The sequence below is a fragment of the Protomyctophum parallelum genome (assembly GCF_964188405.1).
Source record: "Protomyctophum parallelum genome assembly, chromosome: 15".
Lineage (NCBI taxonomy): Eukaryota > Metazoa > Chordata > Actinopteri > Myctophiformes > Myctophidae > Protomyctophum > Protomyctophum parallelum.
The window spans coordinates 8,118,359-8,262,537 of record NC_139710.1 but is presented as its reverse complement, the minus strand read 5'-3'; the positions used below and the strand labels follow the sequence as shown (position 1 = coordinate 8,262,537).

Genomic DNA, 144,179 nt, shown 5'->3' with positions numbered 1-144,179 from the left:
GTGTTCACTGTCATGATTTGTCACGGTCCAAGTTGGCTTTGTCCGCGGCGTAACCGTCTTTAAATAAATACTTTAGGAAAAGCCTATGGAGAAAATGAATGGAAAATCATTTCCTGGGCCACTCGTTGTTCTGAAAGGGGGAGGGACTGCGGCGCTCTATTGGCACGAGCACACAAAGGCCCTAGACTTACATGCTACCACACCATGCATTGTTAGAAAAAATCACACCTGTGTGAAGTGAGGGGCACTCTTATCATCGTACGTACATGTCATATTGCGCGGACATTTGACCTAATTTCTCCTTTCATTGTCGATGGCAAACATGAGACGTGTGGGGACAAGATGACGTAAATTTTCCCTTCATTGTCAATGGCATTTAATTTTTGTGTTGCAGACAATTGACCTAATTTCTTCTTTCATTGTCGATGGCATTTCATGTTTGTGTTGCAGACATTTTGTGGAGACAAAAGCTGTATAGGAGCCGGGGCTGGCGCCCCTCAAAAATCACACCCGCGTGAAGTGAGGGGCGCTCTTATCATTATACAGTACATCATCATACATCATATCGTGAACAACTGAATTCATGTGATTGGTTAGCCGATTTGCTCGTCTACATATGACGTAAAATGTCCCTTCATTGTCAACGGCATTTAACCCATTCTGAACGGGCACCCATTTTGGTGTCGGCATCATGTTATGCTTTAGCTATTGAAAAATAGCAGATCTACAAGCTCATATCGCGCCACCGAGTGGCGCGATACGAGCTTGTAGGTCTGCTATTTTTTTTTTTATCGAAGAACGACTGAATTTTTTTTAGAATCTGATCTCAGGTCAGAATGGGTTCATCAGAACAGTCCAGTGGAAACCTCGTGTGAATCTGATCTCAGGTCAGAATGGGTTAATGTTTTTGTTGCCACAAATGTATGTCATATTTGACGAACGTTTGACCTAATTTCTCTTTTGGCAGACGCTGCATTTAAAAGTGTGGGGCAGTTAAAAACGTGTGGGGACAAGATGACGTACATTTTCCCTTCATTGTCAATGGCATTTAATTTTTGTGTTGCAGACAATTGACCTAATTTCTCCTTTCATTGTCGATGGCATTTCATGTTTGTGTTGCAGACATTTTGTGGAGACAAAAGCTGTATAGGAGGGGCTGGCGCCCCTCAAAAATCACACCTGCGTGAAGTGAGGGGCGCTCTTATCATTATACAGTACATCATCATACATCATATCGTGAGCAACTGAATTCATGTGATTGGTTAGCCGATTTGCTCGTCTACATATGACGTAAAATGTCCCTTCAATGTCAACGGCATTTAATCAGACCAGTGTGTGTCCAGTGGAAACCTCGTGTGAATCTGATCTCCGGTCAGAATGGGTTAATGTTTGTGTTGCCACAAATGTATGTCTTATTTGACGAACGTTTGACCTAATTTCTCTTTTGGCAGACGCTGCATATAGGAGGGGCTAGTGCCACTCAAAAAAGCGAAACAGATATATACGATATATTGCTGCACAACCTTGAAGGTTTCCGTATGTTGGTGCTGGCCGGTATGATTTGTTCTGGACATTAAAGTGGTCCTCTGTGTGGAGCTCATTGCTATTCTGACCTTGCCCAAGGACACAGCTTCAATTCCACATTCTATGTCACCACCACCAGGCAGATGAGAATTACGAGTGTCCCTTAAAACATGAACACCGCCCTTCTTCCCCACCCTCCCTCCTTCCCCACTCCTTTTCTTCCCTTCCCCTCTCCCACCCCTCATTCCATGTATCCCTCCTCCCATGGTTCTTGGGGAGGGGGACTCCACTGATGGATTGGCCCGCGTTGACTCAACACTGCCTGCGACGTGGTTGGTTGTAGTTCAACAACCGTGATGAGCGATTGGGTGGAGAGATAGGACGTGGGAGGGAGGTGATGGAGATTAAGGAGTTGGAGGTAGAGCTGGGTGATAAAGACTTCAAATCAATATAACGATTATTTCAATGTACTCATTTTTTTACAAGCTAAATGTGCCGTGACTCGCAAGAGCGACAAGATCAGATATTTTCAAAGGTTTTGTACAAGTGTAATACAGGGCTAAAGTGGTTCATCAAAGTAATCGGAGAGGAATGGGTGATTGAACGTGCTACGAGCTTGTAGGTCTGCTATTTTTGAATAATCGAAGAACGACTGACATTTTTAGAATCTGATCTCAGGTCAGACTGGGTTCATCAGACCAGTGTGTGTCCAATGGAAACCTCGTATGAATCTGATCTCAGGTCAGAATGGGTTAAAAAAAATCCCTATTTCTAAATGTCAGTTTTGATACATTTTCGGTGAATTAGCCCCGGCCCTGCATGGTTGGAGGTGTGAGGAGAGGGGAGGAAGGAAGAAGAGGGAGATGGGATGGTGAGTAGACGGGCCAGGCGATGTATGGCACTGTGAGGTAAAGGAGGAGAGGGAGGTGCACTGAGGGACGAAGATCTGGGCCAACACCAACGGTGAGAGTGAGGATGATGGGGTGATGCTGGAGGAGGAGGAGGAGGAGGGAAGACAGAGGGGGCAGAGACAGAAGCGCAGACACGCGGCACGTGCGCCGACAGCGAACGTGAGGCAGACGGAGTTGGAGAGGCAGACATGTCGCAGCTGGGGGGAGGAGACGAAGCTATAGGAGGAAGAGGTGGAAGAGAGATGATGATGATGATGATGATCAGTGTTTGGCAGCGTTCTGAGGGTGAACGGTGGTGGTGGTATGGAGGGGGTGATCATGTGCAGGCCAGCTAAATGGATTGGTGGAGAGTTCTAATTGGATCAGCCTCCTGGCACACCCTGGAATCACAGAGCTGTCAATGTCATCGCTGAGCGAAATCCCCGCAGGTAAACTCTACACGCTAATGTTATTCGTTCCCCCTTCCTGATTCCTCTCTCTCTCTATTTTAACTATCTCATATACAGTAAATATCTATCTCTTTCTCTCTCTCTCTCTCTTTCTCCTTCATAAACAACCATACAGAATCAGACCTACATACAAACACATATAGGCACACACGGCACCAACCCACACAAATTATACCAGCAAAATGCATGCCCTGGTCCCTTTTCCACTAAAAAAAACTTTGGGTATAGCTGAATGGTGACCCAGGTTCGATTCCAGGCCTGGCCAGCAATATGTCGAATACAACCGTCATAGTGTTAATTTGAATGGCAGTTACAGTTTCCCTTTTCCTTTATTTGACATTGTTTATATCTACATCTTCAAGCCTGTAGAATAGTGATACGTCCACTTTGGTAGTGATACGTCCATTTTGAACTGTTTCAAAGTTAGGAAGGGAAGGATAACCGATTCAACCCAGGTGAAAAAGGGGCCACTGTTATCTTCCACGTCTTGCTGTCTTTGTGGTGACTTTTCATTCTCAAAAAGACAGACAGACAGACAGACACACATGCGCACGCACGCACGCACGCACGCACGCACGCACGCACGCACGCACGCACGCACGGCTCCCAGGCATCTAGTCCTACCGAGTCCCCCGAGGACATGTCCACAGAGTCCTACCGAGTCCCCCGAGGACATGTCCACAGAATCTCAGTCTAGGGACAGACAAATGGCCTTTCAATCTGAGACAATCAGTGCCAGATCCTAGTATCACGTGTCTGTCTGTTTGTCTGTCTGTCTGTCTGTCTGTCTGTCTGTCTGTCTGTCTGTCTGTCTGTCTGTCTGTCTGTCTGTCTGTCTGTCTGTCTAGAGCCATTCAGACTATTATTTGGGTAAAGACGACGGAGGTAGTGTTCTCCAGAGACATCTCATTTACTCAGTGGACATCATGGGACAGCTGGTGTTTTTACCTACCAACTGTTTCTGCAGGGGGGGGGGGGCACTTATGTGCCCAAAGAGGCAGTGAAGGTGTGCTTCTCATAATGCTTGTTAATTTGATGTGTGAGGAGTGTATATATATTACAGTAAAAGCGAGAAACCAGTAAAAGCGAGAAAAACGGGGCGTTAGTAGCGCCTGGCTTCGGGGCCGGTGGGGTTTGGGGTGGTGTTGGCGTGCTGAATGGGAAGGGACGAGGTTAAAAAATGAACAAAAGCGACGGCGAACGGGAGGCCAACAAGCTGTGACTAATAATATAACCTGGGTGATACAGGGGTGGATTGTCAACTTGACCATATTTTTGTTATATTATACCATATATTTTTTAGCTAAAAAGGTCCTAAATGTCATTAACATATATTTTTTAGCTAAAACATATATGTTAATGACATTTAGGAGCTTTAGAACACTTTCCTGTGGGTCTTTATGTGTGTAATATGTGGTTTTAGATATTTTAGATTGTATCAGTGAGCCCAGTGTCTCTGATGTCATGGACACTGGGATCACTTCCTTCCTGGACTACATGTTGTCTCAGTAAGACAGACCTCCCCTATCCACAAGGAGCACCAAAGTATTTTGGGAATTGTAGTCCAGGAAGGAAGTGAGTGTCCATGACATCAGAGACACTGGGCTCACTGCTACAATCTAAAATATCTAAAACCACATATTACACACATAATGACATTTAGAAGCTTTAGACCACTGTCCCGAGGGTCTTTAACATACATTTTTTTGCAAAAAGGGTGAAGTGTCCCTTTAAGTTGATGTCTAAAAGAGTATTATTATTTTCTTATTTCTTTCTTATTACTGAAAAAGAAAAACATGAATAACGAAAACGTTTTTTTTGTTTTTTTCACACATTGTGCCAGTGAAGTCTGGAGGGTAACTAACCGGAACGTCCCTCATCAAACCCTTAAATCTCCATATATGGAGCTGACCTGTTCTGACATTCCATATGTCGATCTGACCTCATCAAACCCTGTACACTCAAGACACGCTCCATATATGGCAAGGACGAAATCGCTTCTCGCCCTCAGGCGTCTTACTGGTACAGTAGAGTTAAGCCTAATTTATACAAAAACATTGTGGTGAGTGTCGTGTGACAGGGCATAAATCGGACTTCAGGGTAAAGGTTAGGAATGTACATATAGTGATGATGGTTAAGAATTAGCTAGAGGTTAGGAGATTATATGTATATTATACTGTAAACTGTAAATATTTCTATCTACACAAAGCAGACAGAGGCTCAGATGTGCATGCAGAAGCCAAAACACGCACACAAATGCAAACACACCCCATCATTGATGTATAATATTGCATAGTCAAGGTTTTTCCAAGAATCTATAACTGGATTCTATGGAAAACAAAAAGCCATCAAAATCAATTCAATTGACACTCTCATTCAACTGTCATCTTTTTCTTCCTTTTTATTACTTTAAGTAAAAGTGACAAATGGGTGTGAAATAAATCATTTTGGATTGACACCAAGTGAGGTAAAAAATACATTGTGCACCCAACAGCATTCAAGAGCTGCATACAGCAAGGAAATGGGGAAGGAATAAAGCTGACATTATACATTATCCCTCCCGGAAACTCATGGGAGAAGGGGGGGAGGGCCACCAGCCGTTATTACATTCTGATGAATCTCGTCTCCCCCAGGCTTGAAATTACTTAATTCTTAGACACTGTGGAGAAGAAATCTTCTCATACTGAGAAGACGTATGAGCTCACAGGAAGAGGTGCAGTGAGGAGAGAGAGAGAGAAACAAGCCAAAAGAGATAGCGAAACAACAGTCTGTTCGGGGGAAAGAGAGGAAGAAAGGAGGAGGAGGAGAAGAAGAAGAGAGAGAGTGACTGTAATTAATCATAAGGACGTGCAGTTTGACACGGTGAGGAAGAGTTGTGGATGACAATAATGACGCCATACTGCAGGCTTGATCTTTTGACCGGCGATCAGACAGTCAGTGTTGTTTTCAAATAACATCGATCTATAAATGTCTCTGTACGTCTAGTCTGTCTGTGTGTAATCCATGTAACTCGAGAACCGTTCGCCCTATACCGACTTCAACACGCGTTCCACACCACCGCAGGGGGGGGGGGGGGGCATGGTTCCAAGTAGGCCAGTGCCCAACTGGCACTGCTCTAGTTATATTTAAAGGACAAATTTGTTTGTTTTTTCAACCAAGGTTCATGTTTTAGGTTTGCTATTAGAGAAAGCAAAAGATGAGTGTTAATATTTTTCATTTATTTTTTCATTTTCTGCTTTCTTTCGTTTTAGCAATTTTAGCTATTTTCGACAGGGGGGGGGGGGGGGGGTGACATTCGAACAAGTGGCTAAATATGTATTTTTGAGGGGCGCCAGCCCCTCCTATATACAGGTTTAACGTTAGTCTTTAGTTCAATGTTTGTTTTAAAAACGCCATTGACAATGAAGGGAAAATTTACGTCATAATGCTTCATTATGTCCTATTGTCTCTTTATTGTTAATGGCGTTTGTTTTACATCACCATTACATCACCTAATCAACATGAGTTAGACTTTAATAGCGCCCCTCACTTCACACAGGTGTGATTTCTTTTACGAAATGTTATGGTGATTTCTTTATTATTATTTACTAAAGTCCTACTAGACCCCAGGAAATTGGCCACAAAAGATCACAGGATCTCTTGTAGGCGAAGGAGAAGGTACTAAGGGGCTCCCATACTGTGTATCAGAGGCTCAACATGTCAGTTTGTCACCTCGTCCTTCAGTAGATCACGCTGAGCAGTCATTCTATGAAGAGAACCTGCGACTTTTGCCAAACAATGTAGAATGTAAGATGTTTACATCTGCATAATAAAGGAAGGAGGAGAGGAGAGGAGAGGAGACTGCATGGTGCTCTATGGAGGAGATAAGCAGGACGACCACAAGGCACTATAGCTTGTGGACATCTCCATCAGCTGCTCCTTCAGATTCTAATCAATACTCTCCATTATGTGTGTGCGTGTGTGTGTGTGTGTGTGTGTGTGTGTGTGTGTGTGTGTGTGTGTGTGTGTGTGTGTGTGTGTGTGTGTGTGTGTGTGTGTGTGTGTGTGTGCAGTCACGTGTTCACGTCACGGTCCAGCACGTCTACAGAATAATGTCTCCATCATTACGTTCCAAAGCACCCTGGGAATGTGGAGCCACTGCTATAGTGGTCTGACTGCATGGGCTACAATGTTCTGTTTTTTTAATATAGTTCTGTTTATTCATTTTTCGTTTTTAGTTAGTAAATTGAGAAATACAAACAGAGTAATAAATACAAATACAAAAAACTAAAACACACACAAGAACAACCTCCAGTGACCATGGAGGAGCTGCAATCACTTCTACACAGGAGGAAAACTGCTTTTTATGGCATTTTACGGGTATGTCACCTGGTATATTGGTGTAATTGATCTATGATGGTCTATGAACACCCCAAGAATGAAACAAAGCCATTTTGTTCAAAAGGGGCCACTCCTGCAAACTTTGAAAGCCAATTTTAGCCAATCAATAAGGATGGAATATTCAGGGCCCAGCGGTGTCGGAGATTAGCTGTTCAAAGACAGAATGGTGGACACACGTGTCTCGGACACACGTGTCTCGGACACACGTGTCTCGGCCACGCCTTCGGCCTGGTGGAGACAGATTTCTTCTTTTTATAGTAGTCCAATATTTAATTTAGCCACTTTCAACCCGGAAAATAGTGCTGCACAGGTTTGAACCGGAAACACATGCTACACCTTCTTATGTATGTGTGTGCAACACTTACTACTGTAAGTACAACTCAGGCTTAACCCATTCTGACCGGGCACCCATTTTGGTGTTGGCATCATGTTATGCTTTAGCTATTGAAAAATAGCAGATCTACAAGCTCATATCGCGCCACCGAGTGGCGCGATACGAGCTTGTAGGTCTGCTATTTTTGAAAATCGAAGAGCGACTGACATTTCTAGAATCTGATCTCAGGTCAGAATGGGTTAAGTGATGCTCACAGTGGAGCAGTGTTGGTGCCAGTGAGGAATAGGGTGGGTGTCATATACAGTGGGCTGGGCCGGTCATGAGCGCCTTCACGTGTTCATGATGCTGTTTTTAGAGGGCTTGACGGGTGCTGACGCACATAGGCTCTCCGCCTGGCCTGCTTCCGCCCCCTATATATCCGTGCTGGAGCTCTCTCGCACGCACGCACGCACAGGTCTGACTAATTGCTCTGTTATAGTGAATTGATGGAGATCCACTCATACATCCCCATTCTCAATGTAGGGGACATGGGGACAATGGGTGGCCAACCTGTCTGGGCACTCTACTTAGGAGTCAGAGCTGCAGGTATAGCCTGGGGCCGATAAGGATGGATAGTGTGTGTGTGCGTGTGTGTGTGTGTGTGTGTGTGTGTGTGTGTGTGTGTGTGTGTGTATGTGTGCGTGTGCGTGTGCGTGTGCGTGTGCGTGTGCGTGTACAGTACAGCTTCTGTGTATGCTGAATAAATGATGCACGTCCTGAGAGAGAAAATGAGAGAAAGCTGTCAGAGGGAGTAAGACAGACAGACATTGAAAGAGAAGTGACAGATGGATACACAGTGGGACAGCATCTCTATTCCTATTTAGTAATAAACTATGGAGTAAAAAAAGGACAGACCTATGTAATGTGAAGTGCTGACCGTTGTGCAAATTCTCCATAACAGATAACAAACACAGACAGACAGACAGACAGACAGACAGACAGACAGACAGAGCCACTTCCTGGAACTGCATGCCATTGCTGTGGCTCAGAAACAACTTTGCTCAGCTGAAGGTCGTTACCTCCCATTGCCTCGGTGTATGCCAATATCAGGTCAAGTTATAAAAGTGGAAATTGGGCCAAAACCTTTAGGTCATTATTTATAGCGAAATCCAGCTACGTTTATTGTTTCTGTCAAATTGATTAAGGTAAAAATGTAAGTGAAATCATTTGGGTCACCAAAGACTTCAGACAGAATCTGCACGCTGCCTCTTTGGTCCTAATTAACTCTCTGGCACATTAATTAACCATAAATCTCCTGTAATTAAAACACAGAATATTCATGAAAAACAACCTACATCACATTTCTATATACTGTATATTACAGCATATCACAGCTCTTCAAGGGGCCAAACATGTGGACACACCACAGATAATATGTTAGAATAAGAAATAGCTTCATAAGCATCCTCTGCATATTGTTGTGAATCTGCAAAATTGTGCCAATCATGCAATAACTGGGCTGAGCGATCCCTGGGACTGCAAAGTGGTGGGACCATTTCTATGTAAATCTGCACATTGAGAAACGTAACAAAACCAGCAAACCCCAACAATTCTGTCTAGTATTTCATCACTCTGTATAGTCTAAGGGGTAGAAATGTAATATCGGTGGTATTATTAATAATGATGAAATTATGAATCATACATTTGGAGTTATGATTTATTAAAAATTAAGAGTCCAAATGAATTTCACATGAAAGGATGAAAATCAGCTCATGAAAAAGCACAATATTCATTTGTATTTAACCCTTAATTGAATTAACTTTAAACCACCAATAAAATAACTAAAGATTATAAAATAATCATTCATTATTTTATTGCAATAAATCTACGCGATCTGAGGGGAAATGTTCTTTAGGCTATCAAAACATAGCCTTGCTTGATGTGTGTCAACATATTTCTTTGTGTAAGATATGTAATTCAACAAGAGCAATGACAAAATAACAAACAAAATAACCTCATAATATTATAAAGAGTGTTGACAATGTTAAGTGAAAGCAAAGGCTTGCTCATGTTTGCCAGCTAAGCCTGCCTCTAAAACCGTTGTCGTTAATTGGCCACATGGTTTTATTAGGAAAAGTTGCCTTTACAAGGGAAATGTCCAGCCACGGAGCGACCCATGCTTTTATACAGCCAAGGACAAGAGGAAGATGAAAGGATGCATCAGGCCTTTGCTTTACACTAGTCTAAAGCAAAGGCCTGATGCATCCTTTCATCTCTTCCTCTAAAGTTTAGAGTGACTTTCAAACCTTTCGCTTCTCCTTTTCATGCTTGTACCGAAACACCATCAGACATCACATCTGTGTGTCGATGCTTGGCTGCTTCTCATTCCAGTCTTGTCAGTGACTCATGTCTTGTCACTAAGTTTTAATTATTGTCGTCATCACATTGTCTATGGGGACAGGAGGTCCTGGGCCAGGTGTGTGTAATTATACCTATAACTGTAGGCACTCAAGGCAAGCACCAACCTTTTACGTGTTCTGACAACTTGACAAGCTTCAAAACTTGACAAGCAGGATGGATTCACAAAAAAACCTCAAAGCTTGATTTGAATGCTTTGGACTAATGCGTTCTGGCATGTTTAGCCCCATGATTACGACTTGAGGGATACTGACAAGTCAACCATGACCAAAACTGTGCATAGGCAATGACATGCATTGACGTCAGTATGATCTGCTAAGCCAGTGTGCCAGATCTTATTTTAATGATGTTTGGGAGACAAGAAACACTTTCCTGGGGGTTGTATGTGTGCAGGTTTTTAGATATTTTGTCATGGACACTGGGTTCACATACTTCCTGGACTACATCAAGGACTGTCTAAAGAGGAAGAGAGGCGAAGACGACATGTTGCTCCAAGGTGCTCCATGGAAGGAAGGAAAGAAACATGGAAGGAAAGAAACATGCGCAATGGGATATATGCAGCCAACACTTCCGCGTTTAGCTTCCTTGGTCTCAACTGCGCATGTTTCTTTCCTTCCATGGAGCACCATGGAGCAACCATGTTGTCTTCGCGTCTCGTCCTCTTTAGAGTTTAGACAGTCCTTGGACTACATGTCTCAGTAAAACAGCCCTCTCCCAATCCACAAGGAGGAGCAGTGCACCAAAGCATTATAGGAATTATAGTCCAGGAAGGAAGTGATCCCAGTGTCCATGACATCATGGAGTCCATGGACACTTATAATCACAATCTTTTTTAATACTTCTCACTGGCTCGATATTTATAAAACCCACAGACAGACGTAACCACTTTCACTTAAAAAATAAGTGAAAGTGGTGGTGCCGCAGGCTCCGCTTGCGGCTTGAATGGCCCTCCTAAAGGCCTCACCGTGGGTTTGTTTGGCTTTTTCCTCACGGAAGACACAGGCTGGGCGCCAACCCATACTGCTCCCGGGTGCCGTCTACATTCCGGTGGTCACCAGACTATATATATACATATACATATATATATATATATATATATATATATATATATATATATATATATATATATATATATATATACATATCTTAAATATGGAGAATATGGAATAAGGTTTCTGCCCGACAAGCAACGATATGAGGTCCATGACTTCATAGTCAACACAAACTTCCAGTCCCAGTACCGTGCCAGTTGATTTAGACAGATGTACTGATGTACTGTACTGATGTACTGTACTTCTTGTTCACAGGCTTCATCAGGGGAAAGAGGTGTCGGTGTGTAACTGAGAAAGTCATCCAAGCGAGTGGCCTGTACCACACACACACACACACACACACACACACACACACACACACACACACACACACACACACACACACACACACACACACACACACACACACACACACACACACACACACACACACACACACACACACACACACACACACACACACACACACACACACACACACACACACACACACACACAAATAGTCAGTGACAGCATCTGTCTCTTCCATCTATCCACTGCTGATCAGATGTCATGTGTGACGATCAGATCAACATGTATTACACGCATCACTTAAGATGTGAATGAGTACCGGACAGAAACGCCAGAGTTGAAACAAGAAAGCGACTGTGGAAAGAGGAGGAAATGACCAGAGTAGTTAGAGGACCTGTACCATCAGAGTAGTTAGAGGACCTGTACCATCAGAGTAGTTAGAGGACCTGTACCATCAGACCTGTACCATCAGACTAGTTAGAGGACCTGTACCATCAGAGTAGTTAGAGGACCTGTACCATCAGACCTGTACCATCAGAGTAGTTAGAGGACCTGTACCATCAGAGTAGTTAGAGGACCTGTACCATCAGACTAGTTAGAGGACCTGTACCATCAGAGTAGTTAGAGGACCTGTACCATCAGACTAGTTAGAGGACCTGTACCATCAGAGTAGTTAGAGGACCTGTACCATCAGACTAGTTAGAGGACCTGTACCATCAGAGTAGTTAGAGGACCTGTACCATCAGACTAGTTAGAGGACCTGTACCATCAGACTAGTTAGAGGACCTGTACCATCAGAGTAGTTAGAGGACCTGTACCATCAGACTAGTTAGAGGACCTGTACCATCAGAGTAGTTAGAGGACCTGTACCATCAGACTAGTTAGAGGACCTGTACCATCAGAGTAGTTAGAGGACCTGTACCATCAGACCTGTACCATCAGACTAGTTAGAGGACCTGTACCATCAGAGTAGTTAGAGGACCTGTACCATCAGACTAGTTAGAGGACCTGTACCATCAGAGTAGTTAGAGGACCTGTACCATCAGTAGTTAGAGGACCTGTACCATCAGTAGTTAGAGGACCTGTACCATCAGACCTGTACCATCAGAGTAGTTAGAGGACCTGTACCATCAGACCTGTACCATCAGACCTGTACCATCAGACTAGTTAGAGGACCTGTACCATCAGAGTAGTTAGAGGACCTGTACCATCAGACTAGTTAGAGGACCTGTACCATCAGAGTAGTTAGAGGACCTGTACCATCAGACTAGTTAGAGGACCTGTACCATCAGACTAGTTAGAGGACCTGTACCATCAGAGTAGTTAGAGGACCTGTACCATCAGACTAGTTAGAGGACCTGTACCATCAGAGTAGTTAGAGGACCTGTACCATCAGACTAGTTAGAGGACCTGTACCATCAGAGTAGTTAGAGGACCTGTACCATCAGACCTGTACCATCAGACTAGTTAGAGGACCTGTACCATCAGAGTAGTTAGAGGACCTGTACCATCAGACTAGTTAGAGGACCTGTACCATCAGAGTAGTTAGAGGACCTGTACCATCAGTAGTTAGAGGACCTGTACCATCAGTAGTTAGAGGACCTGTACCATCAGACCTGTACCATCAGAGTAGTTAGAGGACCTGTACCATCAGACTAGTTAGAGGACCTGTACCATCAGAGTAGTTAGAGGACCTGTACCATCAGAGTAGTTAGAGGACCTGTACCATCAGAGTAGTTAGAGGACCTGTACCATCAGACCTGTACCATCAGTAGTTAGAGGACCTGTACCATCAGAGTAGTTAGAGGACCTGTACCATCAGAGTAGTTAGAGGACCTGTACCATCAGACCTGTACCATCAGTAGTTAGAGGACCTGTACCATCAGACCTGTACCATCAGTAGTTAGAGGACCTGTACCATCAGAGTAGTTAGAGGACCTGTACCATCAGTAGTTAGAGGACCTGTACCATCAGTAGTTAGAGGACCTGTACCATCAGTAGTTAGAGGACCTGTACCATCAGTAGTTAGAGGACCTGTACCATCAGTAGTTAGAGGACCTGTACCATCAGTAGTTAGAGGACCTGTACCATCAGTAGTTAGAGGACCTGTACCATCAGATGTCACAGGTATAGTCACCAAAACAGCCAATGTGGCATGGGGGCAGCTTAGTGGGTAATGAGGTGGTCACCGCTTCGCTCCCAGGCCTTGGTGGATGTGTCGAAGTGTCTCTGAGAATACAACCGGCTAACTCATCATAACTATCTGAGCAGTAGGTGGGCTAAGCTGAATCCCCTGCAGGATTACAAGGTATTGAAAAGGAGATAATTCCATAAGAGGCGACATTAGGGACTGCTATTCTAGAGTAGTATACAATACATATAGAGGCAACCTTCTGAGTCCTCTTCTTAACTTTCTGTAAATGTCTTTGCCAGGCCGGGGTCAAAGACAATTCTTTTCACGCGTGTCTGTGTTTGTGTGCGCACTGCACATAGATGCACTGCGGCGCGACAGCTTAGCTAACAACACTGTAGAGCTCTGATGTTAGATGTCAGAGTCTGGAGGGCAGCCATTCAGGAGTCCAGAGCTGGTGTATAGACTGCACTCTCGCATCGTGTGTGCACTGATCTTGGACACTGCTGGAACGATCCGCATCAAACTTTGCATGCACTCGCCCAGTAGGCCAAAGAAGAACCTCCGCCGAAAATGTTCAAATTGGCCTCATGGTGGCGCTATACCAGGCCACTTTATGTTTTGGCCTACAAGTTTTGTACTGTAGGTTGTACAATAGAATAATGAATTCTTGACTAACTGCTATCCACAATTTGTGGGCGGGGCCCATTTTACAAAGAATGGCAAAAATCATGAACGCAATTATCATTTCCACCCCAAATTTGAATCACATATTGAGGGGCTTCTACACAACACAGAGCAAAAAGTGATCAACGATAGCTCACACCAAATGTCCCCCCTAGTACACAGCTTTAGTCCCCAAACAGCCTGCATGGTATGTTACACTAATACTTTACTACACAGCTTTAGTCCCCAAACAGCCTGCATGGTATGTTACACTAATACAATAGTACACAGCTTTAGTCCCCCAAACAGCCTGCATGGTATGTTACACTAATACAATAGTACACAGCTTTAGTCCCCCAAACAGCCTGCATGGTATGCCAACAAATACTTTCTTGACCAAAACACAGCAGAGGAAGTGGCGAGGTGTGATGATGCTCTGATGACCTCATTGTCCATGTGGCGTACACGTGACGTGCACTGCATGCAAGAAAGTACATGGCCAATTAATGACGCACGTCCAAATCTAATTTACAGTGAGTATGAGGACCATGAAATAGGGGACAGGGATCATTACAGAATGTTTATCTACTAAAGCTGTCCCCGCGATTTCCTCCAGTGACAACTGAATTAAAGGCGTGACCTCAGTCGATCCGAGAATCAATTGAGTCTTTCTCTCTCCTCCTGGCCGCGTATACGCAGGCCATTGATTGTCTTCCCCGGTGGCGGTGAGGCCGTGGGGGTGTGCGGAGCGTGCCATGGCTCCACATGTCTCTGCTCAATGGGCCAACTGGCCGCGTGGCAGCACATACGGTGACAGGGTGCTGCTGAGCCTGAGGGATCTGTGACTAGATCTGTGTGCTAAGACCTATACTTATACCTGCATGACATGCTTTGTCTTCTGTTCAAAATGGATGGGGCTCAGAAACTAGGATACAGTGGTGGAAAAAGTACTCAAATGTTTTATCAATACTGCAATGCAGATGTACTGTTACAAGTATAAGTTCCGTATTAAAAATATACTTGGGTAAAAGTACAAAAGTACCGGCATTAAAATGTACTAAAAGTAAAAATACTCTTTTGCAGAACATCCCATTTCACAAGTTCAAAATGTGTTAAAAAACAAAAAAAAAAGCTTTTGAACATAGCCAATCTACAAGCCTGTAGATGTGCTATTTTCAAATTGCTGAAACTGATATAGGGCTGTATTGTTTTCTAATAAAAATAAAGACCTACAAAGTAACTAAGGTTTTCAAATAATTGCAGTGCAGTAAAAGTACAATATTTGCTTCTGAGATATAGTGGAGTAGAAGTAAAAGTACAGTAAGTAAATGTACTTATAGTTACTTTCCACCAATGATACAGTGTAGGAGGTGGATTGATGAGAAGATGCAGGTGGAAGGCCAGAGGAAAGGGCAGAGAATGACCCATTCTGACCTGAGATCAGATTCATACGAGACACACACTGGTCTGATGAACCCATTCTGACCTGAGATCAGATTCTAAAAAATGTCACAGTCGTTCTTCGATTTTTCAAAAATAGCAGACCTACAAGCTCATATCGCGCCACTCGGTGGCGCGATATGAGCTTGTAGATCTGCTATTTTTAAATAGCTAAAGCATAACATGATGCCAACACCAAAATGGGTGCCCGTTCAGAATGGGATAATGCCTCATGGGATGCTGGGCATGGGATAGAGGTGTTGCCAGCACAGTGCACTGTATCTTTCATCTCCAACGTGCACATTGGGTATCACCACTGTACGGTATCTTTCATCTCTAACGTGCACCACTGCCAAACAGATTATTTCCCTTCCTAATCTCTTTATCCAGCAATTGTCACCATGGCTCCATTTGTTCCACACAGACTGTGAAAACAACAGTAGTTGGGTCGAACTTTATTTTTGAATAGAATCTAAAGAATTCTAATATCTTGTCCCGAATGGAATTGTCTTGGGACAATAAGTTTCACTGTGTATTACGAGGGATCTCTTCTGAAGAAGCTAATTCAATATTGATCAGCCTTATGACCCGGATCACCCCATCACGTGTCTGCACACTGCAAGAAGTATCCATCAAAGCAAACAATTGTTTTTTCAATTGGCAAGCACTACCAATATGTGAACAGATATCTATAGATTGGGCAACATACTGTGTTGTATCTGTCTTCAAATCAACTTGAGAAAGCAAACAGTCACACACGTGCACACCCGCAGGCACACACGTGTGCGTGCGCACCTACTTGCTCATGGCAGTCCATCGATGTCGATGATGACGTTGCTCCAAATATAGTTCATTGGGATGATCACTGTTGTGTCTGTCGTCTGTGCATAGCCAGGTGGCTGCTCAGACCGACGCGTGATCCGCAGATTTTGTCACAGGAGGGGCAGGGGAAGGCAGCAGCGGTGGTCGGTGGACCCCTAGCACGCTGCATGGTGCCGCTGTGCACGCCGCTGTACTCTCCTCTCTGAGATGTGGTCCTTGTACCTCTTTTTTGGACCTCCGGCAGCCCTTTGACACACACACACACACACACACACACGTCAGATGTCTTTTTTACAGTTCAGTATTGATCGCACCTGTCACTCATTGTTGTACATTATGCCCCGGTCTACTAACCTAGTTCCTGCTACAATATACACCAGTTGCAGGAGACTGTAATGCAGGGTCAGCGTGTCATATACCTCGGGGGGGTGGCTGGCATTTACGTGAAAGCATCAGATAAAGCCATTAGGAAAATGGTGCAACCTTTACCCACCATTACCTGGCTTTAGCCTCCTGCTGAGCAGTGGCCCCAATCTTCCTTCTTCAGCCTCTTACAGTACACTCATCACATCAAAAAAGTGTGTGTGTGTGTGTGTGTGTGTGTGTGTGTGTGTGTGTGTGTGTGTGTGTGTGTGTGTTGTGTGTGTGTGTGTGTGTGTGTGTGTGTGTGTGTGTGTGTACAGATAGAGAGATGCAGTATATCAGACATACAGTACAGTATAGACTATAGAGAGATGAAACATGTCTAATATCATAGATATATTGACATTTTCTGGGGGCTATTTTCAGCAAGAGCCTTATCTCGGCGCTCATCTCAGTGCGATTACGTTTCTTATCTCGGCACGAATACGCCTGCTTCTAAAGTTCTAAACCATTCAATTGCAGACTTCCACAGCTGAAAGCTGCTCAGTGTTAAAAGGATCTTGGCCACTGAGCAGCCCCACTGGAGAAATGTGTGTCGCTCGTTAGCTGTGAATGACATTGAACTGGACATCTGACAACACACGAGAGAAGAAGCTGTGAAGAGGGAGATTGGGACACTTTCTGTTCACTCTAGTCTAGCCCATTCTGACCTGAGATCAGATTCATACGAGGTTTCCACTGGACAAGAACACACTGGTCTGATTAACCCATTCTGACCTGAGATCAGATTCTAAAAATGTCAGTCGCTCTTCGATTTTTCAAAAATAGCAGACCTACAAGCTCGTAGCGCGCCACTCGGTGGCGCGATATGAGCTTGTAGATCTGCTATTTTTAAATAGCTAAAGCATAACATGATGCTAACACCAAAATGGGTGCCCGGTCAGAATGGACTAGAATAGACCCATCTCCAACACAGATTTGTGTCCAGATGGGATGTGAACTTGGGACTCTACTTCTCAAGAATCAAGCATTTGTCCAACTCTCTTCAAGCTCGAGTATCAATCATAAAGATGAATGTCCTCCCTATAGGGTTAATTTTGTGAGTTCTATGCTCCCACTGCCGCCGCCAGCACAGTATTGGACTAAGGTTCATTCTGCTATATCTACATTTGTGTGGAATAGGAAACGCCCACGTCTCAAACTTTCCTTGTTACAGCGGGCCAGAGCTGATGGCGGTCTCTCGTTGCCTAGCTTCAAATTATACTATTGGGCTTTCACTCTTCGCCCCCTTTTAAGATATTTCGACTCAACTATAAAGGTTTGTTGGCGAGAGCTTGAGGAGAGTTTGGTTCATCCTGTTGAATTGAGAGATCTGATCTATTCAAACATAACGAATAGTCAATGCAAAGTTCGCTTTGGGCCAATCATTTCTCAGTTAGTAACAGTGTGGAGAGCGGCTGAAAAATTGCGCAAGATTGATTTGAAATGGAATTTGCTTTCTCCAGTGTTCAACAATGATGGTTTGCTTTTGGACAATCGTCCTATTCGTTTTCCCAGATGGAGTTCCAAGGGGATTCATACTTTGGGTGATTTATTTGATGTTAATGGTTTGCGTTCTTTCCAGAATTTATGTGATATTTTTGCCTTGCTTGGTAACTCTTTTCTTTTTCTATTTACAATTGAGAACTGCCATGAGGACATATGGGGTTCCATGGCAGACCCCCCTTGCAATGCACCCTTTGCATAGACTTATCTGTGATGTTAGGTCAAGAGGTTTTGTTTCCATATTGTATGATTATTTATTAGAATCTAGTTATGGGACCTTGCCTGTCGATACTGTATGGAGGAATGACATACCAAATCTAGATCCAGATTGGAGCTGGGATACAGTGTGGTCTAATGTTGTCCTGTCTTCTAGGAATCCTGATCATCAACAAATTCATCTAAATTTTGTTCATAGGACATACTTAACCCCCCGTAGATTGTGTGCTATGCGGATTTTAAATAATCACAACTGCACTTTCTGCACTTCGAACACCATAGGTACATTCTTCCATATGGTGTGGGAGTGTCCGAGTGTCCTCACATTTTGGAATTTGGTTGCTACTAACCTTTCGACTATTCTACAAATTAACATCACACCCTCCCCATCTCTATTCTTATTAAACGATGTATCCCAGTTGCCATTAAATAACACCCGTATTCGTGTCTTCTTTGCTGGCGTAACGGCCGCAAAGAAGATGGTTGCTTCGCACTGGAAACCGCCTCATACATTGTCATTTCGCCAATGGGTTTTGACCTTTCTAGATATCATTTATCTAGAAATGTCTACAGCAAGATTGCATGGTGCAAAAGAGGAAAACATTGAGATTTGGTCTGGTATTGCAGATTTGGTTAAGGGCATGGTTTAATCATTATTATTATTATTATTATCATTATTTATGTGTTGTTTTATATGTGTTTTGTTTTCTTTAAGTCATTCATTATGTTAACGTGTCTTATTGTGATTTTTGTCTTAATTAAAAAACATTTGATAACAAAAAAAAAGAATCAAGCATTTTATTTATACTGCAAATGTATCCACTGAAATAATGAAACACTCACGGACACACGCGCGCGCACACACACACACACACACTCACACTCACACTCACACACACACACACACACACACACACACACACACACACACACACACACACACACACACACACACACACACACACACACACACACAATGGTGTGCACAATGCTCCCACCCAATGGTTCAGCATAAGAGTTGCACTTACTGTAGTGCTGAAGACAACAGTTTTACATTATAGGGGTTATATTATGCATTGCATGTGCATATATTTCTTTATATGGAGCCAGTTTACAAACACTATTTGGAATGAAATAGAGGATACTCAAATGATTTCATCTCTAATATAAAGATAATTCAGCCCATAAAGATATATCAATGTGCCAGTGAAAGCTGCTAAAGTTACAAGCTGCTAAACCGTGCAGGAGAGAATTAACATTAAGTCCAAAGCAGGGACGCCAGAGTTAATGTGTTTAACATACATTTCTACCGGTAATTTAAATTGTTAAATTGTGATATTATCAAACATAAATATCAAACATTATCAGTCAAAATTTCCAAAAAGGAAATGCATATTTAACTTTCAGTCACACCGGATAAAATATCCCCACTGGCAATAAAATGAATGACCAGAGAAAGGGATATCAAGTGTGGATTCCATAGATCCCAAAGATTGTCACCACACTAGGACATGTACACAAGCAGCCAATTCCCTATAGTGCAGATTTGCTACTAAACACTGCATTACCATTTATATCTTTCTCATCTTTATTCTGTTCCCTTTGTGTACTGGGCATCTCTGCAGGACTTGCGGGTAACCTTATATAATCTCACCAAGAGATAATAGAGTGCTTGGGTGGCGCATGCCCACCACAGCAAAGGTTGTAGGTTCAAGGGGGACAGGGCCGAGATAGGCCCTTAAATGGGGAGAAAAGTGGGTGAAATACTGAATCTTGTACTGTTTTAGACTTCTTTCTTGATGTCATCTTGCTTGGTCACAAACATTAGCTAATCAAGTGACACATTTGTTTGCTCACTTACGATCAGAGGAACTGTCATAATCTGGCCTGCCCTTGTTTTTATGCCTACTAGTACTCTAACTCTAACTCTAACTCTAACTCTAACCCTAACCCTAACCCTAACTCTAACTCTAACTCTAACTCTAACCCTAACCCTAACCCTAACCCTAACCTAAACATAACCGCAAGCAGGGGAGAAACGCATCCTTCACCAACCTTAATCCAGTTTTTTTAATGCAACCTTAATCCAAAAACTATTAAAAAGTCTGCGGTTGTAAAAATAGTGGCGGCAGTAGGGCGCGAACCAGCGAAGTATTATTACAAGTCGGCGGAGTAGTCCACTAGGCTAGCGAGGCAGTTGGCAGAATGGGGTTTATGTATATATTAGAAGGTGAGGTTCCGCCCGCGCGGGTGGCGCTTTCCTTGACTACTAGTAGTAGGGCGGGGCGAAGCCCCACCCTACTACTAGTAGCCGGCGTGGTAAAACGAGCGCTCCTTGCCTGACCTATCCTAGGGAAAAAAATTAAGCTCACTGGACACATGCAAGACACACTTGTGTTCTGTGTGTTCTGTGTGTCATGGCCGCCTCAATGCATTTCCAATGGAAGTCACATGGTTTGAAGACACAACCTTGTTGCATGCGGGGGAGGGCAGAAGCCATGCAACATGGTTGTGTCTTCAAACCATGTGAATGTGAATCAATCAATCAATGTGAATCAATTTATTAATTGATTGATTAAAAATGCTTAATTGATTAAAAATGCTTAATTGCTTAATTGATTGATTAAAAATGCTTAATTGATTAATTGATTGATTGATTAATTTATTAATTGCTTAATTGGTTGATTAAAAAATGCTTAATTGATTAATTGATTGATTAAAATGCTTAATTGATTAATTGAAATTGCTTAATTGATTAATTGATTGATTGATTGATTAATTGATTGATTAAAAATGGTTAATTGATTGATTAAAAATGCTTAATTGATTAATTGCTTAATTGATTGATTAAAAATGCTTAATTTATTAATTGATTGATTAATTAATTAATTAATCAATTAAGCATTTTTTAATCAATCAATGAATCAATCGATCAATCAATCAATCAATCGATCGATCAATCGATCAATCGATCAATCGATCAATTGATCAATCAATTAAGCCTTTTTAATCAATCAAATCAATTAAGCATTTTTAATCAATCAATTAGGCAATTACTCAATTACTCAATTAATCAATTAAGCATTGTTAATCAATCAATTAATCAATTAAGCATTTTTAATCAATCAATTAATCAATTAATCAATTAAGCATTTTTAATCAATCAATAAATCAATTAATCAATTGAGCATTTTTATGCATAAAAATGCTTAATTGATTAATTGATTAATTGATGAATAAAAAATGCTTAATTGATTAATTGATTAATTAATTGATTAACAATGCTTAATTGATTAATTGATTAATTGATTGATTAAAAATGCTTAATTGATTAATTGATTAAAAAGGCTTAATTGATTAATTGATAAAAAATGCTTAATTGCTTAATTGATTAAAAATGCTTAATTATTAATTGATTAATTGATTGATTAAAAATGCTCAATTGATTAATTGATTAATTGATTGATTAAAATGCTTAATTGATTAATTGATTAATTGATTGATTAAAAATGCTTAATTGATTAAAATGCTTAATTGATTAATTGATTAAAATTGCTTAATTGCTTAATTGATTAAAAATGCTTAATTGATTAATTGATAAAAAATGCTTAATTGATTAATTAAAAATGATTAATTGATTAATTGATTATTTGGTTAATTGATTGATTGATTAATTGATTGATTAAGAATGGTTAATTGATTAATTGATTGATTAAAAAATGCTTAATTGATTGATTAAAAATGCTTAATTTATTGATTTATTGATTAATTAATTGATTAATTAATCAATTAAGCATTTTTAATCAATCAATTGATCAATTGATCAATTGATCAATTGATCAATTGATCAATTAAGCATTTTTAATCAATCAATTAAGCAATTAATCAATTAATCAATCAATTAATCAATTAAGCATTTTTAATCAATCAATTAATCAATTAATCAATTAAGCATTTTTAATCAATCAATTAAGCAATTAATCAATTAATCAATCAATTAATCAATTAAGCATTTTTAATCAATCAATTAATCAATTAATCAATTAAGCATGTTTAAGCAATCAATTAATCAAGTAAGCATTTTTAATTAATCAATTAAGCATTTTAATCAATTAATCAATCAATCGATTAATCAATTAATCATTTTTAATCAATTAATCAATTAATCAATAAATTAATCAATTAAGCATTTTTAATCAATCAATCAATTAAGCATTTTTAATCAATTAATCAATCAACCAATTAAGCATTTTTCATCAATCAATTAATCAATTAAGCATTTTTAATCAATCAATTAAGCAATTAATCAATCAAGCATTTTCAATCAATCAAACAATTAAGCATTTTTAATCAATCAATTAATCAATTGATCAATTAAGCATTTTTTAATCAATCATGGTACAGGTACACGGTACAGGGTACAGGTACTAGTACATGGTACAGGTACTAGTACATGTTACTGGTACATGGTACAGGTACAGGTACACATGGTACAGGTACACATGGTACAGGTAATGGTACATGGTACATGGTAATGGTACTGGTACATGGTACAGGTATACATGGTACATGGTACAGGTAATGGTACATGGTACACATGGTACAGGTACACATGGTACATGGTACACATGGTACATGTACACATGGTACATGGTACTGGTACTGGTACATGGTACACATGGTACAGGTACACATGGTACAGGTAATGGTACAGGTACACATGGTACTGGTACACATGGTACATGGTACAGGTAATGGTACTGGTACAGGTACACATGGTACATGGTACAGGTAATGGTACTGGTACATGTTACAGGTAATGGTACTGGTACAGGTACACATGGTACATGGTACAACATACATGGTACATGGTACAGGTAATGGTACTGGTACAGATACACATGGTACTGGTACATGGTACAGGTAATGTACCATAATACAGCAAGGCAACAACAAAAAACAAGCAGTAATGCAATACAGTGAGGACATGAATAACAAAAAACAAATAATAATAAAAAAATAAAAAATAAAAGATCAATTAAAAGCAATGTTGTAGAAGTGGGTCTTGAGCTGAGCTTTAAAAATGTCTACAGAGGCTGCCTGACGAAGGTACAGTGGGAGCTTGTTCCATGCCGACGGCCCGTAGAAGCAAAAAGCTGCTTCCCCGTATTTTTTAGTTGCCATTTTTTTAGGCAAAGCGAGCAGGCCAGCAGTGGAAGACCTACATGTACATGTACATGTACATGTACATGTACATGTACATGTACATGGTACAGGGTTCATTCATCCATCCATCCATTTCACTCTGTCTAAAGCAAGAATTGTACCCAGAACCGCCAGCTGCCCTAACCACTGGACTACTGAGCAAGCATATGGTACTCACTCACGCACTCACACACACACACACACACACACACACACACACACACACACACACACACACACACACACACACACACACACACACACACACACACACACAGATAGACACACAGATAGTGTCTGCTCCCTCACGGGGGAGGGCGCCCACACCCGGTCATGCACTACGAGCGAACTCCGGGGAGCTCTTCCAGGAGGACCTGACCATTGAATAGCATCATATCTGATGCTATTCAATGCCTTGTCCAAGGGCACTTCAACGGTGGTAATTTTAAGTGTCGGAGCGCTGATTCGAACCGCCGACCTCTTGGTATCAAGACCGTTGCGCTATCCTGCTGCCACAGGTATAATAGCTACAGAGGCAGTACCATCCGGGGACCACAGGGTGGGGCTGTAGCCTAGCTAACATAATGCCTTGGTAAGATATCGCTGCTGCTGATTGGCCAGGCCAGCATAGAGTCTGAGAGCTAGTTGGGAGCAAAAGGTAAATAGAGGGGAGAAGAGACTGTCTTCTTATTATTCATAATTATTCTATATAGATCCTAAAAGGTTATCTGTATTGATCCTCGGTCCTCGGTCCTCGGTCTCGTGTCTTGACCAGCCGCGAACCCGGGCCGTTGCAACTCAAGTCCTGAGGTCTCGTGTCTTGACCAGCCGCGAACCGAAAGAAAAGAACCACTCAAATCTTAGGGATTGACTACTGTCTGTTACCATGTATTTGTGTTACATTTTTGTTGACTTTTTTTTATCCTAGTTATTTATCCCTAGGAGCATGAAGGAACGTCATGTTTTACTTTCGGTTTGCACTGGAGCAAGAGAAACTGTCAGGTATGTGGGTAAAATGCATTGTCTTGACCACAGCAACGTTGACGTGTTAATGCTTACTTGATTTGGTAGTGGATTCGTTTTTAGATCGATCAGGGATCTGTTCATTGATCGGTTCATTGTGTACTGTGCACAGTTACTGTACATGGGGCTGCGTGTGCAATAACAACAAGTCGTGTGTTTTGTTTTAGCTTGTAGCCTGCAGTATGTTGTTTTTGTGATATGATGCACTGATTGGTTGGCACTTTTAATTTCGTTGTAGGCCTACACGTTGCAATGACAAATAAAGATCTATCTAGTGGCTTTAGCTGTTATAGCTGCTATTTAAAATATGGGGGTCCCCGGACCCCTCACTGTTATTATAGGTACTGTACTGTATTGATAGTATTGAACTCCCATCATGGTGTAGTATTCATATTTTAATCCATCTGGAATGTTAACATTGTGCAAAACTGTGTTCAATGAGCATGTTGACATAATAGTTTAACCCAGCCAATAAATATTTGAGACTGGACCAGAGCATTTAGGGTACAAAATAGCAAATAGTTTATTCAGTACAAAAAGATTTAACAGATATATAAAATGTATAAAAGTGTTAAGAGGTTGAACTAGAAATGGGGAGAATGGTTTACCAAACAAAAATAAAAATCAAATAACCAACAGCGGTCCGTATGGGTTATTCCTCAATCATGGATCTACAAAAACAAAGCACTAGTTGTTCAACTATGCAATCAAAACAAAGCACAAGGAATAATCAAAACGTTACATTACATCATGAGAGACAATACACTTGCAGGGCAAATACAACAGAATATATATCAACCTTTTTGTTCAGCTTGTATAATTACATTGATCCATTTTACATGCCTACCCATTACTGGGGGGGGGGCACTCCCCAAACAATTCAGGACCGGTAAACATCCACATAAGTTTAACAGCACCAAAAGTGCCACTGCAGTCCTGACAATATAAAAACATAATCATTGTAGACCATACAAGATAGCTGTAAAAGCAAAGATTCAATACATCCAGCAAACAGGCTTATTAACATACACACAGTAGCTATGAATGACTATGGGTTCACAAGTGAAGTGTAGCAACGGTGAAAACAGCACATCAGGTAAACAGTGCTCAGGTAAACAGCACAACAGGTAAAGCAGACTCCACCTGCCCCAAAGTGTTATTTAGCAGGTGGGCACCCCTTAGTGTTTTATTTAGCTGCCGGGCACTCCTTAGTGTCAACGCCTGAGGAACCCAGAGGACTAGGTATATTAATTAACATACAGTAATAGCTGTTTTGTTTCTGAAACAGTCAATCGCTCATTCGATTTCTGGGTGTCAACATTTCTGTAACTCTGACACACAAACAGCTGAAATAATTCTGCCCCCATATGAAAATATGTTGTTCTAGCATGAACCAGACCAGACAGTATTGACATTGAGTGTTTATTCAGTCTTTGCAGATACAGGTATGGCAGTGGTGAATAAATAACAATCAATAATGGGGATAAGTCAGGCGTAATACACAGTAGGAAACATAGGCAATACAACGAGTAGGATATATAGGAAAGCAGACTTACATTAATGCATCATTCGGTATACAGGCACATAGGAGTTGTCTGTCAGTGAGAGACAAATGTTTGTATAGGCCTATATATATATCCCTCAGGTGTGCAGATTATCAGCCCCGCCCACACCACCAACAGGCAACCTGCTACTGCTCCGCCCGCTTGTAGCGCGGCACTATGAGCTTGTAGATCTGCTATTTTTCAATAGCTAAAGTATAATTGATGCTTAAAACACCAAAAGGGGTCCAGAATGGGTTAAATGAGCATTTGTATAGCAACACAAATTGACATTAATATGACATTACCCTCAGTCAAGTATTGAATTAAAGCTTCAATGAATACACAGGCCATTCAGAAAAAGTTACATCCAACCAATTATGTTCAGAGAAACAGCAGATACCGTTTTTAAATGAGATGGACATGTATATGATAGAAAACATTAAAAGCATCTTAACACTGGTGAAATAGTGAATTTCATATTTTATGTAAACATACAGCAGGACTAAGGTGAGGTCAGCAGGTTTACAGCGCTGTAGGGCTTGGAAACCTATATCCAGGCAGAAGCTCGGACAGTACACTATACCAGCGCTCTACAATATATCCTAATAATTAACCCTATAACCTTAACCCAATTTGCTATTGTACATGGTCATTACAGGTCAATCCACTTGGCGGTGTCTCATCAGCCGTGGTCGGGTCGCCTGGAGGACGGTGTCCTGTTGAGAGACGCAGAAACATCACATGATTCAAGATTACAACATTGACAGTACAGGTTTGTGCATCAGCAGATGTTTTATTTTATCATGCAAGTAAGGACATGTTAGCATGGCCAAAACAATCACCGGTAGAAGGTACTTTCAGCTTTCTGAAATGGGGTTCAAGTCCCTGCAGTGATAGAAGGCTTAATGTTTTACAGCATGTCCTGCTTGTGTGTTTATTACATGAAATGTTATCATAAGTCATACAACAGCAACATAATTTGTGTGATATTGAAATGCAATTTTAACTGTCAATCGTCTGAGGACAGGTGTGGGACGTTGCAGTACAGCAATGCACAAGTGGGGTCTGACAGATGTGTAGGGCATGAGAGAGAGATATGAACAGTATATCATTGCAAAACATGGTTACAGTCACTAGCAGGCAACTTATGTTCATTGAGTTGTTTTCTTTTATACTAATATTTTGTTTGTTGTTTCATTTTTCAAAAATAGCAGACCTACAAGCTCGTAGCGCGCCACTCGGTGGCGCGCGCTATGAGCTTGTAGATCTGCTATTTTTCAATAGCCTGGGTACCGCCCTGGGTAACCGGCCTGGGTACCAGATTCTAAAAATGTCTTTTACATCCTGACAGTTTTCTGAAAAAGCTATTTTTCTTCCATTTTTCAAAAATAGCAGACCTGCAAGCGCGTAGCGCGACACTCAGCCTTTTACTGGGGACCCCCTGGGAATCCCCCAAGGGCCCCCGGGGGTCCACGAACCCTTAATTGAGAAGAACTGGGATGCATTCTAAGCATTCATGCACAGTTATCTTTTATAAATGTCATTTTCAATGTGAAAACAGTCGACTGTAGTTCACTGCTGTCTATATACTTCAAACCACTATAGCTGCGTTACCTACGTTTACTGGGGACCCCCTGGGAATCCCCCAAGGGCCCCCGGGGGTCCACGAACCCTTAATTGAGAAGCACTGGGATGCATTCTAAGCATTCATGCACAGTTATCTTTTATAAATGTCATTTTCAATGTGAAAACAGTCTACTGTAGTTCACTGCTGTCTATATACTTCAAACCACTATAGCTGCGTTACCTACGTTTACTGGGGACCCCCTGGGAATCCCCCAAGGGCCCCCGGGGGTCCACGAACCCTTAATTGAGAAGCACTGGGATGCATTCTAAGCATTCATGCACAGTTATCTTTTATAAATGTCATTTTCAATGTGAAAACAGTCTACTGTAGTTCACTGCTGTCTATATACTTCAAATCACTATAGCTGCGTTTCCTACGTTTACTATAGGGACCCCCTGGGAATCCCCCCAAGGGCCCCGGGGGTCCACGGACCCATTATTGAGAAGCACTGGGATGCATTCTAAGCATTCATGCTCAGTTATCTTTTATAAATGTCATTTTCAATGTGAAAACAGTCTACTGTAGTTCACTGCTGTCTATATACTTCAAACCACTATAGCTGCGTTACCTACGTTTACTGGGGACCCCCTGGGAATCCCCCCAAGGGCCTGGGGGGTCCACGAACCCATTATTGAGAAGCACTGGGATGCATTCTAAGCATTCATGCTCAGTTATCTTTTATAAATGTCATTTTCAATGTGAAAAGACTGTAGTTCACTGCTGTCTATATACTTCAAACCACTATAGCTGCGTTACCTACGTTTACTATAGGGACCCCCTGGGAATCCCCCCAAGGGCCCCGGGGGTCCACGGACCCATTATTGAGAAGCACTGGGATGCATTCTAAGCATTCATGCTCAGTTATCTTGTAGAATTGTCATTTTCAATGTGAAAAGACTGTAGTTCACTGCTGTCTATATACTTCAAACCACTATAGCTGCGTTACCTACGTTTACTGGGGACCCCCTGTGAATCCCCCAAGGGCCTGGGGCGTCCACGGACCCATTATTGAGAAGCACTGGCATGCATTCTAAGCATTCATGCTCAGTTAGCTTTTATAAATGTCATTTTCAATGTGAAAAGACTGTAGTTCACTCTGTGGCGCGCGCTATGAGCTTGTAGATCTTCTATTTTTCAATGGCCTGGGTACCAGATTCTAAAAATGTCTTCTACATCCTGATAGTTTTCTGAAAAAGCTATATGTTTCTATGTCAGTGGTTCTTTGATTTTTCAAAAATAGCTAATCTACAAGCTCATAGTGGCGCGCTACGAGCTTGTAGGTCTGCTATCACCTCTAATAATAAGCATGTGTTGTATGGAGAATATAGGTTGCTACCTTCAGGAAGGAGATATGGTGTACCAGCATACAATAAGGTCAGACTAAAGAGGTCCTTTGTCCACCAGTAGACCTTGAGGCTTAATCAGGAGTTGTAGTTGCCACAGGGTAATCTAAGCGGTGGATATTGTCTTTATGTATGTAAATTGTCTTGTTCTTTGTGTTAAATGTGTGTATATGTGTTCTGCGTACTTGGCTGCTGTGTCACAAGACAAATGTCAGTGTGAACTGAGAAAGTACTGTATCATATCATGTATGGTTGTCCTCACCTGAGGGGCAGGCCATGACCTCTACAAAGTGGTAGGGCCACTTGCCCCTCTTCAGCTTGAGCACCAGGTTCTGGATGTTACGGAAGCCGTACGCCACCGCCAAGCGCAGCAGCACCTCTCCGTCTCGCTCCAGGGTCACTTCCTGGAAGTCTTTGTTCCTGCGGGAAAAGGAGGAAGAAAAAGCAGAAATGCCAAAAGCAAAATCTCTCCTCCTGGGGGATCCCGAGACGTTCCAAGGCCAGTGAGTCGATGTAATCCCTCCATCTGCACCTTGGTCTGCCCCAGGGTCTCCTCCCAGTGGAACGTGCATTGAGGACCTCCCTAGGGAGACGCCCGAGAGGCATTCTAACCAGATGCCCGAACCACCTAAGCTGACTCCTTTCCAGGCGAAGGAGCAGTGGCTCTACTCAGTCTCCCCCGTGTAGGCTACTCCCGTGTGACTGAACTTCTCACCCCATCTCTTTTCTTTACCCTCTCACCCGTTGGAGAAAACTCATTTTGCGACCTTATTCTTTCGACTGAGTCATGAACCACACTTCATGACCATAGGTGAGTAGCAACGAAGATTGCTCGGTAGACAGAGAGCTTTGCCTTCTGGCTCAACTCTCTTTTCGTCACAACAGTGCGGTACAGCGACTACAATACCGCCCCTTCCACTCCGATTCTCCGGCTGATCTCCTTCTCCGTCCTCCCCTCACTCGTGAACTAGACCCCGTGATACTTAAACTCCTTCATCTGGGGTAATGCTAATGCCCCATTTCCTACCTTACCTGGACTGCACAATCCTTAAAAAAATGCATGTGTAAATATTGTCAAAATAAAACACACTGGTTGATGAATAGTGCAATTTTATGAGATACATACGCCATCTCCCATTATAAACGTTAAACATTGGAATGAATAACTTCCAACCATAGCAGATTAAAAGATTGAACAGCAAATACAGCAAGGTTTATGCATAGAGCTCATGCTCCCCGACACACTCATCAAGTACTGGTAGTTTACAGTGAAAGTAATTTGGAAGATACATCTTTCTTATCAAAATGAAGTCCCCAAAACACAGTTCAGATTGAACACAGTATATTGGTATGTGTGATTCAGTCCCAGACAGTGAGCACACTACTCTCCCTTATCGTGTATACTGTCACTCTGGAATTGCACAAGCATACAGTGTTGTTAAAAATAGTCAAGACAAGCAAGGTATTCAAATGTACACAACAGCACTTGCAGAACAATTGCATGTGCTACAAGCTGTTGAACTACATTTGCAAGTGCAGTTATGTATAGCAGTTAGTTTACTTTCATGTACAGGTTTGACAGTGTTGCAATTTATCTTCTTTATACAGTTAAACTATCAATAAATGCATTTACAGTCGTAGAAAGGCAAAAACAATTATGCTCATATATTAACCTCTGCAAAACGTACAATTTCCCCTTTAACAAAACTGCAAAAGAAAAAAGAATCTGCAAGTATGAAGAAAAAACAAAAAAATATTAAAGGTTTGATTACATCTGATAGCAAACTATAGTAACAGTTTTGCTTCTTATAACTCTGTCCCAGTTCTGCAAACTCTTTTTGCATGTCAGTTGATGCAGCCCAAATATATATATATAAATTACAATAAACCATTCCATATGAGCTTGTAACCATAAACATTATTACAATAGACATATATTACACACACTCAGTCAGTAGAAATATTGTTCAAACTGTCCCTTTACACCATATCAAAGATTCCTTAAGGCTTATTCATGTACACACATTACAGTCCAAGCCAGACAAACTTGAGAAAACGTTTCCATAGAGTTTAAACAACCCACAATGTTATGGTTAATAGCAAGCATAAGAAAACAAACACTGCATTTCAACAAGAGGCAATAAAAAGCAGACCACTGAGCATGATAATATTGAAATGCATATAAACAAATCATGTTTCATTACAAATTGCTTGAAAGAAGCAGAGGAATAATTGACCACAGAATTAATGACATACCGTATGTCCTACATAGTGAAGAAATTGAACAGTGGGGAATGAATACTGCTTGTAATAAAGCCAGACATTCTATACCAGCCTGGAAGCAATTAATGTAATATTATCTGCAAGATCAATTAGGAATTTGTAGTAAGCAAAACATCATTATCCAACTGCAGTGCAGTCCAATTTCTGCAATGTAAATGTTTTTCTTTGTTAATACAACCAGGCCTTAATCAGCATTGGGGCACCTAATATTAGAGGATTTAACATAGGTCCCTCAATGAATTGCTTGGATTACTTACCAATGGTTACCATGGGACATGCGACCATGTTTGAGTGACAAAAAATATAACGTTTTTCTACAACTTAAACGCCATATGACTGAGCAGAATTTGAACAACTTCCTTGTTAGTTGAGCCACAAAGCAATTACAAAATTGTAATAAGGCCGTTTACAATGACAATACGCAAATTAGAATATAAGGCCATAGAACTATATTAGATCCCAGTATCCAGACAAATGTCACTATTATCAGATATCTGTCAATATCCGACATAGTATGGTGCAATTTGGTGATCAAAGCTCAACGATGAGTTTACAATGTAGGCTTTTATTGTGACCTCAACAATGGTGGACTTGGTGGTAGACCAATTCATACAATGAAAATTTGGTGCTGAATCCTTAAAGTAGTAAATAATGATGAAAAAGAAAGACTAGCACTCCAAATGGACTTAATTGCCACAATTTGCTGTCCTTGCCTTTCTTTTTCTTATTGAAAAAGTGACAATTTTCCATTGCTGAACTGAAGTGTAAATAAATATAACATAACGAGCAGCATCACAAAAACAAAAAACAAAACAATATAAAGAATAAAGCTATGGTATATAAAGTATTACTTTGCGTGAGCACTCTTGTGCTAACCAGAGAATGCCAAATGTTGGCAGCAATTATTAAGAAAAGATAAAGGAAATAATGATAATAATAATAATAATAAAGGTGGCTTTCTCTTTTTTGTTTAAAGTTCCCTTGTGGATAAAACTCCACTCTGTCCGTTGGCCTGAGATATGTTTTCCTGCATTACGATGGCTGTGCCTCCTCTTTTGCAGAGTTGTTATTCTCCACCACGTTGTTGTTTAGAAGTGTTGATTTGGAGACGTCATCGCTCTCGCCCAGTCGCACTAGCTCCTCCTCTACGCTGGTCAGTGAACTCATGGACTCGTGTACCGTGACAGTATGTTCTTCCATCTGCTTTTGAAGGCTGTCCATCTCCTCCCTAAAGAACAAAACAATAATATATTCAATACAGTCCATTGTGATGAACAACTATTTTTCTGTGTTATTCCATACTGTGATATTGGGATATCGAAAGTCTTATGGTTCTTTTTTTTTCTTTTCTTTTTTCTTTGCTTTAGGTTTAGATTTGCTTTAGGCTTTTCTGCCTTTATTGAAAGTTTTTCAAGTGAAGGACAGGAAAGAGAGACGGGGGGAGCGACATGCAGCAAAGGTCAGGATTCGAACACATGACGTGCTGCCCGGCGCCGTGCGCCTGGACCGCTATGTTTATGGGTCTTATGGTTATCTACTGTAGATGTTTATCCCCCCCCCCCCTCCCCCCACATCCTGTTTTCTGCCCAATGAATACCAGGATAAGACCCAGCATGCTGTGACCCCCGACTTGGATCAAGCAGGTATAGAAAATGAAAAGATAATGTAAATGCATGAGTCGTTAGCAGGGAGCCGTCTTACTTGAGCTGCCGTAGACAGTTGTGCAGGTTATTGAGGGGCTCCTTGTTGACAGAGGCTGAAGGTTTCATCAGCTCATCCAGCAGGGACGCAGGCACAGGGCAGTCAGGGATCTTTACTGGAGTCACTGGGTTGGATGGGTTCCCCTCGCTTTTTAGCTCCATTCGCTGCTGCAACGCAATACATTCAGCACATTACTTATACTTATAATGAACAATTCAAGTTGTGGAAATGCATGCCCTGAAAAGGTGTCCCTGACGCCAGGCTGCTGATTTTGTCAGGACCAAAAGTCAATGAAAAAGCTCTCTTATCCCTCAAACACTATCAGCAGTCACGCTGGCCAAGACCTATACGCTGTAGTTGCGGAATTTCGGGCGGAAGTACCGCTCAAGGAAATGACGTAGACGCTTTACAATCAGTTTACATTCTCCGTGTATGAAACAAGTGTTGTGATTGTCCAGGTGTTCCAGTGTGGAATGAAGTGCCAGTGCCACTGCATCGTCCACAGACCTATTTTTGCGGTAGGCAAACTGTAGGCCAGGGGGTCCAGTGCCTCAGGGATAGCAGAGTTCACGGACTGTAGAACCAGCTTTTCCATGCACTTCATTGCCACTGAGGTCAGTGCCACTGGTCTAAAATCATTCATTGTCACTGTGTTGGCTTTTTTGGGACTGGTATTATGACAGAAGACTTGATAACTGCCTGTCATAATTTGACCCCCCTGTATTGGACGGTATTAAGAAGTTGATATTACTTTTGTATTCATCTTATAAGGCCCTAGCTGTCCTTCAAGTGTTTTTTTACTGGGGGGTCATATTCTGACGGCAGTAACTGCCTGTCATAATTTTAAGACAGGGGGACAACTTCCTGTGCAAGGGAGGTGTTAAAGATGTCTGTATACACCCCCGCCAGCTGCTCAGCACAGGCCTTCAGGACTCTTGGTGATACTCCATCAGGACCTGCTGCTTTTCTTGGGTTGACCTGCCCAAATGCTCGCTGGACCTGTGTTTGTGTCACCTGGAGTGCCGTCTCCCCAGGGTTGTGGGGAGATTTTGAAGGGATGTCTCCATCTTGTCTATCAAATCTTGCATGGAAGCTGTTTAAGTTATCTGGCATGTTGTTGTCACGGATCTCCGTCCCATTCGTGCTCCTCTTATAGTTAGTGACAGCTTGTATCCCCTGCCACATACCATGTGTGTTGTTATCCAGATAGCAGCTCTCAAGTTTCTTTGAGTATAGTCTTTTTGCGGCCTTGATGGACCTTTGTAGCACGTAGCGAGCCCGCCTATACTCTGTGGTGTCCCCTGACTTGAAAGCTGCATCTGTACATCTGCAGATGTACATCTGCATTGAACCAGGGCTTTGGGTTAGCGAAGACACGAGTAGTACGGGTGGGGATGCAGATGGATGTGCACCATTCAACATAACCACTGACAGTCTGTGTAGTCATGAATATTGTCCGTGGCCTCTTTAACCCATTCTGACCGGGCACCCATTTTGGTGTCGGCATCATGTTATGCTTTAGCTATTGAAAAATAGCAGATCTACAAGCTCATATCGCGCCACCGAGTGGCGCGATACGAGCTTGTAGGTCTGCTATTTTTGAAAAATCGAAGAGCGACTGACATTTTTAGAATCTGATCTCAGATCAGAATGGGTTCATCAGACCAGTGTGTGTCCGGCGGAAACCTCGTATGAATCTGATCTCAGGTCAGAATGGGTTAAAAACATTCATGTCTGTGGCCTCCAGGCGGTCAGTCCACATCCTAGTAGTCTTAACTGTGACTGGGTTAGCTTTCAGCTTGGAGATGTAAGTGTGCCTTAACAGGATTGCTACGTAGGTGGTCAGACTTTCCAAACTGAGGTTTGGGAATGGCATTGAATGCTTTCTTTATGTTACTATAGCACTGATCCAAAATGTTTTTCCCTCTCGTAGGGAAATTCACAAACTTGTGGAGTTTGGGCATAGCCTTCTTTAGATTACAATGATTAAAGTCCCCCAGCACTATAAGGGCAGAATCCGGGTACATGTCCACTAATCATGTCATGTAGCTCTTTCAGAGCTCTCTCCTCATTTGCAGAGGAGGGGGGGGGGGAGGGGATACAACACTCACAATGATGCACTGTAATTCTCTTGGTAGAAAAAAAGGCCTACACTTTAAAGTGATATATTCCACATCCTCAGAACAGGACTGGGATATCACTTTCGAGTCAGTGCACCAGGTCTCCTTGACGTAGATCACTGATCCGCCCCCCGCACATTTTGCCACAATCCGCTGCTCTGCGATCGGCTCTGAAGGCTGAATAGCCAGTTAGCATTACAGCCTCAATGGGTGTCGTCTCTCCAAGCCATGTCTCAGTGAAACACAGCAGAGCACATTCCTGGATACACTTCTGTGTAGCCAGCCTCCCAGAGATGTCATCCATCTTGTTTGAAAGTGACCGTACATTGGTGAGAAGTGTGACCGGGACTGGTGGCCAGGCGCCGGAGTCTCCGCCGTATACCTCCCCACCTTCCACGCTTCCGAACGTCCCGTGCCGTGTCGTGTCCGGGTATTACCGTCACCATACAGCTCCGGAAAACAGTGCAGGTCCGCGAGATTAAAATCTCCTTTGTGACTAAGCTCCCCTAACTGCACTCGAAAACGAGATGGTACATCTCAAGGTTTCTTTTCCAAATAAAGAGACTTGAATCATCAAATAATAAATAAATGCCGACTTACCTTCCTCAGCCGATTCTGTTTGAGGTCCTGTTTGAGTTGCTGGTTCTGCAGCAGTACGGTCTTCATGCTGTTCCTCAGCTCGCCCACCTTGGCCTGCAGCATGAACTTGTCCTTCCTGGTGCCGTTCAACTCCTCCTGGACAGACTCCAGCTCTACCTTAATAATCTGAGACAGACACACATATCTGATATAGAAACCAGGTTGCACTCATTTACATGGTATATTTGTTTAGGGCAGGCTAGTGGGCCTTAACCCATTCTGACCCGAGATCAGATTCTAAAAAATGTCTGTTTGAAAATGACAGTTGTCTGAAAAAGCTATGTTTCTATGTCAGTCGTTCTTCGATTTTTCAAAAATAGCAGACCTACAAGCTCGTAGCGCGCCACTCGGTGGCGCGCTATGAGCTTGTAGATCTGCTATTTTTAAATAGCTAAAGCATAACGTAATGCTAACACCAAAAGGGGTTCCCGCCTACACTGGGGGCACATCAATTACATCTCTCTTTTTAAAATTAAAATACTTATTAATTTATGTTACAGCAAAATAGTAAACCTAAGTGAGTTAAGTTCCATGTGTGTTCATTGGCTTCTCACCAAGGACCCAAAGATGAAATACAATAAAGATGAGATAAATTAAAAAAGGGGAAAATAAGTAAGAAGTAAAAATACACAGTATACCACAGTACAACCCGCACACAGGGCCAAATGGACACACCTTTATTGATTAAATATAACAACAAATTCATATTTGATCAATGCGAAGAATATATATTGTGTTAATGTGTACGTATATTGTGTACGCATTGGCACTGTGCGTATAGTTAATCCTCTGCATAAACATTAAAGAGAAATACACAACACATTATACCTGTAGAGCTGTGTGTGTGTTGTCCAGCTCTCTGTGGTGACACTGCTCCATCATCTCCAGCTGCTGTTTCTGGGTCTCGATCTCCCTCTGCCTCTGCTCTACCTCCCACTTCAAGTCTTCCACCTGCCGGACAGATTGTTGGTCACAGAGGCAAGGCAAGGATTTCAAGAAACTCATTTCAGATTACATTCAAGACTATGTCAAACACCTTTAAAGTGCATGGTCAAAAAGAAAAAAAACAACAACAAAAATTGGCCAGGAAATTGACATCTTATTCAATAGCCACAGCATGGAGAAATGACACATACTCATCTGGAACATGTATCCATTTAAAAAGCATGGCATATTTTAGCCTCTAACTTGCAGTGACAGTTAAGTAGTCTAGTACTAGTATTTAACTAGTACTAGTATTTAAATAAAAAACCCTTCGCCTATACAAAAAAGGGATACAATAACTTTATTTCATTCATTTATCTGTAGACCTGTACATGTCCTTTATGAGGGAAACATACAAAGAAGAAAAAGAAAAGAAAGTGTGGAAGGGGTAGGCTTTGTTGTGTGATGTTAGGAATAGATCTTCCATTTTCTTTTTTTAGTTTCTGTTACTGAATACTGGGGGGATTAAACAGAAAAAAATTAATCTTCCAAATATATATTCCGTATTTATTTTAAAGATAAAGAAATTAGCAGATCTTAAGCTCACAATACGTAGAGCTGCCATTTTCAGTGTTCGACACCAGCATGCAACTAAGACATATAGATCAAGCTTTTACCCATAACATTTGATAAGTCACTCAAACCGATTCAGATTTGATACATGGATTTGGATCCAGACTTAGATTCTACAAAATGCCTTCAAAAGTTAAAACCAAACCCTACCAGAAGTACTGTCCCTACCTCTTGGTTGGTGAGGGGCTGTTTGGACAGCTCCTCATCAAGTTGTTTCTGCAGGGCTTGGAGCTGGAAGTGAGCCTCAGACAGTTCTTGCTGGAACCTAGACACCTCCTGAGAATGCTGCTCATCCTGAGTCCTGCAGGGAGGGAGACACACACCAAACAGTAGATATAAATTATAAATTATATAAATTATAATCACAAATTCTCAATGACAATGACAAATTCTCTTAAACTTCATCATAATCGTAAACATAACCCAGGAATTTGACATTTTTCCCCTCTGGCGGCAATATATTTCAAAATGTTCTCAGACAAAATCTCGGGATGAAATGGGCTTGTGCATGTGGATATTTAAGAAAACTGTAAATGTGAACATACTGTAGTTGTTTTGCTTCATTGCGCAGGGCTTTCACCAGCTCTTCTTTGGTCTGCAGGTCTTTCTTGATCTCACATAGTTCCAGCATTGCTGCCCTGTAGTGTCTTCTGTTGTGGGCGGCTTCAGCCTTTGCTGCTGCCACCTAGAGGACACAAAACGCCATTATACCATTCAAGAGTTCAAAGGAGCACTGGTGGAATCTTGTAATAAGAGCCCAGAGGACCCCCAACAAATAATTATTTTTTATTAATAATTATTTACTACAAAATAAATAATAAAATGATGTTGCATTACATTGAATTGAATTAAAGGGTATCCTGTGTGATGCAGTGAGCCCTTACCTGTTCTTTGAGGTCCTTCACTTTGGCTTTCTCCTTTTCCAAGGCAAGCTGCAGAGACTGAACCACCTGTTTCATCTGGTTATCCTCTTCCTCTTTGCGTTTCAACACAGCTTGAACCTGAAGAGAAAGGTTAGAAAGGTAACAGAGGGAGTTCAGTACTACAAAATGTATCAACATACTAATCACAATTCCATGCATTTGGTGGTACTGTGACAAGAGATGAAACAGAAGCCTTCCAACAATAGATTAAACCTAAACCAGATTCAGATACAGAGCTTTAAGTATGTACACTAATTGGTTGAAAATGTCCTAAAAGAGCTGTTTCCAGTTTCCATGGCCAAAATCGAGAAATTAGACCCAAAATATTCAACTTCCATATCATCTTCAACCAGGGGTATACTTTATGTCATATCACAATTTGCAAAACTGTAACTTTTCAACGTATGAAATGTACCTGCAAGTTGAGTTGGACAAGATCTGCCTCTCGCTTAGCTAAGGCTGTCTCCAGAATGTTTGTGTGCTCCCGCAGTGTATTGTGGGATTGCCCCAGTCCGGCCAGTTTCCCCTTTTCGTGCTCCAGTTCTAGGGCAAGCTTTTTGTTGGCATCCTCTAACTTCCGAATCCGCCTCTTGAAGCACCGGGATTCCTGAAGCTGTGAAAGAATTTGGTAATGGTTAATGCTGTAAAAAGGTATGGTATGTGAATGGATAAAATAATAAGTCTGATGCATTGTTGTGACCAGTAATAAATAGCAGTGGGAATAAAACAGAAATTAAATGTAGACAAACAAACACAAAAAACAAACAAGAGACAGATCTAAAGAGATAGAAAATACAAAGAGACAACCAGATAGTCAAAGATAAGGACGCAGCGACAGAAAAGCAATCAGACGTCTTAATCCTCATTATCTTTCATTCCACACCTCATCCTCCAGCTCCATGACCTTCTCCTGGAACTCTTCCAGCTCTGTGGAGGTGAGGGTGATCACCTCCTGAAGCTCCTTCTCCAGCATGGCCTTACTGCGGCTCACAGCCTGGAGCTCAGCCTGCAAGGCCGAGATCTTATCCTGGACCACAGACAAACACATACAGGGTTTCAAAGGCCTAATTCAAACACATTCCAGACAGCCTCAATGTACAGTTACTCCAGTATTTCCGTTTCAGTATTATAGTACATTACTATCCTATAGTCAGTGAATAGTAATTTGGAGGTTATTTTCAAGCTCTATACGTTACAGCACATTTTATACACAGAGAAACTCAATGTGCCTTTCAGGAAATGCGTAAACTGGGAGTGCCCTCTCCGTTACCTGTAGAGCCTGGTTGTTCCCTCCATCCGAGACCTGGGCCTTGAGTTTGACAAGCTCTGCCTCTGTGGTCTCCTTGTCTGTCAGGGCCACCTGGAGCCTCCTGCTCAGGATGCCCACCGCATTCTCATAGGCCTTATGTTTGGCCTTCATGTCCTTCTGTGCGCTGGTCAAATCGGTCCCCAGACGCTTCATGCGTACCTTCTGCTCTGAGATGGCCCTGTTTCAAAGCAGAAGAGCTTTGATTACAGCTTTGATTACAGTAAGCTGATTAGTGATTACTGTATGTTGTCATCTTATCTTGCGTGTTACTTGGTCTGGTAGTCATCTTCTTACAAGTATAACCAATTTATAAGCAAGTCTCATAATGCAAAGTTAATAGTGCTCATTGATGTGCTATATTCTCATGACAAATATTATTGCTGAAGAGTAGATATTATGTTAGGCTTTTATCCCACTATTGGGATGAAAACAAACCAAACTCCAGAAATGTTCTGCATAGATCAGGCTGGGTTTGGGAACAATTCTAGTTGCCAAAAAAAAAGTCCATGGTGCCTGTGACTCACTTTTTGGCATCAGCTTGCATTTGCTCCACCTGTTTCCTCAAGCCCTCGTTCTCTTCAGTCACGGCTGCTAGCTGGCTCTGGTCAAACTGTACGGTCTAGGGAGAGGAAACAAATCCAACAAACCACATCACACTACATACAAAATGGCAGCTAGAAAACTAAACACAATGCAAAAGTGCATACCAGTATATGCACAGTGAGAGGCTGAAGTGTATATATGCACAGTGATAGGTGTGTCTGTTCATGTCCTGTACAGTACTACTATAGTAACAGAAAGGTCCTGTTGTCACATAATGTTATTATGAGTTTGTCTACACCAATGAGGAAAATAACAACACAATAGCTACACTCAATATTTCAAATACTAAACAATAACCTTCCAAAATGGATGAATACTGTTTTTAAATTCAGTGCTTAAATACACACAGGTATTGAGATTTGGGCAAGAATTTATGTTGGATACCGATTTCAATCACACAAAATGTTTTTTTTTTGTGTGATTTTTATCTGAATTAAGTTTTGTCTTATGCTGTATTTTCTGCCACCGTATGTTATATACACATACTCATTAGAGCAGCAGTCACATAACTTTTACTGTATAGACGTGGGTTACAGGCTGTAAACAATAACACTGCTGTGAGTGCCGTCCTGAAATTCTAAATTTGGAAACTAAGGATATGGGCAGTAAAGAAGAATACGGATAAATAAGCGATATAAGATAGGTCACATTTCCTATTGGTAATGTCAGTGGCGGACAGGGCAAGGATTTCCTAACATTGAAAACATTCTATACCTGTAAATGGGTCTCTAGTTGGTCTCTCTCCTTCTGCACACCCTGCAGGTGAGCCTCCAGGCTGTTCATCTGCTCCTGGACCTTCACCACCTCCCTCTGCAGACGTGCTTGCTCTAGCTCAGCTTTCTCCTTCTCTCCCTGGATGTTCAGCAGCTCCTCTTTCAGTTCCTTCACCTCTGCCAGCAGACGTTTCTTGGAGGACTTCAGCTCGCTGATCAGCTGCTCCTTGGAGCTGGCGTCTCGCCGGTAGGCTTCAACCATTACCTTTGGTGGACCAACATTTTAGATTAGGCACATCAGTGTTTGTGGTGACAGAAACGGACATAAAAACAAACATTTTCCATCAAAAGTGGAGAGGAAAAAAAACAAACAATTGTCAAAGATGGGTTTTTGTCACGGAATGGGATGTGAACACCATCTTCCTGATAGACATGCAATCTTACCTTTTGTTGTTGGAACTGCTCTTTTAATTTCTGAGCTTGTTTCTTTAGGGAATTGTTTTCCTTTTGTAGAGTTTCAATCTAAAAACAAAGCAAAAACCAGTGGTAATTTTCTACTGTCAACATTCCAACCTGTAATTGACTTCATAAATTATAAATACTGGGTCCACACAGCAATATCGACAACAAAGTCAATAGGAACAAAATATATGAATCCTTGTTATAATAAAATTATGATTAATTATTGACCCTCTTGGCAACTCGACTCGTTTCTGACCTGCGATGCTTTGACCTGGACTTCCTGCTTTAGTTGGTCAAGGACGTCCGCTGCCACCAGCACGCCCTCGCTCAGCCGCTCTGCCGACTCGTCCAGCTGACTTTTATCGGCACGGGCGGCTTGCAGTGCCACCTCTAGGACGATCTTCTCATTCTGGAGGAACTGAATGGTGTCGTCTTTAGCACTGCCATCTGTCTGCAGTTCACTGAGCTGGGTTTCCAGCTCCAGGTAGCGGGCCTCTAGCTGGTTGATGGACTGCTCTTTGGTTTGAAGGCTCTCCTGGGTACTTGTCAACTGGCGCATCAGCTCCAGGTGTTCCCTCTTCAGGGACTCCAGCTGCACGTCCTTCTGAGAGAGGGTCAACTTCATCTGGGAGAAGCAGACCAATGAAGTGTAATTTAGAGTAGAAGCGAGGAATTGTATGGTGAAGTATTGTATGACATGAATCCAAATGGAACAGCAAACTTAATTCAGACAATAAAATGTCACTGACTACAATGTGACAACACCACTGAACGTTAACCACACCAAAACCCAAGCCTAAACATAACCACTTCCATCATGTATTATAGTAGATGCTCCCGGCATGTCCCTTAGTCTCCACCCTGTTTATGCTACGTTTGTTTATGCCTGGAGGTGGGTCTGTTTCATGATATCATACACGTCTTCTGTGCCTGGTCTACTTTCGAGGGGACACAGACATACATAGATACAGAAAAACCTTTGGCAGAGGAGAAGGAAATGAGCACGATTGATTACCTGCTCTAGTTCCCTCTCCAGGGAGCTGGCGGTGTTGGCCAGTTTCAGTAAACGATCACGCTCTTCCTCAAACTCCTCCAGTTTATGTTGCAGGTCGTCCTCCACCATAGTCTTTGCATCCTGAATCTGCTGGTAAGCTGCCTCCTGGGTCAGCATGTCGGACTACAACATCGACAGGGAAATTCAGAGTGTGAACAAACACCTGACATTGAAAAAACAACAACTAGACTCTTGCATCGTTAAGCCATTATAATAATAATACTATGCTATAAGATGCAGCATTTACATTTCACACATGTAATTGGAATGTGAACGTTGCAGACGGTTTGATCCCTGGCTCACCCTGTGTACCGGAAGAAAAAAAAGGCAGGTTACTTTTTTTTTACTACTAACACTTTTTGTTTTTCCAAACATTGTGTTTATTGTCATGATTTGTCACGATCCGAGTTGGCTTTGTCCATGGTATAAACGTCTTTTATACTTTTTGAAAGCCTATGGGGAAAATTTATGGGGAATTATTTCTTGGGCCACTCGTCGTTCTGAAAGGGGCGGGACTGCGATGTTCTATAGACTAATTATTTGTTTACAAAGATTGGGACTGGGCGCTGGTTTCAGTTCATTCAACCTCCTCTTGTGTGTTGGGTAGTGAGATGCACCATATACTTCAAAGCGCAACAGTATTGCGCACAGAGAACAGCTGATATACAAGCTCACATCGCATCGCGGATGCGACTATTGTGAGTGTAGAGATCTGCGTGAGCGACACCATCACGGGATGAAGCATAAATTATACATTGAGACTGAAGTCTCTTTTACAATTGTGAACTGGCCAAGACAAGAGGCAAAAATAAGTGACACAGCTCTGCCAGTAACAAAAAACAGGACAGATGCTCATAAATACAGTACCCACTACCGAAGACGCTCAATTTAGGGAGAAGCAAGCAGCATTTGCTACGCTCCTCGTGAGAGACTTTACAACCCAGACATCATTGTGTTAGAAGTTTAGGCATCCTGGTTAAGTTTTCACCGGGCACCACTGCGGCGGGTCCTAACCCAGAGAACCAGCACTAGGTTGAGTAGTATTTTATAATATATATATAAATTTTAGATATGACGCCATGTTCATGACCAAAAACCTGTCATGAAAATGTGGTCTCACTTCCTTCCTGGACTACAAAGTCACACCTCCATGCATCTTCCCCGTCTCCACAAGGAGGGGAAGTGCACTAAAGCATTATGGGCATTGTAGGAATTCAGCAATCCAGTCAAACCCTAGTCAAACACACAGACTTTTTCTGGCCATAGGGTGCAAATTTCAAATTGTGCTAGTGTTATCTACTACAATACTATTAACATTGAGTGACTGCAGTTTCCGGACTTCCGGTGGTGAAATGTCACTTTGAGAGGACTTTATACCTCAATGCTCTGCAGCTGGACAGCGATGCGTTCCTTTTCCTTAATGGAGCGGTGTTGTGTGTCATTCAGCTGATGGGAAAGAGTAACATTCTCCAACTTCAGGTGTTCCAGAGTACCTATCTGGTTCATCTGTCCAGCCTGCAAAAAGAACAACATAAAAAATGCATGTCAACTTTATTGAAATACCATTAGAAGTCATTGTTTACATCTCTAGAGTATGCATTTACCCAATGTAAATAACCTGCTCTCTTTAACCTCTATGGTCTTTCACAGCAACAACCTGCCTGCCTCACACTCATACAACTCAGTTTTTCTCAGCTGGTCAGTAGGACTAAAACTGGTAACCTTCCAGTTATCCACTTCTCTGCTCTAACCACATGCATACCCAATGAGACAACATGCTCACTAATAATGTATTTAGTTTATAATGCAAAATCTAGAAGCCAAGAAAAGCAACAAAAAAAGACACAAGAAGACATGAAAAACACAACAGTAACCTTACCTGCATGTTAGCCATTTCGCTCTGCAGCCGAACACGCGCCTCCTGTGCCAGCGCCAACTGCTGCTGGTACCACTGTCGGACCTGCTGTAGTGAGTCAATCTCAGCCTGGGCCGTCTTCAGCCGGCTCTGCAGGGTGCTGCGCTCCAACTGGACCTGCTGGAGTTGGCCCTGGAGCCCACCCATCTGCTGACGCAGCTCCTGGACTGGAAGAGCGGAAGATCAGAAACACAAGACATGGGTCAAACACACAGTCCAAAACCAAGACATGGGTCAAACACACAGTCCAAAACCAAGACATGGGTCAAACACACAGTCCGAAACCAAGGAACACAACTACTACTAGAATGACGACTACCGTACTACTACTACTACAGTAGATTGGCGTCAGTTGGGCTTTCAAAAGGTTGGAAGGGATGTTAAGCCATTTAGGCCTGACGTTTTCTGAAATAAGTATTTTCACGACTTTTCAAAAATAGCAGACCTGCAAGCTCGTAGCGCACCGCTCGTAGCACGCCACTCGGTGGCGCGCTATGAGCTTGTAGATCTACTATTTTTCAATAGCTAAATTATAACAATGTTTATAAAACACCAAAAGGGGTTCCCGCCCCAAAATGAGTTAATATTATGACACCGTTAAGAAATTGTTCAATTAAACATAACGGTTAACAATTAATAAAAAGTCTGCAGTTCCATCATTGGGCGTCAGAAGCAGCGAGTGCATAATCCAACGGCATGAGACGCGGCACTGCCGGGGGCAGGACCGGCATGTGCCGGGGGATTATGTCACTCCACTGCCGCTCCATCTCGTGGCCGCCGCTTCACGCCAACTGTCGGTTAACTACCGGTAACAGCCGGGAGAAGGGACGGCAGCTGCCGGGGAAACTGGGGGGATTATGACACTCGACTGCTGCTCACTTCCACGGCAGTGCGCTTGGTCCAACATGCGCTGCGTCGTGCTTATGGTCAGGGTAAGGGCTTGGGGTAGAGTGTCGGACTGATGCCGGCAAGAAATACTGGCGCCTGCCGCGGCTGATGCCATGCGTTGCGTCGTGCTTGCGGTTATGGTTAGGTTCAGGGTTTGGGGTAGAGTGTTGGACTGTTGCCGCCGAGAAACACTACAGACCGAACTGGGTGTTCTGTGGCAGCTGCCGGTAAATGCACTAGCTCTCTCTCTCTCTCCACGCTGGTAAACACAGAAACGTCTCTGCTTTTGCATGTGATGTGACAGACTCTTACAAAGATGCCATTACCATGCCATGCCATTTGATAAAGGAATGTATCATGCCTTTGGTATTTTTCAGAAAAATGTAGATTTTTGTGTTAGACATTGAGGGAAATGACGATAAAAGAAATGATCAGCTAACCGGTTAATCGATTGAGAAGGTTATCAAAACATATCAATTATCGATAATTCCCATCCCTAGTTGGAAAACAGATTACATTGTTGTTTTTGATTGATTGATAATTGTATTAGACAATTAGTACAGGGTACAGTCAAGCACAGCATTGGTCCAAAAGGACAGCACCGAAGAAAGCGGTCTTGTTTCCATTCGGGTCCCATGCATTCATTCACAATGACAACATGACAACAAACAATACGTTTCTCAAACACACTAAATCTATATGTACAGGTTGGAATAGAAATACATTAATAAAACATAAAAAGTGTGGGGGGGGGGGGGGGGGGGGAGCCAATCACCTTCTCTCCCTTTGACCTGATGACAGTGACAGGTGAGTTTTCAGACCCTTTTTAAAGGAAACCAGTGATCTGCTTGTTTTGAGGGAAGGGGGCAAGGCATTCCACACTTGAGTGGCAGTGCTGTGAAATGTGAATTTACTGTCCTGTTGAGGACTGTTCTGTCCTCAACACTGAGCCAACCTATGCTATCAAATTGTGTTGCACAGAGGTGGGTCATGGGCCCTAATCCTAGTAAAAGTCTGATTAGTTTGTTTTGGGAGGTCTGGAGCTTATTTTTTTGTGACATTGAGATGTTGGAATACCAGGAGGTGCATGCGTAGTCAAATAAGGGCTGAATGAGAGCTCCAGCTAGTGTCCTGAGAGCCGTCTTGTTAACAAATGAGGAGATTCTGCCCAAGAATCTTGTTCTTTGATTTACTTTTTTGATCGCTCTTGTTGCCATGCCTTCACCCGTCAGTTTATTGTCCAGGATACAGCCCAGATATGTAACCTCTTCTGTGTTAGCTATTCCTATGTCATCAATACTGACCTTAAAATCCTTTACAATTACCCTATTAAGGAAATGGTTGGACCCAAAAAGGATGGAATCTGTTTTACCTAAATGCAATGAGAGTTTGTTATCTGTAAGCCAAGTTCGGATATTGGTGAGTTCTGAGCTGAGTGCCTCCTCAACCTGTGTTCTTGTCTATTATGTGCCATTATAAAAGGTGTTTTCTGATCCGGGATGCAGATTGGCTGAGGACTCATTCTACAGTCACAGATAATGAATGTCCTGTACATACAGGTCATATTCTACTTGCTGAAAGTTCATGTTCACTTGCCCAAATGATATTAGAAATCATGTGGTGTGCATGTATAGTGAACAAAGGAAGGTTGATTCCAGTCAAAAAACATTCCAGAAAGTTCAAAAACTACTTGCCCATTCGGGCAACCTAAAAGCTAATTCCACATAACCATGCCGAAATGAGTTTTCACTTGCCATGGGCAACTGTACGCCGTTGTTGTCAGATATATTCAAGGATAAATATTGTTGTATTATTGTTTTAGAATCTGTGCTGAATCTTGGATGGTTAGAGCGGCACGATTACATACAAAGTCTATGCAAAGACGCACGAGCGCCACAAACGGGTGCGGCGTGACCTGGCGCAGGACAAACGGACGAACCGAGGCAAATATTTAAATTCAAGTCTAGATTAGGATTCTGTTAGCAAGACATCAAGTTAGTGAATGGTATATTATGCATGGTTGATGACACTCTACTTACTTCATACTGAAGAACATCCCATAGCCTTGAAATATTCTAGTCATGCCACAATGTCTCATGTCACAAGTTCATCACGTAGCCTGGACCTTACTTATTTTAGCAAATGCGTTGATGAATCAATGACAATCACAAGACAAATTTCTTAACGGCCAGTCAGCCACTCTAACTGATTCAGATCCAGACAATGGCTGCATTCAGCAAATGGACAGCAGTTAGCATTGGTAATGAAGGCGTACCTCACCATGTTGTACCGATTGTACCAAAGAGCAAACACGTTAATGTTATTGTTATGCCTATTCCTCTGGGACAAGCTAGCTACCTTCTTTGTGGTTGCGAAGTATTCAATTATTAACAATAGTTGTTAATGCTAGACTGCCACCTGTTAGTTTCTTTAAATGTTACATCATAGTCATAACTCCTCCACATGTGTCAGAATTAAGTGGCGTCTCCATCACTCACCAGCGCTCTCCCTGGAGGACATAGCCTGCTGCATTTCCTCCACCTTCCCCATCAGCCGACTGTACTGCTCCTCGGCCACCTGTAGGTCATTGCCGAGGGAGGCCAGGCTGGCGTTCTTGCTCTCCAGGCTGCCTTGCAGGTCCACCATGGCCTTCTCCAGCTGGCTGCAGTTCTGCCTCAGGGAGCCCACCTCTGCGGTGAGTGTGCTCTGCTTCTCCTGGCCGGCCCTGGCCTGCTCCTCCTGAGCCCGCAGCTGTGCGTTCACAGTGGCCAGCTGAGCCTGCAGCTCCGTCTTCTCCTTGAGTGCCTGGACGCAAAGCAGGTCAGAAACACCACAGTGTCACACAGTCCATTTTTTAATAGCAGAAAGTTCTGCTTCATGTCCCAGCTGTGAAAAATATCGTGGCCTGTGTCTGTAGAAAAACTGTGGAGCAGTTTTTACAAGTAAAGTACCAGTACTTATAAAAGTGAGACATGCTAACTGTAAACCAAGGACTGAACTAATTTTGGTTAACATCAAGTATGTCTTCACTGTGTGATTGGCAATATTTATAATAATTGTCACGTATCTTTCTTAACACAGAATGCTCATAACAGAAAATCAACCCCAAATACAGAGAGAACCAGTGATGGAAGCAGTCTGATTTATTTTTTATGTATAGTCTAGTTGCAGACTAGAGATATGTGACAAGCCAAGTTGCCAGTTATAACAAGTTGCAACAGAATCCCCAAAAGGTGGTTTGCAACATAATAAAACATTTCGTAGTGGCGCAGTCTGAATGAGGCTAAACAGTACTTTTCTGTACACTATTAGAAGGCTTTTCATTATTAAAGCCTGTTTAAAAACAACATGCTCTTTAACCTGATTGGCCTCAGATGACAGTGACTCCAGCTGGCCCTCCAGTCTCATCTTCTCCTTCAACACCTGCAGCGTTTCATCATGGCCCATCACTGAACTCTCCAAAGAAATACTGGAATCAGAATGTCAAGGTCACAAACATCATCAATATTATATTAGCAATATTGCATCTCCTAGGAACAACAAAGACATTATAGATAATAATGCCTAGGACTCAAATTACTATTTTTGTGTTTATCATGTACTTTAGCTTCGGTTGATTGCAGAGTAACTGAATATAATGTCATGTTGATTCAGAGTATTGAAGAACTGCTGTACTTCCCCCACTACAATTATCCTAATTATTGCTAGAGCCTGATAGTTTTTCCAACTAGAGCAACAGCAGGTAAAAGCGCTGTATATATATATCTGGTGAAATTACAGGTATGTAAATCATGTTGTTTTTTGCTATAATATTGCAAGAAAAAAAAGTATTGCAGTCAAACTTTTCCCAATATCATCAAGCCCTACTGCAATCAAATACATACTGAATATTAGGGTGTAATAAACTATTGGTTACACTTACGATCACAAATAACATTGGACAACATTAGATCTAAATTAATTCTGAATAGTTAAAAAGATTGAATGAATAGACATGAATACAGTGGGACAAAGAGCATGCAATAATATCCATCTAATCTATGTTGATCCAAACCTGCTAGAGAAGCTGTCCCTTCGGCTGCGCGGCTCAGTGGTTCCTTCCCTTGCCTGTTCTAGCTCCAGGAGCTGCTGCTCATCGCTGGCTGCCTGGAGGACCTGCCGTAGGGAGGGGAACTGGCCCATGGCCTCAGGGGCGATCTCTCTGCCCTCCACTGTGTAGTGCGCCCCCCTCTGCCTGCCCACAACAGTGGACAGCATGCCGTACGTCCCGCGCGTGGACACGCTGCTGTATGACGAGCTGTCACTGTCGGTGCCATCATTTCCTAGCCTGGCCCCCGACTCGCTGCCATCAATCTCTGACGTGTTATCGCCAGAAATCTGGAGGGGGGCGACAGCAAGCTGACCCTCGACCTCAGATGAGCCGACGTCGGAAGTCACGCTGACCTCGGACAGGGTAGACACAGAGCTGATGGTGGACTGGAAAGAGGTGCGACTGCCATCCGACGCCATTGTCATCCTCCCATCTTCCCCGCCTCCACCTCCTCCACCGTTCTCTGGAGACTTGTAGTCAGCTAGGGAGTGGATCTTACTGGAGCGGGGCGAGCGGGTTCTCTTCTCCCTGGGAGGGGGGATGCCCAGGCTGCCCAGTTTGGGCCCCCGGGGAACACTGGTCCTCATAAAGGAGTACTCTGTGGTCATGGCCTCGGTGCTGGCCCGTGGAAGAGCTTCTGGGTGCAGCATCAACTCTGGGTCCAGAGTGCTGAACCTCCTGCTCTTTGGGATGGTGCGATGAGACTGGACAATGGAGACAATGGAAAAGGATGACCATACATTACAATATAATGTACCTTTGTTTCTCACCTTTCGACATTTGGATTTTCTCACTTTTTCTGGCTCTTCACTTTTTCTGAGATCGTTAGTACTAAAGGAGACTTTCAATGCTCTTTTCAATTTATACTGTATATAATGTTGTACTGATGTCCTGTCCGGCTCTCCATTATAAGAGATCCATACTACTCTCAAATGCACTAACCTAGAAACAATAATGTCCTTTACACATATTGGTAATAAAATTGCTTAGCATTACTGACTGAAACATTAAGCCAGGGGGGTTTACTTTTGGTGAACTGAATGAAACCAAGCTGCTTTACCCAAGTATCCTGGGGATTCTACTCAACCAGACAGCAGTTCTATTTATATATATTTTATGTGCTTTATTTCACAATGTAGAAGCTGTGAACCCAAGCACCTGTGATCATGTGGCCCAAAGCATGCTATACTTTCTTGGCTGCTGCAATGACCAGATGAAGGCACCTGGTCAAATAGCTGCATACACTCACCTTATGCCTCTGCACCCTGTACTGTTTGAGTTGCTCCTCTAGGCGCCGACGAGCGTCCCGGCGAATCTTTTCCTCATTCTCCATTTCCAACGAAGGTTGTTTGTTGGCTACAGGGGAAAGATTTTTTTTAGAACAAAACAGAGGAATCTTCCTCCACTCTGCCATCTTGGACCGTAGATATAGGGCTGCACAATGATGGCACAATGATGTCAGTCATGATGCCAAATGCTATGCTAATGTGAATTCAATTACACTCAGTGGCCACTTACTTTACTTATGTACACCCGTTGTTTAACTAATATAAACAAGCTACTCCTCCAAATAGAGTGATGTGGCTGCAACTCAGTATAGAACGTTTGATGCAGAAAGGCAAAGAGGTTCAATTACAGTTCCACTAATCTCTCAAGACAGATTTAGAGCTCCGCAGCTAAATCTGTCGGCAACTCCCGTTACAACGTGTAGGAATGTTAGCAATGTAAACAAAGACACGTGCAACCGGAAGTGAACAGATCAGGGTCCTACCCAGCTGGTAATCAGTAGTTGAGGTGTGTACCGTGTACCTAATAAAATGGCCACGAGTGTCTTTACAATTTGAAGACCAAAACGCCTTTATAGTTTTTGCATCTTAAATACACATTTCAGATCATTTTAAATGGCATCTGAATTCTATGATAATACATTGTGGCAACTAAAATTGATATCCAAAGAAATATGCCAATTATTGTGCAGCCCCCAAAACATTCCAGGCACAGGTTAGGTTAGGGACAAATCCTACAATATGCTACGAATAGGCCTAGATCAGGCACAACCATAAGCCATAATGTGGACGCATGTATAACTGTGTTTTACAACAAGAGTGAAGCTGCATGCAATGATGCAACCCAGCCCTCAAACAGCCACTAAATGTCATTCACTATTTTACCAGCCAGACAAGAATTTCAGTTTATAGAGAGAAACAAAACTCCAAATGATGGTTATTATCTGCCATACAGGCTGGTCGATAAAATACCTACCTAATCTATGATACAAATCAACATGGTGTTAATTTCTAGCCCTGGTCCCTTAACCAGTTAAGATTCAAAAGGGAGCATCAGCTAATCTGGTTATTTTGCACACAAAAGACACCCGTCACTGAATGTTTGGAGTGGAGTGATTACAAGGACACGCCAACATAGAAACAGTAACGATAAAAGAAAACATTACAGACTCCTCCTTCCTAATCTGATTTGTAGTGGATGAAACCTTAGCATTTTCTTTTGTTTACAAATTATGTTAAGGGTCTATACTCTTTCCATTATGTTGTCATTCTTTCAACATGGTGGCATGTCCCTTATAACCAGTAGAATCCACCATTACATTCTGTGACATTTGTGTCGTTGGCAATCTTGGCCTCAACCAGGTGCCAGTCAGTACAAGAAGTTACAATCATAACTTCTTGACAACAGCAACACATTAAACATTAAGTGGTATTAGCATAGTATTAAGTCTATCACAACAACTCAAATTGACCAACCACACCCACAGTTCTCGGGAACAGGCTTGAAAACATCACATTTCACGAGGGACAAAATATTGATAATCTAGTTATTCACGATATTCAAACACCACCAGAACACAACATAACACAGAGATTAGTTCTAAAAACTAAAACACAGCCATTAGTCCAGCTACTATTCCAAAAAAAGCACCCACACCGATGCCTAATTAATCAAGCAATGAAACACCTCAGGGAGTTGGACAGTACAAAGCAGGTTGGCTCAAACAAGTAAAGCCAAATCCATCTGGTCAGAGAATGCACAGGCGATGGTGTTTAAAGAAAATACTGTACACATCAACCATTAGACATCCAACAGCAAAAGGAGGGTTAAAAAAGGGGTCTCATTATAAAAATCAGTTTTTTTATGCTTACACAATTCAGTCTCCTGCATAGGCATACTTATTCTGAGCGATAGCAACGGGCCACCCTTGTGAACCGTGCCCTCATCACTAGCTTCGTCAGACTTCTCTAGCATCATGGGAGGGAAAGCAGCCACACCTGGGAGGGAGCGCTCGTGGCTCAGAGACTGGACAGGGACAGGGGTGCTGGTGCTCTGGGGAGGCAAGGGGCCATTCAGGTGACCGTCCCCTGCACCGCCCGGGCAATCCATTGCACCGTCTCCATTTGGCACCAAATCTCCATGAACAGGACCTGATGGGAGAGGAATTTGAGTTTCTGTTCTCTGAGATTTAATTTGTTCACTTTATTCAAGTTTTTCTATAATATACTCTATATACTATGACAAAATATAGAAGCAACATGACAGAATTCCAGTGATCAAATTATAAGAACACACAAAGCCAAGAAGTAAATACATATTCAATTTGTACATGAAATATCTGAGGATCCGGGCCCTCATTGTAAAAGGAGGAAAACAGCCTTTATTAAAACAAGGCAAACACCAACATGTTTCGACCACAGGACTTCATATGGGCAAATATGACCTGGATATGTATGTATTGTGCCCTAATGGCTTTTGCCTGGTTTTTTCTTCCTTTTACCACCGAGTGCCTGCCTGCCCGGATCCTCCGTTATATCCTGTTTGATCCAGGAGCACCTCCGATATTTTTCACTACTTTTAACCTACAGTAATTGTTTCTCATATGAGCACCTGGTTGTATTGTTTTTTAATAATTTGCAGAGGTGAGACAAAAAAGACGTGAATTTAAAGACATTTCCACTCAAAAAACTAAACGAATTAAAAAATTGGGACGTCCGAAGGACTGTGGCTTCTTAAGAGGTTTAACAGTATTGTTTGGGTTTACATTTCACTGCACAATAAAAAAAGGATAGTGATATGCCTAACATTAAGGTAAAACATTCAGGATCCTGTTCTTGTGATGTTCTTGGTAAACTGGTCCAACAACTTTGTCAAGCTACAATGGCTATTCTATGTAAGCAGGAAAGGGTGGATGGCGACAATTCAGTAGCCACGTGTCCCTATAGTTGCTCCTATTCTCAATACCACGGTGCTGAATTACCAGAGCTAACTTCCGATTTAAACTATTTCAAATGCAAAGGGTCATGTAGCGAAAACTATGTAACTGATCACAGTTAACAGGACATAGCCTAATCCTAAAAATTAACAACAAAAAAAAGGTTAATTAGGATTATGTATATCCTGCATGATTATTTTTACACCTTGGAATAGAGGGTATGCGCGTGACATCATCAAACCAGGAAGTTATGCAGGAATGCCTACTGAATGGCAAAAAACTACTTTCTGGCCTTGACATCCCATGCATCCGAACAGAAAAGTCCTATCTGATTGCATTAAACAACATTAAACAATGTTAAATTCACTTTGCCTGTTGCTTTGCCACTCAATTGCCATTCACTTTATGCATGCGTATACCCTCTATAGTGGGGCAGAGGAAGTTAAATTTTTTGTTTAAAATTGAGCCCAATATAATTGCACGAAAAAAGCCAGTAGGTTAAGGACAGTATCAGGCCGAAATTTATGCTAATTTGTTGGGGAAAAGAAAATGAATGCAATTGCAAGCACTGAACGATTTTTTTAAGTTGACAAACAAACAAGGAACAAAATCAATATGTGTTATGTCCATAAGCATGAGAAGCCGCTTAAGGACCCAAAAAAGCCCTGTACAGTGCTAGCCCTGTACAGTGCAACAGTATGCGTCTTTGCCATTTTTCTGTTAATAATGTAATGTCAAAAGCCAGTCAGTGAATCTACGCATAAATGGAAATAGAATTACAAAATGGGCACCCTTGGTTGTGCTACTGAAACTTTGAAAGAAAGAGCATAATAACAGCAAGTTTGATTAACTACTTGGCATCAACATAACTGAGCAGGGAATGTCTAGTGTGCACGCAGCCTGCAGTTTGTGCTCCATCATGAATAATCTCACATGCTAGATTCTAGAAGAAGCGGTGTCTGGCATGAGAGGTTGATTAAATGTAACACGTGATGACAAGCATCACCAACTATTCTGTCACTCTCCCAGCCCCATTCCATTGTGCCATGTGAATTGAGCCACTGCCTACTTAAATTGGGCAGCCTTTTCTGGCAATAACATACTTGTTTTGGGGTTTTGGTTGGTCAGGTGACGGTCTCAATATCATATGTGACTGATGACTGAGCTCTGGCTTCAACTCACTTGAGTCGGTTTTTAATTTTCAGACTCACTGAGAAGTCTACCACAACACAAAAGGTTAAAAGGAGAAAGAAATCTCCCTCTGTTACTGTTAATTGTGGAGACACTTAGCTACACTTGTTCAGAGAAACTCTACAGCAATGTTTATGACCCTCACTATTATTTATCACGCATTATAATATGTCTCATACACCTTCTAGCTGTGCAGCTGTGTTAGGGTTAAATTATAAACAAAGCAACCCAGTCAAACAGACGTATCAACACTAACCATTATGAACGTCCCCTGCTGTAGATGTAAACTCCTCCAAGGGTTTCAACGGTGTTCCACTGTCCACAATACCCGCTTCAAACTCTTTGGATTTTATAACCATGTCTTGTTGTTGAGGCTGCATTTCAATTGCTCCTGTGTGGTTATCCATTTTAATTGGGAAAATGAACACTCGCTGTAGAGCCGGTGTCCGTTTGGAAAGAACGTATCAGAGCATCTTCTTCAAGTGGTGTCACCACTCACCAGATGCCAGATGGATGAACTAAAACATTAAGATGGTAGTTCAGTTACAGTATAAGGCTCGTTTTGCAAATGAATGAATGACAGACGTAGGCATGACGTGTGTGAAGTGTGAACAGGGTACACAAGTCACAAGACAAGTGTCAGTTTAAGAAGAATTAATACTAACCATTGGGAATTCAACTTCCCAGGCCTGGCAAATCAGTACACAACCACAAGAACAACGTGTTTAACCTGTATTTTACGTTACGCAACAAAGTAAACAGCCAATCATAAGTGGATTGCGGTGTTTAGCCAATTATAGGGTCGTAGCTATACTAGCAAGTTGTCAGCTCTGCATTTGCAAAGTAGCTTATTATTAGCATTAGCTGTACATTATGCTAGCTCGTATAGAACATTCGCTGCGCTAGCTAACACTAGCTTGCTTCACTCCACTGACGTTAGCTCTGGTGGAAGACGGTCGTCGTGTTGCCACTATGTCTGAACGTGGTCTTTTCAAAACGGACTGGTTGGTAGATCATAACCGATCATAACAGCTAGCTAGCTGTGTTGTTATCGAGCTGTGTTCACCACCTATACGTCCGACACTCCCGACAGGTCCTGCCAAAATAAGCTCTCAGGCTATCTAGAATAGATGATTCGAAGACTCGCCACTGATCTCGTGAAGTCGTGATCTCAGGTTTTTGTGGCCTTTTGCAAACATCCTAACGAAATCAACACATTTTGTTACATGGCATGTGTGTACGTTACAAATCTTACGTGCAAATCACGAAATGACAATTTGTTTAAAGTGGTAAATTGAGCTTTAAACGCTAACCTTACAAACGCTTCGGCTTCTTCTACGTGGCTATTTTGAGTCCGTCCGTGTACTTCTCCGGTCAGAAACAGAACGGGCGCTGCCAATAATTACAGTTCCGCCAGAATAGACGGATACGTTATTTGGTACTATATATTTTCCCGACAGTCGTGGTGCAACACACATTCATTTCATGACACAATTCGTTCTTTCAAATATATATGCAACAACTGAACATGATGCTGAAATGGAATAGTAATTTAAATTGTGTTGTACTTGTGGACTTGTGATAGCAAAGCATCAACATGGCCCAGTGCTGCACTCTTGTGGATATATTGTAAAGCTGCGCCCTACTTTTCTGGAGAAAAAAAAGATTATTCCTGCAGAAATCTACTTGATTATGTGGGAATGGAATGGGATTATCATTCGACACGTTTAGTTTAACTAAGAATACTTGTATCTCACATTACATCTTCTTAAATAATAGATTAGATTTACTTTAGCTGAAATTGTTACAAAATAAAAATTAAATGGGTCGTTTGCTTAATTGCATATTTAATTTGTTCATTCTGTCCTCCCACCCAACATTCAATTTCAATTAGGCCTACTTCATCTAGTTTAAACTTGTGTGTGTGTGTGTGTGTGTGTGTGTGTGTGTGTGTGTGTGTGTGTGTGTGTGTGTGTGTGTGTGTGTGTGTGTGTGTGTGTGTGTGTGTGTGTGTGTGTGTGAGAGAGAGAGCGCTGATCGAATGATGTATAATTGACATAACGGATAACGCTTATACGTTATACCCCTGGTTTTCAGCACAATTGTAGGCAAATACAACATTTCTATTATTATTATTATTTTCTGACATTTTTAACATTACATTGTTTGATTGTTAGCCCATTCTTTGCAGAACAGGTCCCACCAGCACCAACATTTCGCTGCTTGTAGCCTACTGCATGGTTGTGGCAAATAAACCCCTTATTGATGGGATTATTTATTCTCTTCTTTTCAGTTGACGCATTTTAAATTATATAGCCTGGCTACATGTGTTTTTTTAATCAGTAAAACAACTTGTAAACAAGGGCTGTCAAATTATGTGTTAACACTTTGAAACTCCAGTGGACTGCTCGTGCACGCGGGTCTGCCGTTCTGCCCATGAACGATGGAAGCGCGCTCCCGAGACTTCAGGTGAATGGAGAGAGAGAGAGAGAGAGAGAGAGAGAAGAGGAGCGGGTTTACGGTTCAGTGTGCGAGCGTTGCAGAAAAGGAACAAATAAACAAAATGCGTTGCATTACATCGCTCGGGGCCCATGTTCTGTTGACAGTGTGTCTGCTCGTCGGGACGGGATGTGTCGCGCAGAAAGTAAGTAATGTGACTGATCTTTGTTCACGGCTAAATCATTCACAGACGACCTCCTGAAAACGCGCATTGGAAGCTTTTCGCCGTCAGCTCAGTTTCTTTAGCAGCTTATGAAATTGCGAAACTTCTGGGGAGGCGAAAGTAATGATTGAGGAACAAATAAATAAAATTGCAACTTGGTAACTCGTGCCTGTGATTTTCAAGCATTGCAAAGTGCAAACATGCCCATACAACATTCGTGTAAAATAATACTTTAACATTACAGAAGCTTGTTTTAGTACTTGTGCGCCCCTTGGTCAAACTACTGTAAATTAACTCAATTATTTTTGAAAGTCGATTTGCATCTTGAAAGGGCGAATTTCTGCTAGTGTCGCAATTCACTTGAGGAAAACACGTATCAATGTACAGTAATTCACACCGTGTATTATCTTACATTATGTTCATATTTATTACATCATTGTACTTGGCTTGAAGTTGACCAGTCTTTCATTCAGCGTTAAAAAGGGGGAAAAAAAAAACATTTCCCCAGATGCTTCCGTATGTTTTGATGTTAATGTACCTCAGAGTTGGGAATGGTATGCAGTCAAAACTAGTGAAATGAAAACCATATTGCGAACATGCTCACCCATGTTCTGCTCCTGATGTGACCCAGACTACCTAATCCACATGTCTGGAGGATGCTTCATTCATTATGATGACTTTTTCTCTCACGTGGTGTAGAATCTGCATAAAAATGGCAATGTTTGCACAAATGAAGAATTTTAGTATGTTGCTCTGTTGTGCAGAGTATAATCCTCACTGTTAATTTATGCATTTGTAACTGAGAGTGTACATTTTGTACACTCTGATGAACACTTCCTGGGTGGGTCGCATTGAATGAATTGAACATCACTATAAAATGACCAATCTGACGAGTTTTATTGTTTAAAAAATAATTATATATATATATAATTCACTGTTATTCAGTTTGATAAGCATGCGTTTATATCCTTATGAACAATATAACAGATGCGATTTTCACTAAATGCATTGCTTATGATATTGCTTATCAACCAATTATACCAGACATGTTTAATTTAAAACTATGGTTAAGAAATAATGCTCTTCTTGAAATGGGATTCAATCTGCATTTCCTGTGTATGTCTTGTCTTTAACTTGGTTTCACAGTTCATAAGTAGTTGTGTGATTTGGCAATGTTGATCTATAGCTGTATCAGGGAAAGCCCTTAGCATTCTACCGCAGCCTTCCAGATATGGAGGAAATAATATGACAAGTCTATCCAAGTAATCCTGTTCAGTATGTCACTCCTCCAGGCTCCAACAGCTTTCTACCAAATAAAGAAACTAGAGAAATAAGAATTATAAGACCACCAGGTTTTACTGGCTCTATGTTGACTTTGCAAGTCTTTAGTGTGCTGGTCTAGATTTAGTGAGTTTTCCATACAAATGCTTATTGGGCCACCACCATAACCACCATTAATGAAATATGCAAGTTAATAATCGAGTAGTGTCTGTTATATTTCAACATATTGTATTTGGGCAGGGATATCATCATATCATAGTGTGCCTTCTACACAACATCCATGATCTACTCACTTATCTTACCCCTGTGTGAGTACCCTGTGTCTTAACATCAAAGGGATACCCTTGTCACAGACCTCCCCTCAGGGTGTCAAGAACAGAACTTTAACCAAGAGAAACTCGGAGGCTTCCAACTGTCAAAAGTCGTCCCTGTCCACCAGCGGAGAATGGTGGATTCAGCAGCGCAGTTCTTAGAACTACACAACAAAAGCCCTTGGTATATTGAAATGTCAGCGTCCCCAGCTTTAGTTTGTGTGTGCATAGGGTGCTCACTATCTTTGCAATTATCTGCCTGAGGGGGCACGGTAAATGATGGCTTTGTCCTCTGGTCCGCTTTTGTATTAAGTTGATTTTTGGAACAGCGTAAACAAGCTTGGAATTTGTTACACTGCTCTACTACTTTTGACAGTCCTCAAATCAGAAGTGTAGAGAGTGACAAGTGAATTTGTCAATTTGACCTTTGGTTTGTTATTTCACACTGTGAAACTACAACCCAAGGATGGATGGTTTTTATTTGCTTTGTATGGAGGGATATTCATGTCTAATTGAAGAGCTGCAGAGCCCCAATGAACAGTGAATTAACTTATTCCTCCCCATAATAATTCTGTATTCTTTAAACGGAACTTAAAACAAATAAACATGCAACAATAAGCAGTACTGTGACTTTAAAAGGGGTGAGATGAATGGTCAAACGGAAAGAGTGAGGGAGAAAGGGGTTGTTGTCATCGTACAAATGGGTCTGCCCAAAATGTACAATTGCTACATTTCCTACTGCAATGTTTGTTAAGAGAAGTGGAAGTGGAAGTTAAGAGATGGAACCAAACAGATTCTGGAGAAAGAAATCCCTGGCATACAAATCAACTTACTCATTAGAGAACATCACATTCCAATACATGCACAGTAAAATCCGGAGTGTTCATTTAATGCAGAGTATAAAAATGGACCCTCAACAGGTCTGAGTAAAAGTTAACACTCTACTTTTACCTTCCAAAAACATTTTTGACAGTGTTTACGCCCAGCCTGCTAAAGAAAGCTGCATGCTCATCTTAATTCATATTAAAAATGATTCTGTCAATCCATTGCAGCCACACAGGTGGGGGTGGGGGGGTGTTCAGCTGTTGCTGAGAGACATAATTACCATGGATGCGTTCACTGGATCACATTCCACAATCTGGAAATGATTTTTCCAAACTGCTTTGGAACCACCAGTGGAGATAAGCCTGTATTTCACCCACAGGGGCTCCACAGGCCTGCTCTTTAATGGCCACAGAAGCAGCTTTCCTTCTTCCCGAGGAAATATGTTAATTGGTTTGTACCACAAACATGGAATAGAGGGAGAGGGAGTGAGTGAGAGAGAAAGAGAGCACGCCATCCCTGCAGCCGTCCACTTGCCCACCCAGTCACATATCTGTGAGTGTGGAGGAGACTGCCGCAATAATCCTAAACATTTTGCTTATCCACAACTGGGCCTGCAGAGAATGTCCTGTCCCAGTGCTTGAGGTCCAGTTAACTACTAGCATGTTGATTGAACATGCATGGGTTCAATGAGCTTTTCAACAGTTGGGGCCATGATGCACAGGGATGTGCCGAGTCAGCGTAGCAGTGATGGCCAATGAGGTCGACTGTAGAAATGCCCTGGGCTTAATCGTCCTGGTGCGCCAGTTGTTTGTAAACTCATCCAGGGTGAAATGTGTGGGCACTGACATAAACCCGGCACAGTGACAGGGGCTGACATCACAGCGGATATATGCGATAAGTCGCAAGCTCCTGAATCAGTGCCTTTCACAGCTGTGGAGAAAGACATTAAGGATCTTCTCTTTGCCACTCTCCCCTCTCTCTGTCTCTCTCATAGTGCTGTTCAAATCAATACAAGTGACACAACAAGGTTGATCAACCTGCAATGTCCTCATACTGACCCAGGAGAACTTGAGCCAACATGACCCATGGAGAACGAGAGTAATTTGTACTGCATCATCAGCGGGCTGGTGTTGTGAAAGCGAAGCGTTAGGCTGTGAAGCAGTGTCACTTTTCTTCTTCAGTAAACAGGGCCAGCGAGGATCCCTGCCCCCTTTTGAGGGGCCCGCCTGCCTGTTTATGAGCCAGTCAGGGGCTGTTTGTGCATGTGAGGGGAGAGAGGGAGAGGGCGAGAGAGTGTGAGGGAGAGAAACAGAGAGAGACTGTGTGTGTGTGTGTGTGTGTGTGTGTGTGTGTGTGTGTGTGTGTGTGTGTGTGTGTGTGTGTGTGTGTGTGTGTGTGTGTGTGTGTGTGTGTGTAAAGAGTGTTAACAGGACTTTGGGAAAAGCCTGCCTCAGTTTTCGCCATGGTGTCGTCAGTCTGTGTGGTTAAAAACAAAACAAAAAAAGCACTGGTTCAGGGAAGAGGGTGGTGCTCAGGGATATGACATTTGTGGATAGAGCTGATGAAATTAATTTGCAGTAGCTCAATTGTTTTGAAACTGTCAAGAGTACAAAACCTTTGGATAGTGACATTTGTTTTCATAGATCAAAACTCTAGCACAGTGATTTAGGACACTTAATCCATGTTCCCATTTGACCAAAACATTGGGCTATAACATATCTATCCTGACAACTTTGACAAGATACTTCAAAGAACCTTTATACACAGGATGCACCAATAGATATATCAGATCACAACATTGCTCCAAAACATTGCTATTTGAGGGTAACAAAACATAACCCCATGTTAATTAGGCATACAAACCGCCTTAAGGAATGTGACCGGATGCCGCTTTTCTGTAGAGGTAGTGACGCAAAGTGAAAATGATAGAACAATACCATTTGTCATGGGGCGCCTCTGAGAAATGACTGCAGGTGGTCATTCCAGACAATTGTGTGTTCGTTGATCTACTTCGGTCTTCTGTACAGGGCAAGGGGAAGGACGCCGCCATCGTCACCCCCATGGGGTGGTCACAACTGGGGTGCAATGAACAGCATGCTGTCATGTAAACCCACAGCTTCAGCCTTGAACTTATTAGCATCACCCGCTACATTAAAATATCAGACCTTAAAAGAGCGCAGAGTAAGTGGTCTACCACCAGATGACACCATGGTCCTCATTGTTTTGGTCATGAGAAAAAGCATCCTTGAATAATTAGCGAGCCTGACAGTCTAGTGGGAGCAGGCCTGGCTGTGATGTAACGGAACTGGGATGTTTGGCATTATAAGAATGTCCCATTTCCATTCGACACTGTGGCACTTTGGAGGCCCTTTCATGTGTAGTCTAGCATGCACAACATCACAGGGTGCCGAAAGGTTTCATCCTATTGCGGCGCGGAAGATGAAAGTCCTTGTCCTGACACAGTTGTCTTTTCATAAGATTTGGATTCGATACATGATGCATATCAAGAGTATGTATTCCTTAATCATCATCTTAACTATCCTGCACAGTCAACTAATTTATCTTCCAAAACTTATTTTTAAATTGTCAAATTAAAAGTATTAACATGGTAGCCGCTGAAATTTAAACCCACTATTTTAGGACAGAGACAGTGAGTTATTCCTAGCTCCAATGTGCAAAAAAGCTTGTCTCTCTCTCTGAGACACCCGCCCCCCCTATTATGCCACCATATTGGGAAGTGGTTCCCCCTTCTAGCAGGTTGCGTAACCCCACTGAATTACTCGCAGAGCAAAAATCGGCTTAGGGAAAGAGGAATGGCATTTGCCCAGTTCAAATGTCATCTGTGTAATTCTTTGGAACACATGGATTTCTCCTGCTAAGGTTATTGTTACTAAATGCCACACAAGGGGGGAGGTATCCTAAAGTGAATTATAGTGGGGGTACATTAAACTAAAGCACAGTGTGTTAAAGGTCTCCTGAATTAATTAAAGTCTGATTTGACTTCTAAAAGGACTATCTGCTTTAGTAGCGCAATTAAGTCAGAATAATCACAATGAAGGTAGTGAAAAGTATGTACAGTATGTATGTATTTATATAATAATAACTTGAATTCATATAGCGCCTTTCAAGAGACCCAAAGATGCTTTACATCAACAAAAAAACAAAACTATAGTGAACAAGTGTCTCTTTAACGCACTTAAAAAAAAAGTCCAGTGTTGGTACATGGCGAATGTGTGTTCCAGAGGGTAGGTAGGGTGTAAGCTATAGTAGAAAGGAAAAATAAGCACTCTCAGTTTAGTGCACCCTACATATAAGTTATGTTTCTAAGTTATGTCATTAACATCAGCTTTAAAGTCTGTTGCTCTGTGTAATTTAAACACCCGCGTTGTACTAGTAAGCGGATTAGTGTTGTTGCTGACTGCACAATAGCAGTTGTTACTCAACTCATACATTGGCTTAACACTTGTTTTCTTGGAAAGCGTGTCAAATGTACAACCGTATTTGTGTTTTCGCTTAAACTATCGGAAAAAGCGCTGATGTAATTTAAACACTAATGCAACTAAAACTGAAGGTCAAATGGCGGTCAGAAGAAAACAAGGCCAACTAAAGGTTTCCCACCAGGGCTGTAGGATTACGTCTGAAATGATAATCCTGATTATATGTCGCTCGATATTGTGAGATTACAATTGTCAATCACAATTATCAAGAAAAGTGTTTTACTCCAGCCAAATGTGCTAATTCAGTTTAAAGGTTTCAAAACTGTCTGCGCTCAATTTGTCTAATTTGGGAATTCAAGTATAAGGGGGAACAAAAATACCACTATCTCTATATCTCTCTCTCTCTCTCTCTCTCTCTCTCTCTCTCTCTCTCTCTCTCTCTCTCTCTCTATATATATATATATATATATATATATATATATATATATATATATATATATATATATATATATATATATATCAATCTCTATAGAGAGAGAGAACGTTTTTAGATTGCATTAATTAATTAAAGGGATTGTGACATTAAAAAAAAGGTTTTGGAATTGTTCTTGTTTTTTTTAGGTTTTCTAATCTCAATTGCACCCAAAAAACATGAACTTTTAACATTCAGTAGATTTTCTGTGATCTGGGGTTTTCTGGCTCAAACAGGTGCTCTGATTTGCCGGCAGTAAGTGACATCACTTACTGCAAATCCCATATGTCAATGGGATATGCCAGCAGATGTCACTGTTTCACTGTGTTGCCTGTTTTCATTGTAGCTCAAAAGGCCCAAAAAACCCCAAAGAAAACTTCAGACCACAGAAAATCCACTGAATGTTCAAAGTTCAGGTTTTTTGGGTGTAATTGAGGTCCTAAAACCTAAAAGAAAAAAGAAAAAGAAATGAAAATGAATGTCATAAAACCTTTAATTAATGTTAGTCAATTTAACTGACAGTCCTTTAGGCCTATTAGATCAACTTAAATCAGCTGCAACCATGGAATAAACTTCACTTCCTTTATTACCAATAACACAATGAACCTATACGAGCGCTGACCGGGCAATATTACTGTTCAGAGCTACAAAAGAAGAAAGAAAGGAAGAGGTAGATGATGGAGTTGTGGCAGTGCAGATCTGATTCAGGGGAAGAGCAGTATGCACAGTTCTTATTGAAGATAAAACATACACACACACGCACATACACACTAATGCACATAGTGTATGTAGGTCACACTGCCCTCTTTGCCCTCTTTGCCCTCATTCACCTTCCATGTGTCCATATAACAATGCTGTGAGGCCATCAGCTGTATCAACTATGGGGGGGGGTATTGGTTTGACTCCGAGGACTTGGGGCCCACGCAAGCAGTCGCCTCTCCCAGTCACAATTCAAAAGTACATCTCGATTCTGCTACTTAAAATAAACTGGTCTAAGGAATGCCTTTGATAAATGCATGCACATGGGGAGAGATGGCCTATAGAGTATAGAGCAATCAAAGAGCCTGTCTGGCTCTGTGGACCCTGACTTCCCCCCATGCCGTGCCCCCATTGCCCTCTCTCTCTCTCTCTCTCTCTCTCCCCTCCCCTCCCCAACCCTGACTGCCTTTTTCATGGCCTGTTCCCAGTCTGCCCCAAGAGTCCTACTGTTGCCTTAGGATGTTGGTTTGTTACCTGTCTGGTGGTGCAGTCTGCCAGTCTGGGTCATTCCCACAGTCCAGAACCAGGAGCCAACAGGAAAGCTCATAAACACAGGCCCCCTACAAAGGTCTGGTCCCGAGTTGGCCGGCCCTTTCCACGATTCCACACATCTGCCTCTGCTTAGGCACCCCAGGTCCCCCTCTGCATCCCCACACACCTGGGAAGAATTACAGACAGCATGGTTGAAGAAATATCCTCCCCAGGGTTACCCAAGCAGGCCGAACAACAGGGCAAGCGCTAGCTTTGATATACTGGCAAGGTTGAATAGTTCAGCTCCACGCTGGTTTGTGTCGAGGTAATCGGAATGCAACTCGGATGTTTGCTTGTTTGGGTACAGCCGTTCATTATCAAATAATATGATTCATGTCAGAATTGAAGCAAATTGTAGGTTTGCAAGGATTGAAAGCTGCTTTGGAAAAGCATAGCGTAGAAATAGAACCTTTGAACGAAATGGGAGCTGCCAAAAAACGATTTCAATGATTAAACTGTATCGATATGCAAACAGCAACATTATCGTATCGATTGACTTTATATCGAACTATCGATTGTATCAATACTCTGTACGTGTGTGTTGTATTCAAGTGTATTAAAACATCCCATCACTGGCGAAGTCAGTCCCCCTGAAATCTCCCGCAGTGCATGGAAATGCAGCGTAACATCCCATCACTGAGAGAGAAAGTCACCACAGTTTCCTTTTTTGGGCATTACACTAGAGCTGCCCCTTCAGGCGCTACACTAGAGCCATACAAATAACAAGGGCGAAATAATGTAGTAGTGGACTCTGGACTGCATAGTTAGGCCATGTGGCTCATTGCCAGATCACCTCAATTTATGAATAAATTACTTTCAAATGCAATCTTTTCAGATATGTTATGATCATTTTAAGTCATGCTGTGTAACTTTCATTTTGGTAGACTTCTTGGCAACACCTCTGGGTAGTAACAATGTTTTCATTACAGCGTTTGTATGGATTAAGTACTGCTCAAAAAGGAAGGCTTCAGGGTCTTATATGCACCCGAGGATATAATGCAAGTTGTCAGAAATTGTATTTAACCGTTTCCACGCCAAAAAACGTAGCCTCTGTTATTTGTCGGGAAGCAATGCTGCCAAAATGTGTAGCCTACATTTATTCAGTTGTATAAATGCGTTGATTCAATCTAGTGGAAAGGCTACTCACATTAGCTTCGGATGGCTATCTGTTGTTGGCTTAGACAGTGGACTGCGCCATCTTTGATTGTGCATGACACGTTTTAGTCTTTAGTCTCCAAATGCCCTGGTCAAAACAATGCTTATTGTACAGATTATTTTTACAAATTTATAGCTGTACTTTAACAATAATGGGATTTTTATTTATTCCTAGATCAGTGGTTCTCAAACATTTTAATTTCAAGGACGCCATAACTCAGAGTGGATCACGTGCATCTTGTTTTTCTTTAGACCAACTAACTGTTCACATACATTTCTGACCTAACTTCTATTGCAGGTCTATTTTGACTGTGGTGCGAAGGTAGACGTAGTGGATGGCCAAGGTCTTATCCTGTCCCCTGGCTTCCCTTACAACTACTCTTCTGGGACTCACTGTGTGTGGCAGTTCTTTGTGCCTGTCGATCACCAGCTCAACTTGGAGATCTTTGACTTTGATGTTTTTGAGAGCCACGACCCTTCTGCTGCTCAATATGTTGCTTTCTCAGACTTTGAAGAAGACATGGTAGATGAGGAGGGGACTTTCACAGCTGGTGATTTATCGGTGAATGAAAACTCATCTGTGGCTAAAGACTCTCTGAGTGCGGGGGATGTTCCAAAGATCCCGCAGTCCTCCCAAAGTGGCGAAGTCAAGCAAGTGGTGGTCCAAGAACAATCCACAAAGATGGAGATAGCCAAAGTTTCCAACTCTGCTAAAAGATCTGTGGACGCTTCCTCTGACCTGAACTCTGCTCCTCCACCTCCTCTGCTCCTCCTCCCCAGAGCCCAACCTCCCGGAGACAAGGCTTCCAACTCCGTCTCCTCCTCTGCCCCCAGGGCAGACCCTGACCCAAAACCTAACCCCAACCAGCACCCTGGTGCAACTGTGGATGAGACCACTCCAGTTCTGCGACTACCCACAGATACTCCAGTCATGACCCCAAGCCCTGAAACCCAGCAGTCAGTGCTGGATGCCTGCCCTCATGATGTCCTCTACATCTCAGACCTCATCACCTTCTCCTCCAGGTTCTGTGGCTCCAACCGCCCCCCCAGTAGCCAGCTGGTGTTTGGTTCCAGCCAGGAGATGGTGGAGGTAATCATGGAGCTCATTACAACTACCCATTGGGGCCGTGGCTTTGCTCTGCTTTTCCACTACCATAACCGCACGGAGCCAGCTGTGGAAGAAAGGCGTACCCATGCCATCGCGGCCAGCAAGGTGGATTCCCTCCTCGCTGCTGTGAGCGGAGCTGCCTTCTTTGCTATGATACTCACCAGTGCCCTCTGCATAATCTTCAGGTAAGAGCAGGAAGGGCTGCGCGTTTGATAAAACAATTCTCACCAATATTATGACACTCTCCCTTGGCCCAAGTACAGTAACTAACTATTTATTGCATTGGGATACATATTGTATCTTCATGTTCAATGCGAAATTCAAGCTCCAGTGCAAAACCAGGTAAAAGCTATTGGGATATAGGGTTAAAAGGCAACAGCTATTAGTGTTTCACACAAAGATTGAAAGTGATACATCACTAATTAAAGTATTTGATGGGGTTTCCTCAAAGATTATCTAGATAAGATCTACATTCTCTGTACTGTTTGTGAAATCCAATGCTCCCTTTATAGTGGAGTCGTTACAAACAGCTTCCCCAGAGAAATGACAGGAGACTCCCATGAATGAGAAAGTTTTACAGTAAGTCTGTCACTTAACACTACACACACTGCACAATCAGTCACTCTGATGCTCTTTGAAAATACACACATATACAAAACATTCCGACATATGCTTATATACACACACACACACACACACACACACACACACACACATCCACCCACGACTACAGTACATACAAATTAGAGCTTTGTACCACTCAATTACTACCACTCTCTTTCTGTCACTCACACACATGAACTCAACCAGCAGCGCAAACGAACACACACACACACACACACACACACACACACACACACACAGAGAGAGAGAGCAGTGTGTCATGTTGACTCAGCTGGAAGCCTCTGTCCTGATGTGTTGTCCCTTGATGGTTAATTGGGTTTGACTGCGACCGCGCGGCTTCCTTGATGTGGAGAACTCTCAGTGAGGACAGCGGGGCGTAGGAGGTACAGCACCTGGCATCAATTCCAGCCCAAAAGAACAGAGAACGGGAGGAGAATGAATGAGGAGGGGACAAAGAGGAGGGAAAACTGAATGTGTCCTCTGAGCTCTATAAAGATACTAATCGGTTCGGTTTTAGACCATTGAGTTCACCACATCAAAAGGTGTTCCCCATGTCCCCCCCCCGGGGACAACTAACACAGTCAGTCAGAGGGGTTGTAATTGTAATACGATCTGTTCTGACAATATTACTATTTTACTTTACAGTTCCTGTCACATTTTAAGGTCAAGAGAGATTCATGAGCCACATTGGTGGAATTGCTCTTTGAATTGTAAAAAAACTAAACGAGGGGTGTGTGTGTGTGTGTGTGTGTGTGTGTGTGTGTGTGTGTGTGTGTGTGTGTGCGCGCACGGCATGTACTGTATAAGATCTATATTCGTTTGAAATCACGGTTATATTTTGTACTTGTTCATCTAATATAATAACTCAACCATTCTTGAGATAAGGGACAAAACTTTTTTCAAACTAGATATTTTTTTTTTTAAGATACATTCAAATCAAATAGATGTATTTGTAGACACAGGTCTCAACTACCAATCTTGGGAAGGAACAGGTTTTTCGCATGACATTTCTTTCTAAAATGGGACATTTATGAACTTAATACCTGATTCATGTCAACTCTGTCAGACACACTAAAATCCCTTTTAATTGAATTTGATAATTTCAACAATAATATAAAGTCTTCAGTTATCTTATAATGGCTTTCAGTAATCAAGTTAAGTAATACAATTATTTTAATATTGTTTTGTTCCAATATCACACTATTATGAAATATCCAATTTCTCAAATCCGTCATTTCAACCTTTATTTTCAATATTATAACATGAAAACCATGTAAAAAAAAATCATCATTACGTATCATTTCAGTTGGTGTTTCAATACATAAGCACAAAAGATTTAACATCGAATTTTCTATTCCTTTGGAAATTAACAAAAACATCACGGGACGAACGTCTGACGGAGTTGACGAACATCTGACGGAGTTGACAAGTTTAACTGATTTAGGTTCTAGACCACCTAGGATCTTGATTCTGGTGACTAATCCCACATTTTCAAGGATGAGGAATACAGTGGTACTATTTATATTGGCCCTGTGACCATGGCAGCCATTTTCAAAATGGCCGCCACCTGCTGTTATTTTACAATAACTCAAGTTCTACACCACCTAGGATCTTGATTCTGGTGACTAATCATACATTTTCAAGGATGTGGGATACATTGGTACTATTTAGATTTGTCCTGTGACCATGGTAGACATTTTTCAAAATGGCCGCCAACTTTCTGTTATTTCCCAATAACTCAAGTTCTACACCACCTAGGATCTTGATTCTGGTGACTAATCCTACATTTTCAAGGAGGAGGAATACAGTTGTACTCTTTAGATTTATCCTGTGACAATGGCAGCCATTTTCAAAAATGGTGGACCTGCTATTATTTTACCAATTTAGTCAGGCAATATTATCAGAATAATGTCAAATCTGTGAATACATTTCTTACCAAGAATCTTTTCACCAATGTGTTTGTAAAGGTGTCTACTAACATATCCCACATTGGTTTCTATTGAACCACCCTAGGGGCATTTCTGACAGCTGCTGAAAGTTGGGTACCATACCAAGTGGCTATGGCCAAACTAGGGAGTCTATGGCCAAACTAGGGGTCAAACCCCTTGGGCTAAATTCGGCCATATATCCACTTGCCCAAATGTGCTGACCTCATTTTGTGATGACGGCTATGGCCGTTTTCAGCCCAAGGAGTGTTCTTCGTGCATAGCTAATGCTTGGAATGCATTCAGAATCATGAAAACTCCCTAGTTTGACATGTCACATGCTATTTAAAGCATAATGAACATTTTGCCTTATATAGGTTGTTGATGGTACCCCAACTTTCAGCAGCTGTCAAAAGTTCCCCTAGGGTGGTTGAATATAAAGCAATGTGGGATATGTTAGTAGACACCCTTCCAAACACATTGGTGAAGAAAATTCTTGATAAGGAATTTATTACCAGATTGTATTAATATCCCCTGACTAACTCATCTTCTAGACCACCTAGACCCGACTTCACCAACAGAGACCCGATTGACACCTAAACAACAAGTTTGGACAGCCCCACCAATTAGTGTTACGGAAAATAGCAAGTGTCTACCCTAGGCCCAGAGGGAGACACATAACTTAGATGCGGCTCACATGTTGCACGACTCCTCAACAAGCTGCCACCAGAGATGAGAGATGAATTCTGCCGCACAATGCTCTGCAGCCCAGGAGCAACCAACACCATGTTGGAGTTCTCTGAGTGGTTGAAGCACGAGTCCTAGCCATATAGCCTGTGCAAAGGCAAACACCTTGAAGACCTGCTTGAGGTGAACAGTGAGCAGTGAACAGTGAGCGAAAGACTGAAGACAGAAGATCTGCCTTCAGGACTATCAGGCAGGATGTGCAGACACTGAAGGCATCAGTGTCGTTCTGTGTCCCCAGCATGTCAACCAAAGCAATGTTACCAAATCAAAGGAGCCTTCACCTCAAGTCACCTGGGGCTGGGTGAGCAATCATATCCTGTATCTAGCCTCACAACTAAATACAGACACTTGCCACTTGGCCAGACTGCCGTTTGAAAGGGTCAAACCCTTCATCCTGATTGGGGAAGACCACCCCACCTAATCACACCAACCGAACAAGTGAGGTTGGGGCCTCCAGGTGGGCCAGCAGCCATCTGCACAAAACTGGGCTGGACCCTGCAGGAAAGCAATCTCCAGCCAAGACAATGTAAGTTGACTATAACAGAGCCCCAGAACACAGAGCTCATGAGAAGGATGGAGAAACACTGGCAGGAGGCCACCAAGATACAAGGCCACACTGCAGTGGCCAGTGAAGTCAAACTGTGCGTCTGTACCTGAAAGGGACAAGTCAAAGGCCAGAAGGCTCCTTTTAATGTCCTGTCAGTAGCAACTCAACCTGCACCTGAAATAAGCCCTGACCCCTCCCAGAGAAAGTTCATCCTTGAAAATGTAATTATTAGTCACCCTAATCAAGATCCTTGGTGGTCTAAAACTTGAGTTATTGGTAAAATAACAGCAGGTTGGTGGTAATTTTGAAAAACAATGGCTGCCATGGTCACAGGACAAATCTAAATAGTACCACTGTATTCCTCATCTTTTAAAATGTATTATTAGTCGCCAGAATCAAGATCCTAGGTGGTCTAAAACTTGAGTTATTGTAAAATAACAGCAGGTGGCGGCCATTTTGAAAAACAATGGCTGCCATGGTCACAGGACAAATCTAAATAGTACCAATGTATCCCACATCCTTGAAAATGTATGATTAGTCACCAGAATCAAGATCCTAGATGGTGTAGAACTTGAGTTATTGTAAAATAACAGCAGGTGGCGGCCATTTTGAAAAATGGCTGCCATGGTCACAGGGAAAATCAAAATTGTACCACTGTATCCCTCATCCTTGAAAATGTAGTCTTAGTCACCAGAATCAAGATCCTAGGTGGTGTAGAACTTGAGTTATTGTAAAATAGGTGGCGGCAATTTTGGAAAATGGCTGCCATGGTCACCACGAGACAAATCTGTGATGGCCCTATAGCCAAAAATGTTCCTTAAGGCATGCTCTAACTGTGTGCCAAATTAGAATACGTCCCATTATTCAAAAACTATAATTTTATTGTTTTAGGAACACTTTTGTCAACTCCGTCAGATACATGTCAACTGCGTCAGACACAAAACCTGACGGAGTTGACGTCTGACGGAGTTGACAAAATGTCATTTTGTTTTCATCTTAACCCTCTGTAGTACAATGTAGCCATTTAGTTTTTGCTTCATTTGTTAGCTAAACCTAACCCTAAACTAAAATAATAAACATTATTTTGGAATTCTTAACAAAGATCATAATAATGTCCTGACGGAGTTGACATGTAAAAGCTGTGACCTCATTGATATCAACATTGTTTGTTTAAAATATCAAACAATTGAATGCTTGTCAGACCAGGTGCTCCACTGTTGCAACAAATATAAACGGGACTTGGAAAAGGAGTCTTCAGGCTAAATCTGTCGACAATATTTTCTGATTAATTTAAGACTTTAAAAAAACCTGACGGAGTTGACGGGAGACGTGGGACACACATTTGATATGAGATATCTAATGGAAAATATAAATTAAAATTAACTGTGTATATTGCTTGCTATGTTGTTGACAATCTACTTTAATTTAGTATGTATATATTTATGTGATTGTGACAGTATTAGACACTTTTTTAGCAGTTTGAAAGTGTGACCACTTGCTGGGGACAGGCTAAATACAGGCGTCTTTGGGTACAGTGCCTGCTTTTAACTAATTCAGATGGCATATGAAAACAATTATAATGAAATCAATGGCATAATAATACACAACTGTATTACATTTAACTTTGCAAGTGCTTTTATTTTTATGAATTAATTTATTTTTAACATAAATAAGGCTCTTATGTGTGGGACATGTTTTTTCCACTTTTGTACCTCATCTCAAGAATGAGTGACCTAATCATTTTAGCTGTTACGTCCACAAAATGTGAGGATGGAATGTGTCCGCAGATATTGCGCACTGTGATTGGCTGGAAGGTGTGTCATTCTGCGCTGTGATTGACTGAGCATCACGCAACGGGTGTCCCCCTGTGGCACACCTTTGTTATCTACAAGTGGCACATAGAGGGGGAGAGAGACATAAGCGGGAGAGGGGAGCCGAGAGAGGGAGGGATTGGGTATGTCATATCCCTGAACGGGTATGGACTAGTATTACATATTACATAATTCATTCTATGTATCATAATATGATTTTAAAACATCTCAGTCTACTGCAGTCGCCACAGTCAACTGATATTCAATGTCTCAAACTCCTCTGTCGAGCACAATAACTCCTCCGCTTCTCACTTTTAATGACGGGGAAATTGGAAACACATGTTCAATAAAATGAAAGTGCAATTAGCAAGAACAACAACACAAGTCATTTGTAAGCCAGGGAATGTAGCACCAAAAATGTCAAAGTCCTTTAGTAGCTGTTTAGATCCCCTCTTCAAATTACTAGCCATTACTGTAATGAGTTCATAGAACAGCTAGCCTTGAGGGCCAAGAGATATCTCACAAGATTTGTAACTAACATTTTCAACTGCTGATTTAGTTTGCGATTTACACTGAAAAGAAATAACAGAAAAGTGGAAAAACACCACTCTAATTCTAGAGTTCTCTTTTGTGTAAAACTATAACTTTATTTTTTAATCTTTGGAAATAAGTTCAATGACCTGTCACTGTGCCTTAAGAATGTATACTGTAAGCTACTGTAAAAGATTAGTTTCAACCTATCACGTGCCACAAAGTACTGCAAATCTTTACTGTTAAACTTTAACAAAATGGAAAGATCTGAACGCCCTGGATTTCTCAACCCGTTTCATTTCAAGAGTTTGATACGCGTCCACGGACCCTCATTTGAGACCATCTTTATCTCTGGGAACCCAAGCTACGCTTTCTATCTTCAGTGTTAATTTAACTCAAAGTGTACACATGTAACTAGGACAGTGTCCACTTTTACATTATTGGTCCACTTCCAAACAGGAGAAGGGGGCCGCCATACTTTTGACTGAGGAAACGCTGCTTTTAAGAAAACCCTGTCTAAAATGAAAGAGTGCCGTTCCAGGACATTGATTAAAGTTGGTTTTGAGACATGTCAGTGATTCTTAACATGCAGTGCTTCTTTGTTTTCCAGACCCAAACTATGTCCGAAAAGAGCCAACTCCTCTTCCTCCACAAACTCTGAGGTACATGCAAAATGCTCTGTTTTTCCCTTCTCTTTCTCTTTCCAAACTGGTGGACAGGAAACTCTACTAATCAGTATCTATCCAGCCATCTGTCTGTGGTGGTTTCTATCCAAAATTAATTTACATGACGCTGGTACAATTAAGAGAAACGTCACAAAATGTAATCTTGCTACTGACGTACGTGTGTGTGTGTGTGTGTGTGTGTGTGTGTGTGTGTGTGTGTGTGTGTGTGTGTTCTTTCTATGTGACTTTGTAGTTATCTAGCCGACATTAACAAGAGAAGCTGTACAGGTGCAAAGAATGTGATCTACTGTAATGCTAATGCCAGGACAATAAATAATAGGCAACAACTAAGGAGAAAATGTTTTACTTCAAGGGTAAGGCATATTAAGATTGAACAGGAAAAGGGGTCTGATTCAGGGGTGAGCCGAATGCGATCGAAAATAAAAGCCTGGGTACCGAGGTGGTACTTTATGAAGAGATAAGTCGCTCTCTGTTTGTGGTGTCCCAGACATTCTCCCAAGGCAAAGCTCTACCTGGGATCACAGGACATTTTATTCAATATCCTCTACCTGTGTACCCAATACCCTCCACTGCTGATACCTACTGCCAGACCATGGGGAAGCTATCTGCAGCAACCAATGACACACACACACACACACACACACAGTGGTGGAAAATATCTATGTACATGTACTCAAGTACTGCACTTAACGCTTTTCCCCCCAGGTATGTATATATACGGACGTCGATGCTAGGTGGCGTCATATCGTATATAATCATACGTACCCCAGCGTATACTCCGTCTATATAATGGTTGAGGCCTACGGAAGCTTTTAACATTGGTCCGGTTCCTATGGCAACGCCCCACGGTTCCAACTATGGAGGATTTTCAAACCTCCATAAGTCAGGATCGCTGTCCTTGGTGGATCTTGGCGGGGGGGCGGGGGTGGACAAACTCCATCTTTTAAAGTGAATGCGTATGGTGGCACTGGGAGCTGGGGTTTATGCTAACAGCTAGCCGCAATTATAGAGTACACATTTGAGTATTTACATTTTTCTATAACTTTTACTTCTACTACACATCAGAGGCAAATGTTGTACTTTTACACCACTTTGTAGATATAGATTAGTATTACAAAGCACACATCAGCCCTACGTATACTACCGCAATATGAAAAAACTAACAGCTAATCGTGTGTGTAGATGTGTAGATCTTTATACATTTCTTAAACTTAAAATGGAACATACTGCACAACGCATACTTTTGATACTTTACGCACATTGTGATGCCAATACTTTTATACCTTTTTGCTCGAATGCATTTTTTAATACGGAACTTTTACTTGTAACAGTGTTTTTCCATGATGGTATTGAAACCTTTTTACTCGCTGCGTTTCAGCCAGCAGACAGAGTGCAGACCAGGGGGACTGAGGCCAGTGAGCTGCAGCTAGTGGCTGCTAACCCAGCCCACGGTGTGGAGGGGATCCCAGAACACGGCAGCAACTCCCATCGCCACAGGCTTGCATACACAGGTGGGGAGAAAACCATGGCATGACCATAACGTGGAGAAGTACAGTTTTCCAATATTGAACATGGATACAATAACCAACACCATACACACACATACAGTAGGGGTGCAACAGTTAATCACACTTCTGAATGTAATTGATTATAATAAGACAATTCATAATCTATCCATTTTCTGGGCATGTCATTATCAACGAATAGTCTAAAAACATTTCTGAAATCTATAAGCTCACAACACGATGTGAGCTTGTAGATCGGCTATTTTCACTATCGGCGTGAACTTGAAGAACGTTTTCAACCGTTTTGTGGCAAAAGATATGATTTGATTATTCAAAAAAGTAATCAATAGAATAATCGCTAAGTAAACCTAGAGTTGCAGCCCTACACACACATTTTAACAATGAGTTACAAATGATTTTACAGTGAGTGCACACATGGTGGGAAAGTCACATGCAATGGGTGAATATAAAGTGTTGCAGATGTAGAATACGCATAGGGTTCTGGGATAAAGAGACTTCAGTAGATGATGGAAGGAGTCCGCACACCATATAGGTACAAAATACTTTCTTTATTGAACTTTCTGACAACGTTTTGATCTATTTGATCTTCATCAGGTCATCCTGACCTGAGTATTTTGTACCTACAGTATATGGTGTGCAGGCTCCATCTATCATCTACTGAATATAACATGTTCACACAGACACCTATACAGTATGTACACATGCACAAACATATAGTGCATGTGTGAATCTCATCACTGAGGCCAATTCGGTATGCATCTCAAATTGATGATGTGCATCTCGATGCACTGCCAGCGATACGTGCGATGTGATATGATGATCCCTGGCGATATGATGCGATACGATTCATCCCTCTTCCTGATTCGATGTGATGTGATGGCGATTCAATTCTGGACAATGCGATTCGATGCGATGTGATGGCGATTCAATTCTGGACAATGTGATTCGATGCCATGTGATGGCGATTAAATTCTGGACAATGCGATACGATACGATGCGATGGCGATTCAATTCTGGACAATGCGATTCGATGCGATGTGATGGCGATTCAATTCTGGACAATGCGATACGATGCGATTCAAACACAATAGAAAGGATTTATATTAAAGCCCTGTTAATTTCCCAAAACATGTAACAATGCATTACATTTAAATTCAAAGCAATTTATTGTTTTACTGTAGGTACTGTAAGTACTAGGCTCTGCATCTAACAACCCAATTTATACTATTCTGGAAAAAAAACAAAGGGTCTGCTCTCTGCTGGTTATTGTAGAATTGTTCTATTGTACTAATCATATAGTATATAATTATTATATATTATTACATGGGTCTTCAACATTCTGAGGACGCCAACTATTGTGTGAAAATAACCTTTTTTATTTTCCAAAGGTCAATTTGAGGTTTTGAGTATAGAGGGTTTAAGAGATTAAATATCGTTCATGGATTAACGTTACGCTATGAACTTGTGGGTCTGTTATTTTAGGCGTGTGACACCATCATGCTGCGGAGTATAAATTAGGCTTCTCTCCTAGAGAACAGCAACAGCAGCAGACAGAGAAAGCTGGACAGTGAAAAGTTGTGAAACAGTTGAAAACGACTTTGTAGTAGTAGTAGTACACCTAGCTGTGGCGGTGTTGTTGTTGTTTATACTGTATGTGTGCAGAAGCTTTCTTTAATTATACTAAAATTATAGCAATTAATTTTGTCGGAGAATCAGCAAGAACAACAGCTGTGGAACATTACTGCTCAGCGTGCTACAGTGACACAAGTCAACAACTGATAACGGACAAAGCTCGGACAGGGATTTTATGAAGCTAAAGGTGGTGCTTCTCTTGTTTAACCCGTGGGGCTCACTTCTGTTATAGTCGCGGGTGCTCACTACTCTGTTGTCTGCACGTACGGTATCTTCTGTTCTCTGACTGCGCAGCGCTGCAGAGATGATGAAGACCTTTTTCCCCCTTTATTGATGGTGCATTCAACGCGCCTCGGAAACACAGAATAGGGTGAAATACAACATGACCATAGATTTTACCGTTGCAGAGTGCAGACACTCCGAACCATGAAGCTAAAGGTGGTGCTTCTCTTGTTTAACCCGTGGGGCTCACTTCTGTTATAGTCGCGGGTGCTCACTACTCTGTTGTCTGCACGTACGGTATCTTCTGTTCTCTGACTGCGCAGCGCTGCAGAGATGATGAAGACCTTTTTCCCCCTTTATTGATGGTGCATTCAACGCGCCTCGGAAACACAGAATAGGGTGAAATACAACATGACCATAGATTTTACCGTTGCAGAGTGCAGACACTCCGAACCATGCATCGTGATCTCACCCGTCAACACTGAATAAACCCATGCACTCGCATCGCGCATCGATTTTCCGATCCGTATCGATTCATTTCCACATGCCTAATACATACATACCAAACCATTTGGTGTTGCATACAAAGTGTCATTGTTTGTGTGAAATCAAGTGCTTTACTGTAACTTCCTCTATGCACATTACTGGCATCAACAATCATTAATTATTATCCTATTTTAGAACAAAGGTAAATGAGGAGACCGCAAACCGCAGTTCCACTGAACTGTGGAGCAGTGTACCAATGGTATTTGCAGCACAAGGATTTGCAATACAAGGATTGGCCGTCATTAATCTAATCATAAACCAGCACGAATCCAACCGCAGATATCATCTCACTACAAGTGTCCATACATGATTTATGAAATGGTTATATCTCGTCAATCAGTGTAAGAATGGTCTGGCATTGATAAATGTGGTGGCTGGAAATGATCGTTATTTAAATATCACAGCCAAAAATATTCTTGGTTAGGAGGCCTCGCCCCTTGAGTTTTTATGACATGGAGAAGCGGAATACAGACAATAAGGGAAATGTCTCCAAAGTGGGGATAGATATTTTAACATTTCAAATAAATCCAATCACACCAACTAATAAAAATGTGGCAAAGGAATGCAGAGCCCAGGCGGTGGCGTATCCGTCTGGGCACCCGACTGGTAATCCAGTCGCAGTGTGCCGTGGGTTTGACTCCCGAGCCCGACACGGCCTTTACTGCATGTCTTCCCCCCCATCTCTCTCCCGTTTCCTGTCAGCCTACTGTCTGTTTCTTCAAAAAAACAATAAAAGGCGTAAGCCGCAAAAAAATATCTTAAAAAAAGAAAGAAAAGGAATGCAGAAGAATGTGGTCTTGGATAACAAATCACTGATGCGGTCAACAGTGGTGTGTAGATACAGTAAAGCAAAAAAGAAATGCTCACTTCTTGCCATCAACACTTTAAAAAGTGATAAAAGAAAACCCGAAACTTGCATCACATAAAAATATCTGACCAAATTTTTGAAGCGATGAATGAGATCCTGTCTTCTTCATAGAGCCCCAGACGGGGCTGTGCTGGCCACAGCTCTCTGGCTGCATCAGAACATCCAACGGCTCCCTGGACGCTATCCTGTGCAATGTTCTGCAGAACGCCACATTCGAGAATAATGTCATTGTCTTCTGGTGCAGATCCAAGCAGCCCGTTCAAGCAGCTCACCATCATGAAACTGTGCTCCTGCTCTGTTGCAGGGTTTGACAGTGGGGTTGCCAGGTCTTCCATGAGGGGATAACATTTTTCACCTAGTACATGAAGCACACCGTCATTGCTTACTTTCTGAATATTAATTCATGCAAATATAGCAATGCGGAAATCTATCCTGAAACAAATGGGCAGGGCCTATATAAGGAATCCAGGGAAAGTGACATTTTGATGTAAAGTGGGCTTTTATTGCGCCACCATGAGGCCGATGTAATAATTGATTACAATAATTGTGATAATTATTATGAACCTCCCCTCCAAGTGCTGTAACGGTTTCTGAGAGAAAAGGAGTCTATAGGATTTTTTTATTCACTAATAAATTAATTATTAATCAAGAATTTGTGAAATTAAAAAAAGGGCTTCGCTAAGACCTCCGTAATATTATGGTCAATGCCTGTGTGAAAGGTCGGAGCGATTGGTGCAGCCAGTGATGATATCAAGAACCATCAACTCATTAGAGCCTCATTATAGAACCTTACTGTTCCCTCGACACACTGACTGACAGACACACACACACACTAATGAGTATTTCAGGCAGGGTGGCCCTACCAGAGAGAGTGTGTGTGTGTGTGTGTGTGTGTGTGTGTGTGTGTGTGTGTGTGTGTGTGTGTGTGTGTGTGTGTGTGTGTGTGTGTGTGTGTGTGTGTGTGTGTGTGTGTGTGTGTGTGTGTGTGTGTGTGTGTGTGTGTGTGTGTGTGTGTGTGTGTGTGTGTGTGTGTGTGTGTGTGTGTTGTACAGAAGACAAAACTCAATGCTACACGATTTTGGCATCCTACAAATAGTCTGGATTGTGCGAAAAGACCTGGAGCCAATTCTGCATGGTTCTGTAGCCACCGTACACTGTCAGATAGAATTGGACAGAAAACAGCACAAAGTGTACAGCCCGTTCTTAATCATAATGAAACATAATAATTAAACACTGTGCTCCATTTTGGGAGAGTTATTCCATTCCAGCGGTCCCCTTTCACATTGCAGACATTTAGCAGTGTCTCATTTAAAACAACTTCCACTGAGAGTCTCAAGCTATGAAGAGATGGGTAATCACTGATGGTGCCTTCTACGAGTAAGGGGGACACAACTCACTGTAGAGCATACAGTATAGTCACTAGCTGCCCCCAAATACCGACCACCAAATGGCCAACGTGGTTTGACCTGGGCGATGAGGCTTGGCTTGCCTCAACTGAGCTATAGGTCTTAAAACTAAGAGACTAAGTAAGCAGATTGTTAGCCAGTACCTAATCACTCTAACCACGTTTTATGTATGTATTTATGTATCTCTCCCATTGCCGGCATGCTGATTTATTGTCAGAAGTTTTTTATTGATTACATGGAGAGTTTGAAGTGTTCAGCAACAGTTGCACTAGCAATAGAAAAAGTTCTGTGCTCAGAGACAGTGGACGAGAAATGGAAAAGTGGCTCCTGGCCCTGGAGCACATCTCGACACACTCTTTCTCTTCTAAATGGTCTCGGCTTTACTCCTTCAAGGTACTAAACCTGGTGCCCTTCCTTGTAGACTACAAGAAACGGATCAGGTCATCCAATGGACAAATTCCTCCAGATTCTGTTGACGGTGTCATTCACTACAATTCCTTCCACAGAGTCTCTCTCTCTCTGCACAACATTAGTGGGTTGTGGCATTTAACCCACAAAGCAGCCTGGGGTAGAGTACAGTCCCTGCTCTGTGTACAGCACTGTTTCCCAAATTGTGGGTCTGGACACATTTGTGGGTCACAGACACATTTTTATGGGTCCCTTTATTTTTTGTTTCTTCATTTGTTTAATTCATATTTAAAAACATTCCCAAAAATAGCAAAAATAATATTAATCCTGAATTAAAAACAAATTCAATCATTTTTGAATTAAGTAATGAAGTTCATAAATTCACAATCAATTGAGCCATCAAGTGCAATACAGGAATCCGTCTTATGTCATGACAATTCACAGCATGACATAAGCAGTGCATACTATCCCACATAGCACAGCTATAACATTTCACATTGAAAAAAGCATTACATGGAAGTGCAACACAATCATGATAGCACACTGGTCACAGTGAACCGCAAACAAACTATGATTTATTTTATGGTATTAGAATGGCCTTTGGGTGAAGCATTCCAGCATGTTTTCAGTATAGGCCTACATATTGGTTGCAAAAGTGTGTTTTGAAGAAAATTCAAAATGGCGGAAAATCTATCCTGACGGAAATGGGCGAATTTAGATTTTACGACCTACGGTTCAAGAGTTATACGCCAAAACGTAAAGTGGGGTGTTACCGTGTTATAGCGCCACCATGAGGACGACCAATATAATCATAAGTTAATTAATTTTAGTAATTATTATGAACCTCCCCTCCAAGTTATGTAACTATAGTGCTTACGGTCTCTGAGGAAAAAATACTTGAATGTGAGTTTTCCCATTCATGTCAATCGGGAAATTTAATGCACAAATAAATTAATATCAATTAAACTGTACAACATTTCTCTTAGCAAAATGCAAGTACGCGATTCCCGATGAAGCCGGTCGATTTGAAATATGGCTCAAGTGCGTGCCACCAAAACTGTGTGAGGATTAGCGAACCAAAGTTTGTTACAATCACAATAGTCTCAGTGGCAACCACACTAATAATGATGACTCAATCAGGCAAGCTGGTACACTCCCCTTCTTGAGATTCTAACTCCCTTTTTCTGTGGAATTTCTTGACCTCAGACTTCCCAGTAACTGACAACATTGACGCCACCAGGTCATTTTGGCACTATATTCACTTCCACAGAACAGTGCACAAAATTGTAGTGCACTGCACTGTTCCGTGGAATAAAATAAAATATCTTCATTTTCCTACATTACTAAATGCATGGTGAGGGACCACATTCAATAGCTTCACTGATCACCAGTGGTCCACAGACCACCTGTTAAAACCACTGCACTAGAGCAGTGTTTCTCTAAAGTGGGTCAGGGGAGTGCCAGGGTTCCTTGAGGCTGTTCCCAAATACAACTTGTGAGAGTGTACATGCTTCCATTTGTACTGCAAATGGAAGCAAATGGACCCGTAAAGGTGCATTTTGTTCAATTTAGTACACGTTCCAGAGAGTACCAGAGATAAATGTTGGACTTTTTCCTTGTTCTCCCTTTTTTCTTCACTTGGATACATTAGATTGTTTAAATTTAGAGCACTATGACGTATTGACATACTTACAACTTCTCTGTCTTTGCCTCTGTGTTCTCAGTCAATGCCAGCGCTGACACTTCCCAGAATGCCGAGCTCGAGCTCTCGTCCAGTGGGCTGGCAGAGCTGGACCTGGGAACGGATGAGGTGTTCATTGTATCATCAGCCCCTACCCCATCTCCCACCAGACCGCCCTTCTCCCCCCACACTGTAAGACACCTTTCGGTTTCTATAGACCAGTGGTTCTCAAAGTGGGGTCCAGAGACCCTCAGGGTTCTTTGAGGAGGTTCCAAATGGACCATTCTAGGTATGTAACTCTCAAGAGTTATGGGGGTCCTTGAAATGTAAAAGTTTGAGAACCACTGGTATAGACAATGTAGGGTAGCAAAATTACATTTACTACAGCACACAGTATACATAGATACATATTAGCCTTGGATGGAGACCAGATCATAGATGTATTTTATTGAGTCTGGCTTTTGCATTTGTATTTATGATAGTCTTGGTCTCTAAGTTTCCACCTGATGCACGCTGCCACTACCACCAACTGAGGAATACAGGGAACTTCCCAAAGAATCACAGGCAGAATCATCTATTGAAAAATCACACTCGTGTGAAGTGAGGGGCGCCTCACTCAAACAAACATTAAAAGTCTGTAGACTTGGCTGCCACATACTCAAAACAAACTGCTGCCATATGAAGTAACTTTCAAAAGCCAGATGTTGGAGGGGATAGCGCCCTTTTTACGGACTAATAAAGTGCACACGGGTTCCGAATGTCAAGTTAGCATCCGTGGCTACAGGGTTAGCACATGTACTTTACAGTTTCCTGTGACTATCATTATACAAAAGCAAAAGTCAGACTCGATAAAATGCATCTATGATAGTCTTGATCCAAGGCTAGATAATGTGTGTACACATTACAATAAGGGTCTGTATGGCAATGATGTAGGTCTTTTTGTCTCCACCAGGCCGAAGGCATGTGGGGAGAGTATGTTTTGCACTCCGTCCGTCCGTTTGTGTGTCCGTCCGTCCGTCCGTCCGTCCGTCCGTCCGTGTGTCCGTGTGTCCGTGTGTCCGTGAACAGCTAATCTCGGCCACCGTTAACCCGGTCGATGCCATATTTTGCACACACACTCCCTGGATGCCAACGATGAACCTCTGCCCCAAACTTTCCAGAACGGCCTGTTATAGCGCCACCAGGAGGCCGCTTTGTGCAAAACAAGTTTTTGCACAGTACACCTACAGATTTTGTCCAAACATCACGCAAATTGGTACACAGTCTCTCTAGAGCCATTCAACGAAACGGGTCTTTCAGATTTATCAGACTCCATCCTGATTGGTTAAGATTGGCTTCCAAAGTTCACAGGAGTGCTCAGTTTCAAACAAAATGCTGCAAATCGCGTGATTTCCGTGAAATTGTGCACCCACATTCCCACTAGGCCGAGGACGAAATGCCACATGAACAATTTCAACTCAGCCTCAAGGTGGCGCTATAACTGGCCGAAAAGTGTTTTTACCTCTAACTGCACGGATCTGTGGATAACCTGGTGGAGACCTGTGCCCGGAAGGGCACTTTTTCTAGTTTTATCTGTTATCCACCTCTCTGGCAACAATATAGTTCTGTGATGACAATACAGGGCTGCCTATTTTGCCTCAAATAGGGCTTTTCTATTCTATAATAGAACAGTAGTTACAGTACCAAAAGCATGTCCATCGCGCCGCGAATTCCTTCGTCTGATTGGCTACGATCACGTGACACACGCGTCCATGCAGTACAATGCATGTTGGGTTACAGGTGCATGATGGGAAGCCGGATTGCCATTACCTAATTGTATAGGTCACAGTTTTGTTTCTTGTTCTAGTAGGCCTATAATACAAAGACATTACCCACAACTTGCAGCAGCGAGGGAGAAATGCACCTGATTCTATCACCAACTCACAAACATGTACACTGTACAGTTCCTGAACGAGCATGTTAGATTTGAAAACATTTTGGGTGATTGGATTGGGACATCCCTACTTAGCTTAATGTTACATGTCGCAGTCGCATACTGTCGCATACTGTCTCATACATCGGTAAAGAAAGAAAGTCGTCTCCGCCTTTCATGAATAGCTGTGGAAAATTCATCCTACTTGCCATTACTGTTGACCTGGGTAGCCATAGTCCTGATGTAATTAGTGATATGCTGTCATTCTGACATTGACGTCACTGTAATTACTGTACTTGCGCAAGCAGAGCGCGCAAGTACTAGTTTCGCCCAGGACGATATTCGATGCGTATGCACCGTCCCAGCAAATGACGTAATGACTACTTGTGCCTGATACGGCAGTGGTGCCAGATTACATACATGTATACATAGGAGCATTACCTTTAATCCTCCCGACACTAAAACATATCGTCATTACGTCACTATCGAAAACCAATTACAATCTGGCATTGGGTCCTTTAATCCACATCTTTATTATGTCATCATTGCGAGCTAGTTATACCAGTTATACCCTGACGTCATATGCTGGGACGGTGCATATGCATCAAAAGTGGCGCAAAGTAACCATGCACAGTATACCGCTAATCAATTTACAAATTACATAGAGGCATTTCCTTTAATCCACCCGACACTGATCGACATATACGTCACCATCGAAGGCATCGGGTCCTTTAATCCACATCTTTATTACGTCATCATTGAGAGTTAGTTATACCAGTTATACCCTGACGTCATATGCATACGCATCAAAAGTGGCACAAAGTAACCACAGTATACCACTAATCAACTTACAAATTACACATACATATACACAGAGGCATTTAGTATTAATATCACTATAGCCCAAGATTAAGTGAATTTAAAGCAATTGACAATTTAAAATAAATAATTAAATAATTATACTGTATACGTGATAACATATTTTATTTCAGTTTATATACCTTTTTTTCATCAGATATCGATGATTTATTTTTCTTTGAGAAACTAAAAAGGGATCCAGAATAATTCTAAATGGATAAAACTGTATTTCTTTTATAGATAGAAACTTGTACCATACTTCATAATACTACTTTTTTACATGCATAAAGTAGGTATAGGTAGCAAATAGCTAAATAATTCAACATTTCAAACGTTCCTTCACAGAGAAGCTGAGATTTGACAGTTTGTAGCGGTCGACAGTACTTGCGCGCTCTGCTTGCGCACTAGTAGGCCATTTAGGCCTACTAGTGTGCAACAAGCAAGTAGGCACTCGACAGAGTGCAGTTCTAGTTTCTTCAATTTTCTTGAGGGAGTGTCCTCCTGATTCCAGGTCCACTGCAGTAGAAACTCAAATGATACTGTAACTGTTCACACAACAAAAAAAATTGGCCTCAGAACAGCCGTGAAAATGCGGCCAGGGTGCCGGACCGGTTCTGGCGAGCTGCCCCGTGTACGAACCGGTCGAGGAAATGACAGAGTTACCGTGTGGAGGTCCCCGGAACATCCAGACCCCCAGGAACGCGACCAGGGGGTCGCAAGCCGCCCCGTGTCAGAAACGGTCGAGAAATGAGAGAGAGTTACCGTGTGGGGGTCCCCCCAGTACTGTACTGTGCTGATACACCTGAAATCATCATATATACAGTTAATATGTACAGTATGGGTGTGTTAGGCTGCACAACAGTGACATTTGGTTTTGAAAACCAACCAAATTCTATTTCCACGCTCAGACACAGCCAGCCAGCCAGGCACACACAAAGCTACTTAATGAAGTAGTTGCACCACTTAATAAAAATGACGTGACAAATCCACACACACTATATAAAAAACTGATGAGGTACAGGATGAATGTATGAACATTATGGAGATATTGTGGGAGGCTGGGTTGGACAATAGCGAGGAAGGTCGGGGGCAATGATGGTGCTCCATACATGGTCGTGAGTTAAATAAATGATGATGACTGTTGAACAAGGCGTGACCATTGCCTGTCATCAGATTGGCAAATAAATACAAAGACTTTGACCCAGCATTTATTTTGCTGTGCTCTTTTGTCTTTTCTTGGAATAAGAGTTGGCATAAGGCAGTTCTGGCAGCTTTTAAGGAGAGCTTTTCACCAGCCATGGCTAATGGCCGTATTATCTACGGAGCCAGATTCCCAGCTCCAAATGTGTGTGTGTGTGTGTGTGTGGGGGGGGGGGGGGGGGGGGGGGGGGGGGGGGGGGGGTTAGACAGACAGGCAAAGTAAGAGAGGGTGCAAGTGAGTGTGAGAAAAAAAGCATGTGAAAGTAGACACATGCACGCGTGTCACGCGTCCTTCTGTGCACCGTGTGTGGTCCAACAGTGTGCCCTCTGTGCAGCAGTGCAGTCCATTTGAATAGCATTGGAGAGATATCCATTTACTGTGGAGTGGCCGAGTGGGTGAACAGTTTAAAGGGTCAATTAAAAACACTCACATCTACTCATCTCGCTGTTACCACTGCCTTGTGCGACTTCTGCGCCAGCCTGGTTCTTAATCAATCTGTGTTTCAACTTCAAGTGACCTTGTTTAAAGGAGTTCTCACCTTGTGTGTCTGAGGCAGTTGCCATTGTAGTTTTGGGGGCTTTAATGACCAAAAGAACATTTTAATTAAACCCCTCTCCCTAATTCTTGTCTAGACTAAGCTAGGCACAAGTGATTCTCTGAGAAGGATTATCTGGCCTCTCTTGAGCGCGCGCTCCATTTTGGATGGATGCGACGTCTAAACCCTAACACCTCCTCTGATCAACAGCAGGTGATATGACCCTAATTTGGCCCTCACACCTTAAACATGTCACTTCAAATTAGTATGGAGACCGATGCCTGATTTATACTACTTTGCAAGTGTGCCATGTCACACTAGCAAAAATGAAAATAGCATTCTTGAGCTTGTACTGTACTGTAGATATGCTATTGTCAGTGTGCGTGTGGCAGGCGAAAGCTGCTCTGGGATATGTGAACCATACACATGTCCATATATACGCCAATGTTTTAAGTCCTGGCTTGGTTGAAAGAGACTCAGCTTTTCCATCATGGAAGTTCTGTATTTCAACCATACAGTAATTTAAGGAGGAGAGGAATTAACTATACAATACAATATCTATATGGGCATATCGGTCGGATCGGCAGTTCGCCAATCCGCTGAGTGAGATATATATATATATATATATATATATAGACACACACACACACACACACACAATGTAAAATATTAATATGAATGAAGCTGGTTGCATGAGCCACACACTCACAAGATGACTGGCTCTGTGACTTAAGCTAATCAGCACAGCTGGCACAGGAATAATTTAGGTTGGAGTAGGAATTAGGAAAGCATTGCTTGATGGATTATCTTTCTCTCTCTTTTGGTCAGCTGTCCTCACTTGTAATATTCTCCAAGGACAGTAGACTTGTTAGAAAGGAGCGAGAAATGAACTGTTTTCAGTGCCATTACCGATGTCAAGTACTGAACGTTTAGGTTGCCAAATATATTTTCAGCACCAATATCTTGTGATGAAGGGTGCAGATTCTATCAGTGTTTTCTGACCCGTCTGAAGTGAGTGGTGCTGTACTGTACTTGTGCTGTACTGTACAAGCCCTCATCCCTGGCCTGTGTGTCTGTGTGTTAGGCTGTGCAACAGTGACACTTGGTGGTGAACAAACGCTATTTTCGTGCTCCGACACAGCCAGAGACACAGGGACAGACCCAGGGACCCAGCCACACATAGCTGTCTATATAGGTGGTTGCACCACTCAGAAATACTACATTCAAGCTGTTTGTTGTGATATGGGCCACCATTTCAATAACGGTGCATCCCTAGTTTTGGAATGAAGTGGCATTGCTTTTTCATATTCAGTGTTTGCCTTTTTAGAATGGACAAAATTATATATTTCTTTTTAATACAGATTGAGATCATATCGGTTATTATATCGGTTTATATTGGCAATTGGCCATAACAGCAATTAACTAGAACTTATTGTTCCTGAAGAAACAATGTGGGCTTTGTATGTGCCTCCGATGCGAGTGACTAATTATCGTACCAGTTGCTATGTGCTCCCCCGTGCCTCCCCATTCTCGACAAGATGACAGCGCGAGCTGCGACCAGAGAGAAAATAAAATGAATCCGCAGCATGACAGCCTGCAGGCAACGCTGAAGCGGCACAACAAGCGCTAAATAATATAGATTATTAATAATGTATATATCACTCATTCTTGAGATGGACAAAAGTGGAAAAAACATGTCCCACACATAAGAGCCTTATTTATGTTAAAAATAAATTAATTCATAAAAATAAAAGGACTTGCGAAGTTAAATGTAATACAGTTGTGTATTATACCATTAATTTCATTATAATTGTTTTCATATGCCATCTGAATTAGTTAAAAGCAGGCACTGTACCCAAAGACGCCTGTATTTAGCCTGTCCCCAGCAAGTGGTCACAATTTCAAACTGCTAAAAAAGTGTCTAATACTGTCACAATCACATAAATATACATACTAAATTAAAGTAGATTGTCAACAACATAGCAAACAATATACACAGTTAATTTTAATTTATATTTTCCATTAGATATCTCATATCAAATGTGTGTCTCCCGTCAACTCCGTCAGGTTTTTTAAAAGTCTTAAATTAATCAGAAAGTATTGTCGACAGATTTAGCCTGAAGACTCCTTTTCCAAGTCCCGTTTATATTTGTTGCAACAGTGGAGCACCTGGTCTGACAAGCATTCAATTGTTTGATATTTTAAACAAACAATGTTGATATCAATGAGGTGACAGCTTTTACATGTCAACTCCGTCAGGACATTATTATGATCTTTGATAAGAATTCCAAAATAATGTTTATTATTTTAGTTTAGGGTTAGGTTTAGCTAACAAATGAAGCAAAAACAAAATGGCTACATTGTACTACAGAGGGTTCAGATTAAAACAAATGACATTTTGTCAACTCCGTCAGACGTCAACTCCGTCATGTTTTGTGTCTGACGGAGTTGACATGTATCTGACGGAGTTGACAAAAGTGTTCCTAAAACAATAAAATTATAGTTTTTGAATAATGGGACGTATTCTAATTTGGCACACAGTTAGAGCATGCCTTAAGGAACATTTTTGGCTATAGGGCCATCACAGATTTGTCTCGTGGTGACCATGGCAGCCATTTTCCAAAATTGCCGCCACCTGATGTTATTTTACAATAACTCAAGTTCTACACCACCTAGGATCTTGATTCTGGTGACTGAGGCCTCTTTTAGACGGCGACCATCTCCATATAACACGTCAAAGTCCCGTTGCGTTCTCATTTTTTCTTACCCTTTACACGAGAACGCACACGTTATGATATGATGTGCTATTATGCTATACTGTCGCTAGGTGGCGATAACGGGCTGCCAAATAGACAGGTCACCCACGTACAAGAAGAAGAAACCTTCACGCAAGCCTGCGCAACATGGCTCTGGGCGCGCCACGGGATGATATATATTTTATAATACATTAGGCTACATAAACGCTGCTGCCGCGGCTGCCGTCTATCACAAGGCTTTTTATTTACATCATGGTTTTACATTCAACATCGCTGATGAGCAGCACTTTGTAGGCGAGGAGGGAGGCTTGTTCAGGAACTCCATTATATCATAATGATATGGCTCTGCATCAATGTAATAAACATATGCGCTGTGAGCCAACATGAGCCATGATGTCATAAGTTTTGCGGATTCACCGTTTTGCCTGTTTATATGGAGACCATAGGAAACGGTGTTCTGAATGATTTCCACTCTGGAAGGCGGTTTCACTTCGATGCGTTTTCACCTCCTGAGAACACCGTTCTCGTCTAAATGACAGCGCTAAATGGTACTTTATTTTGCCGTTTTTTATGAACACCATCCTCGTGTAAATAGCACCTAAGACTACATTTTCAAGGATGTGGGATACATTTGTACTATTTAGATTTGTCCTGTGACCATGGCAGCCATTGTTTTTCAAAATGGCCGCCACCTGCTGTTATTTTACAATAACTCAAGTTTTAGACCACCTAGGATCTTGATTCTGGCGACTAATAATACACTTTAAAAGATGAGGAATACAGTGGTACTATTTAGATTTGTCCTGTGACCATGGCAGCCATTGTTTTTCAAAATGACCACCAACCTGCTGTTATTTTACCAATAACTCAAGTTTTAGACCACCAAGGATCTTGATTCTGATGACTAATCATTACATTTTCAAGGATGAACTTTCTCTGGGAGGGGTCAGGGCTTATTTCAGGTGCAGGTTGAGTTGCTACTGACAGGACATTATAAGGAGGTGGGCTTTCTGGCCTTTGACTTGTCCCTTTCAGGTACAGACGCACAGTTTGACTTCACTATGGCCACTGCAGTGTGGCGTTGTATCTTGGTGGCCTCCTGCCAGTGTTTCTCCATCCTTCTCATGAGCTCTGTGTTCTGGGGCTCTGTTATAGGCAGTCTGGCCAAGTGTCTGTATTTAGTTGTGAGGCTAGATACAGGATACGATTGCTCACCCAGCCCCAGGTGACTTGAGGTGAAGGATCCTTTGATTTGGTAACATTGCTTTGGTTGACATGCTGGGGACACAGAACGACACTGATGCCTTCAGTGTCTGCACATCCTGCCTGATAGTCCTGAAGGCAGATCTTCTGTCTTCAGTCTTTCGCTCACTGTTCACTGCTCACTGTTTACCTCAAGCAGGTCTTCAAGGTGTTTGCCTTTGCACAGGCTATATGGCTAGGACTCGTGCTTCAACCACTCAGAGAACTCCAACATGGTGTTGGTTGCTCCTGGGCCGCAGAGCATTGTGCGGCAGAATTCAGCTCTCATCTCTGGTGGCAGCTTGTTGAGGAGTCGTGCAACATGTGAGCCGCATCTAAGTTCTGTGTCTCCCTCTGGGCCTAGGGTAGACACTTGCTATTTTCCGTAACACTAATTGGTGGGGCTGTCCAAACTTGTTGTTTAGGTGTCAATCGGGTCTCTGTTGGTGAAGTCGGGTCTAGGTGGTCTAGAAGATGAGTTAGTCAGGGGATATTAATACAATCTGGTAATAAATTCCTTATCAAGAATTTTCTTCACCAATGTGTTTGGAAGGGTGTCTACTAACATATCCCACATTGCTTTATATTCAACCACCCTAGGGGAACTTTTGACAGCTGCTGAAAGTTGGGGTACCATCAACAACCTATATAAGGCAAAATGTTCATTATGCTTTAAGTAGCATGTGACATGTCAAACTAGGGAGTTTTCATGATTCTGAATGCATTCCAAGCATTAGCTATGCACGAAGAACACTCCTTGGGCTGAAAACGGCCATAGCCGTCATCACAAAATGAGGTCAGCACATTTGGGCAAGTGGATATATGGCAGAATTTAGCCCAAGGGGTTTGACCCCTAGTTTGGCCATAGACTCCCTAGTTTGGCCATAGCCACTTGGTATGGTACCCAACTTTCAGCAGCTGTCAAAAATGCCCCTAGGGTGGTTCAATAGAAACACCTTTACAAACACATTGGTGAAAAAATTCTTGGTAAGAAATGTATTCACAGATGACATTATTCTGATAATATTCCCTGACTAAATTGGTAAAATAATAGCAGGTCCACCATTTTTGAAAATGGCTGCCATTGTCACAGGATAAATCTAAATAGTACAACTGTATTCCTCCTCCTTGAAAATGTAGGATTAGTCACCAGAATCAAGATCCTAGGTGGTGTAGAACTTGAGTTATTGGGAAATAACAGAAAGTTGGCGGCCATTTTGAAAAATGTCTACCATGGTCACAGGACAAATCTAAATAGTACCAATGTATCCCACATCCTTGAAAATGTATGATTAGTCACCAGAATCAAGATCCTAGGTGGTCTAGAATCTAAATCAGTTAAACTTGACAACTCCGTCAGATGTTCGTCAACTCCGTCAGACATTCGTCCCGTGATGTTTTTGTTAATTTCCAAAGAAATAGAAAATTCGATGTTAAATCTTTTGTGCTTATGTATTGAAACACCAACTGAAATGATACGTAATGATGATTTTTTTGTTTTTTTACATGGTTTTCATGTTATAATATTGAAATGACGGATTTGAGAAATTGGATATTTCATAATAGTGTGATATTGGAACAAAACAATATTAAAAGAATTGTATTACTTAACTTGATTACTGAAAGCCATTATAAGATAACTGAGGACTTTATATTATTGTTGAAATTATCAAATTCAATTAAAAGGGATTTTAGTGTGTCTGACGGAGTTGACATGAATCAGGTATTAAGTGCATAAATGTCCCATTTTAGAAAGAAATGTTATGCGAAAAACCTGTTCCTTCTCAAGATTGGTAGTTGAGACCTGTGTCTACAAATACATCTATTTGATTTGAATGCATCTTAAAAATAAAATAAATCTAGTTTGAAAAAAGTTTTGTCCCTTATCTCAAGAATGGGTGATATATATAGGTCCAGTGCTTGTTGATGTGTTTGAAAAGCGTTTTCTCTATGGGGAATAACATGGGGTCATCTTAAAGGACCACTTCACCACTTTTCAACCTATCTTCGTATAATCGGTCCTCACTAATAATCATGAAAAAATGGCACAATTATTTTCTACTCAGTCTGTGTCTCATAGGACGGCTGTGGGCAGTTTAGAAACCGTCTTCCAATGACATCATCATTAGGCAGATTTTTTTTACAAAAATATTTAGATTTTCATTATCGTGAGAACGATGGCTTCCATTTTCACATTGCAACTTTTCAGGACTAGAAAGCCTGCAGTTTTTATTAGCTTGTATTCCCCATCGATGATGTCACTGGAAGACGGTTTCTGAACTAACCACAGCCCTCCTATGAGACACAGACCGAGTAGAAAGAAATTCACAATTTTTTCATGATTATTAGTGAGGACCTATTATATGAAGATAGGTTGAAAAGTGGTGAAGTGGTCCTTTAAATAGTCTCATATAAGAATTGTGGGCAAAAAGTAAGCCATTCAGTCATTCATATTTGATAGTGTCGTGTGGTCGCGGCCAGAGGAGCGGGTGGGCGCGGGGGAGCCCACGGCACGGGAATTAGTCAAAAATTGGTATCGCCTTAGGACGAATATGCTCGTCCTCCGCACCTCGCGTAATTATTTAATAGGACGAGTATATATCCGTATACCCGTCCTTAGCATCAAATGTGTTCAGAGTCTGGTCTCTGTGTTGTTGCACCGAGCCCACAATGATATCAATATCGTACATCCCTAGTGCAGGCGCTAAAGAACTAGACCATGTAGTGTACTATGCACTCTGCATTTGTGTCTGGGATATGTGAATGTCTAATACCTCTGAACATTGTACTATGATGGTATGACATGCAATTTCTTGATTAATCAAAGAGCAAAGTGTATCTGTTCAATTAGCCTATGGATGGAGGTAATAGCATAATGCAACCTCTGATGAGCCAAGTCATTTTAATATTTTATTTTATTCATTTTAACAGCCACTATTTCTTCCCACAAGAACATCTTAACACTGCTGCTAACTAAGTCCCTGGGAGACAAAGGCCTTTTGTAAATTTTAGCAATGTAGCAGCGTTTTGTATTTTTAATTTTTGAGGGACGCTAGCCCCTCCTATATACAGCTTTAATGTTTGTTTTTCCTTAGACAAACATTAAAAAACGCCATTGACAATGGACAGTTTGTTTGTTTTGTCACTAACACAAACATTAAATGCCATGAACAATGAACAGAGTTTAATGTTTGTTTTGTCTGTGTTTGTTTGTTGTTGTTCCTGAAGAAACAATGTGGGCTTTGTATGTGCCTAATTATTAGTGACTAATTATCGTACCAGTTGCCGTGTGCTCCCCCGTGCCCACCCGCCTCCCCATTCTCGACAAGATGACAGCGCGAGCTGCGACCAGAGAGAAAAGAAAATGAATCATGACAGCCTGCAGGCAACGCTGAAGCGGCACAACAAGCGCTAAATAATATAGATAATTTAAGCAATAAGCCACGAGAGGTCTCAGGTTACCGGGTATTTTACACTGGCTGGGGGCGCGTCGGGTCTTCTACCCTCCCAGCCAGTCTAAAATACCCGGTAAGCTGGGGCCTCGAGTGGCTTATTGCTTTTCTAAAACGGTTACAAACATATAGCAATATTAACCTAATAAAACTATTAAATTCACAAAAGTAGCTACGCTTTGCGCCACCAGAGCGAGCGAGCCAGAGCCACAACACTTCCTTGTTTTGCTCGGCAAGTAGCCTATGTGACGGGAGAATAGCGCTTGATGTATTTACGGGGCTGCCTGGAGTCACACATTCACAGTCATATGAGCCTGGCGGTGCTTAGACGCCCGCACGGCATGTGTTTGTAAAGCAATCAAGCGCTCCCCTTCCCCAGTTCAGCTACAAGGCTGCAGGATGATACAAAGTGATTGAAGGAGTGGGTTATCGGTGAAATTTACACCGGTCACGTGACGGTAACCAGCCAATCAGAATGAAGTATTGGGACTACCCGTTTTAGAAAATAATATAGATATAGGTCCAGTGCTTGTTGATGTGTTTGAAAAGCGTTTTACCATTAGTATAGCGCCATCGCTCATGTTTTTCTCTATGGAGAATAACATGGGGTCATCTTAAATAGTCTCATATAAGAATTGTGGGCCAAAAGTAAGCCATTCAGTCATTCATATTTGATAGTGTCGTGTGGTCGCGGCCAGAGGAGCGGGTGGGCGCGGGGGAGCCCACGGCACGGGAATTAGTCAAAAATTGGTATCGCCTTAGGACGAATATGCTCGTCCTCCGCACCTCGCGTAATTATTTAATAGGACGAGTATATATCCGTATACCCGTCCTTAGCATCAAATGTGTTCAGAGTCTGGTCTCTGTGTTGTTGCACCGAGCCCACAATGATATCAATATCGTACATCCCTAGTGCAGGCGCTAAAGAACTAGACCATGTAGTGTACTATGCACTCTGCATTTGTGTCTGGGATGTGAATGTCTAATACATTATATCTGTTATATCTGTTCAATTAGCCGATGGAGGTAATAGCATAATGCAACCTCTGATGAGCCAAGTAATTTTAATATTTTATTAATATTTGATTACACAAATTATTTAACCTCAATCATATAGTGAACATTTGCTGTGCAGTTTTACCCAGTTTCTTTCCTATAGAGTTACACACTTGTGGGAGTGGCTCATAACTTAACCCATTCTGAACGGGCACCCATTTTGGTGTCAGCATCATGTTATGCTTTAGCTATTTAAAAATAGCAGATCTACAAGCTCATATCGCGCCACCGAGTGGCGCGATACGAGCTTGTAGGTCTGCTATTTTTTGAAAAATCGAAGAACGACTGACATTTTTAGAATCTGATCTCAGGTCAGAATGGGTTCATCAGGACCAGTGTGTGTCCGGCGGAAACCTCGTATGAATCTGATCTCAGGTCAGAATGGGTTAAGCCTGCTACTCTTTTTAGAAATATTCAACTTTACCATAGACTGACACCACAACGTGTATTCAGGTCGGAGTCACCACCCCCTGGGGAAGTTGTGATTTGCTCTCGTTCACTGCAATGCAATTTGCGGCATTTCCAAAACCATATTGCGCAGAGTAGCGATTATCAAACATATTTGCAATGCCATACGTTGAAAGATCTGTTGCCCGTGGACAAGGCACGTTACCTCCGCAAGTTAGATATTATCGGCATAGATGTTTGTCCGTATGTGATTAAGGATTGGAAAAAGTTGCATTGGCAGCCATAGAAAATTCTTACCCCGGGCTAAAACCGGATGTGACGTTTTTGGGCGTTCCTGTCTTATGTGGTGTCAGTCTATTATTCAATTGACTTCTCCATTGTTACATAGCAACAGCCACTATTTCTTCCCACAAGAACATCCATCTTAACACTGCTGCTAACTAAGTCCCTGGGAGAGGCCTTTTGTAAATTTTAGCAATGTAGCAGCGTTTTGTATTTTTAATTTTTGAGGGACGCTAGCCCCTCCTATATACAGGTTTAATGTTTGTTTTTCCTTAGACAAACATTAAAAAACGCCATTGACAATGGACAGTTTGTTTGTTTTGTCACTAACACAAACATTAAATGCCATTAACAATGAACAGAGTTTAATGTTTGTTTTGTCTGTGTTTGTTTTGTCCTTGCTGTTGTAAGATGATAAGAGCGCCCCTCACTTCACACGGGTGTGATTTTTATTAATCAATCTGTGTGTTCTGTATGGACCAAGCAACGGGAACGGTTCTTACACCACAGTGACACCGGCACTGGCCCAGTGAGCGATTGGCCCTACCCAGACCACGACACCGCCTCTTCTACAGGGACAAGGTCCTCCAAGGATGGCAGCTGTGCCCAAAGACCAAGAGCCTGGAGCGTACGCACCTTCCAGGACTTTCTGCCTCCTCTCCCACAGCTCCATAAGAAGTGGTGCAGCTGGAACTCCACCAGCCCATTCACCAAGCTGGTGGACAGCGTAAGTATTGTCTGTGTCTGTGTCTCTCTCTCTGTCTGTCTCTCTCTCTCTGTCTCTCCCCCCCCCCCCGGCAGTGGGTCCCAAACTTTTCAGGTCGAGACCCAAAAGAGAGATTAGATGTTTGCCCAGGACCCAAACTAGTGAAAATAGAAGATCTACAAGCTCACAACACCGGCTATTTCTACTTCATTTGTTTTCTAATTTATGGAATTTTAGATTTTTCTTTTATTTCCTCATGGCATTACTGAAAAGAATGATGAAAAATGTTGCATTCTTTTGGGAGAATACTTTTAGAAAATGTTTTGAAATAATTGAGCAGTTGAGACGAATAAGTCTAAATCCATAGTAATTATCCATAATGTATAAATGATGGATTACGCTTCGGGGGGGGGGACTTAGGAAACCAAAAATAAAGGGACCCATAAATATTTGTCTGTGACTGACAATTGGGTCCTAACCAAATTGTTTCTCACTATTACATAAAATATTTTACTATCTGCCATATTTCAGAGCATAAAACATCCTGTGTCACTCATTCTAGGCTCCATCCAGCCTTGCAGCCAACATTCAAGGAGACACCAGAAGGGTGTTTTCTGATGTCCACCTCGAGGCTGATCCCAGCACAGTCTCAGACTCTGCTGTTAGCAATGCCTCGTACCCCCTGACCCAGCCTGCACACAGGCAGCGCCGCCTCAACTCCACCAGCAACCTGCGACGCACTCGATTCACAGGTACCTGCTTCGGCCTTCTCTCTGGGGCTGCCGAGTCCAGCTCTGGAGGTCCCCACACCATGGCCTCCGCCTCGCCATCCCTCAGCACTACATCAGCTTCGTCTTCCAATCCCTCCAGTCAGCTTCAGGGGGAGGGCTCCCTCTTGGCTGGGAAGCGACGTGATTTCCCATCCGACTGTGATCATGTCAGCGTACAGGTATTTGCCATATCCGAAGAGGAGGACCGACAGCCTCTGGTCCTGGCTGAGCACATCGGGCCGGCCTCCTCCACCGCCATGCTGAATGGACTGGTCAGGGGCGTGTATGAGGGGAAAGGTCTCGTCGTGGGAAGCACTGGGCTGGGCTCCCAGAGCCAGGCCAACGGGCCCCTGCCCCAGAGGGCCTGATCAGAGTGGAGGCCATGGGAGAGTCAGACATCGGGAGGATCAAGTACTCCTCTGCCTTCCCACTCTTCTAACGCTACCAGCGATGAGTCAAAGCCTGCCTTTGTGCACAGCACTGTCAATGACGCCTACCATTTCCTCAGCCAATCAGCCTAGCCGTGCAACTTGTCTGGAAAGGACTGAGCATTGGGACTCTTTGGCGGGGCTTTTAAGCCTTTATGAACTCAAGTTAGTGCCACTTTGTCAAACAAATATCACGGTTACGCTTGATTTCTGAAATCACCTTTTTTATGAAATTACATGTATAGCTTTCCATTGGCAAATGTTCTTGTCCTCACTGTAGTCACTGTATTTTTTATAACATGCAAGATGAGATTTATTCAAACAAAGGTATATCATGCTGCTTACTATGCCAAGGCATTGACTGCTCTGGTATTGTGTTAGAAGAAAAGATTGTGTAAAAAACTAAAAAAAACAATTGTAAAGTAAATAAGCCAACATGACGATTGTGTAAAAAACAAAAAAAAAACAATTGTAAAGTAAATACGCCTACATGACTCCCCAACACGAGCACTTTTTTGTGAACCGGTTTGGTACATTTCAATGAGCTGTGAGGTCCCAACATGTGCACTTCGCCATTCAATAGCTCATTATTTGGATTTTGTGATCCCCTGTGCCAACTTACTTATACTATTATTAAATACCTGAGAAAGTGTTTCAGAGCATAGATTGATTTCAATGCTGTGATAATGTATTCCTGAAGCCAATAACTGGATTATAAAAGGGAATTGATCATCGTATAAAAGCATTTACTAATATACAGTATTAGATACAATAGTATAAAAAGAGTAGTGATCATTATTAATGAGTCAACTTGTTGGTAATAAAGACTGTCTTCAATGCTTTTGATTGTTGATTTTAAGTAATGACAGTATTGCACCATATTGTTGAAAATAAAGAATGTTGATGCAAAAGAAGTTCTGAAGGTTGAGGAATTTTAAAACCGTTTTAAACTCATCAGTTTGATTAAATTCCAGGAAATAATGAACTTCCTACCCCACTATCAGACACTGATGCACATCACCTGAACACACTAAAAGCGGGGCAATCATTTACACAGACAAAGCTAAGCTATATCAATCTTTTATTAGTGCACGTAAACAGGCATGTTAAAACCATATGCATTTAGAAGCCATTTTAGCATGGCTAATACAGTTTACAGGAACATGGCATCGAACCAGTGGCCAAGTCAATTCCTTCAAAAAGTCTGCATTTCTACATTGTCTCTAGTGCTATTAGACAAACTATTAAAAGTTGATTTGAGTGACTATTGCTCAAATAGTGCAGTGCATAAACCATGCTTTCCCCAGACAATGAGTAAAGACTTGGGAGTCCTGCGAGAGCTCTGTGCCCTGCCTTGAATTACGGTCAATTTGCGTGCCCATTCTTTCCCTGACTTGCGCAAATCTATGGAACAAAGTTCAGATCAGATTGTTCTCCGTCTTCCTCAAGGAGCTATGATAATGAGGTAGAATTTCAGACTACTGTTAGGAGCAGAGCTCAGTCCAGATTTTCTCACACAAAAGTGAGTAAATATTTGCTCCCAGGATGCGGTGTATTTCCACCATGGGCGGGGCAGGGGAAGAATGCAATTGAACCCCTTTCCAAAGCCTCCTAACACCCATTCCTGATCGGGCGGCTTGGGGACTGCTGTTGGCTTACGGTGCCCAGATCTCCTCCTGTAGGGAGTAATTAAAACTCAGCTGCTTGGAAGTAAAGGGGAGGGAGAAGGCAATGAGAGGAAGGAGGGAGAAGGCAATGAGAGGAAGGGGGCAGAGCAAAAGCTGCTGGGCTTGTGTTGATGAAGGCCTGAGCTGCTAAGGAATGCCAGTGTGAACCCACCACGAACTGGGGGGGGGGGGGGGGGGGGGGGGGGGACACTACCACCTCAGCTAGCCAACACCACAAATTAACTCAGGAGCTCACACTGGACAGGAAAGAAGTGCCCATTCTTAGCCCCCACCACCGCACTCTACTAACTTCACCTTGCCTCACCCTTACACCCCACCTCTTCTTTTACCCGCCACCCCAGAAAGAAATCAGGTTTGTGATTATTTCCACAAGCAGCTGGGATAATAAAAATTACCTCAAGTCTCATAACATTTTTCTGAAGTTGAGGGGACCCTGTCTTATCAAGTAAGGACTTGGGTTACCTTCTACCCCTTTGTTACAATGCCATCAATTCCTCCACCCACAAAGATCTAATTACGGAATTAAACGCTTTGCATTCCGTTACAAACTAGAAAAACAGAATGCTTCAGCTCGAGTATAAGGTTCACATATACTGCAAAAGGATCATTAATTGTTGACACAGTCAAACAAACCTCTACCGTGCTTTTTACAAAAGATATATCATATTAGGATGCAGAATGGTATGTGAGCCGAGTTATGTCCAAATGCCCTCATTGTATGTAAACACACATCTAGCAAACAATTTAGACATCTTGATCTTAACTACAACTTCCCCATCTGAAAATAATTACGTAATGACTCACAAGAAAATCAAGATTAAAAAGCCTTACTATAACATGACATGTGGTACATATACAGCTATACAAAATGTACTACATCCCATGTAAGACATCTTTGTTCCGTGATTTCTTTCCAATCCCAACAGCTATCATAGACTTCCAGTATCTACCTGCTTTCATGAATAATTTACTAGGAAGCACCATTTTATTGTAAATATCCTTTTCCACCCTTCATAAAGTAAAGTATATTTAAAACATCTTGCCATTCTAGCTAGCCTAAAATAATCTACAAACAATAGGCATAAGTCCAAATCAGCAGGACACAGATTTACTAAAATGTTTGAGGTATGAACACCGAACACCGACACGTGGAAAAAACACCAGCTAACATCACCCAGTAGAATACAGTTATACAAGACCCATGGAAAATGTTTTTATTTGACCTCTGACAAAATCCATCAAAATTGTTGCATTTGCCAATACCTCCAATATCCAGTACAGTGTTTCTCAACCAGTGGATAGGAACTCAGAAGTGGGTCACAAGACATTCCCACAGGGTCACAGACTAATCCTGCGTTCATGTAGTGTCGGGTATATAATATGAACCAAGTTTCCAGGAAATGACACGTAAACGGCCTTACAAATTAGATCAACTGTGTCAGAAAGACAGAGTAATCTTTGATACACGAGTTGTGACAATACAAACAATGCAGATAAGGAGCCAGCATCAGCTTTTAAAATCTCCATCTAGGTATGTAACGATAAACTGGTGACAATTTATATCGATTTAAGACAAACATGTATCGCGATCCAAACAGCAAAGGCCACAATCCGGCTAAACTCCGTTTTTTGTTCAGCAGCCTAGCTGTCATGTGTTGATGCATAGTGACAGCCCGAGGTAGAAAGAACACTGGTTGAAGAAGGCGTTGATGCAGACTGCATTGCACAAACAGATGGACAAATAAACAGTATTGTATTTGTAAAAGAAGAAAATATTGGATTTGTGTAAGAGAAATCATTTTAAGAATCCTTCAATTGTGTGGAAAATAAATGTTTAAAAAAATAAATGTGAAAAATCATATTGTGAACCCAACATGATTTGAATCATATTGTGAGTTGAGTGAATCGTTACATGCCTATCTCCATCTATTTCTCTCATCCCAAACACCTGCAAACAACCACTAGCATGTTGGACAAACGCATGTCGGGAGCGACAGGTGATTTCCGCATGTCGGATCTTTGGTGTGCACCCCCAAAACATCAGTCACTTAAACCTCTAACAGAGTTCACATAGTATACCATAGGATTTAGGATTTATGCAGAAAAGTGTGGTCCCCAGTTATGCTTTTAGCCGTCTGTGCCGTTTGCATTTTTTACTAATAAAGTATTCAATCAATTGATCAACCACTTGAGCCCAAGCATCCCTATTCCAGATCTACAAGCTCACAGTCACAACAGATGTTTTGAGCTTGTAGATTGGCAAGACATTTTGCCACAGTTGGAAGTCCAGAGGACCATATGAACTCAGTATAAGAGCAATTTACACAAGGACACACTGGGTCATGTACTTCACCTAGAGGGTAAAATGTGGGTCCTAAGCAAAACTTGTGAAGAACCACCACTACTTAAAAAATAAAACAAACTCACTCAAACATAGAAATACCCCTGAACATAATTTTATCTTAGAACACCATTATTTACTTTATCATATTGGCACATAAGAATTCCTGAACTGGAGTTTCAACAAGACAACCTGCCATTGCAAAATAGCCATTCCTTGTAGTCTACGGAACTACAAGAACCATCAGATCAGCTGAAAAGCAACACATTCACCCAATAATTGCCTCCTAATAAGAGCCTAGTTCAGTTGCCTCATACTACAGTATATGCTCTCTAAACAAAACCGTACATTTTAAACAGCCCTGGCCCTTACTACCACTACTGGGGTCTGAGAAAGTGACTCTTTTTAATGCGCTACTCTAATCAGCTTGCAGTTGATTATCCCGAGCAAAGCATACAAGCGAGGGCCTCCCATGCCCCCAGATAGGACTGCAGCCATTTCAACACATTACTCTGATCCCCCTTCTCACAGATACAAAATCCTACACAACTATCACATGGGATTGCCTGTCTATATCCTATTATGTTTGTTTTGAGCTTTAACATGGATTTTCTTCCCTCGTCTCGGAACGCTTATGTCCCTCTAGCCACCACCGATTAAACGGGTGTACTCCATAAAAGGTCAAGACATCCACTTCCTGGTCAACAGATTGTTTTCAGTGAGCAATACTGGTGATGGAAGCAGCTTGTGTCTTCGGAAATAATATGGAGTTACTGCTCTTCAATTGCAAACATCCTCCAAAAAAAGAAAAAAAAAAGTATAAATGCATAGAAAAGAGATGTGCTTGAACTTATTTGTCCTAAGGAATATGTCTATTGTAGGAAGCCCTAGGTCTAAATCAAAAATTCAAATACAATTATTACATCACAAGTACAATAGAATTACTAGATTGTTAATTTTCATAATCTCAACTACTCAGGCACAGGAAGACAGAAAAGTATATAAAAACAACTCAGTAGCATGTCTTTCAATACACATAATATGGCCATAGTCCATACCGATTGCTTTTCTCGCTTCGACAAGTTTTGATTTTAAACTTAGCTGTTGTCTTATGTGACCAGATGGTTATGGTGTTTAAATGAAAAAGGTTCTAACATAAATTCCTGTAGAAACATGGTTTAATAGGCCACTTCTTAGCCAAAAAAAGAATCCCTTAAAAATGATTTGCTGTGATACCTGCCAAGGTGAGGTACAGTGCACAAAAATATATACATGCCACTGCTAAAACAGACTAGCCTTTGGCGACTGATGGCTGGTGTTAATTCCCCACACCTGGTCTCAATCATGAGCAGCTTTAACTGTTTAGGGTCCATAGCATTAGTTGACATGCACCAAATTGTATGCACATTGGTTGTGATTGTAATTGTTGCAACAGGTCAATGCATAACCATTACTTAAAATACAAATCTATTAGATTTAATAAAGAAATAAACTATTTTCTCATTGCTCTGCAGCATATGGACTATGGGAAATACATGTAGGTAGGGCGTTGCACTTTGATTTGTCGGTGCACAGTCCTTGCATTACAGTTAGTCAGAAGAGTGGGTTCAGACATTGACACCAGTTAAACAAGTGCTTAACATACCGGTATATGTTATAACACTGAAGAAAGCTGGGGGCAAAAATGTGTTTGAAACTACATTTGTGAAAAATATTCTTTCCCTTCTTCGAACTACATGAAATATCTCTACTCTCTTCCAATGATTAGTGGGTAATACTGGAGATTTTTAACTGTCTCCTTCAGGCACAGTCACACATGCGCTATATATGCATCAAAAGTGTCAGCTTCCCCATTCACTTCCATTGCATATGACCGGAGGCCAACCAGGAACGAAGTACCATTGTTGACCCACTTGGCAGCTATTTCGCTTGTAGTTTTCTTTCAGTGAGACAACCACTCAACAATGTGCAAGTCAAAGGAACTACACACTCGAAAACTGACACTTCTGCCCACAGCCTGGAAGACTGACACTTAAGCCTCGGCTTGCGTTGGCTACAAATAAAAATATATGAAGCGTATGTGTAACCGTGCCCAAAAGCTGCAGAGATGCACTGAATGAGTCATCTTGTCCCTTCAGCTCTTGAAGCGAGTCTGCTCACATACATGGTTGAATTTCCTGAAATCAAAGTGAAGAAAAGGAAATATTTTAGAGCCTTGCATGTCACAAATTAAATCTCAAAAGCAGCAGACTACCATTATACACATTTTTTTTTTTACTGATTTAGAAAGCAATGGCAGGCACTCAAGTTAAGAACATTAAAGGTTTGAAGTGATTATGCTTTTGCACACTACTATATTTTCTCCAAAATGCACACATTGTTTTGGGATTTCATATTGAAATGCAAGTAGCAGTTTGCCTTCAATACTCCATAGGTTTGAGGTTACTGGACCCAGTTGGAGTGTACCTAACCCAGGGGAAAGTAGTATGGAAAACTAAGATGAGAAGCACTTCAGTGCTTTTTTGACAAATCATTGTTTTGAACCGTATTGTTGTGAAAACTTGAAAGTCAATTCCCCCCCAACTGACTATCGATGTTGCTGCTGCCCTGTAGCAATGCATTTGTAATTCAAACTTTGATTTTGAATAAATTCCATTCTGAATTTAATGTTACTGACACACACACACACACACACACACACTGCAAATGCACACATATTGAAATTCTGAATGAATGTGTGACATCTGCTTCGATTCATTCTTACTTCTTAGGCTACATTTGTGAGTAAATTATTATAGTAGTATGCATATTATTTACAATATTCTTTCATTGTTCAACACAGACCATTTCAGTAGAGGCATTAAACATGAGCCCTGCTGCCGTGTGCAGTGTTGTCACAGAATAACCAAATGTGTGTCATCTCTTGGGCCGCCTTAGATAGAGTACAGCAACTTGCAATGGGCTTGGTCTACTCTACAAGATTGGCTACACCACTATGATACCCATGTACCTGTGTAAATACTTTCTTAATGTCAACGCAGTCCACAATCAACACCAGAGGGATGTTTTTTTCTTCATATAAGTGTATATTTGTATGTACAAATGTTCATTTGTTCAGATCAGAACAAATGTACATGACCCACATGATCTATGAATGTATCAGAACTGATAAATTGAAAATAAAGGACCCTTATGTAAACAAGTATTTTTGTATTGACCTGTACTTTCGTTTTGAAATGCCCATTAGTGCATACTGTGAAATAAAAAATACAATCAATCAAGCGTCTACTTGAGCTCGCATAACTAGCTTGCAGGTATATGGAGGAAGCAGAACCAATTGATGCAATGCCTCCCTCTACTGGGGAAATGCTTTAACACGCTGCAACATGCTGAAGGTACCCATTTAAATTAAAATAACGTATTATCTTTTTTTTTTTTAATGGAGTGTCCCCTAAGAAATTAGACACTGCTCATGCATGATGCACTTTTGCACTTATAGATTAACCCATTCTGACCGGGCACCCATTTTGGTGTCGGCATCATGTCGTGCTTTAGCTATTGAAAAATAGCAGATCTACAAGCTCATATCGCGCCACCGAGTGGCGCGATACGAGCTTGTAGGTCTGCTATTTTTGAAAAATCGAAGAGCGACTGACATTTCTAGAATCTGATCTCAGGTCAGAATGGGTTCATCAGACCAGTGTGTGTGTCCGGCGGAAACCTCGTATGAATCTGATCTCAGGTCAGAATGGGTTAAGTATTTATAAAGATCACCATTTCCACTCAACACTTTCACAGTGTAGTGTAGGATCACATGAGCCAACTACTAGACTAACTAGAGCATTGATTTATTGATTGAATACTTTAACAGTTTGTTTACAAAGATTGTTCCATCGATTCCATTGTGCATGTTTCTATTGTGGTCCTGTGTATTAAATTCATTAAAAGCATCCGTGTATGTATGTATGTATGCATGTATGCATGTGTCTCAAGTTTATTGTGCACACTGCTATTAGGCCAAGGAAGTACCTCCATACATTTCTTTTCACACATTTTATATTTTTTGAATTTCTTGAAACTAAAATGATATAATGCCCAAATAATTATGGAGTGATTAGTCACAGACTGGAACAATCTGGAATTGAACTTACGTGGCATGATGTGCCTTCACCTGTGTGCGACAGTTCCGGCCCCAGTAGCAGTCAGGACGAGATGTTACAGATGCTGGCAATAAAACAGAAGATCAACTCATTACTCAATTCTAGTCAAAATATGACAGTGTATGGCTCATTACGACACCTAGGCTATATTACAGCCATGTAAAGGCAAAAACAAATCACCTGAGGTCAAGTAATTCATAGTCATAAAGTAATTTATGCACCAGACCTCTGGTTGTTTTTTTTTTTTTTAACCCTGTATATAGGGAATAGTGTTTTTCAAGACTTTTCAATCTTTTTCTTCTTATATTTAAAATACCTGGATATTATTAAATTAAAATGTTAATTTGTATTTTAAAAAGGAAGTACCACATGCTTGCAATGTGGCGAATTCAAATCCAAAACGTGACAGATACAGTAATATAGTCGGCACACAACAGTAACTGGTTAGGGCTGCTCTCCTAAAATAAGATATTTGTATTTATTTTGGTTCAGTTTTAATATACTGTATGTTACAAGTCACAGCTGCTCAACCAACTCTGCCCGAGTGTCCCGTCTCACTCCACTGTATGATCTAAAAGAAAGGCAGGCATGCCTTAACCCATTAAAAACCAGGAACCTGTGTCATTTCAGATTTTAGCCATTTATAATAGCAACATAAGTTCAAACTCATTGGTTCTCAAAAATACAGGGTTTCCACACATTTTTCCAATGACATTTCTAAACTTTGCCAGGATATTTAACCTAATTTCCAGGACTATATAACAATCAGTCAGAGCAATAATGATTCTCCTGTGTACAAGGTGTCACATGACAAAGGAACAGACCTACACGCCAACTACGCATCGCGCTGAAGTGAACTGGGAGCTTGTACATCTGTTCTTCGTCACGCTACTACTACTTTTGTTACATATTTCATGTAAACATTTATTGGAAATGTTTATTTGCAAAAAATGCATGTACTGGAAAAGTTATTTCTAATTTCAAAACTTTTCCAGGAATTTCATGACCGTGGGAACCCTGATAATAGCAGATCCAGAAGCCCACACTCACAGCACATTATTTACAGCTACAGTAAAAAATCTTGAAAGGTTTGAAAATGGGGGGGGGGGGGGGGGGGGGGGTCAGCGACTAAATACATAATCATTGTGTGTGTCATCATTGACACGGAAAAGGTTTGAGAACTACTGATTTACAGAATGCATTTGTAGAATCTGCCTCAGGAGAGTGTTAAGGTGTCTCCTACCTGGCAAGTCAGACATGGGGATGTTCTGTCTGTATTTGTAGGCCAGTTCCTTGAAGCCCCGCAGGCCACAGCAGAAGCACACGGTGACATTTGCATTAATACGGTAATCTGAAAGATCAGATGAGGTCACAAGTGTAACCGTTTTGAGGGTGCAACAGTTATCGAACGAATCAATTCAATACACAACTAATACATTTCAATAAAAGCGAAAGAAAAAAAAAAAAAAAACAATCTCACAACGCATTGATGATATGAAGTTTTGTGAGCTTGTAGAAAAGATTTTCTCAATTGTAGTACAATCACCATTGTCCAAGTATAAAATGATTTAGTAGATTATGAAAAACAATTACATGTTGATTCGTTGATAGAAATGTTTTTATTGTAAACATGAATCAAAATGTCATTGATAGAAGAATCACTATGAAAATAATCAATTGTAGCAGCCCTAAAGATTATACAGTACAGCACACATCCCAGTGGGGATAGAGGTTATTTGTACAGGCATAGTAAGTCCCATTGAGATACTAGATCTCTTTTACAAGGGAGCCCTGTTCAGGGTAGAAGCAATACATATAGAATATAGTAGATAGAAGATACAGTAGTATTAAGTAATATCGATGTCGTATAATTTCAAATAGGATATACTCGCAATACCAGTTCACTCCTATTTCGCATCAGTATACCCTATCAGTATACTATACAGCTTTGTCAAATTATAGCGGTTCTCTGTTAAATATCAACAAGTTAAAATGTCACAAGGACTCCTACATGTTTTTATTAACCCATTTTGAACGGGCACCCATTTTGGTGTCAGCATCATGTTATGCTTTAGCTATTGAAAAATAGCAGATCTACAAGCTCATATCGCGCCACCGAGTGGCGCGATACGAGCTTGTAGATCTGCTATTTTTGAAAAATAGAAGAACGACTGACATTTTTTTAGAATCTGATCTCAGGTCAGAATGGGTCAATCAGACCAGTGTGTGTCCGGCGGAAACCTCGTATGAATCTGATCTCGGGTCAGAATGGGTTACTTAAGGAATAAAGATGTGTTACTTTCTTACCAGACAGATAGTAGATTCCTTGTTGTAAGCCCTGCAGGGCCTCCCTGAGCATGTCCTTCCAAGACATCCCTCTGGAAGACAGATAGTTCTACAAGGACAAACATTCGTTTTTTCCCTTATACACAACATCTCTCATACATACATATCTATATCTATATAATGATTACTTGCCTAGTTCAGATAGTGGCATTGTTAGCAGACGCTGACTTTAAGCTCTAGCCACTGAGCTCCACATTCTATTGGTAGCCTAATTTTGACAGCCATTATCCCCTCTACCCACTACCCATTCAGATAGAGACAGGATCACGTTAACAACCAGAAAGAAAGTCCGACTCACCCGGAGGATCTCAGACTCGTAGTTATTGCTGTTCAGAACACCATCAAGGCATTTATCAGTTAGATTGAGCTCTGTAAAAGACAATGAATTACTTGCAGTTTTGTTAAAGTTTTAAAACTGCAAGTATAATCGACATGATTCCACAATCAACGGGACCCTTTATAGCGCATGGGTTCCCAAACTTCAGCCCGCGACCCCAAAACAATGCTGCCATTGACTCGTGACCCCAAAGAACCAATTCTGGTCGGAGGGATATGCGGCCGCTAGAGGCGGGATCAACGAGAGACTGATGACATATTGAAGCAGTGCCACAGCATAAATATAAACACAACCTAACAAGACTACAACTCGTAATTATTATGGAGGTATCAGATTTTTGTCCCGGTTCATGGTTTCTGCTTGAGAGAGCCCAGATGCAGGCAGGAGGAGGGAACTTGTGAACTCAATACTGCTGCAATCTGGCAGTCAGGTTATAATACACTAGCCCCCTGGGGGAAAACAATATTTGTTTGATGTCCCAAAATACATTTGTGACCCCACCATCAGTGTCCTGTGACCCCATGTGGGGTTGGTTAGGACCCCTACTTTGGGAACCCATGTTATAGAGGTCACCTCCAAAAGCTCTTTAACTTCTGCCCATAGCGTGAGACACAAACGCAAATAGTTTGTCTGTCGACCGTCTGTCATACAAAAAATGTCCCCCCACAGGTTCCTCGTGTTCCGACAGCAGCACATGAATGACACAGCCCTGGGTAGGCAACCTGGCATGGCATAGAGCTGCAGCTGTGTGGTGCGCAGTCATTTTGATTGGGGAAAAATAGACTTACCGCTAAAAAGGGCCAGGCAACCTTGACAGCCAATCCTCTGGCAGCCCCAGTAGATATGACAGAAGGGCCTCTGGCACAACATACCTACAGACAAAAACATAGAAATTAGGGTAATAACTATGTACTGTATGTTTGATCGTCAGTCCATAGACATAAATATGTATGTTGAATGGATACAGACAGTCAGTCCATAGACATAAATACATATGTTGAATGGATACAGACAGTCAGTCCATAGACATAAATACATATGTTGAATGGATACAGACAGTCAGTCCATAGACATAAATACATATGTTGAATGGATACAGACAGTCAGTCCATAGACATAAATACATATGTTGAATGGATACAGACAGTCAGTCCATAGACATAAATACATATGTTGAATGGATACAGACAGTCAGTCCATAGACATAAATACATATGTTGAATGGATACAGACAGTCAGTCCATAGACATAAATACATATGTTGAATGGATACAGACAGTCAGTCCATAGACATAAATACATATGTTGAATGGATACAGACAGTCAGTCCATAGACATAAATACATATGTTGAATGGATACAGACAGTCAGTCCATAGACATAAATACATATGTTGAATGGATACAGACAGTCAGTCCATAGACATAAATACATATGTTGAATGGATACAGACAGTCAGTCCATAGACATAAATACATATGTTGAATGGATACAGACAGTCAGTCCATAGACATAAATACATATGTTGAATGGATACAGACAGTCAGTCCATAGACATAAATACATATGTTGAATGGATACAGACAGTCAGTCCATAGACATAAATACATATGTTGAATGGATACAGACAGTCAGTCCATAGACATAAATACATATGTTGAATGGATACAGACAGTCAGTCCATAGACATAAATACATATGTTGAATGGATACAGACAGTCAGTCCATAGACATAAATACATATGTTGAATGGATACAGACCAATCTGTGCCAGATTTCCTTTGCACGCCGCCAGTAGGTCAAGCATTTAAACGGATTATTTTCACACAAACCACTTATCAGTCTTGCCCAAGTTCCACACGGAACTCCAAAATGGTGATATCAATATGACCCATCAAAGATCCACAGGGAAGCTATACACCTTTCCACGTCACTGCCTGCAATGTTTCTACCAGCTGTATTGCGTGTGACAATAAGCACCTTGAACCACCACACACATTGAGGCCATTGGCCCAGACACTCACATTGCTGAGCAGGGACCTGCAGGCTGCCGAGCTCACCACGTCTGTCTGGCATGGGCTGAAGGCAGCAGGTGCAGATGACGTGGCAGCCCTGAGGAGGACACCTGTACTCCTGAGGAGCCGTTTCTGAGGCAAACGGGAAACAGGCTTCAAAATACATTTCATACATTTCCACCTCAAAAGTATGCTGAGATGTCGCCGTGCTATAATTCCCCTTGGGAGTGAATAGAGATTTGACCAACATGACCTTTGTCACTGTTGGAATCACAGATGATTGCAATTAACGATTCAATTGTGCTTTTGGCTTTGAACATATGAAATTATTATATTATATTTCTTTTTTTTATATATATTTTTTGTAATTAATTTTGTAACCAATTATTCACCCCTGTGTCAATTATCTAATGTGATCCTGGGCTCTACACACCCTCCACCAATTATATTATATTTCTGATGGGCTTTTAGGCTTTGTAAACTAAAATTGCAGATTTCAGAAAAGGGCAGATATCACAAATAATCAATATAAAGACATTACTGACACATTGAATAACTTTACACATTCAAAAGAAAACAAAAATAGTGGAAATGGTCTATCTACAAGCTTTTTTATGACTTTCAACATGGAGACAATTATGACAATTATACAAAAATAATTGCGATTATCTCTAATAAATGTGATCATTATGTAATAATTGTGGCAGGCCTAGTTGCCATGTAGCATGAAGTACCATTTCTATGTCCAACCATATGTGGCTTGTGTGAATTTGGGGGAAACGGAAGTAAAATTGCATGGAGGGTGACTTCATTTTTTTCTTTTCTACTGGCATTTTATTACATTCTACTTAAATTAAAGTATTTAAATATTCTAACGTCACCCTGAATGTGGTCTTCTCTCTGAACTATGAAGTAAACTTCCAAGTACTTTTATTGCTGCTGATTTTAACCCATTCTGACCTGAGATCAGATTCATACGAGGTTTCCACTGGACACACGCTGGTCTGACGAACCCATTCTGACCTGAGATCAGATTCCAAAAATGTCAGTCGTTCTTCGATTTCTTTAAAAAATAGCAGACCTACAAGCTCGTATCGCGCCACTCGGTGGTGCGATATGAGCTTGTAGATCTGCTATTTTTCAATAGCTAAAGCATAACATGATGCCAACACCAAAATGGGTGCCCGGCCAGAATGGGTTAAACAGTTTTTGGCTAATTGTATAGTCTTCCATAATTTAAATATTGTAATGCTTAAGGTACTTTTGCTGTTACCGAGACCTTTCTATTAATTGTCGGCGTCTTAAATTTGTATTTAATACGAGCCATCGTGTCTTCCATTTTATCTGCCATTTTTCTAAATAGCCTGGACGTTCAAATAAAACTGCAGTGAAGTGCAATGAATATAATTCTTATAGGCAAATTCATCAAAACCAAATACATACATTATACTGCATCTTGCATAAGAATTCTTTCCAGCATGTTTTTAGAACACAGTTTACAACATAATCATGATGCCGTTTATCCAGCGGGCCCACAACAGGAAACATACCTGCAGTGACCTCGGAAGAGGTTGACGGCTCTTCTCCAGGTACTTTCCCAGGGCTCTCTTCGGGGCCTTGTGTGGCGGCTGTGGCCACCATGGTGGGTGGAATAAGGCCTTGTGTGGCGGCTGTGGCCACCATGGTGGGTGGAAATGAGAGAGCTGCCGGGACAGGGGGACCAGCAAGCCAGGGGAACAGCAGCTGATTGCTGTCCTTCCTGTAGCCAGGACACTGTCTGCATATCATAAATTGCTGACTGGGGAAGAGACATGCAGAGGTTATCAGCAGAGCTCAATCACTGAAAATTGTGCTTTTGCTTTAGTTGTACAATAAAACCTTTTTTTTTTCTTTTTTTTTTATAAATGATGCGAAGCTAGTTCAGGCAGAAAACTCAAAAGGATGGTCAATTCCTGGTCAGGCGATCAGTCACATGCCTATACACCATCAGATTGGTGGTGGGCTATTGAAACCACCTGCTTTTGCTTTATACGCTGCTCCGTTTTTGTGCTCCACCAACCCCCCCAGCATCCACCTGTTAATTTGGGTTCTATTTCATTCCCCATCAGATCTAGTTGGCAATCATTTATTATCATTCATGCAGGGAATGAATCCAATGGGACAGAGCCGTGAGGCTAATTATGCTTAAATATTGATGGTCTATGAATTTATGCTCAATAAATATATGTAGAAACCAAAGTGATCAAATTAAAAGGTTTTGTTATGACCCGGACCGCTGGCCATCTACTTTGTAGATCCATTAACCACTTTATCCCTGTATACATTTTGGCCATTTGACAATAGCCGACCTACAAGCTCACAATGCAATGTCAGCGTATAAATCTGCCATTTTCAAAAGATTTGATACATTATTCTTCACAATGAGTACTTTTACATTTGGTACTTTAGTTACATTTTGAAGCAAATACGGTTTTGTACATTTTGTAACGGAGTATTTCTATATTGCAGTATAGATACTTAAGTGAAAAATGTGAATACTTTTACCACCACTGCCAACAGACCGTGTTTACCTGATGTCCGAGGTGTCACTGTCGTTGTCGGAGAGCTCAAAGAGATAGTCAGAGCTCCCCTCCTCGTCAGAGAGAGTGCGCTCCACCTTCGGCTGCAGCATGTCCTGAGTGATCCTATTCCTGCTGTCCATGCTCTTCTGGTCCTCCTTGCTGCGACTCTTCTCTGTGACCGGACATATACACAGTCAAACAGCTACTAACAAACAGTGTCTTTCCTTGAGGGGGTTCCAGGTGGTCCGCAGCTAGTTAGTAGCCAAATGGTCCCTTATAGATCTTCAACTCTTGAGAGCGTAAAATGAAACCAAATGGACCCATTGGTTTAATTTTACTCTCTCCGCATTACTTAATTTACAAGAAGTCTACACAATTAGAAAATGTAAAATAATTGTTATTTTGATCAATGTTTGCCTGTTATCTCTCCTATCGTGCCACATCAATACAGCATGGAACTGTGGACAAAATCTTATCCAACGATAACAAAATCTTATTTTAGTTCTGGTTCTGAGAGGCTAAATCTCATGGTGGTCCGTGGTTCAAATGCCGAATAAATAATACGCCTTTATATGAAAAGGGTTGAAAACCACTGATGTATAACATCAATCCCCCAAAGAATATATTCAATTGGATGTTGGCCAATGTCAAGAAAGGTGGCCTAGACTAAAAATTAATAGTGTACAATGTTCATGTTATTTATCTCTCTTCCCCTTTGTTTAAAAAAAAGAAAAGAAAATGGAAGCAAGTTTATTTACCATTTGAAACATCCGTGGTATATCTTCACTAATGTGATGTTGTTGTAGCTGTAGCCTATTGTAGGGATAACATTAGCCTAACATATTGTTGAGCGGTGCTAACCACTCCAACATGTGGCTGCTGCTTTGTTTGTACAATTTTTTAGGCCCCTGTGACGTCATGTAGGCCAATACATCATCATCATCATGGTAAAAGGCTTTTTGAGGGGCGCTAGCCCCTCCAATTCATGGCTTTCCCAAATTACGTCATAGGCCAGCCAAGTCTATGGACTTTTAATGTTTGTCGAGAGCCTAATTATACATTTCCTGTCCCAGCCAAAGTCTATGAACTTTAATGTTTGTTTAGGGTAAATTATGATGTTTAAGGGTAATGACAACGGGAAATGTCATCTTGTTGATATAAATACATGATAAAAATGTGCGTGCGGTAAAATGAGTACACATTACCAACAAGAATCTGTATGATGGAATGCCAAGGGTGAGCCAGAAAATAGTACTAGTAGAGACTAGCAGGACACTGCCAAAGACACCAAGAGCTGCCAGCCAGCAAATTAGTGCTGTGGGAACCAACATGGCCACCGGTCATAAGGACATCCCACATTAACATATGTGGATATACTCAAGAAAGACACAGGAGCACAAAGAACCAACGAGGCAACAAGCTGGCCAGAACCGGGTTGATTTTATGCGACAATGGGAGTGCTCGACTGAGGACGACCTAGAGAAAGCCCCTCACTTCACACAAGAGTCTATTTTTTTTTTATAAATATCGCCGCAAGACTCGCAACACGTAAACACGTGGCAACCTATCGTGAGCTTGTAGATTGTCCATTTGTGCAATGTAGAACTAATAGGGTGGTTAAAGAGTACATAATGTAATACCAACCAGGGTGCTGGATGAGGTAAGCCTCCACCAGGTTGTTGAGGATGTGGTTCTTGCGGATCCTCTCCACAGGGCAGCGGCAGGTGGGGCACAGAGACGAACGCTCCATCCAGCCCGAGTAACAGGCTGCACAGAAGGTATGCATGCAGGGCTGCAGGCTGAGGACAACAGTAGGCCATTACAAAACAAGCACATTCACCTGTATGTGACAGTGATAAAATAAATAAATAAATAAACTTACTTCACACCCGTGTGAAGTGAGGGGCGCTAATATATTCAAACTCATGTCGATTAGGGGATGTAATGGCGATGTAAAACAAACGGTGACAAAACAAACATTAAATTCTCTTTATTGTTAATGGCATTTAATGTTTTTGTTAGGGACAAGATAGCCTGACCTAAGCAGAGACATTTCTGGTCTAGAGGGGCGGGTCGCGCCTCAGAAATGCGCGCACCCTGATTGGATCTCATCGATCTGTCCGTCACCCCCGGCCCCTCCTCTCCCCCCTAGTGCAGCGCTACGTCACATCATTTAGAGCGACGCCCACCCGGAAGGGTTGACTCCCACTTTTAGACTGGTTCAGCCCACGGCTTTTTCCAGGCTTTCATCTTTCGCGCAGACGAAATGAAAGCCTGGGTATCGAGGCTAGGGACAAGATGACGTACATTTTCCCTTCATTGTCAATGGCGTTATTAAAACAAACTTTGAACTAAAAACAAACATTAAACCTGTATATAGGCGCCGCTCAAAAAACTTTAATAAATCACAACCGTGTGAAGTGAGGGGTGCTAATATATTAAAGTCTAACTCATGTTGATTAGGCGATGTAATGGGGATGTAAAACCAACGGTGCCAACACAAACATTAAACACCATTAACAATAAAGAGACAATAGGACGTAATGAGGCACATTATGACGTAAATCTCCCTTCGTTGTCAATGGCTTTTACAAAACAAACATTGAACTAAAGACAAACATTAAACCCGTGTATAGGAGGTGCTGGCACCCCTCAAAAAACATCACAGCCGTGTGAAGTGAGGGGCGCTCTTCTCATCTCATTCATCTCATCATCTCATTTCGGACATTCACATCTTATGTCCAGCTTTTAATGTTTGCGTTTACACTATGACGTAAAAATGGCCATTCATTATCAATGGCATTTAATGTTTGCGTTTACACACACACACTAAAAGCTGGAGCCTAGCACCCCTCAAAAAAGAAAAACGTTAATCCATCCATCTTTTAACAGAAAAGCAAGCATGCATAAATGAGAAGAAATGTTGTCTGTGATTATGAAGTGAGATATTTCAATATTCCAGTCATACCAACATTCTACAAGTGTACTGGGAAATCCATAGTTTTAGTATATAGTTATGTGATTTTGCAGCCATACCTGACACAGTCGTACAGTAGATCCTGACAGATGATACATGTTAAAGACTCCTCCATCTTGTCTGTCTTGGTTTCTTCCACCAGACCCTTGCCCAGCAGGTCCTGAAGGCTTCCCTTGGGTGGACCTACAGCTTCAGTGCTGGATGAGTGTGGGAGGCTCAAATCACAATCCTTGTCTGGAAAAAAAAGAAAAAACTGAATTTAGTTCTGCTGGAAGAGCAGATATTAATGGAGAAGAAAAAAGTGACAAATTCTACCTTTTCCATTCCCCCCCAGCGCTGCCCCAAACCTGCCACCTTGCTCTCCCCCCAGTCATTTTCAGCTGTATTGTTTATTTGTAAAACATTACAATTTTCTTAAACTGTAGAGCAGGTCACATTTTGTAACGGTAGTATTGGCTTAAACGTTAGAGAAGCACATTTGTGACCGAAGACGGTCAAAAAGAATCTGGGTGGGGAAGTGAACTCTGTTGTTAAGCTGCGACGTATGCATCACCATCAGCCATCACCTTCCCGGGTCAAAGTCTGGGATTAATACCATTTTCGGGTTTCTGATCCGGTTGGTGCGGAGAGAACTTTACATCACGTGACCTTTACCCTAGTTACTTGCACAAGCAGAGCGCGCAAGTACTAGTTTCGCCCGGGACTCGTATGCATCGGCCCAGCCGTCCCGCCAATTTGTTTTGATGCGTATGCACCCTCCCAGCAAATTGTGCCTGATACGGCAGTGGTGCCAGATTACATACTGTACAAGTATACATAGGAGCATTACCTTTAATCCTCCCAACACTAAAACATATCGTCATTACGTCACCATCGAAAACCAATTACACTCTGGCATTGGGTCCTTTATTCCACATCTTTATTACGTCATCATTGAGAGCTAGTTATACAGATGTATGTAATCTGGCACCACTGTCGTATCAGGCACAATTTGCTGGGACGCATAAAAATTGGCGGGACGGCTGGGACGGTGCATACGGCACAAAGTAACCACAGTATACCGCTAATCAACTTACAAATTACATATACATAGTATATGTATGACTAGCTCTCAATGATGGCGTAAAAAAGATGTGGATTAAAGGACCCAATGCCTGAGTGTAATTGGTTTTCGATGGTCATTTCGTAATGACAATATGTTTTTTACACCTAATAATTAGAAATTTCAAACGTTCCTTCACAGAGATACTGAGATTTGACAGTTTATAGCGGTCAAAAGTACTTGCGCGCTCTGCTTGCGCACTAGTTGGCCATTCATGGCCTACTAGTGTGCAACAAGCAAGTATGCACTCGACAGAGTGCAGTTCTAGTTTCAAATGTGTTTAGTTTGGTATAATAATTTCGTAAGGTATAATAATAGTCTGGTATATCCATCTTCTATTCTAACTCGTAGCACGACTAGCGAGACAAAACCAATTGATGTCACATTTGTGGGGAACGAAAACAATGTGATGCCAACCGGATCTTCGCAGACTTACATTTATTTTACAACATACCGATTAATCTTCAGACGTAATAAACTGACCATAGTTTGTTTTCCTCCTCTTCCTCTCTGGCTCCTGGATATCAGTGTATTTCTCTTGTGCAGGGACAGGTTCGTTTGCTTGACCTGGAAAGACAAGTTGAATACTAGTCAAAATTAAACAGTGAATTTAAAGCAGTGAACTGAAGCTTTAATCCACACTGACTTTAACTAAGTGAACACTGAACAGATACGATTCAAGGTCTTGATCAATGATAATTGTATGATTATCTGTAGCAAGACGGTATGTTTAGAGCAGCGGTTCCCAAAGTGGGGTCCGCGGACCCCTAGGGGTACGCGACGCATAGCCAGGGGGTACCCCAAGCCCCCTCAAAAAAACAAAAGAAAAAGTTTTTTTCTTTTTTTTGAGGGGGCTAGTGAATCATGGTGTGTGTGTGATATGAAATGTCCAGTACCTCCCCAGTGCCTCCCCAAGTGCCACCCCAGTGTCTGCCCTGCAGTGTCTGCCCAGTGCCTCCCCAGTGTCCGCCATGGTGCCTCCCCAGTGTCTGCCCAGTGGCTCCCCAGTACCTCCCCAGTGTCCCCTGAGTGCCTCCCCAGTGTCCCCCTGAGTGCCTCCCCAGTGTCTCCCCAGTGCCTCCCCAATGTCTCCCCAGTGGCTGCAGTTTCTCCCCAGTGCCTCCACAGTGCCTTCCAAGTGCCTCCCCAGTGTCCCCTCAGTGCTTCCCCAGTTCCCCAGTGCCTCCCCAGTGTCCCCCTGAGTGCCTCCCCAGGGCCTCCCCAGTGTCCCCCTGAGTGCCTCCCCAGTGCCTCCCCAGTGTCCCCCTGAGTGCCTGCCCAGTGTCTCCTCAGTGCCTTCCCAGTGCCTCCCCAGTGTCCCCTCAGTGCCTTCCCAGTGCCTCCCCAGTGTCCCCCTGAGTGCCTCCCCAGTGCCCAGCCGAGTGCCTCCCCAATGTCCCCCTGAGTGCCTCCCCAGTGTCCCCCTGAGTGCCTCCCCATGCTCCCCAGTGTCCCCTCAGTGCCTCTCCAGTGCCTCCCCAGTGTCCCCCTGAGTGCCTCCCCATGCTCCCCAGTGTCTCCCCAGTGCCTCCCAAGTGTCCCCTCAGTGCCTTCCCAGTGCCTCCCCAGTGTCCCCTCAGTGCCTTCCCAGTGCCTCCCCAGTGTCCCCTCAGTGCCTCCCCAGTGTCCCCCTGAGTACATCCCGAGTGCCTCCCCAGTGCCTCCCCAGTGTCCCCCTGAGTGCCTCCCGAGTGCCTCCCGAGTGCCTCCCGAGTGCCTCCCCAGTGTCTCCCCAGTGCCTCCCCAGTGCCTGCCCAGTGTCCCCCCCAGTGTCTCCAATAGCAATACAAGAGCAATAATACAAATTAATCTTAATTTATTAATCGTATTAATTAATTATTTAATCAAATTAATTAATTAATCAAAATGTTCGACGCAAGAAGGCCCCCCTGCGGCCTGCGCCCAGCACCATGCCAAAGCTTTTTCCTGCAGGAAACACTGCTTGTGGTTGTAAATATATTGTTATCTGTGTTGCGAGGATGAGGGGGTACCTGGAAAAATATCTACCCCAAAAGGGATACCTGGTCCAAAAAAGTTTGGGAACCCCTGGTTTAGAGGACCCCTCTAAAACCAGATGATGCTCTCAAGGGCCTCCATTAAATAAAATTTCAATATATAATAAATATCTCTCTAACACTTAAAGGTGTAGTGAAATTAAACACATTTAGAGCATATCCGTGGTCATCATATGGGCATAACAATGGATGCCAAAAATATATATACTCATGTGTTTTTATATCAAAAGTCCATAAAATGTAATTACTTCCTTAAAACGAAAACGTGCTGCGTGATGATGACGTGTAGAGATACACATCAATAAAAGCCAATACAAATGAAGCTCACCCATTTGATTCCCATTGCTGCACGTCCGTCCAAACACAGCTGCTATCGATTACAGAAATACCACGTTTTTAATCTCATTCAAGATGACATCCAGACAGCGTGTTACTCGTTTTAAACATAATCATCACGCTAAAATCTGTATATAGGTTGTGTACAGGTTAGAACCACCTGGCTTTGCTGCAGGTCTCTCTGTCACTTGTAAACAAACCACTGTGCATGTGCGTGCATGTGGTCATGCATGAGACGGACCTACGTCCCCATAGCCTGGAGGGATGCAACGCTCTGATTGGTTCAGAAACTAAGATCCTGCCGTCTGAGGCTGAAACTTCAAAATAAAATGCCCAAAAAGCCATTTCACTACACCTTTAAGAGTTTGGTTTTTGCCAACTTAGATGCACATGCCGTAATTTGTAATTTGGTTACATTCATGCATACACTCTTTGGGTTGAATTAAAACTGATTGAGTGTTACCTGAGGCAAAGGAGACAGTGTGTACAACAGGGCCAGCTACAGCAGGGCAACTCATGTGCAGATGGGCAGAGGACGAGGTGGAGGGCTGGGGTTCCTCCTGTGTCTGTTGCCTGGGTGGTCCTGCCAGAACTACCGGCTCCACCGAGAAAGACTGGTTTGGTACTGGAACAGTGTGTCTGTGAGATGACCTCTCCTCCATCATGTCTGCAGCATTTGGTCCAACACCTGCTAAATACAGGTTAAAGTGTGTGCATTTGGTCTTTTGACTTCTAGTTCATTAGAAATTTGTCTTTCTCCCACCACTCGCCCATTCAGGACAGGAACCCCTTTTGGTGTTTTTAACCTTCTGGATGGGAACCCCTTTTGGGGTTCTTGTTGCTACAGTATGTAGCAACATAACATTTTTGTACATTTTGAATAGATATTTAAAGTTTTTCAGGAAACTTAGGTCAGGATTTAGTTTTTTTTTTTATCTGCCTCAGTCCTAAATGGGTTATAGCTACTCTCTGTAACTTTCCAGTTCTAGCCCAGGTTTGAAATCAGGTCTCCTGTGCCAATAGAGCCTGCCTCCTTGTTCAGAGGAAACATTATATTTTGACCAGAAGGTAGTACCACTTGTCAACCACAAGTAGACCAAAAACAAGCATATTGTATTAACATACTCCACCATACAGACTGGAAAAATAACATTGTAATCTTACAAAAATAACTGTTGAATAATTGTTATACCCTAGGCCTAGATGTTGAGCAAAGTTTGAATAGGCTACTTACGTCCACTATCTTCTGAATCAGGTTGCTCCGGTTTAATGGAATGGTAAACATAGGCAATATCTACAAGTTAAGGAAAAATATATATTTTCATTGATTGTGAAGAGCTGTGTTTTTATGCAAGATGTAAAAACAAACATGGGTGTCCTTTACTGTGGCTGTTACCACATTCAATTTAAATCACTCTTCTTTTGGTTAAAATAACATTCATATTTATATGAAAGCATTTAGCTTTAGTGTCTCCAGTTGGGAACTGATAATCAATGCATTCTCAGAAATGTACAGAACAAATAAAAAAATGTCACAGTTTTTTAATACTACATATTAAATACATTAAAAGCTGTGACTTTAGAGTTAATTTAGTATGAATTGAATATTGTATCATGAATACTATGTATATAATGAAGAATATGTATGATACTGTAGTCTATCCACTCATGCGTAGAGGCTATGGCACTATTGAGTTAATAACTCCAGGGATCTACAAGAGTGGGCACAGTCAGCATTGAATGAACAACACTCCATTGCTTTAAAGGAGTTATCAGCATGTTTCGTTGAGAATGTTTTTTTTGCCAATAGCAATTGGCTACAGGTCAATTGCAAAGGCCACTAAAAACACAAAATACACTCACTTTGTTCTGGCTCATTTTTCCTGTACACAAAGTAGATGACATCTCCATTCTGCAGCATGTGGGTCTGCTTCTTCACCAGCTTGGACATGTTGATGACAGTGCCATTGGTGCTAAAGAAAGACAAACAAACAGTCCCATATACCATAGGCAATAACAATAGTTTGGAACTATTCCTGGAATAATACACAACTTTTTCAAATTGATTAAATGCAGCATGTGTAAACTCAATCACTAGGAAGCATGAAACCATTTTGTTCACCAAAACAAAGTGGGCCAATGCCAATAAACAAAGTAATTTCTATACTAAGGTGTGGTTTGCATACATCATATGTGAAGCACATCAACTTTTCTTGCATTTGAATTATCTGAAATGTTTTGTACCATTAGATTGATTTTAATAACGGGCCTAAACCCGAGTATTGTACAGTACAAAATATGTACCACATGTGGAGTTAACTGTGGAACAGATTTCAACATACCTCATGTCCTCGAGCCACACCTGCCCCGAGTGCTCATCTTGTATAATTTTGCAGTGATCCCCTGAGACCAGTTTGTTAGCAGGAAAAGATAGATCACATCCTGGATAAAGATACAAAACATCCATCAGCACATACTGATAACATATCGTTTTTTTTGTCTTGTACTAAAAGGCACTTCTGACAAAACCTCTTAACTCCATTGGACACTTATCTTAAACCCCAGGGGGGTCCAGGAGGGGAAATCAAAAATATCAGAGTTGGAACCTGAGACCTTGACCAGCCCCATTTTCCCGCTGAGAGCTGTTCATGAGGTGGACTTGGGGCTTAAGAGCCGTCTGCTAAAGCAAACCAGCTAACTCCCCCACCTCTCCCCTCTCATGCAAGTAATTGACAATAAAGTCACAATACCAACTTTGATGAGGCAGTATTGCATGCATCGTTTTAAAATATACAAGGTTTTCTTTTTGCAGTTAGGTGGTTTCTCCCCGACAGTAGTACACAATAATGTTGTATTAGTGAATCTGACCATATAAGAAGCCATCTTCTTTTTTTTCTTTTGGCTTTCGCCTGTTTTATGGAGGGACAGACAGTAGGCTGACAGGAAATGGGGAGAGAGAGAGATGGGGAGAAGACATGCAGTAAAGGCCGTCGAGATCGGGAGTCGAACCCGCGGCACACTGCCAGACTGGATTACCAGCCAAGGTGCCTAGACCGCTGAGCCACGGCCCAGGCCATAAAAAAACATCTTCATGTAAGCTTAGTTTTGAGGGGTGCTAGCCCCTCCTATGCACAGCAGATGAGGCAGATTTTACTCTGAAAAGCCACGCCTTCCATTTCCCCCTAAAACCGGGAGGTATAGTTGCATTCTGTATTTAAGTCAGACATCATTTTGTAGTCCTACGTTATGTCCGGGTTCAAGTGGCACCAGCTCCTGTCCGCTGCTCATTGTAAATAGCAATATCTAAACGCGTGAATCTTTTTACAATACCGTTATTTTTCAGAAAGGACGCCATTGAGGGTTAAAATGGATCTTTATATAATGCTTCCAACTCGAGTAGAATTATTAATGTTCTGTACAAGTGTCCATGACAAAGACAATATATGATGTGGAGACAATAAAGACTATTATTATCATTATTATTGAAGGTGGTAACAGTCCATTTGCTCAGTTCCATATTTCGGGGGCATATTTGGAATGTGTGCAGGATTGGGTATGTTGAATCTAGTTTGCGTTAATACGATCTCGACTCTAATGGAGGATTTAGTTGACACAATGAAATAAAATGGCGATAGTATTCAGTGTGGGGCAGTAAGCCTGTCACAGTCAGATTTGGGAGACCAGTAGCTTTGTTGTTGCAAGGAAAGCGGTAAAATGAGACTTTCGTGGTTGTTTTAGTTTCAGATTTAGTCCGACGGAGGGACACAGTATAACTGGGAGTCTGGGACACAAAAGCGACACAAACAGTAGGACCCGGAAGTATCTCTGCTTACGCTTACGCAGGCAGCAGTGGCCGAACGGTTTGCGGAGCGGTCTTGATACCGGAATCGAATCCCCGGACCGGCACGTTGAAATTACCACCGCTGAAGTGCCCTTGAGCAAGGCATTGAACCCCTACCATGAAATGTTCCATGAGCAGGGTGTGGCTGTAAATAAGCATCTCGAGCTTAGTCCACTTCCCTGGGTAAACAAAGAACTTTGCTTTGCTTTGCTTTGCTTTACGTCACGGCTAAAATACTGAATAACTACCTCGCGCTAATAAGTATGATCTCTCTTTAGAAGCGTTAATATTCCAAACGAGATGCTTGGTTAAGTCAGTCACGGCATTAAATGCACGTTATCAATTTGGCCAATGCAACGATCGGCTAGTGCAGGGTTCCCCAATAGGCGGCCCGCGGGCCATTTGCGGCCCCCAGAGCGCCCCCTTGTGGCCCATGAAATAATTTCCCAAAAAAAAAATATATATATATATTTTTTTTTAAGGGTCCTAGATATAAATGGCATTAAATGGGGGCCAGTAGCCTATGCATGTCAAACTGGGCACCCTTTTCAAATGGGGTCTTGCCCTGAAAATGAATTTTCAGGGCAAGACCTCGACCTCGCGCGTGCAGACTCGGCCCCCAGCCTGGTACGCTAGTCAAAATATGGCCCTTGAGGAAAATTAATTGGGGAACCCTGCCTCACGTGGCTCAAGGCCACCAGAGACGGCGCGCCTCCGTCATGGACCTCATGGTTGGTCACAAAAAGCAAGCGCTCCCTATCATGTCAGTAGTTTCACTTCCGCGTTTCCTAGTATGTGTGATTATCACATATTGGCTCTATTCCAAGGTCCCGATCACGCACATATTCTTGATTATAGGCCGACAACATTCGAAGCGGGTGAGAACATCAGCGTTCTGATCTAAAACATGGAGTGCCGTAGATTTAGAGATAATGGCAAGTTTTGTCTGCCCGTAAAAAAAAGGAAGTGAATGGCTGCGCACATGCGCAAAACGTGTCCAGGAGCACCAAGCAAGGCGTTGCCTGGCAACGTTCGCTGTCAAAAAAATAATTTTAGCGATTGGGTTTTAGATCATAAAAAAAAGGACGTAAAGACATATCCAGATGTCCTGGGCCTCCTACAGGTGTAATTATAAAAAAAAAAAATGTGGGGAGGTCCTGGGCAAAATAAGTGTTAAGACATGTGAATCCCTTGACTGTTGACTCCTTCAAAACCACTCTCAAAGGGAACCTACGGACGGCTGCAATTCGAAACTGGCCCCCGTAAAATCTGAATCCCCCACCCAACCCCTTCCCCCCCCCCCCTCACTGTATGTTTTCTTTCCCCTTTTTACCTCCTTTATGATGATGATTTCCTGTTTTTTTCCGCTATATGGAAGTGTATGTCTCTAAATGTTATGATGAATTGAACAAGGTGGACCCTCTTGTAAACAAGTCTAGTGCTTTATTGGTCGTCCACTCAGTTGTATCGAGTTGTGCTTGAAATGTACTGTAATTCTGCAAACTGTTAATAAATACTTCAATCAATGAAATCACAATGTTAAGAATGTATATCGACAAAGCTCATCAATAGATTTTTCATTCATGTCATTTTCAGCTACCCAGACACAGCCTACTACTTAACTATGGCCAGTTACTTTATAGTGCAATAGACCTCTGAAACTGAATGCAACAGAGTAGACAAAACCATAACCTTACCATTGGTAAAACTCCATACAGAAAAAAACTGCTTAATATTCGGCACACATGATGGCAATAGTCTCCTTTGTTATCCTCAGAAGGGGGTGTCTAAGTTTGGTGAATTAAGAAGGCTTTGTGTCTTGTCTTGAATGGGGTGGAGGGGGAGGGGGGGTAAATGGTCCAGACACTGGCAGTGGCAGACTAGCTATGTCTGTGACAGATGCAGTAGTAGTAGGATAGCGTTGTCCTGACTTTTATGAGCTTCTGAAAAACGGTTTGAAACTATAAGTAATGTATAAAACATTCCAAGGTAATTTTGCTGTAGTAGTGTTTGCATCAAATGTTGCCTCAAATGTTTAACTAGCAATAAAATATGTCTTACACTAAAAAGAGGGAAGACAAATATTCAAATAGATAAGATTACCTTTTCTTCGACCGACCGTGCATTCCCTGTTGATAAGCAACACCTGGCTCTTCTCACAGGAGTCTACTTTGACCAGCTTTCCCCACGGTCGCTCTCTTCCAAGACCTTCCATGTTTCTGAAAAAGTGACAACAAAACGTTGCAGTCATTGTTTACACACCTGATCTACCATGATTGAATCACCCATTCAATGAAGAGGAATTGCATACAAATTTTCTACAACCTGCCATAGAATGACTGATATTCCAAATGCCAATACATAGCCCATGCATGCAATCAATCATATTATGCAATATCATCCATTCTAGTGCTAACCTCAGCCACACGTCAAACAAATTAACCATGTGAATATAATGAAAGTGTTCAAAATACAGTGACATGTTATACTGACTTAGTAACAACTAGTGATTATGGCTTAAATTATTATATTTGCGCGACTGCATGTGTCCCATCGACCACTTTTTGTTGTTGTTGTTGAAAGCGCGTTATTTTCAAAAGGAGGGGAACTTCACAACTAACGTTATCAACATATCTTCTTTTATAACAATGAAACAACCATTTCCGATGAAGCTAACGATAGCTGCATAGCTACAGCTGCCTAGATAGCGAGGTTAGCTAGTAACGTTACATGTCAAGCTGAAAAACACGACATGTATTTCGTATATCAACCAACGTTATCAATCGCAGAAGCGAAATAACATACACTTATCACCACAGGTGATCAACACGCAACGCAGCCGCAAATAACATCACAACAACTTTGTTTACTAATAATGTACATAAGGCTACTTAACGCTATCTTGAACAGTTCGGTGTTGGTACTACCACCAGTCAGCTGCTCACGTTAAAGATATACGATTGTTATGCCAATAGTAACATTTGCCACGATGTGTTGTTCATACCATACAATATGCTTTACCATCAACAGTGCAGATTGCTTTGTGCCAGAGCCAGACCGTGTTGGTTCCTCATTTTGCTCGGGTCCATCCGTGCACTACTTCACTTCCTGACAAGCAACAGAGGCATTTATTTACCCACATCAGCTGACGGAGGAGGGGCAAGAATGAGGGTATGAATGAAGCATGGACGGGACAGTAATTCTGTTTATAAACATTTTTTATTTCTAGACCATACTGGGGTCACTGTGGCCCCTTTTCCACCAGTTGGTTCCCAATGTGAACCGGTTCAGTTCTTTTTGGTTTTTAGTCCATGAGCCAGAGCTCCAAAATTGAAACGTTAATTATGAATTGAGTGTGCAAAACCATACCTATATTAGATTATTATCACCATGAAATGTCCCCAATTGAGTACTTACACGAAGACAATGATTTATTGTATTACAAAATTTTACATTTTTGAATATGCAAATGAGGCATTATGTAGGAAAATATGCAAAATAGTCGAAAATATGATAAAGCTACTACTGTGGAAGGGTTATCGTGTATTAATTTACTTGTATTGATCCTATAAACAATTTTAATATAGGGTATAGTTTCCCACCAATTTTAGAGCTCTGGCTCATGGACTAAAAACCAAAAAGAACTGAACCGGTTCCCATTGGGAACCAACCGGTGGAAAAGGGGTCTGAGTGACACTCCTGTTCAAGTGGGTTGGACACAGGAGGAGAGAGTAGGTTTAAGGCTACTCATTTATAATCCACTTCAATTTATAATGTGCCAGTCTTGACTCTTAATCCATCATCAAACATTTTAACAACTTGTATGGAGATCCCAGGCACAGGTGTCTTATCCTAGTAACCTTTTTTCAAAACAAAATACTTTTTACAGGACCTTTTTTTTCTGAAAGAGCCAGAGGGCAGCTTTAGGTTCAGCGGACACAAAAACATATTTGTCCAGCCTAATCCATTACCGTATATTCCCATTATTTCCATATCCATTATTTACACTGTAACAGAGGGGACATTTCATGCTAAAAAGATGGCCATTACTCCTCATGTAATGAAGAATATGGTAGCACATTGTGAACACTGAATCTTAATGTATGTATCAACCATATTTTCAGAATTATGAAAATGTATCAATTTCCGCTATAACAGGGTGGGCATGTTATGTGGGCATCAGTAAACGCGACCTAAAACATTGATAAAAAGGCAAATTGAACAGTGATACTTCTTCTGGGTTTCCTATCCAAAATATGTTACTTTCTGAAGTCATGTAGAGAAATAGTCGGGGGACATTACAGGTGGATTTGCATCAGATTCAGTAACAGGGGGAACAGGCAAGTCAGGGACAAACATTGATTTGAAGATTTGAAGCATTAAATCACAATTAATAACATTTGGTGAGAAACATTAGAACTATACTATATAATAAGAATTTGAAATTTAGATTTTGTATGAATTTGATTTGTTCAACTTGTAAAACATAAACATGATGGGGATATGGCATTCTATAGCTTACCTCTACTCAAATCAAAGGGATTATTATTTTATACCGGTATAACCTCTATGTACAAATCATTGTGTTCTATGGTAGAGGCTTTAATATTTTTTTTGTTGCTAATTTAGAGATATGCTGTATTATGTCAAGACAAGGGGACACAAATGCACCGAATAATGACCCAGGTATTAATTTGGGGGTGATTTACCCAGAAAACATTGAGAACCACTGGTGTAGACCATCATACATATTCGTTTGAGATTAAATTGTTTGAGAACCACTGGTTGAAACAACATTATGAAAAGGCCAAATAAGCAACTACACTTAGAAACAAGCTCAGAAGAACGCAACCCGCCACAACTACAAATATCATATGTATAATTGCTTTACAAAAAAACAAACCCAAAGCCGCAAATAATAAGCAGACAAACATTCACATTTTTTTTACATTTTTTTTGTATAATCAAGTATCACTGCATAATCAAAGTAATAGTGCACAGGAATTAATGTGCACAGTATTGCAATAGGCTAAGTCACAGTGTGCTCCTTGTGCAAAGAGATGTACAAAGGAAAGGGGGAAAAAAACCTGTGTGCTGTTGGTCAGTGGTTAAAGACATTTATCCTGGCCAGTTGGATCATTGTTCAGAGCTCTGATAGCCTGAGGGAAAAGCCCTTTCCGTGTGTCTCTGTAGGTTAGTGGTTTGTGACCATGCTTTTACTTCACTGCTGTGGCACAAACAAGCTATTGCTGGCGTGATGGGAGTCCTTCAAGGGGATCCTTTTAGCTCTATACTTAAGAACCTCCTAGAATTCTAGTCCTACAGGGAGGAAAGTAAAATCCCCATGGTGTGCTCGGCCGAGTGCAACACCCTCTGCAGGGCTCACTCTTCCCGAGAGGAGCTATTTCTATACCAGTCAGAATGCTCAGTCTACTCTGTGCAGTAGCAGAATAGAAGGATGACATCCTGACATCCTCAGAAGACAGAGAAACGGGATACCGCAGTGGTCGGTTCTCTCGCCGATGCCTCTCAACATACACACATATATATACCATCCAGAGAGTGTGCCCCAGTGTAGATGCGAGAAAGGTTGACGTGGCTATCAACAACGCACTACGAATCATAACTGGATGCTTGAAGTCTACCACTGTGTCCCTCTTGCTAATCCTTGCAGGAATAGCACCGACCGGCCTACGGCGGGAGGCTGCCACCCTCGTCCTGGCCAGGAAAGTACAAAAGAACGACTGGCACATCCTGCACAACACCACGACTCCAGTGCCTCCAAGCAGACTCAAGTCCCGCCACCCCTAAAACAAGGCAGCACAAAAGATGCTTAATTCCACCTCTGAGGACATCTCCAGAAATGCATGGAAGCAGAAGTTGGAGTCAGCCGGGCCCTCCCGCATCCATCACTACATCTGGGACCCAAGGGATGGCGCCATAGGAGGAGACGACCACACTGAACCACCTACGAACTGGGGTTGGCCGCTTTAATCCGGGTCACTTCATGACCACCAAGATAGTGAGTGCCACCTATAGTAGTCATCTGTACTTTTAACTAATTAAATAAATGGAAAATATCAGATGGCCAGTATACAGCACATGTAGACTACATCTTCTACACCACCCACCATACACTTGATAAAAAAAAATACAACTCTTATATTTTCTTTTTTATTCTGGCATAATCAGAATTGATGTGATTTGACCCTCCATAATTCCTTAAAGCTACAACTGCCTACACATTCCCTGACTGTGCAGACCCATTCTCAGTTTCCCAGATCAGATGATAGCATGAAAGTCACAACACCGATCATGTCAACAAGAGCCACCTGTTTCAGTTCAGAAACAGGGGTTAATCTGTGTTAGCTGCTTCAGTGCTTGGCTCCCTGCACTGGCTCTCAAATTGGATGAAGGGTCCCAGAGGGTCTGTGGAAGTCTCTCATTCCCTCTCTCTCTCTCTTCCCTGTCTGGCCTAGATAAGGCCATGAGTGACAGGCTCTTTAATCTCCCTGCCTGTGTGTTTGTGCTGGCTATCGGCTGCTAGGGGCATGGGTGTCATCACCATGGGTAGCCCAGACTGACAAATGGATGGATAGGGGAATGACAAAATAAAAAAAGACAAATAAGAGCAGGCAACCGCATAAATGTATAATAAATGGAGGACTCAATGACAAATTATAACACTGTAGTTCCAAACTATATAGCAGGCATATAAACGGTAAAAAAGGGACTGCACTCCAGAGATGGACAACTTGTGTGTGTGTGTGTGTGTGTGTGTGTGTGTGTGTGTCACGCACACACACACACACACACACACACACACACACACACACACACACACTATAAGCACGAGGATGCGCTTAGATTCGTATTGAGGGGAGGGCGACCCCAGAAAAAGACCCAGGTCGTAACTCGCTCCCCCAAGGGAGCTAACTCTCTTGGTGTGGATTGTTGTGTGCCGATCTGATAGAGGGTTGCGGGTAAGGATGGGACAATATGAAAATTACATGTCACGATTATTCTGGCAAAAATGCTTGCGTTTAACGATAATCAAAATAATATGCTTAAAATGGCACTTTAAACCCCAGCATCCCTATCCTGGCTGGGAGGACCATTCGCCAAAATTAGCTGAACTACAAGCTCACAAGGCGTTCTCTTTACAGGTCTGTTTTATCAAGTATAGAGAGTTTAAGTGCTACTGAATATTGTCGAATGTTGTCACACTCTGTGCCCTGAGTGTGCCATGCTCGAGTCGCCTCCCTCCGTGCTGCGTATGAGACATATAATTACTGAACGGTGTCAACCGTGGGTGCAGGTAGCCTGGTTAATAAACCAGACTAATATCGCACGGACCGCGGGATATTAGTCTGGGGAGGCTCAGCTTGGATTTCATTTCCAGGGGAGCGGGTTGAAACATTTTCTCTTTGACGCAATTGGTCAGAGTTACTGTCAGTCAAAGGTCTCAAGCATTGAAAGTCACTGTACCAAAGCCCACCCATATTGCATACCGTGTCCCGATTGGCCGCCCCATTTCTCTGGTGTAGGAAATGGGCGTACAATTGAGCCTCTCCAGACCGTAATCCGCCGGCAGGCAATTTATTTTTGCCAACGGCTGATTCGGTCTGGTTTATTAACCAGGCTAGGGTGCAGGTGCACTGATTGCCACCATCCTTAATTTTTTAACTGTCAAATGTTTGGCCATTGCTGTGTCGTCTTACGGTGCGTTCCGGGTTGCTGTCCCTGTGTTCCCTGTGAGGGATATTATATATTTATGTAAAGAAGTAAAGTCCTGTGCCACTACTCCTGGGTCTCGATCTCTCTCTCGGCATTTCTTGGGTCCTAAATAGTCGGTTCGTGACAAGTGTATGACGAGGACAATTTCACGCTAAGTTAAAATCTCCACAATACGATAATCTGTGAGTGTCACTCACGATAAACGATAATAAGGATCCCATCCCTAGTTGTGGGGTCTATCCCGGGGGACTGCACTGTTAATACATTACAGAAACCTACTTATACATTGGTCAGACGTAGGCTACTAATAGTCCGACATACAACAGTCCGACAACATGCGTGGCTGGTTAACTTTTACTTTATGTGTTTATTTCAACGGGACAAGCATATTCATGAACATTACAACCAAATGCAACGTAAATACACCAGAATTAGCAAAGATGCTAAATTTCATCCGCAGTCCCCACACAACATGTAAAAACAAAACAGACAGGCAGTGAAGCACACTACCGGTACATTACGAGACAAAGTATAAAAACATACACACAGTGTAAGTACAAGGTAAAAGGTGCATCTATATAGTTTAGCAGCATTTTTAAAGGGCAATAAAGAATTGTATGTGAAGTAACTTGTGCATAAAGTGCATCACTGATTTCAAGTAATATAGGATATGCTGTCAAGGTGCACTACTGGACTATTAGACTATACATGGTCACAGGTTTGGTTGCCTAGTAACATTTTTTTTTTAATTGTACTTAAAGGATGGAAATGACAGACATCTCTTATTGTCAGGGGTAGTTAATTCCAGATTGAACAGCCCTGAACTGAAAGGATATTTTTTACTAAAAGCGCTTTGCCGGTACGGCACTTCGCAGTCCACTAGTTGCCTTAGTGCTGATCCCTCTATCAGGATTCCTTATTTTATGAATTCCCTGGGAGGCAGGCACAGACCATGTAGGGTCTTATAAATAATAATAACCTGTTTAAAAACCTTGAAATTAGCAAAACTCAAGAAACTATACTTCTGAAGGATATTACAGTGGTGATATGAGTGGGGTTTCCTATCGTTCTGAAGGATATTACAGTGGTGATATGAGTGGGGTTTCCTATCGAACACCTTTAGCGCACTCTTGTACTTGTTCAATGGGTTTGAGAATTACCTGTGCAAGACCAGTTTGTGAAACAGTACTCAACGTGTGATATAGATCATGCATTCCAGATAGGATTTAGCAGGATTTAGCAGTACTAACTGTCAGGAAAGGTCTAATTTGTTTAAAGGACCTATAACATAAAATTCAACTTTTTCAATTTCTTTTGTGTTTTTGGGGCTCCCATATGTGTTTTCTATCCCCACAAATAACCAATTTTGAACAATCAGGCTTTCATATCATATTGGTGCTTTAATGGAAATTGCTCTCAGAAACAGCTCAACTGATTTTGGTCTCATCGTGATGTCATCAATGTCACCCTACTTTGTATAATTCCTCCTCTTCTTCAGTCTTCAGTTCCAAATTTGCATTTCCACTTTGTTTACAATGTCCACCATTGTTGATTTTCCAAGCTGGCATGGAATGGAAACAAGCCTGGTGTTATCTAGCATCAGTATTATAATGACTCAAATATTAAATAATCTGCATATCAGCACCCCCACCACCTCAGGACATTGTGGTACTGCAGCTAAAACTGCTTTCAAAGTCCAGAAAGAAATGACAAGTACTGGTTATATCAGAGTGGTGATTGAGGCTCAAACCATTAGAAATAAGTTTGAGGGACATAGACAATATGATATTAAATATTAAAAGCAGTTTTAAAATGCATGTTATTTGCTCTTTAAAGTTTTGAAGGTTGCATTTGATTGTGTTTGAGTTAGGTTAGGGTTGAGTCTAACATCATCGTCATCATTTTTCGACGGCGGTCCAGATCATGGATTCCACAATGCTACGCCAGACTTCCCGGTCCTTCATTGCCACCCCCAGTTCCTGCCTACTGAACTTAGCACCGGTCCTTCATTGCCACCCCCAGTTCCTGCCTACTGAAGCATGTGTCCCTAGCGATGACATCAGGGAACGACAGATTTCTACCTCTGGTCCGCCCTGAGGCAGGACTCCAGAGAAGAAGGGAAGATATAACCTCATTGTCAGCTCTGTAGCTGTGGCCGGCAAACTGTGCTCTTCTGGATCGGACCAGTGAAGAAACACGGGGGATGTTGCCGTATATTAGATTAGTCGATGGGTGGCTCTTCCAAGACAGTCTAACATGACCCAGAGGTACTTGAACTCTGACACAAGTTCAAGTCCCTCCTTTGATGACTCTAGCACAAATCTTTTGGAAAAAGACACATGCATGGCGGGTTAAGACCCACACATGCGTGGCCGGTAAGACACGTGTGGCGGGTTAAGACTCAAACATGTGTGGCCGTTTAAGACTTTAGAGCTCTGATAGCTTCCACGTGCAGTGGGGTAGAGTGTTGGACTAATGCGTGTCGGACTGTTAGTATGTTGGAACAAACATTGGGGCTGCCCAAATCTTAGTGAAATTTTGCTGCAGGTATTTTGCTGGGCCAAGAGGGAGCTACTGAAAACTTTGATATTGGATTTTATGAACTTCAATTACAAGTGGGTTGATCTATCTTATTTGAGAAACACCACCATGCTTCTGTACAAACGAGTCCTTAATGGAGGACTATAATCTCTGCAATTCCCCCATATTCCCTGGCAGTGCATTATTAATGGAAAGCCATAGAGGCTGATGAGTGCAGGGCCTCTCCTTCACTAATGCATTCATTTCTCATTGCTAGATGTCTGTCTGGACGACTCAAAAGAATGAGCAAAGGATGAATGCACACACACGTGCGCACGCACACACTCACCAACTCAAATGTAGTAGATGTGTGTAGATGTAAGCTAGGGACCGTACCTATGTTCCCTCAGCTCTATGTTCCCTCAGCCTACGACAACCTACCTCCTCCCTCACCCTAACCCTAACCTCCCCCGGGGCAGACACCTAAACCTAACCGCAACCCTCTCCCGACCCGCAGCGCACCTCAGGGCTGAGGGAACATAGGGCTGAGGGAACATAGGTATGACCCCGTAAGCTATGCATATATTTATGCTCTCAATTTCCCTCACTCACACACAAATGTAGTAGACAAAGCATGTGCAGATCGATGTAAGCTATGCATAATACACACACACACACACACACACACACACACACACACTTCTATGATGAGTACTTTGGTGTCTGAAAAGTCCTATCCTGGACCCACAAGCCCTGTTGCATGTAGGACATGGATATGTGGTGGTAGTGGCAACAGCAACTGTAGGTGTCTTCCTTTTCTTTCTCCAGGCTGTCCTTTCCTCCTCCAGCATGTTGGTGCCATCTCGGCACAGCCGACGCCAGGTGTTACAGTAGCCACATCTTCTTCTTCTTCTTCTTCTTTCGGGTTTAATGGCGGTTGGCATGCCTATAAAGGTGCATTACCACCACCAACTGGATTTGTGTGTAAACTTTGTATAGAAAATAAAATAAAATAAATCAAAACCCCGACTAGCTCCCCTTCAGTTTCTGTCCATTCCCTACATCCCAGACCCTAAGGCCTGAGATGGTTGTGCAAATTCTTCTTTCAGTGTATCATTCAATTCTTCTCCACTTATATCCTCCACGCCCAGGAACCTCCTGGCTGCCTCAAGCACCATCTTGATCCTCTCTGATTTCCGTGGAATTTCCACAGCACAGTTTATGACCATGGCTATGAATGCCAGGAATTCTTTCTTGTCACAGCAAATGTTTGGTTCACCCGTTTCCTTCATATTCTGCTCTGGTTCACGTTGCACAACATGCACAGTTTCAGTCCCATCCAGCCTCCTCACAGCTTCAGCATATGTAATTCTCTTTTCTTTCCTTATCTTATTTATTTTCACTTCCTTAACTCTTTTAGGACAAATTGCCGCTCCTGCACCATGGTTTCCTTCACAATGGATGCACCTCTCCGGTAATTCTTCCACGTCACATTTCAAATCGATGCACTCTGTCTTTCCACATCTCCTGCATCTACTGGCTCCTCTGCACACCGCAGCAACATGGCCATAATCCTGGCAACAGAAGCACCTGAGTGGCGCTTGTTCGTATGGCCTAACTCTGTAACTGATGTACCCAAGATAAATTCTTTCAGGCAGCTCGCCTTCAAATGTCACACGAATTGAGGTACTTTCCTCCTTCATCCCGTCTCTGAACCGTGTCAACCTCCTGAACTCAACCGCACCATCAACGTCATCAAACAATCCCATGTCTAGAGTCAGTGGTACTGCACTGATAACCCCTTTCCTATGTTGCTTCTCTCCCATTCGGAAACATGATACAATGCTATGATTCTCCAACTCCGTGATCCTCAAGACATCCTTCATCTGCTTCTTGGATACACATTCAATTATCACAATTCCACTCCTTGTAGCTCTCAATGACCGTATTTTCCCAACTTTTCCCTCTATGAACTTTGCTACTGCATGTTGATTGCTGAAAATACCGTTTGTTTTGGTCACCGCTTTCATTCCAACAACAAATTTAGCATTCACACACACACACACACACACACACACACACACACACACACACACACACACACACACACACACACACACACACACACACACACACACACACACACACACACACACACACACACACACACACACACACACACACACACACACACACTGCATATAGCCTAGAGAAATAATATTATCTTCGTAATAATCAGTGGTGACTAAAGTGCTCAGTAGATGTTGATAAGGTCATGACTCTAAATTGAATGCTGCAGAACGAATCCCACGCTCATGCTGTCCATCAGCGTTTAAATTGGATCAAACATTACTTGTGGCAGCTGTATAAAACATCAAACGAGTAATTAAATGAAATAATGAGAAAATAAACGTTAATGTTGCCAAATGGGAACGGATAGGGTAGCTGCAGCTAGGAACGTGGATCTGTTGTGCTTTCCGAAATTATCTTTCCCCCTGCTCGGGCTAATTGCTGGAGGATGTCCTCTTAACTGAGTGTGAAAAGCTGTGTCTAATTAGTGCAACATTAATCAGGCATTAGCATGTTATCACAAGGTTAACTTATCAGGAGGGGCCCTGCAGAGAAAGAGGCTCATCATTATCCATGCTGTATTGGGCCAACCAGGCCACAAGGGGTAGCGCTTGTTCTTCTATTGAACGCGGTGCTCCGTTCCCATAGCCACACGAGCTGAAGCTCAATACAAGGACGACGACCTCCATGTTGTCTACAGTCTAGTCTACTACTACAACATTGTCCTCCCTCGCACACTCGCGAGCCGAGGACCAATCCTAAATGACCACTGGTGAAGAGTGAAGAAAAAAAATGCTAATATTTCACTTAAACAATATGCATAGAACATTTGCAATAATTTATGTGCTTTTCTTGGGGCCAATTAGGTTTATTTATTTTTTTGTTTTTGTAATTTGGCTCTTTTCTCATTGTCTTATTACAACAACAATAACAAAAATAATAATAATACATGGCAAGATAACAATAAAGACATTTGTGTCTCTTGTTTGTGTTTGTTTTGTAGACTAATTGTTTTATAGCCTATTTGTTTTATTGTTTAGCCTATTCCGTTAGCTGGCTACCTGAGGACCAGTGTGCTGTGCACCTTTTAATAATCGTTTGGTTTGTAGCCTGCCACCTTGAGAAAGATTTTCTTTTGCATACATTCGATAGTGGTCACTGGTCATGATCATGTGCAGTTTTTAGTCATTTCCTGTATAATGACCTGCCTGTGTGTATATAGATTAAAGGTCTGTTTCTGGCAGCAGGTTAGGTTAGCCCTGTGCCCCTGACTTTATTACTGGCAGCTCCACAGTCTCTCATCAGGATTCCAGCAGGGCAGAGGAGCGCTACCTCCAGCAGCCCTGCCAAAGGCACTCATTTGTCAGAGAGGCAGGGAGATCACAGGCCGACAAATCTCCCGTGTCTCCCAGGCTGTCAAGCTCTCAGCCTGCATATCAAAGACAAAAGAACAGAGCCAGGGAGCAGAGAGAGGGAGCAGAGCAGCTATTCTCATTTAGAGATGCTACGCCATTTAAAGCCCCCGAGCGTGCCCTTTGAAAACGCCTATTAGCCTGGGTGAGTGAGATTACAAGCAAATAAAATTATGTTCATTGTGATATTCGATTTCATAATGCCCTTGGAATTATAATTACACCACGCTCACACTTTTCATTTAAAACCCATTCTGCCATGACAAAGAATCAAGAGATGGGAATGAGCAGGTTCTACATCCAGCGAGTGAGCAGACATTATCAAGCCTGTTTCACTAGAAGTGGCAATAATGGGAGAAAAATGAGAGCACTAATCAGAATATAATCAGGTGAGAGAGCATGGGGTCTAATCATATGGAAAACAGGGTATAATTTGTATCCGTCATTCCCCTGGTAGAACAACACCGCAGCAGCTTAGGAAAGAAAACACAATATTTTGGAAGTATCATGTTCTCCGCAGGTGTTGAATTATAGAGGAAGAACCAATTTAATCAAGTTTGAGATTTAGGTTAGGAGACCTTTGTTTCTGCAGGGTTGTTTAACCCTTGCTCCACACCATCAGCCCCCAAGCCTAACGACAGGACACTGACAGGTCACTTTACAACTTTACACTTTACACTATACATACAGGTAAATAAACATTTTAGAAGTAGGTACCTTGCACAGCACCACCAATCACCTTAAATGCAAGGGCCAATGGATGGACAAACTGTATACTGCTTCTATTCTTTGATTGTTCCCATTCTTTTGAAATGAAATGCGTGCGGTCTCCGAGGCTAATAAAAATGTACCTTGAACATTGAACTTGAACTGGCTGATGACCTTAGTAAACCAAGCAAGGGTTAAATTGCCCCCACTCATTCCTCAAATGTTACCTATCTGTCAGGGCTGTTCACAGCGCTGTATTATACAGGGAATGTGGGCATATGCTGTCTGGGCTTAAACCAACAAGCAGAGGGAGAGATAAGATGCATTCTTGGGCGGCACAGAAACGAGGCTTGAGAAGGGCCTGCCTGATAGCAGTACTTGTTGTTCTGATGTGTTAAATAGCTGGCCTTCAACACCCCAATCAATTGCTGAGTGAGCCACTGTGTAGCCAAGGGTTGTGAGAGATAGCCAGATGGCCGGAGTCAATGGAGCTTTGCCTGGCCTCTTTTGTGTCACAGAGCGATAATTATACATTTGGCTGCATGCACAGACTGGACGGAATGCACGAAATATTGCTGTCTGAATGTTTTCGTGGCTTGATAAACTTCATTAGATAACAAAATTGGTCACTAATGCACCATCAATTGACACTCGGCACTAATCAGCCACCACAATAATGTCAGTTTATCCCCAAAATATTCAGTACATCAACAATAACATGGCCTGGCTTTGGTAGCTATCATGCCGCTTTTTGTTTTGGCTCATAACATTGGCTTGTCTGATGTGATAAGTGCTACTGTAAATCCCGCTGTGTGTAATCATGCCCAAAAGCCATCATCGTGTTGTGTTCGTGCCATTTGACACAGGCACAGGGGAGGCAGCCAATACGCTTACGTGTGCACACAAGAACGTCTGCGGGACAAGGCAAGGCATTTTGAACACACTCCAAAGACCTCCAGAGGCCTGTGTTGACTAATCTGCAAACAATCCACTCTGCAAGCCCCATTGCAAGTGGAAGAGCTAACCCCTTAAGCTGTGACATTAACGAACAGAGCAAGATAAGATAGGGATTGTTATCTTTGGTGCATGAAAACCCCTGCCCAGATAGGAGATAAGAGCCTTTTCAAAGGGTGTTTGCTGCCAGATAGATTTCCACAGACGCCAGGAGAGGCAGGCAGTTGTTTCTCGGGCTGGGGATGGAATCTTGGATCACCCTAGTTGCTACCCTATTGCTCACTACACACTAAATTGGCTTATAAGGGTTTTGGTAACAAATATGTTATCAAGCTAGAACAACAAACTAAACTCATTATCATGTTGTAACACCTGAAAGTGGGTTGGTTCCCTTGCACAATGTGAGTGAGTGAGCAATATGTGGTTTGTTGTGAAGGCATTGTCAAACAAACACTACACTTGTAGCACAGCGTTAGTTCATACAGGCACATGTGAGTCTGAACACTTCAGCTATAATCAGCTGTCAGTCAGCTGATTGTATCAATCCAGCCCATAGATACTAAAGAAAATAGATGCGTCTCCAGCGTTAGGCGGAAGTCAAGCGGAAGACTTCTGCAGTGTGTCACTGCCACTCAAGTGACTACTGGCCAATTACGGTGCGTCTTTCCGGGATTTATCAATTCAATCCAAATCAGCTTTATTGGCATGAGAAAACAAACTTTGACATTGCCTGTCTGATTGTCCTACCGAACGTCCCCTTCCATTACGCACACGGAAGCTTGGCAAGCTTCTGCTATGGTTAAGCTTGGCAAGCTTCTGCTATGGTTAAGCTTGGCAAGCTTCTGCGATGCTTGCATTTTAAATGGTTACGATGAGGTTTTGTGGAAAAGTGTTGTCAACTTGATATGTTATTTCAAAAGACCCGCCTACATTGGAAGTCCATATCTGGAGGGGATTGGGGTGTGGGTGCCACAGGGCTCGGGCAGGTCGGGCCCCAGAGGCAAGTCAGGCAACTGCCACGGCGTCCCCGTGACCTGAGACACCAGCACCCTGAACCAAGGGCGTCTCGGCCAACGTGGGGCTATCAGAAGCAACTGATGACCCCCCCCCCCATCATGACTCTGTCCAGTGTCGCCTGGATCAGAGTAAACGGGGGAGAAGCATAGAGCTGTGTCAGCGGCCAATCGTGTGCCAGGGCGTCCAGGCCCAGAAGCCCCAGCGAAAACTAACTGGGGCAGTGAGTGGTCTCCTGGGATTAAAAAAGGTGTATGTCCGCCACGGAGTGAGCCCTGGTATGAGCCCACACTAAGAGCTCCCGCGTCATCTCATAAAGACGACGAGACCTCAATCCACTATCATGGTTGACACAGACCACGACCATGGTGTTGTTTGACTGCACCAACACACAGCCGGCCTTCCAGATACTGTAGAAAATGCTGTAGAGCCAGGCGCATGAGAGACAAGTCTAGTATAGAATAACTCTTCCCTATACTTCCTTCACAGATGTTACTGATGATACTAATTAAGGCTCCGTTCCATTTAGTGTGCATTGGTTCTCAAACCTTTTAATTTCAAGGACCCCACCATAACTACACTCTCAGAGTTACAGACATAGCCTACATTACATTTGGGACCCACTCAAGGACACTTCACTTACCCATTGGTGTAGCAGAGTGTTTCCAGTTGATAGTCAAACGCAGCAGAGTATGCTGCCAACAACAAACATTTCAAGCAGGAGGAAGCTAGGAAGTGACATCACCTTTATACTGATCACATGATTGACAGATTAGGTCTACCATGTTTGGTATCTAGGGTACAAATAGTTCATGCAAGTATCATGTTATTTGGTTATTCAGGAGGTGCAGAGTTCAATGGTTAAATACGTGGCAGTGGTGCGCCTCTAGCTTGACTATGGGCACTACAACAAACACAACTGGCAGCATTCATTTGTGGGAAGCTGTCAAGTTATCATGTCCTTGTCACTGCACTTAGCAGCCTGTGTGTTGTATCTACCTGTGAACTAGACTGTCTTGGAGTTATACAATCTTAATTGGTCTAAACTGAGATAGACAGACATACAACAACCACCGTTCCCGGTGGAAGAAAGCCATATCGAGAGTCCAGTCCAACCCAGCGGTGCCTGGAAACGGACTTTAAACCGATGATGATGATGATGATGATGATGATGAGGTGGTGTGAATGTTCTAGACTCTAGAAAGCATCCTAACCTTCCAATGTTCTTAGCTGTACAGGTTATGGATACACTTTTATATTTAAGCCCATGTCAGGGTTTTTGTAAGTTCAATTGACCCAAATGCAGGAAAAGTCCAAATCAAAGTGAGAAAACTAAGTTTTCATAACCAAAATACAAAATACCCTAACCCTAACCCTACACAGTGGCAGAACACAGTGGCAGAACTGACAACAAACAAGGGTTAAATGGGGGAAAAAATACAGTCACTGAACTAACAGGCATATATAGACGAATCTATGAAGAGGTGCCCATGGTCGCAGCCATAACCGAGCTGTCACATTAAGTGTACCACCGAACCACATCATTGTCTATAGACAGGGAACTAACCTATACACACAGGTGAAACTCAACGACAATCAACCCAGGGATTAGCTGGGCCAGACAGGACACATGCTGTGTGACTCAAATTAACAATCACAAGGTAGGTGAGAGCAGAGAAGGCTCTGGGTGAGACGAGACAGACAAACAACTACAAGGGAAGGCAGGAAACACAAAACACACTATCCAATATTCAGAAACACAGATCTTGACAGTAAGAGCTTTTTTGTGGTCATACAAATCAATACATTTCTTAGAGGGTTAGGGTTTTTTGCCAGCTGCTTGAAAAGTGGCTGGACAACATGTTCATGCACCTACCTCTACTAGCGACCGTAGTAGAAACCTTTTCCTCATTGGCTGCCTCTAGGCTGCCTTTAATCCAGTGGAAGACCCATAAAACCCATACTCTGAACGCTGCAACATGAATCCGGGGCAGAGGCTGCGGCACACTAACTGATTATAGATCAATAGATGTTCATAAACGAGAGCTTGCTGCAGCTGGCAATTATGACTTAGTCATTCTTGTTTCTTTTCATGTTGAAAGATAGCAGGATTTATTTTTATATGTATAATGAATTCATATGCCATGAAAACATGCCCCAATGCCTATTTAATAATTTGAAATTTCTCATTGGAAAGGGAACCCTAGCACAGTACTGCATGCCAAGTACTAGGTGCAGCATGTTTGCCAGCGTCAAACAGAATAAATGCTTATATGCATATCCACACACCACCAAAGGGGACAGACTCAATCATACTTCTCATTCCGTGGTTTTGGAAAAACTTCCGTATTAACGGAGTGCCAAGCGGCTCTGAGGCGATCCCAGCTACAAGCCAGCGACTGCTGCTATAACTGAGCTCCAGAGAAATTCGGTCAGGACAACAAGATCCACATTCAAATAGACTGCCTCTCTTGGCCAGCTCACACAAGCTGTGTTGTCACCAGCTGGCAGCTTCTTCCATCCGCCCCTTCAAACACTGAGCCACTTTTGATTAGCGTCTCAACGGCTAGTCATATGCATTTGCTGTGCCAAATTGGATGAGGCACGTATGTCTTCCATTTGCCTTGAAATCTTTTTTTCCTTATTTTCTTATATATATATTATTCTACGTACCCCACTACTAAACCATTTGAGAACGTCCTCCACAATGGCTCCCCATTCTTTTTCCAAGTTGCCTCTTGTCTGGTGTCTAGCGCTGCGGCTTATATCCCTTGGGCCTTCCTGAATGAGTGGACAGAGGACCACAGCAGCCAGTTTCGTTTTTATGGTTTGTGTATATATGTCTGTTAGTGTGTGGGAGATTGTAGGTCTACATTAAAGGGTAGAAAAAAATCTAAAATTTGAATGAAAGTGGAAAGATTATTTTGGCTGGTGGTATGGACCTCCTCCCTTTTCAGGCTTCCTTCTTTTTCGTCTCTCCATCCCACATCTTGTTTTCTGAGGCTCTTCTGTTTTGAGACAGAGTTTATTCATATTCGTTCTGGCGGCTGGCTGGGCTGCACAGTCATATACTGTATAGCACAGTGGTCATGTTGGTGTGAGATAGCAGGAATATTTGCCATAGGTCCAGAGGTGCAAAGACATTAGACAGCACTTTGTCACCAGGGTCTGGAATTCACACCGTCTGGCTGTGTCTATGTCAGCCTCTCAACTGCTGACTGGCCTGCTCTGTGTCAGCTGCCGCTCTGTTGACATGGAGGGCTATAAAAAGATGGCCGACTGGCCCGACCCAATGGAAGGACGCAAGATCGCTAGCCTTTTTAGGTGGTGAAAAACAACATGCTCTCCACAATAGCTCCATGACCTCCTGAGACAGACACACAGCCAAAGCCCTTGACTTACTGAGAGCGCTATCCTCTCTCTCTCTCAGTTCTGTGATTCAGATATGGTTTAGACCAGAGCTATAGAATAGTCGACATTAGGGATGTTTACTGTTTGCTAACCCCCACTGAGAGCTGCAAACTGGGAACCTAGTAAGTCCATGAAATCACCAGGCCCAGCAGAACCCCCCAGCCATAATGTGACAGTGACAGGAGCCTCCTGTCTCATCATTACCAATCTCCATTTCACAAGGTTCCGTCTTTAAAATGGGAACTAATGCATTAGCTCCTGCTGGGGGAGAAATTCTAGGGACACAGTGTGCATTGCAGCTTAAGAAAACCCGGCTTTCATACATGTTTTAGCTGTTGGGGGGAAGGGGGGGGGGGGGGGGCAGGGAAAGAGAGAGAGAGAGAGAGAGAAAAGC

General features: G+C 42.1%; 3 protein-coding genes across 6 annotated transcripts; 1 reads left to right on the top strand and 2 right to left on the bottom strand.

The window, feature by feature from the left end:
• Positions 1 to 30,356: 30,356 nt before the first annotated feature.
• Positions 30,357 to 56,296, bottom strand: golga3 (golgin A3). 4 transcript variants are annotated; one of them, XM_083784917.1, is made up of 24 exons: positions 56,247 to 56,296; positions 55,190 to 55,451; positions 52,679 to 52,957; positions 50,770 to 50,876; positions 49,485 to 50,224; positions 48,791 to 48,899; positions 47,929 to 48,235; positions 44,507 to 44,709; positions 44,005 to 44,142; positions 42,589 to 42,750; positions 41,830 to 42,198; positions 41,556 to 41,633; positions 41,113 to 41,376; positions 40,320 to 40,414; positions 39,757 to 39,973; positions 39,370 to 39,513; positions 38,902 to 39,099; positions 38,448 to 38,564; positions 38,109 to 38,248; positions 37,732 to 37,864; positions 36,835 to 36,957; positions 35,968 to 36,132; positions 33,248 to 33,414; positions 30,357 to 32,774 (listed from the first exon to the last, which is right to left on the bottom strand). In XM_083784917.1, exons 2-24 carry the CDS (start codon positions 55,338 to 55,340, stop codon positions 32,579 to 32,581), a joined length of 4,602 nt encoding a protein of 1,533 aa, XP_083641043.1. In that variant the 5' UTR covers positions 55,341 to 55,451; positions 56,247 to 56,296; the 3' UTR covers positions 30,357 to 32,578. The 4 variants fall into 4 exon arrangements, with proteins under 4 accessions (XP_083641043.1, XP_083641042.1, XP_083641044.1 ...); XM_083784916.1 differs by lacking the exon at positions 56,247 to 56,296 and adding an exon at positions 55,599 to 56,235; XM_083784918.1 differs by lacking the exon at positions 56,247 to 56,296 and adding an exon at positions 55,599 to 56,235 and having other exon boundaries at positions 33,248 to 33,411.
• Positions 56,297 to 57,446: 1,150 nt separating this feature from the next.
• Positions 57,447 to 101,784, top strand: LOC310871660 (uncharacterized protein). Its single transcript, XM_083783294.1, has 7 exons — positions 57,447 to 57,577; positions 66,665 to 67,659; positions 74,270 to 74,321; positions 75,724 to 75,856; positions 82,678 to 82,826; positions 96,821 to 97,063; positions 97,605 to 101,784. The coding sequence occupies exons 1-7, from the start codon at positions 57,497 to 57,499 to the stop codon at positions 98,178 to 98,180; spliced, it is 2,229 nt and encodes a 742-aa protein (XP_083639420.1). The 5' UTR covers positions 57,447 to 57,496; the 3' UTR covers positions 98,181 to 101,784.
• Positions 98,258 to 127,072, bottom strand: chfr (checkpoint with forkhead and ring finger domains, E3 ubiquitin protein ligase). The gene is made up of 19 exons (XM_083783295.1): positions 126,981 to 127,072; positions 126,063 to 126,178; positions 122,461 to 122,560; positions 121,982 to 122,091; positions 121,353 to 121,412; positions 120,582 to 120,809; positions 118,251 to 118,334; positions 116,725 to 116,899; positions 115,333 to 115,487; positions 113,698 to 113,860; positions 112,678 to 112,925; positions 111,137 to 111,259; positions 109,901 to 109,984; positions 109,074 to 109,144; positions 108,737 to 108,824; positions 107,673 to 107,780; positions 106,421 to 106,493; positions 98,697 to 104,446; positions 98,258 to 98,642 (listed from the first exon to the last, which is right to left on the bottom strand). Exons 2-18 carry the CDS (start codon positions 126,172 to 126,174, stop codon positions 104,404 to 104,406), a joined length of 2,025 nt encoding a protein of 674 aa, XP_083639421.1. The 5' UTR covers positions 126,175 to 126,178; positions 126,981 to 127,072; the 3' UTR covers positions 98,258 to 98,642; positions 98,697 to 104,403.
• Between the last annotated feature and the right edge of the window lie 17,107 nt (positions 127,073 to 144,179).

Excerpts from the sequence above, each read along its gene's own strand:
- golga3 (XM_083784917.1), bottom strand. The coding sequence starts at position 55,340 with ATGGATAACCACACAGGAGCAATTGAAATGCAGCCTCAACAACAAGAC. Across the intron at positions 48,236-48,790 it reads TGTCATCTGAGGCCAATCAG|GCACTCAAGGAGAAGACGGA; the intron begins GTTAAAGAGCAT and ends CTTTGCGTCCAG. Across the intron at positions 40,415-41,112 it reads AACTAGAGACCCATTTACAG|ACCGTACAGTTTGACCAGAG; the intron begins GTATAGAATGTT and ends TCCTCTCCCTAG.
- LOC310871660 (XM_083783294.1), top strand. The coding sequence starts at position 57,497 with ATGCGTTGCATTACATCGCTCGGGGCCCATGTTCTGTTGACAGTGTGT. Across the intron at positions 57,578-66,664 it reads CGGGATGTGTCGCGCAGAAA|GTCTATTTTGACTGTGGTGC; the intron begins GTAAGTAATGTG and ends CTTCTATTGCAG. Across the intron at positions 67,660-74,269 it reads GCCCTCTGCATAATCTTCAG|ACCCAAACTATGTCCGAAAA; the intron begins GTAAGAGCAGGA and ends TTTGTTTTCCAG.
- chfr (XM_083783295.1), bottom strand. The coding sequence starts at position 126,174 with ATGGAAGGTCTTGGAAGAGAGCGACCGTGGGGAAAGCTGGTCAAAGTA. Across the intron at positions 112,926-113,697 it reads AGTGACACCTCGGACATCAG|TCAGCAATTTATGATATGCA; the intron begins GTAAACACGGTC and ends TCTCTTCCCCAG. Across the intron at positions 107,781-108,736 it reads AGGAATCTACTATCTGTCTG|ATTACCGTATTAATGCAAAT; the intron begins GTAAGAAAGTAA and ends CTGATCTTTCAG.